At 43.4% G+C, this 144,179-nt stretch overlaps 5 protein-coding genes, 1 long non-coding RNA gene, 3 other non-coding genes and 2 pseudogenes across 14 annotated transcripts in view; 3 read left to right on the plus strand and 8 right to left on the minus strand.

Annotated features, from left to right (window-relative positions):
• LOC139584227 (neuroplastin-like) overlaps window positions 1-18,385 on the minus strand; it is a 73,756-nt gene extending 55,371 nt beyond the window's left edge. Inside the window, exon 1 of the mRNA XM_071415833.1 lies at window positions 17,960-18,385. Within this exon, the coding sequence (XP_071271934.1) occupies window positions 17,960-18,050 (91 nt within the window). The 5' untranslated portion in view covers window positions 18,051-18,385. The remainder of the gene's footprint in view (window positions 1-17,959) is intronic.
• Window positions 18,386-37,065: 18,680 nt separating this feature from the next.
• On the minus strand, window positions 37,066-43,016 carry LOC139584226 (UDP-glucuronosyltransferase 2C1-like). The gene is made up of 3 exons (XM_071415830.1): window positions 42,750-43,016; window positions 37,976-39,024; window positions 37,066-37,762 (listed from the first exon to the last, which is right to left on the minus strand). Exons 2-3 carry the CDS (start codon window positions 39,001-39,003, stop codon window positions 37,189-37,191), a joined length of 1,602 nt encoding a protein of 533 aa, XP_071271931.1. The 5' UTR covers window positions 39,004-39,024; window positions 42,750-43,016; the 3' UTR covers window positions 37,066-37,188.
• Window positions 43,017-48,366: 5,350 nt separating this feature from the next.
• Window positions 48,367-72,796, minus strand: LOC139584228 (ubiquitin-conjugating enzyme E2 Q2-like). Of its 4 annotated transcripts, none has more exons than XM_071415838.1 (14): window positions 72,500-72,796; window positions 71,698-71,802; window positions 68,835-68,957; window positions 68,417-68,473; window positions 61,077-61,160; window positions 58,725-58,781; window positions 58,503-58,587; window positions 57,996-58,056; window positions 57,799-57,889; window positions 57,635-57,693; window positions 56,831-56,879; window positions 56,531-56,626; window positions 56,362-56,428; window positions 48,367-56,248 (listed from the first exon to the last, which is right to left on the minus strand). In XM_071415838.1, the coding sequence occupies exons 1-14, from the start codon at window positions 72,656-72,658 to the stop codon at window positions 56,217-56,219; spliced, it is 1,125 nt and encodes a 374-aa protein (XP_071271939.1). In that variant the 5' UTR covers window positions 72,659-72,796; the 3' UTR covers window positions 48,367-56,216. The 4 variants fall into 4 exon arrangements, with proteins under 4 accessions (XP_071271939.1, XP_071271937.1, XP_071271938.1 ...); XM_071415836.1 differs by having other exon boundaries at window positions 58,710-58,781; XM_071415837.1 differs by having other exon boundaries at window positions 61,077-61,163.
• Window positions 72,797-77,455: 4,659 nt separating this feature from the next.
• On the minus strand, window positions 77,456-96,935 carry LOC139584229 (secretory carrier-associated membrane protein 5). Its single transcript, XM_071415839.1, has 7 exons — window positions 96,729-96,935; window positions 89,812-89,886; window positions 89,376-89,495; window positions 86,774-86,930; window positions 86,287-86,388; window positions 84,701-84,818; window positions 77,456-82,607 (listed from the first exon to the last, which is right to left on the minus strand). The coding sequence occupies exons 2-7, from the start codon at window positions 89,816-89,818 to the stop codon at window positions 82,410-82,412; spliced, it is 702 nt and encodes a 233-aa protein (XP_071271940.1). The 5' UTR covers window positions 89,819-89,886; window positions 96,729-96,935; the 3' UTR covers window positions 77,456-82,409.
• Window positions 96,936-109,085: 12,150 nt separating this feature from the next.
• Window positions 109,086-115,872, plus strand: LOC139584230 (protein mono-ADP-ribosyltransferase PARP16-like). Of its 3 annotated transcripts, none has more exons than XM_071415842.1 (7): window positions 109,086-109,417; window positions 111,032-111,231; window positions 111,329-111,466; window positions 111,565-111,771; window positions 112,015-112,186; window positions 113,423-113,567; window positions 114,272-115,872. In XM_071415842.1, the coding sequence occupies exons 2-7, from the start codon at window positions 111,040-111,042 to the stop codon at window positions 114,405-114,407; spliced, it is 990 nt and encodes a 329-aa protein (XP_071271943.1). In that variant the 5' UTR covers window positions 109,086-109,417; window positions 111,032-111,039; the 3' UTR covers window positions 114,408-115,872. The 3 variants fall into 3 exon arrangements, with proteins under 3 accessions (XP_071271943.1, XP_071271942.1, XP_071271941.1); XM_071415841.1 differs by lacking the exon at window positions 109,086-109,417 and adding an exon at window positions 109,546-109,974; XM_071415840.1 differs by lacking the exon at window positions 109,086-109,417 and adding an exon at window positions 110,509-110,536.
• A 7,443-nt stretch (window positions 115,873-123,315) lies between these two features.
• On the minus strand, window positions 123,316-126,828 carry LOC139584231 (uncharacterized). The gene is made up of 3 exons (XR_011676738.1): window positions 126,195-126,828; window positions 125,981-126,056; window positions 123,316-125,233 (listed from the first exon to the last, which is right to left on the minus strand). It is a non-coding gene; the product is annotated as an uncharacterized lncRNA (long non-coding RNA).
• A 4,104-nt stretch (window positions 126,829-130,932) lies between these two features.
• Window positions 130,933-131,017, plus strand: LOC139531085 (U2 spliceosomal RNA; annotated as a pseudogene).
• A 1,007-nt stretch (window positions 131,018-132,024) lies between these two features.
• On the plus strand, window positions 132,025-132,212 carry LOC139531045 (U2 spliceosomal RNA). Its single transcript, XR_011666191.1, has one exon. It is a non-coding gene; the product is annotated as a U2 spliceosomal RNA (small nuclear RNA).
• A 370-nt stretch (window positions 132,213-132,582) lies between these two features.
• On the minus strand, window positions 132,583-132,765 carry LOC139531049 (U2 spliceosomal RNA). Its single transcript, XR_011666193.1, has one exon. It is a non-coding gene; the product is annotated as a U2 spliceosomal RNA (small nuclear RNA).
• Window positions 132,766-132,820: 55 nt separating this feature from the next.
• LOC139531080 (U2 spliceosomal RNA) lies at window positions 132,821-132,915 on the minus strand (annotated as a pseudogene).
• A 1,557-nt stretch (window positions 132,916-134,472) lies between these two features.
• On the minus strand, window positions 134,473-134,655 carry LOC139531084 (U2 spliceosomal RNA). The gene has a single exon (XR_011666197.1). It is a non-coding gene; the product is annotated as a U2 spliceosomal RNA (small nuclear RNA).
• Window positions 134,656-144,179: the final 9,524 nt, after the last annotated feature.

Consider the following 144,179-nt stretch of genomic DNA (forward strand, 5'->3'; position numbering starts at 1 on the left):
GGTAGTAGGCGAAACTAGCTCGTCAAACACTACGGTAGTAGGAGAAACTAGCTCGTCAAACACTACGGTAGTAGGCGAAACTAGCTCGTCAAACACTACGGTAGTAGGAGAAACTAGCTCGTCAAACACTACGGTAGTAGGAGAAACTAGCTCGTCAAACACTACGGTAGTAGGAGAAACTAGCTCGTCAAACACTACGGTAGTAGGAGAAACTAGCTCGTCAAACACTACGGTAGTAGGAGAAACTAGCTCGTCAAACACTACGGTAGTAGGAGAAACTAGCTCGTCAAACACTACGGTAGTAGGAGAAACTAGCTCGTCAAACACTACGGTAGTAGGCGAAACTAGCTCGTCAAACACTACGGTAGTAGGCGAAACTAGCTCGTCAAACACTACGGTAGTAGGCGAAACTAGCTCGTCAAACACTACGGTAGTAGGCGAAACTAGCTCGTCAAACACTACGGTAGTAGGAGAAACTAGCTCGTCAAACACTACGGTAGTAGGAGAAACTAGCTCGTCAAACACTACGGTAGTAGGCGAAACTAGCTCGTCAAACACTACGGTAGTAGGAGAAACTAGCTCGTCAAACACTACGGTAGTAGGCGAAACTAGCTCGTCAAACACTACGGTAGTAGGAGAAACTAGCTCGTCAAACACTACGGTAGTAGGAGAAACTAGCTCGTCAAACACTACGGTAGTAGGAGAAACTAGCTCGTCAAACACTACGGTAGTAGGAGAAACTAGCTCGTCAAACACTACGGTAGTAGGCGAAACTAGCTCGTCAAACACTACGGTAGTAGGAGAAACTAGCTCGTCAAACACTACGGTAGTAGGAGAAACTAGCTCGTCAAACACTACGGTAGTAGGAGAAACTAGCTCGTCAAACACTACGGTAGTAGGCGAAACTAGCTCGTCAAACACTACGGTAGTAGGAGAAACTAGCTCGTCAAACACTACGGTAGTAGGAGAAACTAGCTCGTCAAACACTACGGTAGTAGGAGAAACTAGCTCGTCAAACACTACGGTAGTAGGAGAAACTAGCTCGTCAAACACTACGGTAGTAGGCGAAAGTAGCTCGTCAAACACTACGGTAGTAGGAGAAACTAGCTCGTCAAACACTACGGTAGTAGGAGAAACTAGCTCGTCAAACACTACGGTAGTAGGAGAAAGTAGCTCGTCAAACACTACGGTAGTAGGCGAAACTAGCTCGTCAAACACTACGGTAGTAGGCGAAACTAGCTCGTCAAACACTACGGTAGTAGGAGAAACTAGCTCGTCAAACACTACGGTAGTAGGCGAAACTAGCTCGTCAAACACTACGGTAGTAGGCGAAACTAGCTCGTCAAACACTACGGTAGTAGGAGAAACTAGCTCGTCAAACACTACGGTAGTAGGCGAAACTAGCTCGTCAAACACTACGGTAGTAGGCGAAACTAGCTCGTCAAACACTACGGTAGTAGGCGAAACTAGCTCGTCAAACACTACGGTAGTAGGCGAAACTAGCTCGTCAAACACTACGGTAGTAGGAGAAACTAGCTCGTCAAACACTACGGTAGTAGGAGAAACTAGCTCGTCAAACACTACGGTAGTAGGCGAAACTAGCTCGTCAAACACTACGGTAGTAGGAGAAACTAGCTCGTCAAACACTACGGTAGTAGGCGAAACTAGCTCGTCAAACACTACGGTAGTAGGAGAAACTAGCTCGTCAAACACTACGGTAGTAGGAGAAACTAGCTCGTCAAACACTACGGTAGTAGGAGAAACTAGCTCGTCAAACACTACGGTAGTAGGAGAAACTAGCTCGTCAAACACTACGGTAGTAGGAGAAACTAGCTCGTCAAACACTACGGTAGTAGGAGAAACTAGCTCGTCAAACACTACGGTAGTAGGAGAAACTAGCTCGTCAAACACTACGGTAGTAGGCGAAACTAGCTCGTCAAACACTACGGTAGTAGGCGAAACTAGCTCGTCAAACACTACGGTAGTAGGCGAAACTAGCTCGTCAAACACTACGGTAGTAGGCGAAACTAGCTCGTCAAACACTACGGTAGTAGGAGAAACTAGCTCGTCAAACACTACGGTAGTAGGAGAAACTAGCTCGTCAAACACTACGGTAGTAGGCGAAACTAGCTCGTCAAACACTACGGTAGTAGGAGAAACTAGCTCGTCAAACACTACGGTAGTAGGCGAAACTAGCTCGTCAAACACTACGGTAGTAGGCGAAACTAGCTCGTCAAACACTACGGTAGTAGGAGAAACTAGCTCGTCAAACACTACGGTAGTAGGAGAAACTAGCTCGTCAAACACTACGGTAGTAGGAGAAACTAGCTCGTCAAACACTACGGTAGTAGGCGAAACTAGCTCGTCAAACACTACGGTAGTAGGAGAAACTAGCTCGTCAAACACTACGGTAGTAGGAGAAACTAGCTCGTCAAACACTACGGTAGTAGGAGAAACTAGCTCGTCAAACACTACGGTAGTAGGCGAAACTAGCTCGTCAAATACTACGGTAGTAGGAGAAACTAGCTCGTCAAACACTACGGTAGTAGGCGAAACTAGCTCGTCAAACACTACGGTAGTAGGCGAAACTAGCTCGTCAAACAGGAGAAAGACAGAAAACACAGTACTAATATCAGTCTAATAATGATACAGTTGAAGTCGGAAGTTTACATACACTTAGGTTGGAGCATTAAAAGTCGTTTTTCAACCACTCCACAAATTTCTTGTTAACAAACTATAATAACAAAATAGATGGCATCATGAGGTAGGAAAATTATGTGGATATATTGAAGCAACATCTCAAGACATCAGTCAGGAAGTTAAAGCTTGGTCGCAAATGGGTCTTCCAAATGGACAATGACCCCAAGCATACTTCCAAAGTTGTGGCAAAATGGCTTAAGGACGTCAAGGTATTGGAGTGGCCATCACAAAGCCCTGACCTCAATCCTATAGAAATGTGTGGGCAGAACTGAAAAAGTGTGTGTGAGCAGAGAGGCCTACAAACCTGACTCAGTTATACCAGCTCTGTCAGGAGGAATGGGACAAAATTCACCCAACTTATTGTGGGAAGCTTGTGGAAGGCTACCCGAAATGTTTGACCCAAGTTAAACAATTTAAAGGCAATGCTACCAAATACTAATTCAGTATATGTAAACTTCTGACCCACTGGGAATGTGATGAAAGAAATAAAGCTGAAATAAATCATTGTCTCTACTATTATTCTGACATTTCACATTCTTAAAATAAAGTGGTGATCCTAACTGACCTAAAACAGGGAATTTTTACTCGGATTAAATGTCAGGAATTGTGAAAAACTGAGTTTAAATGTATTTGGCTAAGGTTTTTTTTTTATTTCCGACTTCAACTGTATATGAAGATGTTGTGAGTTCTGTAAAAAAAAGACCTGGGAGAACAGTGGAGAGACAGAGAGAGAGAGAGACAGAGACAGAGACAGAGACAGAGACAGAGAGAGAGAGAGAGAGAGAGAGAGAGAGAGAGAGGAGAGAGAGAGAGAGAGAGGAGAGAGAGAGAGAGAGAAGGAGAGAGAGAGAGAGAGAGAAGGAGAGCGAGACAGAGAGAGAGCGTGTGTGTAAGAGAGAGAGAGAGAGAGAGAGAGAGACAGAGAGAGAGAGAAGGAGCGAGAGAGAGAGAGAGAGAGAAGGAGAGAGAGAGAGAGAGAGACAGAGAGACAGAGAGAGAGAGAAGGAGCGAGAGAGAGAGACAGAGCAGAGAGATGTATAGCTTGCTGAAGCTCAGTGTTCTGTGCCTCTGGGGAGAGTGTGGGCACATGGTGCTAGATTCCCTCTGTTTCCATAGAAGCAACACCACTGCAACCAAGCAGGTTGCCTCTGGCATAAACAGGAAAACCAATGGCCTGCAGGTAGAAAGCTTCACTACTTGTTATAAGCATGTATGACTTATAATATGTCATGTATTTTATGTAAAGGAAATGTACTCTTGCTGGCTGTTATTTAGTCAGGATCATTAGGAGATAATTATAAAACATTATAAAAGGGGCTCATACATGCTTATGATAAGCCTTATAATGCATTATAATCACAAGAAAATACAGAGTCAAGTGTTACCAAACCAAGCAAGCTTAATTTACAGTGTCACAGCACCTGCTAGTGCGGAAGGGAGGGTAGTGGGTCAATAAAACATTGATCACAAAAAGGAACACATATTTACAAGATGAATATCGATAAAACGCTGTTAATAAAGTCATTACAGGTTACTACACAACATAGTTAGAAGAACAACGCAAACAGGTAACAATATAGTTTAGAGAAAAACATTAAAATGCTTCGCTTCTCCTAAACATGTACAGTGTATTTATTTATTTTTTTAAATTCCTAATTTAATTGATTTAATTAGGCAAGTCAGTTAAGAACAAATTCTTATTTACAATGACGACCTACCCCCGGTCAAACCCTAATCCGGACAACGCTGTGCCAATTGTGCACCGCCCTATGGGACACCCAATAACGGCCGGTTGTGATACAGCCTGGATTCAAACCAGGGTCTGTAGTGGTACCTCTAGCACTGAGATGCAGTGCATTAGACCGCTGTGCCACTCGGGAGCCTACATTTATATCGATTTCGTTTTCAATAGAGCTGTAGCAGAATGTATTACTGTTCCCATAATGCTCCGTAACCATATCCAGTTTAATGTTCCGTAACCATATCCGGTTTAATGTTCCGTAACCATATCCGGTTTAATGTTCTGTAACCATATCCGGTTTAATGCTCTGTAACCATATCCGGTTTAATGCTCTGTAACCATATCCGGTGTAATGCTCTGTAACCATATCCGGTTTAATGCTCTGTAACCATATCCGGTTTAATGTTATGTAACCATATCCGGTGTAATGCTCTGTAACCATATCCGGTTTAATGCTCTGTAACCATATCCGGTTTAATGTTATGTAACCATATCCGGTGTAATGCTCTGTAACCATATCCGGTTTAATGTTATGTAACCATATCCGGTTTAATGCTCTGTAACCATATCCGGTTTAATGCTCTGTAACCATATCCGGTTTAATGCTCCGTAACCATATCCGGTGTAATGCTCTGTAACCATATCCGGTTTAATGTTCCGTAACCATATCCGGTTTAATGCTCTGTAACCATATCCGGTTTAATGCTCTGTAACCATATCCGGTTTAATGTTCCGTAACCATATCCGGTTTAACGCTCTGTAACCATATCCGGTTTAATGCTCCGTAACCATATCCGGTTTAATGCTCTGTAACCATATCCGGTTTAACGCTCTGTAACCATATCCGGTTTAACGCTCTGTAACCATATCCGGTTTAATGTTCTGTAACCATATCCGGTTTAATGCTCTGTAACCATATCCGGTTTAATGTTCTGTAACCATATCCGGTTTAACGCTCTGTAACCATATCCGGTTTAATGCTCCGTAACCATATCCGGTTTAATGTTCTGTAACCATATCCGGTTTAATGCTCCGTAACCATATCCGGTTTAATGCTCCGTAACCATATCCGGTTTAATGTTATGTAACCATATCCGGTTTAATGTTATGTAACCATATCCGGTTTAATGTTATGTAACCATATCCGGTTTAATGCTCCGTAACCATATCCGGTTTAATGCTCTGTAACCATATCCGGTTTAACGCTCTGTAACCATATCCGGTGTAATGCTCCGTAACCATATCCGGTTTAATGTTCTGTAACCATATCCGGTTTAATGTTCTGTAACCATATCCGGTTTAATGCTCTGTAACCATATCCGGTTTAATGTTCTGTAACCATATCCGGTTTAACGCTCTGTAACCATATCCGGTTTAACGCTCTGTAACCATATCCGGTTTAATGCTCTGTAACCATATCCGGTTTAATGCTCCGTAACCATATCCGGTTTAATGTTCTGTAACCATATCCGGTTTAATGTTCTGTAACCATATCCGGTTTAACGCTCTGTAACCATATCCGGTTTAACGCTCTGTAACCATATCCGGTGTAATGCTCTGTAACCATATCCGGTTTAATGTTCTGTAACCATATCCGGTTTAACGCTCTGTAACCATATCCGGTGTAATGCTCCGTAACCATATCCGGTTTAATGTTCTGTAACCATATCCGGTTTAACGCTCTGTAACCATATCCGGTTTAATGTTCTGTAACCATATCCGGTTTAATGCTCTGTAACCATATCCGGTTTAATGCTCTGTAACCATATCCGGTTTAATGCTCTGTAACCATATCCGGTTTAATGCTCCGTAACCATATCCGGTTTAACGCTCTGTAACCATATCCGGTTTAATGCTCTGTAACCATATCCGGTTTAATGCTCTGTAACCATATCCGGTTTAATGCTCTGTAACCATATCCGGTTTAATGTTCTGTAACCATATCCGGTTTAATGCTCTGTAACCATATCTGGTTTAATGTTCTGTAACCATATCCGGTTTAATGTTCTGTAACCATATCCGGTTTAATGTTCTGTAACCATATCCGGTTTAATGCTCTGTAACCATATCCGGTTTAACGCTCTGTAACCATATCCGGTTTAATGCTCTGTAACCATATCCGGTTTAACGCTCTGTAACCATATCCGGTTTAATGCTCTGTAACCATATCCGGTTTAATGCTCCGTAACCATATCCGGTTTAATGCTCTGTAACCATATCCGGTTTAATGTTCTGTAACCATATCCGGTTTAATGCTCCGTAACCATATCCGGTTTAATACTGTGTAACCATATCCGGTTTAACGCTCCGTAACCATATAACACTGTAGTGTCCCGTCCCCTTATTAATACAAGTGACTGGGCTGATCTTTTCAATGCTCTCATTTACCTTATGTCTAATCCCCAATACCTACTCTATGATGTCTAATCCCCCATACCTACTCTATGATGTCTAATCCCCCATACCTACTCTATGATGTCTAATCCCCCATACCTACTCTATGATGTCTAATCCCCCATACCTACTCTATGATGTCTAATCCCCCATACCTACTCTATGATGTCTAATCCCCCATACCTACTCTATGATGTCTAATCCCCCATACCTACTCTATGATGTCTAATCCCCCATACCTACTATATGATGTCTAATCCCCCATACCTACTCTATGATGTCTAATCCTCCATACCTACTCTATGATGTCTAATCCCCCATACCTACTCTATGATGTCTAATCCCCCATACCTACTCTATGATGTCTAATCCCCCATACCTACTCTATGATGTCTAATCCCCCATACCTACTCTATGATGTCTAATCCCCCATACCTACTCTATGATGTCTAATCCCCCATACCTACTCTATGATGTCTAATCCCCCATACCTACTCTATGATGTCTAATCCCCCATACCTACTCTATGATGTCTAATCCCCCATACCTACTCTACGATGTCTAATCCCCAATACCTACTCTATGATGTCTAATCCCCCATACCTACTCTATGATGTCTAATCCCCCATACCTACTCTATGATGTCTAATCCCCCATTCCTACTCTATGATGTCTAATCCCCCATACCTACTCTATGATGTCTAATCCCCAATACCTACTGTATGATGTCTAATCCCCCATACCTACTCTATGATGTCTAATCCCCCATACCTACTCTATGATGTCTAATCCCCCATACCTACTCTATGATGTCTAATCCCCCATACCTACTCTATGATGTCTAATCCCCCATACCTACTCTATGATGTCTAATCCCCCATACCTACTCTATGATGTCTAATCCCCCATACCTACTCTATGATGTCTAATCCCCCATTCCTACTCTATGATGTCTAATCCCCCATTCCTACTCTATGATGTCTAATCCCCCATACCTACTCTATGATGTCTAATCCCCAATACCTACTGTATGATGTCTAATCCCCCATACCTACTCTACGATGTCTAATCCCCAATACCTACTCTATGATGTCTAATCCCCCATTCCTACTCTATGATGTCTAATCCCCCATACCTACTCTACGATGTCTAATCAGTTTCCTCTACAATCTCATTCTGAACGTCGCATAATCCGGGAATCTGCACGGACCCGGGTCCCACCAATGAGTTCGTACCACACCAATCTTAGTGGATTATTTACCATGAGGGGTCATAAAACCCCCCTTCAGACCCCTAGATCTCTCCTCCTCTGTTGGGGGTGAGAGATAATCTGTAGGGTTGTGGTCTCCTGTAACCTGACCTGATCAGGACAGTCATGACACTACTCTATGATGTCTAATCCCCCATACCTACTAGATGTACTGTAGGTGACTTTGCTTTGTTATTTTCAAATCATATGTTATTCTCTCACCAGTGGGAAATTAATTGAAACAGTCCTGTCCTGTTGTATTAATCTATTAAAAGACAACCTGTCTCACTGACTGGAAACATGATACATTAGTGGCATTGAGGCCAAGTGAAACACATACACACACAGGCAAGCACACACGCACAGTGGGGAGTCTTTATCTCAGCAGTAGGTTAAATCTGGCGAGGCTTCAAATATGAATAGCCATTAGTTGATATAAATGGTGTCTCCCCTGTGGTCTGTAGTTGCTCTGTTCTGCTCTGCTCTGTTCTGCTCTGTTCTGCTGTACTATGCTCTGTTCTGCTCTACTATGCTCTGTTCTGCTCTACTATGCTCTGTTCTGCTCTACTATGCTCTGTTCTGCTCTACTATGCTCTGTTCTGTTCTGCTCTGTTCTACTATGCTCTGTTCTGCTCTACTCTGTTCTACTATGCTCTGTTCTGCTCTACTATGCTCTACTATGTTCTGTTCTGCTCTGTTCTGCTGTACTATGCTCTGTTCTGCTCTACTGTGCTCTGTTCTGCTCTACTATGCTCTGTTCTGCTCTACTATGCTCTGTTCTGCTCTACTATGCTCTGTTCTGCTCTACTATGCTCTGTTCTGTTCTGTTCTGCTCTGTTCTGCTCTACTCTGTTCTACTATGCTCTACTATGCTCTACTATGTTCTGTTCTGCTCTGTTCTGCTCTACTATGCTCTGTCCTGCTCTACTGTGCTCTGTTCTGCTCTACTATGCTCTGTTCTGCTCTGTCCTGCTCTACTGTGCTCTGTTCTGCTCTGTTCTGCTCTACTGTGCTCTGTCCTGCTCTACTATGCTCTGTTCTGCTCTACTATGTTCTGTTCTGCTCTGTTCTGCTCTACTATGCTCTGTCCTGCTCTACTGTGCTCTGTTCTGCTCTACTATGCTCTGTTCTGCTCTGTCCTGCTCTACTGTGCTCTGTTCTGCTCTGTTCTGCTCTACTGTGCTCTGTCCTGCTCTACTGTGCACTGTCCTGCTCTACTATGCTCTGTCCTGCTCTACTGTGCTCTGTTCTGCTCTACTATGCTCTGTTCTGCTCTGTCCTGCTCTACTGTGCTCTGTTCTGCTCTACTGTGCTCTGTCCTGCTCTACTGTGCTCTGTTCTGCTCTACTATGCTCTGTTCTGCTCTGCCCTGCTCTACTATGCTCTGCTCTGTCCTGCTCTACTGTGCTCTGTTCTGCTCTACTGTGCTCCGTCCTGCTCTACTATGCTCTGTCCTGCTCTACTATACTCTGTTCTGCTCTACTATGCTCTGTTCTGCTCTACTATGCTCTGTTCTGCTCTACTATGCTCTGTTCTGCTCTACTATGCTCTGTTCTGCTCTACTGTGCTCTGTTCTGCTCTACTGTGCTCTGTTCTGCTCTATTGTGCTCTGTTCTGCTCTACTGTGCTCTGTTCTGCTCTACTTTGCTCTGTTCTGCTCTACTGTGCTCTGTTCTGCTCTGTTCTGCTCTACTATGCTCTGTTCTGCTCTGTTCTGCTCTACTGTGCTCTGTTCTGCTCTCAGACCTTTCCTTCCCATGTGTTTTGAGACAGTTGAAGAAGAAAAGCCATCTATAATATAGCCTTTATAGGCCTACCCTATTTACTTAGACACGTTGGAGTCACATATACGTAACTTCACAGCCATTCCTTACACCTATCTAAACCACTGAGGAGAGGTGACATACAGTGAATGTTCCTGAGTGGCCGAGTTGCAGTTTTGACTTAAATCTGCTTGAAAATCTAAGGCAAGACCTGAAAATGATGGCTGTCTAGCAATGATCAACAACCAATTTTGACAGAGCTTGAAGAATTTTAAACAGAATAATGGACATACAGTGGGGGGAAAACGTATTTAGTCAGCCACCAATTGTGCAAGTTCTCCCACTTAAAAAGATGAGAGAGGCCTGTAATTTTCATCATAGGTACACTTCAACTATGACAGACAAAATGAGAAGAAAAAAATCCAGAAAATCACATTGTAGGATTTTTAATGGGGCAAAAAAGTCATATTTTCTTTACATAGTTGAATGTGCTGACAACAAAATCACACAAAAATTATCAATGGAAATCAAATGTATCAACCCATGGATGTCTGGATTTGGAGTCACACTCAAAATTAAAGTGGAAAACCACACTACAGGCTGATCCAACTTTGAGGTAATGTCCTTAAAACAAGTCAAAATGAGGCTCAGTAGTGTGTGTGGCCTCCACGTGCCTGTATGACCTCCCTACAATGCCTGGGCATGCTCCTGATGAGGTGGCGGATGGTCTCCTGAGGGATCTCCTCCCAGACCTGGACTAAATAAAATGCAAATGAATTACTTAAAAATCATACAATGTGATTTTCTGGATTTTTGTTTTAGATTCCGTCTCTCACGGTTGAAGTGTACCTATGATAAAAATGACAGACCTCTACATGCTTTGTAAGTAGGAAAACCTGCAAAATCGGCAGTGTATCTAATACTTGTTCTCCCCACTGTATATATCTATATACACTGCTCAAAAAAATAAAGGGAACACTTAAACAACACAATGTAACTCCAAGTCAATCCCACTTCTGTGAAATCAAACTGTCCACTTAGGAAGCAACACTGATTGACAATAAATTGCACATGCTGTTGTGCAAATGGAATAGACAACAGGTGGAAATTATAGGCAATTAGCAAGACACCCCCAATAAAGGAGTGGTTCTGCAGGTGGTGACCACAGACCACTTCTCAGTTCCTATGCTTCCTGGCTGATGTTTTGGTCACTTTTGAATGCTGGCGGTGCTTTCACTCTAGTGGTAGCATGAGACGGAGTCTACAACCCACACAAGTGGCTCAGGTAGTGCAGCTCATCCAGGACGGCACATCAATGCGAGCTGTGGCAAGAAGGTTTGCTGTGTCTGTCAGCGTAGTGTCCACAGCATGGAGGCGCTACCAGGAGACAGGCCAGTACATCAGGAGATGTGGAGTAGGCCGTAGGAGGGCAACAAACCAGCAGCAGGACCGCTACCTCCGCCTTTGTGCAAGGAGGAGCAGGAGGAGCACTGCCAGAGCCCTGCAAAATGACCTCCAGCAGGCCACAAATGTGCATGTGTCTGCTCAAACGGTCAGAAACAGACTCCATGAGGGTGGTATGAGGGCCTGGCGTCCACAGGTGGGGTTTGTGCTTACAGCCCAACACCGTGCAGGACGTTTGGCATTTGCCAGAGAACACCAAGATTGGCAAATTCGCCACTGGCGCCCTGTGCTCTTCACAGATGAAAGCAGTTCACACTGAGCACATGTGACAGACGTGACAGAGTCTGGAGACGCCGTGGAGAACGTTCTGCTGCCTGCAACATCCTCCAGCATGACCGGTTTGGCGGTGGGTCAGTCATGGTGTGGGGTGGCATTTCTTTGGGGGGCCGCACAGCCCTCCATGTGCTCGCCAGAGGTAGCCTGACTGCCATTAGGTACCGAGATGAGATCCTCAGACCCCTTGTGAGACCATATGCTGGTGCGGTTGGCCCTGGGTTCCTCCTAATGCAAGACAATGCTAGACCTCATGTGGCTGGAGTGTGTCAGCAGTTCCTGCAAGAGGAAGGCATTGATGCTATGGACTGGCCCGCCCGTTCCCCAGACCTGAATCCAATTGAGCACATCTGGGACATCATGTCTCGATCCATCCACCAACGCCACGTTGCACCACAGACTGTCCAGGAGTTGGCGGATGCTTTAGTCCAGGTCTGGGAGGAGATCCCTCAGGAGACCATCCGCCACCTCATCAGGAGCATGCCCAGGCGTTGTAGGGAGGTCATACAGGCACGTGGAGGCCACACACACTACTGAGCCTCATTTTGACTTGTTTTAAGGACATTACATCAAAGTTGGATCAGCCTGTAGTGTGGTTTTCCACTTTAATTTTGAGTGTGACTCCAAATCCAGACCTCCATGGGTTGATACATTTGATTTCCATTGATAATTTGTGTGATTTTGTTGTCAGCACATTCAACTATGTAAAGAAAAAAGTATTTAATAAGAATATTTCATTCATTCAGATCTAGGATGTGTTATTTTAGTGTTCCCTTTATTTTTTTGAGCAGTGTATATATATATATATATATATATATATATATATATATATAAATAAAACACTAGTACTACAGTGGCTTGCGAAAGTGTTCACCCCCTACTGTACCAGTCGAAAGTTCAGACACACCTAGTCATTCAAAGATTTTCTTTATTTTTACTATTTTCTACATTATAGAATAGTACTGAAGACATCAAAACTATGACATAACACATATGGAATCATGTAGTAACCAAAAAAGTGTGAAACAAATTCTTCAAAGTAGCCACCCTTTGCTTTGATGACAGCTTTGGACACTCTTGGCGTTTTCTCAACCAGCTTCACCTTTAATGTTTTTCCTACAGTCTTGAAGCAGTTCCTACATATGCTGAGCACCTGTTGGCTGCTTTTCCTTCATTCCGTAGTCCAACTCATCCCAAACCATCTCAATTGGGTTGAGGTCAGGTGATTGTGGAGGCCCGGTCATCAGATGCAGCACTCCATCACTCTCCTTCTTGGTCAAATAGCCCTTACACAGCCTGGAGGTGTGTTGGGTCATTGTCCTATTGAAAAACAAATGATAGTCCCACTAAGTGCAAACCAGATGGGATGGCGTAACGCTGCAGAATGCTGTGGTAGCCATGCTAGTTAAGTGTGTCTTGAATTCTAAATAAATCACAGTGTCACCAGCAAAGCACCCCCACACCATCACACCTCCTCCTCCATGCTTCACGGTGGGAACCACATAGGCGGAGATGAGCCGTTCATCTACTCTGCGTCTCAAAAAGACACAGTGGTTGGAAACAAAAATCTCAAGTTTGGACTGATCAGGCCAAAGGACACATTTCCACCGGTCTAATGTCCATTGCTTGTGTTTCTTGGTCCAAGCAAGTCTCTTCTTATTATTGGTGTCCTTTAGTAGTGGTTTCTTTGCAGCAATTCGACCATGAAGGCCTGATTCAAACAGTCTCCTCTGAACAGTTGATGTTGAGATGTGTCTTTTACTTGAACTCTGCAAAGTATATATTTGGGCTGCAATCTGATGTGCAGTTAAATCTAATGAACTTATCCTCTGCAGCAGAGGTAACTCTGGGTATTCCTTTCCTGTGGCGGTCCTCATGAGAGCCAGTTTCATCATAGCGCTTGATGGTTTTTGTGACTGTACTTGAAGAAACTTTCAAAATTCTTGAAAATGTCCGGATTAACTGACCATGTCTTAAAATAATGATGGGCTGTCGTTTCTCTTTGCTTATTTGAGCTGTTCTTTCCATAATATGGACTTGGTCTTTTACCAAATAGGGCCATCTTCTGTATACCACCCTACCTTGTCACAACACAACTGATTGGCTCAAACACATTAAGGAAAGAAATTCCACAGATTAACTTTTAACAAGGCACACCTGTTAATTGAAATGCATTCCAGGTTACTACCTCATGAAGTTGGTTGAGAAAATGCCAAGAGTGCCCAAAGCTGGCATCAAGGCAAAGGGTGGACACTTTGAAGAATCTCAAATATAAAATATATTTTGATTTGTTTAACACTTTTTTGGTTACTACATGATTCCATATGTGTTATTTCATAGTTTTGATGTCTTCACTATTATTCTACAATGTAGAAAATAGTAGAAATAAAGAAAAACCCTTGAATGAGTAGGTGTTCTAAAACTTTTGACTGGTACTATATACTTTTTTTAATGTTCTTCCATTTTGACACTGCAGAGTATTTTGTGTAGATTGTTGACCAAAAAAATGACAATTAAATCAATTTTAATCCCAGTTTGTAACACAACATAATGTGGGGAAAAATCAAGGAGTGTGAATACTTTCTGAAGATAATGTATGTCTCCACTGTGTATTTAAAGTAACTGTCAAGTGAAAATCTCACTTACAAAAGTTAATATTCTGTTAACTCATACCCAAATACTGTTGTTGACTCACCCTATTGTCTTATTTGTGGCCAAAGCATAAATTGGAGAAGGAAAAAAAAACACTTTAAAAACCCCCACCTCAAACTTGTATCTCAAACAGACCATTTAAAAAACGCTTGCTATTTCCTCATAGAGTATGATGTCATACTCCTGAGGTGGACGAGCTGGCCAATCAGCGGTCTACTAGCATTAATATTTGTAACGACCCGGTATACACCCACACCCTTCTGTTATTGGGATTCACCCACACCATCATTTTGTTGGGGTAAGCCCACACCTTTCCAAAACTGAAAAGCTGCTTTTTAACACCTGTTAAACTCTACCGCCCTCTTGTGGCATTTTCTAAACTACACATAATATTGTATACTACCCTCATAAAGTACATTTTGGTTTCAAAGCTATAAGTCCTACAAACACATACTTAGTACTGTTAGAAAGGTATGAACTGTGGAATTTAGATAAAGGTCTCAGAAACGATGTGACTACTATAGAAACGTTTTTTTTTTTTTTTTCTCGGGGGTGAGGGGGGGGGATAAGAGATTTGAAAGTCTTGGTTGGAGATAAAATATGTCACCAATTACTGTTCCAAAATGATATTTTTGTGCAAAATTTTGTTGTTGATATTTTACCTTTACCTAATGGTGGTGCTCTAAACATGCGTAAATTCCCTTAGGAACACAATTTAAAAGCACAGGGCTTGTGAAAAGTTTTTTTTTTGTCTTACAGGAATGATAAACACTGAGTGGACAAAACATTAAGAACACCTTCCTAATATTGAGTTGCATTCTTATGACATTGCCAGCAGTAAGATTTGAGTTTGATTTCCAAAAAGACTAGGCCTGTCGTTTTCAAATTATATGTCACTTTCTATTATTAATTTTTTTATGTGTTGGTGGAAGGGATGGGGGGGTACCCCCCCCCCCCCCCAAACTCAAAACAACCGCTCAGAGATGAACAGGATTTATAAACATACTTAATTACCATACAATTTAGGGGGAAGGAAAACTATTTCACTGATATTGTAAGTAATTATAGGTCATATTTCATAGAAATCTGGAAACACTGGACAATTACTTTAAATCAATAGCATTCCACAGTGGCTCGTCCTGCATCTCTCTCTGTGAAGAGTTAACCGATCCATTCTCCTCGTCCAGGAGAGGACATTAAAGGCATAGTGCTGTGTGTGTGTTGCAGGAGGAGAGGACATTAAAGGTATAGTGCTGTGTGTGTGTTGCAGGAGGAGAGGACATTAAAGGCATAGTGGTGTGTGTGTTGCAGGAGGAGAGGACATTAAAGGCATAGTGCTGTGTGTGTTGCAGGAGGAGAGGACATTAAAGGCATAGTGCTGTGTGTGTTCCAGGAGGAGAGGACATTAAAGGCATAGTGGTGTGTGTGTTCCAGGAGGAGAGGACATTAAAGGCATAGTGGTGTGTGTGTTGCAGGAGGAGAGGACATTAAAGGCATAGTGGTGTGTGTGTGTTGCAGGAGGAGAGGACATTAAAGGCATAGTGGTGTGTGTGTTCCAGGAGGAGAGGACATTAAAGGCATAGTGGTGTGTGTGTGTTGCAGGAGGAGAGGACATTAAAGGCATAGTGGTGTGTGTGTTCCAGGAGGAGAGGACATTAAAGGCATAGTGGTGTGTGTGTTCCAGGAGGAGAGGACATTAAAGGCATAGTGCTGTGTGTGTTCCAGGAGGAGAGGACATTAAAGGCATAGTGCTGTGTGTGTTCCAGGAGGAGAGGACATTAAAGGCATAGTGGTGTGTGTGTTGCAGGAGGAGAGGACATTAAAGGCATAGTGGTGTGTGTGTTCCAGGAGGAGAGGACATTAAAGGCATAGTGGTGTGTGTGTTCCAGGAGGAGAGGACATTAAAGGCATAGTGCTGTGTGTGTTCCAGGAGGAGAGGACATTAAAGGCATAGTGCTGTGTGTGTTCCAGGAGGAGAGGACATTAAAGGCATAGTGCTGTGTGTGTTCCAGGAGGAGAGGACATTAAAGGCATAGTGCTGTGTGTGTGTTCCAGGAGGAGAGGACTTTAAAGGCATAGTGCTGTGTGTGTTCCAGGAGGAGAGGACATTAAAGGCATAGTGGTGTGTGTGTTCCAGGAGGAGAGGACATTAAAGGCATAGTGGTGTGTGTGTTCCAGGAGGAGAGGACATATCAAAGCTATGGTTCCCAGTGCTGAGTGATCTACAGTCTAAAAATAGCAACATGCAGCAGAATGTACTGGTGGAGCTATTTACAGTCAGTCAGTGCCTGCCTGCTTTTCTGCCTGCCCGCCTTTCTGCCTGCTTCTCTGCACTGTTGGAGCGAGGAACACAAGCATTTCGCAACACCCGTAATAACATCTGCATGTGACCAATAACATGTGCTTTGATTTGGCTGCCTGCCTGCCTCTCTGACTGCCTGCCTCTCTGACTGCTTGCCTCTCTGACTGCTTGCCCCTGCCTCTGACTGCCTGCATCTGCTTCTCTGCCTGCCTGCTTCTCTGACTGCCTGCCTCTCTGACTGCCTGCCTCTCTGACTGCCTGCCTCTCTGACTGCCTGCATCTGCTTCTCTGACTGCCTGCTTCTCTGCCTGCCTGCATCTCTGACTGCCTGCTTCTCTGACTGCCTGCCTCTCTGCTTCTCTGCATGCCTGCTTCTCTGCCTGCCTGCATCTCTGACTGCCTGCTTCTCTGCATGCCTGCTTCTCTGCCTGCCTGCATCTCTGACTGCCTGCTTCTCTGACTGCCTGCCTCGCTGCTTCTCTGACTAGCTGCATATACCAACCATCAAGCATCTTACAATTACATCTGGACACACAACATGATTGAATGGCGTTCTGTTCTCAACGTCTGTCTGATGAAAAGCTTTGGGCCCCGTGAGGTGTTTCTGGTTCATTTCAACCTGTAGGCGTTGAAATTATGCTTTGATGTCGCCACGACCAGACCAGTAACAGGTGAATGCCTGACTCATATCGGGTTATTTCAGAGAGGACGAGGAGGGAGAACTAAACGTTTTTTTTTACATTTGAGCGGGGCCATGGTCGGGTAGGACATAGACTATGTGATGATATCACAACTTACTGTACACATATAACAAGTCCTTGTTAATCAAGGAACGGCTCCTCATGGTCTAGTCCCCTTTACATTCTAATGAAGATGTAATGTCATTAGGAAATAAAAAATGTATTTTGTGGACATAGATAAACATATAGGCCTAGGCTAGATTAAAGGAATGTATAAATTAATCGCAGGCCTGTATTAATAACGGGAAACAATCCATCCAATTGACAGTGATGGCCATACATGGTTTATTGGCACTTTGTAACAAATGACTCGCATGGGTGCTAATATGCTATTATTCGATAATAATTTAATTCAATTCATAGCCTTAATTCTGTAATTCTATTCACCGCATTGCTTCGGGTATGAACATAATTAATACAATAAAATATAAATAAGAGGGTCGAAATATGTCCTTGTAATTTGCTGCCATTTTCTACTACATCCACTGAAAAACATGTGGATAGTCTATAAATCACTATTCACTGCAAGGATTTGACGCAAAAAAATCTAATCCAGGACCACGATATTATGACAGAATTTGAAGCAAGATCATTGAGTGTCCAGTTAAAAACCCGCAAGGAGCCATGATGTCCCGGTATTTCTACCGGGCGGCAGGGCAGCCGTGCACTTCACATTCTTACCGTTCTGCGAGGAGACCGAATGCAGCATCAGTACTCCAATGAACGCCACCGAAACCGACATAATTTCGACACTTCGTTTTCCAGGTAACATCGACTCGGGTGGTAGATGCCGGTAATGGGGAAAGTGGTGGTGTGGAGTGAGGGGACCGGGTTACCGGGTAGATACCAATCTGATAGAAGGAAGCTTCCTCTAATACTCCAATCGGGTTACGCAAAAAAACCGCGGCGCGCTCGCTCAACCGATGAGTGCATGACGCCACGCCACCTGTGCAGTGGCGGTGCGCGGTGATGAAATCGCTCTAAGGAACCACCTTTCTCGTCGGTTAGTGCTATCTGGGATCCCTGGTACGTCCCTACCCTAAATCCTAACCGTAAAATCCTTTTGAGCGGTTAACCACAATCCCTACCAAACACTAACCATTTTACTTTTCAACTTCAATGGGGTAGGGACCCTTCTCATCTGCTGTGGCAAATCCCGCGAGATTACATTTTGTAGGCTGCACGGATAGAACAATATACGTTAGTTGCTGTGTACACTACAGTGTAGATTAATGATGAATGAAGCCACCCTTATCATTATGGTCGTTCAATAAACAAATGGTATATTTAAAATAGAATAGATTAGAAGAATATAGCCTAGAATACAATAAAGTAGAATAGAATACAATAGGTCACGTGACATGACGTATTGGTAGGTTGGTAGGGTATGAGGCTTGCAACGACCAGGATTGTGGGTTACATTCCATGTATAAAATGTGCGCAGCATGACTGCAAATCGCTTTGGATAGAAGCGTCTGCTAAATGGCATATATGGTCAGTAGCCAGCTACCTGGTTCAATGCTACCTGGTTCATTGCTACCTGGTTTAATGCCACCTGGTTCAATGCTACCTGGTTCAATGCTACCTGGTTCATTGCTACCTGGTTTAATGCCACCTGGTTCAATGCTACCTGGTTCAATGCTACCTGGTTAAATGCTACCTGGTTCAATGCTAACTGGTTCATTGCTACCTTGTTCAATGGGTCAAGCTGACCCCGCTCCACAGACAGACACCTGGCTAAGCCCTGACCTCAGTTTGCAGCCAGCAGCCAGGCTTTATTGGGACTTTTAATCCTATTTCACTGTCAACTCCCTCATACTACAGCAGTGGGACAGGTGGCAGTCAGTCAGGCAATGATTGCCAAGTTATCTCGTGTCTGAATGAGCCACAAAATGATCTCTCTCCTAGGCTAGAGGATAAAGCCTAGTATATACTGTAGGACCTGTTTCACCGTGAACTCAAACAGCAGGAGAACATGGCAGCCTGGCAATGGAAGAACACCGACAATGACCCACAAAATGATCTCTCCTCACTAGTAGGCCTACTGTAAACCCTTCATGATAAACACTAGTAGGTCTACTGTAAACCCTTCATGATAAACACTAGGCCTACTGTTAACCCTTCAGGATAAACACTAGTAGACCTACCGTAAACACTTCATGATAAACACTAGGCCTACTGTAAACCCTTCATGATAAACACTAGTAGGCCTACTGTAAACCCTTCATGATAAACACTAGTAGGCCTACTGTAAACCCTTCATGATAAACACTAGTAGGTCTACTGTAAACCCTTCATGATAAACACTAGTAGGTCTACTGTAAACCCTTCATGATAAACACTAGGCCTACTGTAAATCCTTCAGGATAAACACTAGTAGGCCTACTGTAAACCCTTCATGATAAACACTAGTAGGCCTACTGTAAACCGTTCATGATAAACACTAGGTCTACAGTAAACCCTTCATGATAAACACTAGTAGGCCTACTGTAAACCCTTCATGATAAACACTAGGCCTACTGTAAACCCTTCATGATAAACTCTAGTAGGTCTACTGTAAACCCTTCATGATAAACACTAGGCCAACTGTAAACCGTTCATGATAAACACTAGGCCTACTGTAAACCCTTCATGATAAACACTAGTAGGCCTACTGTAAACCCTTCATGATAAACACTAGTAGACCTACTGTAAACCCTTCATGATAAACACTAGGCCTACTGTAAACCCTTCATGATAAACTGGTTCTTCTGCTGCCCCCTACAGTACAGATACAGTAGATGACCCGGACACTGAGACAGTGTCACGCTTCGAACACTCCGGCAGCGTTATTGCATTTTTGGTACACCAGAATTACATTCATTTCCAATGAAAACGCTGGGTTTTGCCTTTGCAGCATTGCATTGCAGAGGCAGTTGCAGTGTGTTCTGTGTGGTGCACATGTTAGGATTTATCAAAAGGTACGCGTCAAACTGTATGTGTAGACGGCTTGACAGAAATGGTAGCAGAAGGTGAATGTTGAACTTTTGTTGCACACATATTCAGATGATGCTGCGTACTATTTTGCGCAACGACTCTCGGAGTGTTCGAAGCGTCAATATTATGTGAAGAGGTCTAGCTGGAAGGTGACATGTTTCCTTCCTATACAGGTTCAGAGATTAGATTTTATGTGTTTTTGAATGGAACTAAAATATACTCGTTTTAATGTTATTGTAATTACTAATGTATACACATTGTAAAATCTGTATTACACAATACACGTCTATATGACAGTTATGTGAGCTACACATACGTTTTTTTCCCACAATCCTATTTTGCTTTTCTGTAACATTTAAATACTATTTTCAGTTAGCATTCCTTGAATAATGTGTTGGATCAACAAGATACATATTTATATCAAATCAAATCTAAATGTATTTGTCACGTGCGCCGAATACAACAGGTGTAGACCTTACAGTGAAATGCTTACTTACAGGCTCTAACCAATAGTACAAAAAAGGTATTAGGTGAACAATAGGTAAGTAAAGAAATAAAACAACAGTAAAAAGACAGTGAAAAATAACAGTAGTGAGGCTATATACAGTAGTGAGGCTATAAAAGTAGCGATGTACATGTAGAAATGGTTAAAGTGACTATGCATATATGACGAACATAGAGTAGCAGTAGCGTAAAAGAGGGGTTGGCGGGTGGTGGGTGGCGGGACACAATGCAGATAGCCCGGTTAGCCAATGTGCATGCGCACTGGTTGGTCAGCCCAATTGAGGTAGTATGTACATGAATGTATAGTGAAAGTGACTATGCATATTTGATAAACAGAGTAGCAGCAGCGTAAAAGAGGGGTTGGGGGGCACACAATGCAAATAGTCAGGGTAGCCATTTGATTACCTGCTCAGGAGTCTTATGGCTTGGGAGTAAAAACTGCCTTTTTGCCCTAGACTTGGCACTCCGGTACCGCTTGCCATGCGGTAGTAGAGAGAACAGTCTATGACTGGGGTGGCTGAGGTCTTTGACAATTTTTAGGGCCTTCCTCTGACACCGCCTGGTGTAGAGGTCCTGGATGGCAGGCAGCTTAGCCCCAGTGATGTAATGGTTACCATTCCCTTTTCTCCCCTCTGTAGTGCCTTGCGGTCGGAGGCCGAGCAATTGCCGTACCAGGCAGTGATGCAACCAGTCAGGACGCTCTCGATGTTGCAGCTGTTGAACTAAATTTTACCCCCTTTTCTCCCCAATTTTCGTGGTATCCAATCTCTAGTAATTACTATCTTGTCTCATCGCTACAACTCCCGTACGGGCTCGGGAGAGATGAAGGTCGAAAGCCATGCGTCCTCCGAAGCACAACCCAACCAAGCCGCACTGCTTCTTAACACCGCGCGCCTCCAACCCGGAAGCCAGCCGCACCAATGTGTCGGAGGAAACACCGTGCACCTGGCCCCCTCGGTTAGCGCGCACAGGAGTCGCTGGAGCGCGATGAGACAATATCCCTACCGGCCAAACCCTCCCTAAACCGGACGATGCTAGGCCAATTGTGCGTCGCCCCACGGACCTCCCGGTCGCGGCCGGCAGAGCCTGGGCGCGAACCCAGAGACTCTGGTGGCGCAGCTAGCGCTGCGATGCAGTGCCCTAGACCACTGCGCCACCCGGGAGGCCCCCAGCTGTTGAGCCTTTTGAGGATCTCAGGACCCATGCCAAATCTTTTTAGTTTTCTGAGGGGGAATAAGCTTTGTCGTGCCCTCTTCACGACTGTCTTGGTGTGTTTGGACCATTCTAGTTTGATGTTCATGTGGACACCAAGGAACTTGAAGCTCTCAACCTGCTCCACTACAGCCCCGTCGATGAGAATGGGGGCGTGCTCGGTCCTCCTTTTCCTCTAGTCCACAATCATCTCCTTAGTCCTGGTTACGTTGAGGGATAGGTTGTTATTCTGGCACCACCCGGCCAGGTCTCTGACCTGCTCCCTATAGGCTGTCTCGTCGTTGTTGTTGTGTCGTCTGCAAACTTAATGATGGTGTTGGAGTTGTGCCTGGCCATGCAGTTGTGGGTGAACAGAGAGTATAGGAGGGGACTGAGCACGCACCCCTGGGGAGCTCCAATGTTGAGGATCAGCGTGGCAGATGTGTTGCTACATACCCTCACCACCTTGGGGCGGCCCGTCAGGAAGTCCAGGATACAGTTGCAGAGGGAGGTGTTTTAGTCCCAGGAACCTTAGCTTCGTGAAGAGCTTTGAGGGTACTATGGTGTTGAACACTGAGCTGGAGTCAATGAATAGCATTCTCACATAAGTGTTCCTTTTGTCCAAGTGGGAAAGGGCAGTGTGGAGTGCAATAGAGATTGCATCATCTGTGGATCTGTTTGGGCGGTATGCAAATTGGAGTGGGTCTAGGGTTTTTGGGATAATGGTGTTGATGTGAGCCATTACCAGCCTTTCAAAGCACTTCATGCTACAGACGTGAGTGCTACGGGTCTGTAGTCATTTAGGCAGGTTGCCTTTGTGTTCTTGGGCACAGGGACTATGGTGGTCTGCGTGAAACATGTTGGTATTACAGACTCAATCAGGGACATGTTGAAAATGTCAGTGAAGACACCTGCCAGTTGGTCAGCACATGCCCGGAGCACACGTCCTGGTAATCCGTCTGGCCCCGCAGGCTTGTGTATGTTGAACTGTTTAAAGGTCTTACTCACATCGGCTACGGAGAGCGTGATCACACAGTCATCAGGAACAGCTGATGCTCTCATGCATGCCTCAGTGTTGCTTGCCTCGAAGCGAGCATAGAAGTGATTTAGCTCGTCTGGTAGGCTCGTGTTACTGGGCAGCTCGCGGCTGTGCTTCCCTTTGTAGTCTGTAATAGTTTGCAAGCCCTGCCACATAAGACGAGCGTCGGAGCCGGGGTAGTATGATTCAATCTTAGCCCTGTTTTGACGCTTTGCCTGTTTGATGGTTCGTCGCAGGGCATAGCATTTCTTGTAAGCTTCCGGGTTAGAGTCCCGCACCTTGAAAGCGGCAGCTCTACCCTTTAGCTCATTGCGAATGTTGCCTGTAATCAATGGCTTCTGGTTGGGTTATGTACGTACAGTCACTGTGGGGACGATGTCCTCGATGCACTTATTGATAAAGCTAGTGACTGATGTGGTGTGCTCCTCAATGTCATCGGAAGAATCCAGGAACATGTTCCAGTCTGTGATAGAAAAACAGTCCTGTAGTTTAGCATCTGCTTCATCTGAGCACTTTTTTATAGACCGAGTGACTGGTGCTTCCTGCTTTAATTTTTGCTTGTAAGCAGGAATCAGGAGGATAGAATTATGGTCGGATTTACCAAATGGAGGGCGAGGGAGAGCTTTGTACGCGTCTCTGTGGGTGGAGTACAGGGGATCTAGAATTTTTTCCCCTCTGGTTGCACATTTAACATGTTGATAGAAATTTGGTAGAACTGATTTAAGTTTCCCTGCATTAAAGTCTCCGGCCATCAGGAGCTCCGCCTCCAGGTGAGTGGTTTCCTGTTTGGTTATTTCCTTATACAGCTGACTGAGTGCGGTCTTAGTGCCAGCATCTGTCTGTGGTGGTGAATAAACAGCCACGAAAAGTATAGCTGAAAACTCTCTAGGCAAATAGTGTGGCCTGCAATTTATCACAATATACTCTACTTCAGGCGAGCAAAATCTAGAGACTTCCTTAGATTTTGTGCACCAGCTGTTGTTTACAAATATGCACAGACCGCCCCCCCCTCATCTTACCGGAGTGTGCTGTTCTATCCTGCCGGTGCAGCGTATATCCCGCTAGCTGAATATCCATGTCGTCATTCAGCCACGATTCCGTGAAACATAGGATATTACAGTTTTTGATGTCCCGTTGGTAGGATATTCGTGATCGTACCTCGTCTAGTTTATTGTCCAATGATTGCACGTTGGCGAGTAGTATTGACGGTAACGGCAGCTTTCCCACTCGCCTTCTCCGGGTCCTCACGAGGCATCCGGCTCTTTGTCCTCTTTACCTGCTTCGCTTCCTCTTGAAAATAACGGGGATGTTGGCCCTGTCGGGTGTTTGGAGAATGTCCTATGCGTCCTGCTTGTTGTAGAAAAAATCTTAGTCTAATCCAAAGTGAATGATTACTGTCCTGATATTCAGAAGCTCTTTTTTCCCGTAAAATACGATTGCAGAAACATTATGTTCAAGATAAGTTACAAATAACGCAAAAAAAAAACACATGATAGCACAATTGGTTGGGCACCTGTAAAACTGCTGCCATTTCTTCCGGCGCCATTTTAAATGATATGTTTTGGGACTAATGTTTCCCTCCAGTTTCCCTGTAGCATCTAGTATGGAAAGGAAGCAACAATGGCTCTCCCGACTGAAGAGTGAATTTGGCAAAAGCCCCCTGGTCTCCAACGTGGCTTTCGACTTCATCCTGATAGGCTGAGATCGAGTGTCCCTGCAACCTCAAATGGATTGGACTGTTTTCCTCCGCCTTCTTCGTGATTCCTGCCATCATGATCTTTATGCTGATGCTAATTATCCAGGACTGCAGGTACGACCTGTGCGGCTGCACCAGGACGGTGTCCATCTCCAGGCTGGTTCCCCTCCATAGTCTGACTGATCCGGCTCTTCCTGGATGGACAGTACTTGATGGATTGGAGCAGCCGGTTTGTGATTGTTGACAAGGCAGCTCCTCTGAAGTGGTGTAAGCCGCTGCCATGACGACAGCATGCTGCAGGAGCTCATAGTGCACTCTCAATAATTATTTGTGGAGTCTCAAGTGAGAAAATACACTGAGGTCAGTTTCCTAGACGCAGATTAAGCCTTGTTCTGGACAAAAATACACTGAGGTCAGTTTCCTAGACCCAGATTAAGCCTTGTCCTCGACTAAAATATACTGAGGTCATTTTCCTAGACCCAGATTAAGCCTTTTCCTGGACTAAAACACACTGAGGTCAGTTTCCTAGACCCAGATTAAGCCTTGTCCTGGACAAAAATACACTTTCAATGGAGAATTGCCATTGAGATATAAATATATTTTTTAAATCCAGAACAAGGCTTAATCTGAGTCCGGGAAACTGGCTCCTGGTTATTATCATTGATGTCTGTGGCATTAAGCAAAGAAAAGTACCAGGAAAATAGAAAACTATGTAGTGTCATAGACAAAACAAAGTGTTCATGATCAAAAGTGTATACTGTATATGCTTATCCTCCATGACCCTTGACCTTAGTACAAATGGGGTGGCAGGAAGCATAGGTACCACGACTGGAGTTTTTTTCCCCGCTTCAAATCCCAAGTCCGACAGGATACGTCTCCTGCCGTTGTGCCCTCGAGCAACGCACTTGTGAACTGCACCCCTAATATTGCTCCAGGTTCACTGCACCATGGCTGAGCCTCTGGGTGTGCGGCTCTGGGTGTGCGGCGGCGTGGTTTTCCTGGGAGAGTTGGGTTGTAAGTAAGATAAACACATGTCGTCCGTGATCACGTACACTATGAGTCCCCACACAGATGAAGATCAGCAGAGGAATACTAATAACCTAGAAGAAGAAGACTTAAGATAGAATCTTGTGGAGAAGTCTTCTTCTTCTAGGTTATTAGTATTCCTCTGCTGATCTTCATCTGTGTGGGGACTCATAGTGTACGTGATCTGTAACGTCCTGACCAGAGTTCTTATGTGTTTTGCTTGTTTAGTGTTGGTCAGGGCGTGAGCTGGGTGGGAATTCTATGTTGTGTGTCTAGTTCGTCTGTTTCTGTGTCCAGCCTAATATGGTTCTCAATCAGAGACAGCTGTGAATCGTTGTCCCTGATTGAGAATCATATATAGGTGGCTTGTTTTGTGTTGGGGATTGTGGGTGGTTGTTTCCTGTCTCTGTGTTTGTCTGCACCAGATAGGTCTGTCTCGGTTTTTTCACATTTGTTATTTTGTATGTTGTTTGTAGTGTTTCAATTGTTCTTTAATTAAACATGTTGAACACTAGCCGCGCTGCACTTTGGTCCTCTCCTTCACCCCTGGAAGAAAGCCGTTACAGAACCACCCACCTAACCCGGACCAAGCAGCGGGGAAACGGGCAACAGCAGCAGTGGTACAAGGAGGAATGGACATGGGAGGAGATTCTAGACGGCGAAGGACCCTGGGCAGAGCCAGAGGAGTGTCGCCGCCCCAAAGCGGAGCTGGAGGCATCAAAAGCGGAGAAGCGGCATTATGAGGCGCTTGTAAGGCAGAGCGGCTGGAAACCCGAGAGGCTCACCCAAAAATTTCTTGGGGGGGGGGCTAAAGGGTAGTGGGGCGAGGGCAGGTAGGAAACCTGCGCCCACTTCCCATGCTTACCGTGGAGAGCGAGAGTACGGGCAGACACCGTGTTATGCGGAAGAGCGCACGGTGTCTCCTGTACGTGTGCATAGCCCGGTGCGGGTTATTCCACCTCCCCGCACTGGGCGGGCTAGATTGAGCATTGAGCCAAGTGCCATGAAGCCGGCTCTACATATCTGGCCTCCAGTACGTCTCCTCGGGCCGGTGTACATGGCACCAGCCTTACGTATGGTGTCCCCGGTTCGCCTACACAGCCCAGTGCGGGTTATTCCACCTCCCCGCACTGGACGGGCTACGGGGAGCATTCAACCAGGTAAGGTTGGGCAGGCTCAGTGCTCAAGGGAGCCAGTACGCCTGCACGGTCCGGTATATCCGGCGCCACCTTCCCGCCCCAGCACAGTACCACCAGTGCCTACACCACGCACCAGGCTTCCTGTGCGTCTCCAGAGCCCTGTTCCTCCTCCACGCACTCTCCCTGTGGTGCGTGTCTCCAGCCCAGTGCCTCCAGTTCCGGCACCACGCATCAAGCCTCCTGTGCGTCTCCAGAGCCCTGTACGCACTGTTCCTTCTCCCCACACTCGCCCTGAGGTGCGTGCCCTCAGTCCGGTACCACCAGTTCCGGCACCACGCACCAGGCCTATAGTGCGCTTTGAGAAACCAGTGTGCCCTGTTCCTGCTCCCCGCACTAGCCTTAAGGTGCGTGTTTCCAGTCCGGTACCACCAGTTCCGGCACCACGCACCAGGCCTACTGTGCGCCTCAGCAGGTCAGAGTCGGCCGTCTGCCCAACGCCGCCTGCACTGCTCGTCTGCCCAGCGCCGTCTGAGCTGCCTGCACTGCTCGTCTGCCCAGCGCCGTCCGAGCCATCTGTCTGCCCAGCGCCGTCTGAGCCATCTGTCTGCCCAGCGCCGTCTGAGCCATCTGTCTGCCCAGCGCCGTCTGAGCCATCTGTCTGCCCAGCGCCGTCTGAGCCATCCGTCTGCCCAGCGCCATCTGAGCCATCCGTCTGCCCAGCGCCATCTGAGCCATCCGTCTGCCCAGCACCATCTGAGCCATCCGTCTGCCACGAGCCTTCAGAGCCGCCCGTCTGTCCCGAGCCATTAGAGCCGTCCGTCAGTCAGGAGCCGCTAGAGCCGTCCGTCAGTCAGGAGCTGCCAGAGCCGCCAGCCAGTCAGGAGCTGCCAGAGCCGCCAGCCAGTCAGGAGCTGCCAGAGCCGCCAGCCAGTCAGGAGCTGCCAGAGCCGCCAGCCAGTCAGGAGCTGCCAGAGCCGCCAGCCAGTCAGGAGCTGCCAGAGCCGCCAGCCAGTCAGGAGCTGCCAGAGCCGACAGTCAGTCAGGAGCTGCCAGAGCTGCCAGCCAGTCATGAGCTACCCTCCGGTCATGAGCTACCCTTCGGTCATGAGCTGCCCTTCAGTCATGAGCTGCCCTTCAGTCATGAGCTGCCCTCCAGTCATGAGCTGCCCTCCAGTCATGAGCTGCCCTCCAGTCATGAGCTGTCCTCCAGTCATGAGCTGCCCTCCAGTCATGAGCTGCCCTCCAGTCATGAGCTGCCCTCCAGTCATGAGCTGCCCTCCAGTCATGAGCTGCCCTCCAGTCATGAGCTGCCCTCCAGTCCGGAGCTGCCCTCCAGTCATGAGCTGCCCTCCAGTCATGAGCTGCCCTTCAGTCATGAGCTGCCCTTCAGTCATGAGCTGCCCTCCAGTCATGAGCTGCCCTCCAGTCATGAGCTGTCCTCCAGTCATGAGCTGCCCTCCAGTCCGGAGCTGCCCTCCAGTCATGAGCTGCCCTCCAGTCATGAGCTGCCCTCCAGTCATGAGCTGCCCTCCAGTCCGGAGCTGCCCTCCAGTCATGAGCTGCCCTCCAGTCATGAGCTGCCCTCCAGTCCGGAGCTGCCCTCCAGTCATGAGCTGCCCTCCAGTCATGAGCTGCCCTCCAGTCATGAGCTGCCCTCCAGTCCGGAGCTGCCCTCCAGTCATGAGCTGCCCTCCAGTCATGAGCTGCCCTCCAGTCATGAGCTGCCCTCCAGTCCGGAGCTGCCCTCCAGTCCGGAGCTGCCCATTCTGTCCTGAGCTATCTCTCTGTCCTGAGCTATCTCTCTGTCCTGAGCTATCTCTCTGTCCTGAGCTATCTCTCTGTCCTGAGCTACCTCCTAGATCATGTGGGGGCCTTAGGGAGGATTCTTAGGCCAAGGTCGTGGGCGAGGGTCGCCACTCAAAGGACGCTAAGGAGGGGGACAAAGACAGTGGTGGAGTGGTGTCCTCGTCCACCGCCGGAGCCGCCACCGCGGACAGATGCCCACCCAGACCCTCCCCTTGAGTTTTAGGGGTGCGTTCGGAGTCCGCACCTCAGGGGGGGGGTACTGTAACGTCCTGACCAGAGTTCTTATGTGTTTTGCTTGTTTAGTGTTGGTCAGGGCGTGAGCTGGGTGGGAATTCTATGTTGTGTGTCTAGTTCGTCTGTTTCTGTGTCCAGCCTAATATGGTTCTCAATCAGAGACAGCTGTGAATCGTTGTCCCTGATTGAGAATCATATATAGGTGGCTTGTTTTGTGTTGGGGATTGTGGGTGGTTGTTTCCTGTCTCTGTGTTTGTCTGCACCAGATAGGTCTGTCTCGGTTTTTTCACATTTGTTATTTTGTATGTTGTTTGTAGTGTTTCACTTGTTCTTTAATTAAACATGTTGAACACTAGCCGCGCTGCACTTTGGTCCTCTCCTTCACCCCTGGAAGAAAGCCGTTACATGATCAGAGAGAGCTGCCAGCAGGAAGAGGAACTGCAGGAAGTCAACAACACTTATGAGATGTATGAGATGACATGACTTCAACAACGTCATCCCTTTACACTTGTGTGTATAAGGTGGTTGTTGTGAAATTGTTAGATTGCTTGTTAGATATTACTGCATGGTTCGGAACTAGAAGCCACAAGCATTTCGCTACACTCGCATTAACATCTGCTAACCATGTGTATGTGACCAATAACATTTGATTTGATTTGATCATTATGCCAACACCTGTCTTGTGAAGCTATGTGGAGAGATTATGCATAATGTTACCTCTCTAAGGAGAAAGTACATTGTATAATGTGTCCTCTCCAAGGAGAAAGTACATTGAATAATGTGTCCTCTCCAAGGAGAAAGTACATTATATAATGTGTCCTCTCCAAGGAGAAAGTACATTATATAATGTGTCCTCTCCAAGGAGAAAGTACATTATATAATGTGTCCTCTCCAAGGAGAAAGTACATTATATAATGTGTCCTCTCCAAGGAGCAGGTACATTGTATAATGTGTCCTCTCCAAGGAGAAAGTACATTATATAATGTGTCCTCTCCAAGGAGCAGGTACATTGTGTAATGTGTCCTCTCCAAGGAGAAAGTACATTATATAATGTGTCCTCTCCAAGGAGCAGGTACATTGTATAATGTGTCCTCTCCAAGGAGAAAGTACATTATATAATGTGTCCTCTCCAAGGAGCAGGTACATTGTGTAATGTGTCCTCTCCAAGGAGAAAGTACATTATATAATGTGTCCTCTCCAAGGAGCAGGTACATTGTATAATGTGTCCTCTCCAAGGAGAAAGTACATTATATAATGTGTCCTCTCCAAGGAGCAGGTACATTGTATAATGTGTCCTCTCCAAGGAGAAAGTACATTATATAATGTGTCCTCTCCAAGGAGCAGGTACATTGTGTAATGTGTCCTCTCCAAGGAGAAAGTACATTATATAATGTGTCCTCTCCAAGGAGCAGGTACATTGTATAATGTGTCCTCTCCAAGGAGAAAGTACATTATATAATGTGTCCTCTCCAAGGAGAAAGTACATTGTATAATGTGTCCTCTCCAAGGAGAAAGTACATTGTATAATGTGTCCTCTCCAAATCCCTCAAGACTGCAAATCTCTTCCCATTGACACTTCAAAAGGAACGCTGCCGGTGCCTCCCTCTCCAACCAAGGTGTATGAACAGAGGTGCGCATTACAAATGTACTCTTGTCACTGTCAAAATGTGACATCAAGTTTGTATGTAAGGTATAGCAACCAATAAAACAAACATTACACGTTTTGTCTGATCTGAGCATAGCTATCATTTATAAATAGGAACGTTTACAAACATTGGTACAAATGATGTGTTGATTCCAATAAGTGATGTCTTGCCATGTACCTCTTTTTGCCAAACAGCAGATGGCCTCACACACCGTCTGCCCTGGTACACCCTACTGGGACCCAGCAGGGGCTGCGGACACAGACGGGATAGCAGACAGAAATAGCAGACAGAAATAGCAAATATCAGTTGTCGACATAAGCATTTGTGAACTTCTTATGTCGTGGTTATGAATGTGTTACTTACTTAAAAAGGTGCAATCTAAGATTCAGCAAACCAAAAAACTGAGGGTTGCCAGGTGTGCGTAATTATGGGTTGCCTGGTGTGCGTAATTATAGGTTGCCAGGTGTGCGTAATGACAGGTTGCCAGGTGTACGTAATGACAGGTTGCCAGGTGTGCGTAATGACAGGTTGCCAGGTGTGCGTAATGACAGGTTGCCAGGTGTGCGTAATGACAGGTTGCCAGGTGTGCGTAATGATAGGTTGCCAGGTGTACGTAATGACAGGTTGCCAGGTGTGTGTAATGACAGGTTGCCAGGTGTGCGTAATGAGGGTTGCCAGGTGTGTGTAATGATAGGTTGCCAGGTGTGCATAATGAGGGTTGCCAGGTGTGTGTAATGATAGGTTGCCAGGTGTACATAATGAGGGTTGCAGGGTGTGCGTAATGATAGGTTGCCAGGTGTGCATAATGAGGGTTGCCAGGTGTATGTAATGATAGGTTGCCAGGTGTGCATAATGTGGGTTGCCAGGTGTGCATAATGAGGGTTGCCAGGTGTGCGTAATGATAGGTTGCCAGGTGTGCATAATGATGGGTTGCCAGGTGTGCGTAATGATGGGTTGCCATATGTACGTAATGATGGGTTGCCAGGTGTACGTAAGGAGGGTTGCCAGGTGTCCGTAATGAGGGTTACCAGGTGTGCGTAATGATAGGTTGCCAGGTGTGCGTAATGGTGGGTTGCCATATGTACGTAATGATGGGTTGCCAGGTGTGCATAATGAGGGTTGCCAGGTGTGCGTAATGAGGGTTGCCAGGTGTGCGTAATGATAGGTTGCCAGGTGTGCGTAATTAAGGGTTGCCAGGTGTACGTAATGATGGGTTGCTAGGTGTGCGTAATGATGGGTTGCCAGGGGAGCGTAATGAGGGTTGCCAGGTGTGTGTAATGATGGGTTGCCAGGTGTGCATAATGATGGGTTGCCAGGTGTGTGTAATGATAGGTTGCCAGATGTGCGTAATGATAGGTTGCCAGGTGTGCGTAATGATAGGTTATCATGTGTATGTAATGATGAGTTGCCAGCTGTGCGTAATTATGGGTTGCCATGTGTACGTAATGATGGGTTGCCAGGTGTGCGTTATGGTAGGTTGCCAGGTGTGCGTAATAAGGGTTGCCAGGTGTGTGTAATGATAGGTTGCCAGGTGTGCGTAATAAGGGTTGCCAGGTGTGCGTAATGATAGGTTGCCAGGTGTGCGTAATGATAGGTTGCCAGGACCGGTTGTTAGTAAACCGGCGCAGGAGTAAACGTGACAGCCAGGCTCCAAGGATCTTCCATTCTTTGTGGCACTGAATAGTTCCATCATCATCCTGAGTCCTTCTGATCCATCAGAGGCTGTGGAGAGCTCTCATACATTGCTTTCCCGTTGCGTTCCCCCTAGTGTAGCAAACATGGGAATTAACAAACTATTTCCATCTGGGTTATTCTAATATTATCTTAAGTGTTACAGGATTGTCTATCAGGGTTGGGGGTCAATTCAGTTAATTCAGGAAGAAAACTATACTGAACAAAAATATAAACACAACATGTAAAGTGTTGGTCCCATGTTTCATGAGCTGAAATAGAAGATTCCAGAAATGTTCCATACACACAAAAAGCTTATTTCTCAAAAATGTTGTCCACAAATGTGTTTACATTGTTGTTAGTGAGTATTTCTCCTTTGCCAAGATAATCCATTTACCTGACAGGTGTGGCATATCAAGAAGCTGATTAAACAGCATGAATCATTACACAGGTGCACCTTGCGTTGGGGACAATAAAAGGCCACTCTAAAATGTGCAGTTTGTCACACAACACAATGCAACCGATGTCTCAAGTTTTGAGGGAGTGCAATTGGCATGCCGACTGCAGGAATGTCCACCAGAGCTGTTGCCAGAAAATGTTACATTATTTTCTCTACCATAAGCCACCTCCAACTTCGTTTTAGAGAATTTGGCAGTACGTCCAACTGGCCTCACAACCGCAGGCCACGTGTAATCACGCCAGCCCAGGACCTCCACATGCGGCTTCTTCACCTGCGGGATCATCTGAGACCAGCCTCCCGGACAGCTGAGGAAACTGTGGGTTTGCACAACCGAAGAATTTCTGCACAAACTGTCAGATACCGTCTCAGGGAAGCTCATCTGCGTGCTCGTCATCCTCACCAGGGTCCTGACCTGACTGCAGTTCAGTGTCGTAACCGACTTCAGTGGGAAAATGCTCAACTTCGATGGCCACTGGCACGCTGGAGAAGTGTGCTCTTCACAGATGAATCCCGGGTTCAACTGTATGGAGTCGTGTGGGCGAGCAGTTTGCTGATGTCAACAGAGTGCCCCATGGTGAGGTGAGGTTATGGTATGTGCAGGCATTAGCTACGGACAACGAACACAATTCCATTTTATCGATGGCAATTTTGAATGCACAGAGATACTTTGAAGAGATTGAGGCTCATTGTCGTGCCATTCATCCTCCGCCATCACATCATGTTTCAGCATGATAATCCATGGCCCCATGTCGCAAGGATCTGTACACAATTCCTGGAAGCTGAAAAGGGCCCAGTTCTTCCATGGCCTGCATACTCACCAGACTGATACTGACTGGCTTTCTGATCCACGCCCCTAACTCTTTTTTTCAGGTACAGTATCTGTTACCAAAAAGATGCATATCTGTATTCCCAGTCATGTGAAATCCATAGATTTATTTCAATTGACTGATTTCCTTATATGAACTGCAACTCAGTAAAATCTTTGAAATGCATGTTGCGTTTATATTTTTGTTTAGTGTGAAATTCCTATTGAAAATAAATGAAGTGGAACTGTTAATTCAGTTTACTTTCAGAATTGAATCAATATAAGTTTGACACCAATCCTGGTTACTGGACTGACCCCAATCCGGGTTACTGGACCACCCCAACCTTAGCTACTGGACTGACCCGTACCCTGGTTACTGAACTGACCCGACCCTGGTTACTGGACCGACCCCGACCCTGGTTATTTCTTACATTGCTACCCAAGGAAATCTTAAGTCTTATTACATACAGCCGGGAAGAACTATTGGATATACCATCATATACCATCATTAAGACCAGGAATACGACTTTCCCGCAGCGGATCCTTTGTTCGGAATACCACCCAGGGCAATGGATCTAATTCCAGAAGCTGATCCAAAACAACAGCGCCGCAGAAGGGGCAGACAAAGCGGCCTCCTCGTCAGACTCCGTAGACGTTCACATCGCCCACCGCTCCCGAGTATACTACTTGCCAATGTCCAGTCTCTTGACAAGAAGGTAGACGAAATTCGAGCAAGGGTTGCCTTCCAGAGAGACATCAGAGATTGTAACATTCTCTGTTTCACAGAAACATGGCACTCTCGGGACATGTAGTCGGTATCGGTTCAGCCACCGGGCATCTCCATGCATCGCGCCGATGAACACCTCTCGGGGCAGAGGAAGGGCGGGGGTGTATGCTTCATGATTAACGACTTATGGTGTAATCATAACATACAGGAACTCAAGTCCTTCTGCTCACCCAAACTAGAATTCCTTACAATCAAATGCCGGCCATTTTACCTACCAAGAGAATTCTCATCAGTTATAGTCACAGCTGTTTACATTCCCCCTCAAGCAGACAAGACGGCCCTAAAGGAACTTCACTGGACTCTATGTAAACAGGAAATCATATAATCATACATATCATCCTGAAGCTGCATTTATTGTAGCTGGGGATTTTAACAAAGCAAATTTGAGAACAAGGGTACCTAAATTCTATCATCATATTGATTGCACTAATACACTGGATCACTGCTACTCTAACTTCCGTGATGCATATAAAGCCCTCCCCCGCCCTCCCTTTGACAAATCCGACCACGACACCATCTTGCTCCTACCGTTTTATAGGCATAAACTCAAACAGGATGTACCAGTGACGAGAACCAGTCAACGCTGGTCTGACCAATCGGAATCCAAGCTTCAAGATTGTTTAGATCATATTGGAATATGTTCTGGTCAGCCTCAGAGAACAACATCGACCTATACGCTGACTCGTGAGTGAGTTTATAAAGAAGTGCATTGGAGATGTTGTACCCACTGTGACTATTAAAACCTACCCTAACCAGAAACCGTGGATGGATGGCGGCATTCGCGCAAAACTGAAAGCGTGATCCACCTCATTTAACCATGGAAAGAGGTCTGGGAATATGTCTGAATATAAACAGTGTAGTTATTCCCTCCGCAAGGCAATCAAACAAGCAAAATGCCAGTACAGGGACAAGGTGGAGTCGCAATTCAATAGCTCAGGCACGAGACGTATGTGGCAGAGTCTACAGGAAATCACAGACTACAAAAAGAAAAACAGCCACATCACGGAAACCGACGTCACACTTCCAGACAAACTAAATACCTTCTTTGCCCGCTTTTAGGATAATACAGTGCCAACATCGCAGTCCGCTAACAAGGACTGCGCACCCCTTCTCCTTCTCAGTGGCCGGCGTGAGTAAAACAGTTAAACAAGTTAACCCTCGCATGGCTACCCTATTCCATCTGGACAAAATTAATACCTATGTAAGAATGCTGTTCATTGACTACAGCTCAGCATTCAACACCATAGTACCCTCCAAGCTCATCATCAAGCTGGAGGCCCTGGGTCTCAACCCCACCCTGTGCAATTGGGTCCTGGACTTTCTGACTGGCCGCCCCCAGGTGGTGAAGGTAGGAAACAACATCTCCACTTCGCTGACCCTCAACACTGGGGCCCCACAAGGGTGAGTGCTCAGCCCCCTCTTGTACTCCCTGTTCACCCACGACTGCGTGGCCATGTACGCCTCCAACTTAATCATCAAGTTTGCAGATGACACAACAGTAGTGGGCTTGATTACCAACAACGACAAGACAGCCTACAGGGAGGAAGCAAGGGCACACGGAGTGTGGTGTCAGGAAAACAACCTTTCAATTAATGTCAACAAAACAAAGGAGATGATCATGGACTTCAGGAAACAGCAGAGGGAGCACCCCCCTGTCCACATCAAAGGGACAGCAGGTGGAACATTTTAAGTTCCTCGGCATACACATCACAGACAAAGTGAAATGGTCCACCCACATAGACAGTGTGGTGAAGAAGGCACAACAGTGCCTCTTCAACCTCTGAAGGCTGAAGAAATTTGGCTTGTCACCCAAAACCCTGACAAACTTTTACAGATGCATTATCGAGAGCATCCTGTCGGGCTGTATCACAGCCTGATACGGTAACTGCACCGCCCTAAACCGCAAGGCTCTCCAGAGGGTGATGCGGTCTGCACAACGTATCAACGGGGGCAAACTACCTGCCCTCCATGACACCTACAGCACCCGATGTCACAGGAAGGCCTAAAAGATCATCAAGGACAACAACGACCCGAGCCACTGACGGTTCACAACAATCCAGAAGGCGAGGTCAGTACAGGTGCATCAAAGCTGAGACCGAGACTGAAGAACAGCTTCTATCTCAAGGCCATCAAACTGCTAAACAGCAATCATTAACTCAGAGAGGCTGCTGCCTACATTGAGACCCAATCACTGGCCACTAACATATGGATCACTAGTCACTTTATACAATGCCACTTTAAATGAGGCCACTTTAATGTTGTCTACATATCTTACATTACTCATATCACACGTATATACTGTATTTTATACCATCTACTGCACCTTGCCTATGTCGCTCGGCCCTCGCTCATCCATATATTTATATGTACATATTCTCATTCAACCCTTTTAGATTTGTGTGTATAAGGTAGTTGTGAAATGGTTAGGAAATTGTTAGATTACTTGTTAGATATTACTGCACGGTCGAAACTAGAAACACAAGCATTTTGCTACACTCGCATTAACATCTGCTAACCATGTGTATGTGACCAAATAAAATTTGATTTGATTTATAGTATTACTGATTCTACAATGTTCTGTAAAAAATAAATGGATTGTCCATTACCTCTGCAGCAGCCATATGATTACAATGATCCTCACAGAAGATGACTTCCTATTTACCGGTGACAGAATTTCGGGCCAATTGTAAATGGACATGATAAAGTCATCGTGATCTCTTCCCCCGTCTCCTGAGTATACTGCATAGATTATTTAAATCCATACCCATTTAAAAAAAAAAAAAATTGAATGACAAAGATATTACATATCCTAAAACAATGTTTTATTGATAAAATACACATTTTATTAATAAAATGTAAATGTTATTGATAAATTGCTGATTGAGCAATGATAAGATAATATTTTAATATTCACATCTCAAAACACATTATCATTCACTTTTCACTTTGTTCCTGCAAAACACCTTACGCCAAACACATCTTACGACGGCCAGGCAAACCAGCGTTACAAGTAACACACACGCCAGCAAAGTCGCTATCACATCAACCGAGTGGTATACTATCCAGGACATCTTATAGGACTCTGTCCTCAGGTGACGAGCTCCTTTATGTCTCATAACAAACTCGATCCAGAACACTGCCTTGTCCAGTGGCTTAATGGGTTGGTCTCTGTGCAGTCTGGACAACCTCTGCATATTCTCCCTGTAGGATGGTTCATGGAGCACAGCCTTCAAAGCCTCCAGGAACACATTTCTGTCCATTGTGATGATATCCACCGTGTTAGCTGCCCCCCTCTCCTTCAATTTGGAGAGGTTGTCGGACTGGTCGAAGGCGAGAGGGAGGCCGACTACGGGGACGCCGTGGTAGATGGCCTCCTGGACACCGTTGGTTCCACCATGGGCTACGAAGGCCCGGATCTTGGGGTGTCCTAGGAGGTCATTCTGGGGAAGCCAGTCCACCAGTAGGGTGTTGTTACCCAGGGTAGAGGGTCTCTGTCCAGTATACCTGAGAACCACAAGAGAACCACAGTGGATATACATGGAAATCTGACACTTGTTTTTAAGTCTTGGCCCAGATAAATTCCTTGGACTAAAAGCATGCTCAATGGAGAATAACATTTGAAATAGTTTTTAGTCCAGGACCATGCCTTATAAAACCTGCTCCATTTTTATTCATAATTTGTTCAATTAATTAATTAAAGGATCTATCCATCCATACCTCCAGATGACCTTCTGAGGCAGCTGGGCGAACGCAGCAGCGATTTCATCTGCGATATCTTCCGGAAGCTCTGCCACCAAAGTCCCCAGAGTCATCATGACAACCCCATGCTCTCTGGAACTCTGAACAAACTCCTCCAGGTCCTGTGGAAGAGGCTTGGAGGGCTTACACTGGAACCCACCAATGTAGACTATATTCGGCATGGTGGGTTTCGGAAATTCAAAGACAAAATCGCTTCTCATGAGCCAGATATCTGCTTCCTGGAAGAACGCGTTGTAATCGACGTCAGCGCCAAAGTAACGCTGGACTATCGGTTTGTAGTTGGGTTCTGTGATAGATGCCAAGGTGTAACTCCCGAGTATGTAAGCTAACATGTTGGTGACTCTCTGGAGGAAGGTCATCTTATCTGTCAACTCTGTGGGTGTGTATGGGACGTAAGAGAGAGGCGACGGGGCGATGACCAAATGAGCTTCACCTTGAATGGTCCATCTGACATTGTAAACCAAAGGAAGGTGGAGGACGCGGGCCAAGATCGTCCCTGAACCAATCCCAGGATCTGTCAGAACCAAATCAAACTTAGCATCCTGAAGAGACTGGATCAACTCTTCGTCTTCAAGGACACGAGTGATCATTTCAGCCATGTTCTTGTGGAACTCGAAAAAAGTCTCCTTCATTGATGACTGAAGCTTGAGTTCGGTCCAAAAACTTTTCCCCTGCTCCCTTTGAATCTTCAGATGTTTACTTAATATAAATTCACCAAAGACGTTTTCATCGAAGCCACCAGTGTTGGGGATGGTAATGGTGGTGTAGTGGGGGGAATTCTCCTTGATGTACCAGCTGTTTGACGCTCGCAGCACTGTGATGTCATGGCCTTTGGAATGCAACTCTTCGATGATGACTTTCATGTTGACCCAGTGGCTTCCATCCATTGGGTAGATTAATATTTTACCCCCATAGACAATATTGGACAGGGTGAAGAGCAATACGACCAATGAGATAAGGGTTGGTTGATACATCCTTCCGTCCATGGTGAATCCTTCAGTGAAAACCTTAATTAGATACAAGGAAGTAGATGTCAAACAATCAATCACAATAATTAACTAGCCGTCAGCTATATATTTTTTTAGCACATTCTGTAACATCTGACAATTGTATAGGAATCAGAGAATTGAATTGTCTCTCTGGCCCTTTTTATAAAGTTTCGAAATGGGTTAGTATTCAACTAATCTACTAGGTAACCTAGCTACTGTATCATCCAAACCCATTTCTACAGGGTCATATTCAGATGGACTCATAGTTGCACAAGGTCATATCTGACACATCTGAATCAGACCTGGGTTCAAAAACGATTTGATATCATTTTCAAATACTTGAGCTGTGATTGAGTTTTGCTGTGACAATGGGACCAGTAGAAAAGTACAAAAAAGTACAAATCCGGCATTCCAGGCACTCCGAAAGCAAACGCTTAAAGTATTTTAAAGATTTCAAATGGTGGTTGAACCCAGGTCTGATCTGGGAGAGGGTTTATGGTTATGCAACCTCATTGTTCAATGAGAATATTCTGACTACTGCAGATCACATTAGGAAGCATAGAATGGGTTGTGGATGGGAGGAGCAGCTAGCTGTGTTGCTACCATGCTGTGTTGTCATGTGTTTCTACCATGCTGCGTTATCATGTGTTGCTACCATGCTGCGTTGTCATGTGTTGCTACCATGCTGCGTTGTCATGTGTTGCTACCATGCTGCGTTGTCATGTGTTGCTACCATGCTGCGTTGTCATGTGTTGCTACCATGCTGTGTTGTCATGTGTTGCTACCATGCTGCGTTGTCATGTGTTGCTACCATGCTGCGTTGTCATGTGTTGCTACCATGCTGCGTTGTCATGTGTTGCCACCATGCTGTGTTGTCATGTGTTGCTACCATGCTGTGTTGTCATGTTGTGTTGCTGCCATGCTGCGTTGTCATGCGTTGCTACCATGCTGCGTTGTCATGTGTTGGTACCATGCTGCGTTGTCATGTGTTGCTACCATGCTGTGTTGTCATGTGTTGCTACCATGCTGTGTTGTCATGTGTTGCTACCATTCTGTGCTGTCATGTGTTGCTACCATGCTGCGTTGTCATGTGTTGCTACCATGCTGTGTTGTCATGTGTTGCTACCATGTTGTGTTGTCATGTGTTGCTGCCATGCTGTGTTGTCATGTGTTGCTGCCATGCTGTGTTGTCATGTGTTGCTACCATTCTGTGTTGTCATGTGTTGCTGCCATGCTGTGTTGTCATGTGTTGCCATGCTGTGTTGTCATGTGTTGCCACCATTTTGTGTTGTCATGTGTTGCTACCATGCTGTGTTGTCATGTGTTGCTACCATGTTGTTGTCATGTTGTGTTGCTACCATGTTGTTGTCATGTTGTGTTGCTACCATGTTGTTGTCATGTTGTGTTGCTACCATGTTGTTGTCATGTTGTGTTGCTGCCATGCTGTGTTGTCATGTTGTGTTGCCACCATCTTGTGTTGTCATGTGTTGCTACCATGCTGTGTTGTCATGTGTTGCTACCATGTTGTTGTCATGTTGTGTTGCTACCATGTTGTTGTCATGTTGTGTTGCTACCATGTTGTTGTCATGTTGTGTTGCTACCATGTTGTTGTCATGTTGTGTTGCTACCATGTTGTTGTCATGTTGTGTTGCTGCCATGCTGTGTTGTTGTCTTAGGTCTCTCTTTATGTAGTGTTGTGGTGTCTCTCTTGTTGTGTTTTGTCCTGTATTTTTAATCCCAGCCTCCGTCCCCACAGGAGGCCTTTTGCCTTCCGGTAGGTCGTCATTGTAAATAAGAATGTGTTCTTAACTGACTTGCCTAGTTAAAAAAAAATAAAAAAAATAAAAGCCTGCTAGTCCCAGATCTGTTTGTACCGTCTTGACAAGTCTGTTTGTTTGGTGTGACAATCACCATACACTCTTAGAAAAAAAAGGTGCTATCTAGAACCTAAAAGGGTTCTTCGGCTGTTCCCATTGGAGAACCCTTTGAAGAACCACTTTAGGTTCCAGGTAGAACCTGTTTGGGTTCCATGTAGAACCCTGCCCACAGAGGGGTCCTACAGTACCTGAAACCAAAAAAGGGTTCTCCTACGGGGGCAGCCGAAGAACCCTATTGGAACCCTTTTTCTAAGTGTAGGAGTTGGCAAGGCAACACAAACAGACCTGGAACCCGGCTAAGGAGTAGCATCCATGGATCAACTCCTATTGCTACTACATCCTTAGAAATCCAGACCCGGTTTTGTGCAAAACATTCCACTTCTTGTGCTCCTTGTCATTGTTTGGACAAGGAGTGGTATCTCAGCACAAACAGACTAGATTTCTCCAGGTTACACAGATAACATACAATTAGTTGCATGGACTCACTCTGTGTGCAATAATAGTGTTTAACATGATTTTTGAATGACCACCTCATCTCTGTACCCCACACACACAATTATCTCTAAGGTCCTGTAGTCGGGCAGTGAATTTCAAACACAGATTCAACAACAAAGACCAGGGAGGTTTTCCAACGCCTCATAAAGAAGGGCATCTATTCGTAGATGGGTTATAAAAAAATATAACTTTTTTTTATTTTTAAAGCTGACAATGAATATCCCTTTGAGCATTGTGAATTTATGAATTACATTTTGGATGGTGTATCAATACATCTAGTCACTACAAAGATACAGGCGCTCTTCCTAACTCAGTTGCCGGAGAGGAAGGAAACCGCTCAGGGATTTCAACATGAGGCCAATGGTGACCTTAAAACAGTTACAGTTTAATAACTGTGATAGAAGAAAACTGAGGATGGATCAACAACATTGTAGTTACTCCACAATACTAACCTAAATGACAGAATGAAAAGAAGGAAGCCTGTACAGAATAAATACATTCTAAAACATGCATCCTATTTGCAACAAGGCACTAAAGTAAAACCGCAAAAAATGTGGCAAAGAAATTAACTTTATGTCCTGAATACAAAGCGTTATGTTTGGGGCAAATCCAACACAACCTATCACTGAGTACCACTCTTCATATTTTCAAGCATGGTGGTGGCTGCATCATGTTATGGGTATGCTTGTCATCGGCAAGGACTAGGGAGTTAAGGATAAAAAGAAACGGAATAGAACTAAGCACAGGCAGAATCCTAAAGGAAAACCTGGTTCAGTCTGCTTTTCAACAGACATTGGGAGACAAATTCTCCTTTCAGCAGGACAATAACCCAAAACACTAGACCAAATCTACACTGCATTGCTTACCAAGAAACCAATGAATGTTCCTGGGTGGCCGAAATACAGTTTTGACTTAAATCTGATTGAAAATCTATGGTAAGACCTGAAAATGGTAATCTAGCATTGATCAACAAGAAATTTGACAGAGCTTGAAGAATTTAGAAAATTGATAATGGGCAAATTTTGCACCATCCAGGCGTGGAAAGCTCTTAGAGATGTACTCAGAAAGACTCGCTGCCAAAGGTGCTTCTACAAAGTATTGACTCAGGGGTGTGGAATACTTATGTAAATTAGAAATGTCTGTATTTCACTTTCAATAAATGTGCAAACATTTCAAAAAACATGTTCAGGCTGTAACACAACAACATGTGGAATAAGTCAAGCGGTAGGAATACTTTCTGGAGGCACTGTAACTTACTAACTAACTGAACGAAATAAACTAAATATTTAAATAACCATTATTAACGTAACATTAAAGCCTTTATAAACCCTTAATGTACAGTGTTATCTCACTAACTGATAAATTACCTACCAAAATCAGCCAAGTCCACAAGCAGCTTTAAAATCCAAATCAGTGTTAGTTTGTCCAACTGCCCAGACAGCTACTTTAAATTCATTCACATATCAGTGAAAGGCAGTCCAGTAGGGCTGTGTCCTCTGATTGTTGGTATCAGACATGTGACATAAAGGTCAGTTAGGTTCCTCCTCTCTACTACAACAGTGCCTTGTTAACGCAAAACTACTTGGGGAGTCTGGAGGTTACACAATCTCTGTGTGACCAGTGGCAAATCGCACCCTATTCCCTACAAAGCGGACTGTTTTAAACCAGAGTCTTATGCAAAGAAAAACATTAGGTGTGTGTAACACTGCATTCCAGAACTTGTTTGAACTTTAGAAATGGTTTGTGTCCCAAATGGTACCCTTTTCCCTATATAGTGCACTACTTCTGACCAAGGCTCTGGTTAAAAGCAGTACACTATATAGGGGAAAGGGTGCCATTTGGAACACAAACCATGTTTAAAGTTCAAACAAGTTCTGCATCTGTTTTTTTTGTTTTTTTGCATGAGACTCAAACGCTTGCTCAAGTGAAAATGTTCAGTCCCACAATTCGCAACAAGCATGCATAAATGCATATCAGTTCCATACATAAAGAAATGTCCCACTTCGCCATTGGTAGCAATTGTAAGGTGACAGATAGCCTAGCGGTTAGAGAGGCAAGCCAGCAACTGGAAGCTTGCCAGTTCGTATCCAGGATCCGATGGGGAAAAAATCTGGTGCGTCTTGTGTTAAAAGCGTAAGTAACATTTGGGTTGACCTTGTGTGCAATTGACCAATAAAATGATCTTAATCTGTTAAGATAACATAGCCAAGGTGCATTGCACATTATAACACGTGACCATGACTGTGCTATACCTTGTATTACCATGTGACGGTCTCAATGACGCCTTAGAGAGGGTACAGAATGCAGTGCACAGACTTTGCATTACTGTGTAAGACAAGAATTATGAAGGCAATACAAAATAAAAATCTGAATAGTTGACCATTATTTAATAGTGAAAAGAGGGGCGTTGTTAAAAGTGAATGACGCCTTTAAAACAATAGTATAGTACGTAAACTCTCAAATTCTCTCTCTCTCTCTCTCTCTCTCTCTGATTAGCTATGAATCATTTTACTGTGTTGTCTCATTCTCAATATTCACCCACAGAGGATAAATTGAGAGAAGAGATCTCTGAAGTCTACATGAAAATGGTTAAAAAGCAACAAAATTGAAGTTTTGGCAGGACTTGAAATGGCGCCGAAGGGAATGGCTGTCATTTTACGGGCTCCTAACCAACTGTGATATTTTGTTTGTTTTTCCGCATTGTTTGTAATTTATTTTGTATACAATGTTGCTGCTACCGTCTCGTATGACCCGAAAAGAGATTCAGGACATCAGAACAGAGATTACTCACCTCAAACTGGACAAAGACTTTTTATTTTCTTTAATGAGTCCGACACAATGGATATACTGCTTCTCCCGAGACCAGGCCCAAATCCACGTCATTCGCCTGAAGAAAAGACGGAACTTTCAGGGGGCGTAGATCGGGGTGCCTTGTGGAAATTTGTCGGCAAGTGGGTAACCCGCCTCTACCACCCCTTCTATTGGCCAACGTGCAATCACTGGAAAATAAACTGCATGATCTTCGTTCGAGATTATCCTACCAACGGGACATTGAAAAGTGGGTGAATGACGACATGGATAACATTCAGCTGGCTGGGATTTCTGTGCATCGGCAGGACAGAACAGCTACGTCTGGTAAGATGGGCTGGGGGTATGTGTCTATTTGTCAATAAAAGCTGGTGCGCGATGTCTAATATTAAAGAAGTCTCGAGGTATTGCTCGCCTGAGGTAGAGTACCTCATGATAAGCTGTAGACCACACTATCTACCAAGAGAGTTTATCTATTTTATTCGTAGCCATCTATTTACCACCACAAACCGATGCTGGCACTAAGACCACACTCAACGAGCTGTATAAGGCCATAAGCAAACAAGAAAATTCTCATCCAGAAGCGTAGGTCCTAGTGGCCGGGGACTTTAATGCAGGCAAACTTAAATCCATTTTTACCTCATTTCTACCAATATGTCACATGTGCAACCAAAGGGGGAAAAAAAACTCTACACCACCTTTACTCCACACACAGAGACGCGTACAAAGCTCTTGCTCACCCTCCATTTGGCAAATCTGACCATAATTCTATCCTCCTGATTCCTGCTTACAAGCAAAAATGAAAGCAGGAAGTACCAGTGATTCGCTCAATACGGAAGTGGTCAGATGACGCGGATACTACGCTACATGACTGTTTTGCTAGCACATAATGGAATCTGTTTCGGGATTCATCCAATGGCAATGAGGAGTACACCACCTCAGTCACCGGCTTCATCAATAAGTGCATCGACGATGTCATCGCCACAGTGACCGTGCGTACATATCCAACCAGAAGCCATGGTAATTTCATGGTAAGGTCTACACCGGATTTTGATTTGATCCCAATTGAGAAGTTGTGGCAGGACTTGAAATGAGCAGTTGATGCTTGAAAACCCACAAATGTCGCTGAGTTACAACAGTTCTGCAGGGAAGAGTGGACCAAAATTCCTCCACAGCGACGTGAGCCTGATCAACATACCTCGCCCCCCGACCGTGGCCCCTAATTCACATGACTATGGGAGGGACTTAATGGAGAAGCTCGGGGTCACGGTCAGCCTGACTTCCGGGTACCGGCCTACACCCAACGGTGTGAAGAGGATGAACCAAGACTGGGGAGGTTCCTGAGGAGTCACTGTCAGGACCTGCAGAGTGAGTGGGCACGATTTCTACCATGGGCAGAGTATGCCCAGAACTTGCTGCGTCACTCTTCTACTGGATTGACCCCCTTCCAGTGTGCTCTGGGTTTTCAGCCAGCCCTGGCCCCGTGGACCCCGGGCGAGATCGACGCTCCTGCAGTTGAAAAGTAGTTCCGGCGCGCAGAAGAAGTGTGGAGCGACGCGCATGTGAGACTCCAGCGCATCGCCCATCGTCAAAAGGAACAGGCAGAACGCCACCGCAGTGAGACCCCTGTGTTCACCCAGAGGAGCGGTGTTGGGTTCCGGTGGAGGACATTCTGGATTCCAACATCATCTGTGATTTCCACTTTCGCCGCCCGGACCGACCCGCTCCTTGTCCTCAGGGTCACCTCCCTGGTCGGCGTCGTCCTGTAGCAGGAGCCGCGCGTCCGTGAGGGGGGACGGGCGTGCCTACTGTCACGTCTACTCCTGCGCCTCTCCTCTGGCGCACGACGTCGCCGGAATACTACCCACCGGTCCTGGGATTCATCATTACACACACCTGGCATCCTTCATTACTCTCACCTGCAGATCATCACGATTCACACCTGGACTCCATTACCTTCCTCATTACCTCCCCTTTATATGTCCCTTATGTTCATTCCTCAGTGGGTATTGTTTCCTGTTTTCATGCTATCTCGCCACTGTTACGCTGTCTTGTTACCTGTTCGTTGTTTTATTAAACGTTTCACCAGCACCTGTTTCTGGACTCACAGCATCATCGTTACAAACTCACCTCGTAGTCCGTAACTAAACCACCCGAGAAGCAGGGCATTAGACCTCTCACTAAAGGCATCAGTTATACTTAAATCCAAACTGTTTTGGGGTCAAATAAATTCCAGTAAATTCAGAAAATCTATTCCAAATTTTCCTCATTGAAAAGCATTGTGGAGAATTGGAATTTCAGTGTACTTCCTTAATTGACTGAACTTTAAATGGAATTGACTCCAACCCTGCTGGGAAGATAATATTCAACCAGACACTGCATTTCCCATTGGACAATATTCAAGTTGGATCAATTCTAGCCTGGTTCCAGAACTGTTTCTGCTGTCTTGCCAATTCCTATGGTAATGACCAAAGAGACCAACAGATCTGGGACCAGGCTAGATCAACTACAACATGTTAAATGAAACATCAACAAACATGTCAAATAGAAGAAATTACGGATACAAAAGCAGAGGCAGATAGTCCGGTAATCATAGCGACAGCATAGACAGGCGATCCTCACACAAGTGTTGTCAACTGTTAAAGTACTGTAAGGTTCAATGGACCATCGAAATCAACCAAATCAGAATCGACTGAAACAGTTATTCTGGAGAATGAGGCTAGATTTAAGAGTTAAAAGTGAAAATTAATTAAAAAGTTAAGTACCAACAATAAAGGTAACAGATTCTGTTTCACAGGTCCCAGAAACCTGATGCGTTCAGAGACACTTAGAGATGGGTTCTTGTTGCCGCAAGGGGCCGGTTCATATTCACTGACCTGACAGTTCTGGGTTGCATCGGAATGTGAGAATCGGTCATTCTTAATCCAGCATGGATTTATCCCTGCAGAGCAATAGGTTTTGAGTGACATTATCACTTACAAATTAAACAAAGCACATTTTTTTTTAAATGGAAAACTCAATTATACTAGCTACATACTAAATAAAATAGACATTGTCACTGCCTGGCCATCAATAATGAGGCTAGAATGAGAAGGAATATGGCAGAAACTCAACAATGAGGTGTCACACAAACAACTGATTGATCATATGGTGTTAAATCTAGTAGCATAAATTACAAGGCAGCATTTATTATGATACAAAAAAAATACTTTTGCAACCAAAGAAAATGATCTGCTCCTAATTTCGTATAGAGTTTAGTAAAGTGTATAATGCATCATACAGGTCCGTCCCTTTTAGCGTCATATTTGGATTAAACTTGCTGCCTTGTAAAAATGGCCTTTTCTCCACCGAGATTCTCCCACCAAAGCCTGGTCGCAGATCAATGTGTGCTCTTGCCTATTCTAAGATCAGTTTGGCACGACAATGAGTTGGTATGATAGAACAGACGGGCAATGCCATATGTCGGAGTACCATAGACACTCAGAACCAATGAATTGACAACTAGCAAGCTATCCCTTGTTCCTTTTCGTTTTTAACAATTTACTTTCCTTAATAGATACTCATTGTCGTTGTTATTACCCTGCACTCGTTGTCGTTGCTCTTACCCAGCACTCGTTGTCGTTGCTCTTACCCAGCACTCGTTGTCGTTGCTCTTACCCAGCACTCGTTGTCGTTGCTCTTACCCAGCACTCGTTGTCGTTGCTCTTACCCAGCACTCGTTGTCGTTGCTCTTACCCAGCACTCGTTGTCGTTGCTCTTACCCAGCACTCGTTGTCGTTGCTCTTACCCAGCACTCGTTGTCGTTGCTCTTACCCAGCACTCGTTGTTGTGTCTGGATGTTAAATCCATCTCAGTGTTTCTGGTCCTGTGGACCCAAGCGGGTAAACAATTTCGTTTTCACCCTATCAGAGAAGATTGGGAAACATTTGCAAAACATCTATCCCAAATGGCATCTGTGTGTTAATCTATAGCCCTAATTTACAAAGTACACACTGTATTATCGTGAGCAGTTGCTTGAGCACAAGCTGTAAAACATTAAACAGTGCCCCCTGTTGGCTGTGAAGGAATACTATAAGCAACCCCCCAAAAATTGGTCATGATGACTTCAAGCCCCAATCGCCAACCCTGACTGAAGCTTTCGGTTGCCAAGTAACAAATCAAGTAATAAATCACCGACAAATAATCTTTAAATTCTTTATTCATAAACTTGATGCAAGTTTACAAATTACTGTACATGGTCAAAATGTCCCTTGAAAACAAAAAAACAAAGCATGCCAACGGTGCAAAACTTGACAATCTGTCCCAACCATTTGTTGACGACCAGAAAATGATTTTACAATTAGTCTAGATAGAGAAGACAGATTAACCTTTTTATCAAAAACATTGTTCAGTTACAGAGAAACGTGCAAAACCTATTTAAAATCACAGAATGAATGACTGAACTGACTCTTCCCAAAGTGAATGAGCTCCTATACCCCGCCCTCCGCCTCTGTCCAGAGATTTGGGCCCTGTCCAGAATCAACCCCTAGCCCCTCTATCTACCCCCCTTCCCCCAGACACTTGTGGAGATCTGAGAAGATTGGACACGTGTAATTAAATGTGGCAATATATTCACCTAGCCCCTATCAGAGCATATTGCTTAAACCTATCAAATTTGTATCAGAGTCCGTATCAAGCATCTCAAGAGTATGGGGATCTGATCTAGGATCTGATCCCTCCTTGTCCATGTCATCATTTCATAATTATCTCAAGAGTATGGGGATCTGATCTAGGATCTGATCTAGGATCTGATCCCTCCTTGTCCATGTCATCATTTCATAATTATCTGTGAAGAGAAACCCTCCTAGATCAAGACTCCCACTGAGACACTTGATACATACATCCTCAGATCCCACCGGTGTCTGGGGGTAGGTGGGGGGGAGGACTAGGGCTTGTTTTTTTGGACAGGTCCTGGGTATCAAGTGGGAAGCAGTTACATAAACGTGAGAGAAAAGTTCTACTGAGCTGAACTAAGTTACTCTAAAAATAAAAAAAAGTTAAAAAAAAGATGGGGGAAAATCACACCACAAGACATAAATTCTGTGCCGAAGTAACGGACCAAAGCTTTGGCTTCATTCCAAGCGGTACCGGATTCCCAATGTAGGGGCACTACTTTAGACCACAGCGCCTATGGGTCCTGGTCAAAATTAGTGCACTATTTAGGGAATTAAAGGGTACCATTTGGAACGTAATCTCGGTCATACGGAGCCAAGTAGACGTACTACTAAACTACCACCCCCTTCTGCCCTGTCGACCCCTAGAAATGTGAACTACCCGTGGCTCCGTCGCCATTCTCCACCTTTCTCCGTAAGTGGGAGCCTGTATGATTCAGGTATCAATTGAACAATAAAAAAAATAAAAAGGACATAATAGTTACATTTATAAAGACAGATTTTCCTCTGATTCGGAAAAGGTGAGGTCCTAAAAAAAAAAAAGAAGCAGAAAAATAAATAAAAAATAAAACTTGATTTGTTAGTTTAGGTGTATTGACTTCTGAGGCACATCCTTGCCATTTTGTGCAAAAAATATACTTACCATTACAGACAAGATATATTTAAAGACCTCCTGTCGCACTCAGAAATAAAAACCCATAGTAGCCTAGCCTAGATATATGTATTAGGGGCTAAAGACAACAAAGACCAGTACATACCCATGTTTCTGGTACAAGCAAAAAAGCATGGAGGTGGACATGCAGATAAGACCCTAGCAGTGTTTCAGATGGCACCCTATTCCCTATATAGTGCACTACTTTAGACCGGAGCCATATGGGGAGCGATAGGGTGCAATTTAGGACGCACTTTAAGATGTTATTATTTTGCCAGGTCAGGAGAGCTCCCCTCCATACATACTGAACAAAAACGCAACATGTAAAGTGTTGGTCCCATGTTTCATGAGCTGAAATTAAAGATCCACAAAATTTTCCATACGCACAAAAAGCTTATTTCTGTCATATTTTGTTCACAAATGTGTTTACATCCTTCTTAGTGAGCATTTCTCCTTTGCCAAAATAATTAATCCACCTGACAGGTGTGGCATATAAAGAAGTTGATTACATGGCATGATCATTACATAGGTGCACCTTGTACGAGGGACAATAAAAGGCCACTAAAATGTGCAGTTTTTGCCACAGATGTCTCAAGTTGAGGGAGTGTGCAATTGGCATGCTGACAGCAAAGATTGTCCACCTGAGCTTTTGGCAGAGAATTGAATGTTAATTTTTTTACCATAAGCCGCCTCCAACTTCGTTTTAGAGAATTTGGCAGTACGTCCAACCGGCCTCACAACCACAGACTACGTGTGACCACACCAGCTCCTCTCTACATCTGACTTCTTCACCTGCTAGATCGTCTGAGACCAGCCACCCGGACAGCTGATGAAACTGAGGAGTATTTCTGTCTGTAATAAAACCCCTTTGGGGGAAAAACTAATTCTGATTGGCTGGGGGTGGGCCTGGTTCCCAAGTTGGGTGGGCCTATGCCCTCCCAGGCCCTTTCCATGGCTGCACCCATGCCAAGTCATTTGAAATCCATAGATTAGGGACCAATTCATGTATTTCAATTGACTGATTTCCTTATATGAACTGTAACTCAGTAAAATCATATTTATATTTTTTGTTCAGTATAGTTAACTGCGTTTCAATTTAGGTAGCTATAGAATTGAGAATATATCACCCAATAAAACTAACCCTAATAAAACTCACTACTGGTATACTAGCTCAATGAAAACTCTTTGTCCTTTAATAACTCAAAATATGATCTATTGAAAACATACAACTATGTAAGACTCACAATGCTTCAATCTCCAGTTAAAGCCGACTACGGTAACTAGCTGGTAATGCAACTATGGTCACTAGCTGGTAATGCAACTACGGTAACTAGCTGGTAATGCAACTATGGTCACTAGCTGGTAATTCAACTACGGTAACTAGCTGGTAATGCAACTATGGTAACTAGCTGGTAATGCAACTACGGTAACTAGCTGGTAATGCAACTACGGTAACTAGCTGGTAATGCAACTATGGTCACTAGCTGGTAATGCAACTACGGTCACTAGCTGGTAATGCAACTACGGTCACTAGCTGGTAATGCAACTACGGTAACTAGCTGGTAATGCAACTATGGTAACTAGCTGGTAATGCAACTACGGTAACTAGCTGGTAATGCAACTACGGTAACTAGCTGGTAATGCAACTATGGTCACTAGCTGGTAATGCAACTACGGTAACTAGCTGGTAATGCAACTACGGTAACTAGCTGGTAATGCAACTACGGTAACTAGCTGGTAATGCAACTATGGTAACTAGCTGGTAATGCAACTATGGTAACTAGCTGGTAATGCAACTATGGTCATTAGCTGGTAATGCAACTATGGTCACTAACTGGTAATGCAACTATGGTCACTAACTGGTAATGCAACTATGGTCACTAACTGGTAATGCAACTATGGTCACTAGCTGGTAATGCAACTATGGTAACTAGCTGGTAATGCAACTACGGTAACTAGCTGGTAATGCAACTATGGTCACTAACTGGTAATGCAACTACGGTCACTAACTGGTAATGCAACTACGGTCACTAGCTGGTATTGCAACTACGGTAACTAGCTGGTAATGCAACTACGGTAACTAGCTGGTAATGCAACTACGGTAACTAGCTGGTAATGCAACTAAGGTAACTAGCTGGTAATGCAACTAAGGTAACTAGCTGGTAATGCAACTACGGTCACTAGCTGGTAATGCAACTACGGTCACTAGCTGGTAATGCAACTACGGTCACTAACTGGTAATGCAACTACGGTAACTAGCTGGTAATGCAACTACGGTAACTAGCTGGTAATGCAACTACGGTAACTAGCTGGTAATGCAACTATGGTAACTAGCTGGTAATGCAACTATGGTAACTAACTGGTAATGCAACTATGGTAACAAGCTGGTAATGCAACTATGGTCACTAGCTGGTAATGCAACTACGGTCACTAGCTGGTAATGCAACTACGGTAACTAGCTGGTAATGCAACTATGGTAACTAGCTGGTAATGCAACTATGGTAACTAACTGGTGATGCAACTATGGTAACTAGCTGGTAATGCAACTATGGTAACTAACTGGTAATGCAACTATGGTAACTAACTGGTAATGTAACCGACTATGGTAACTAACTGGTAATGCAACTATGGTAACTAACTGGTAATGTAACCGACTATGGTAACTAACTGGTAATGCAACTATGGTAACTAACAGGTAATGCAACTATGGTAACTAACTGGTGATGAAGCTGCCTATGGAAACTAACTGGTAATGCAACTATGGTAACTAGCTGGTAATGTAACCGACTATGGTAACTAACTGGTAATGCAACTATGGTAACTAACTGGTAATGTAACCGACTATGGTAACTAACTGGTAATGCAACTATGGTAACTAACTGGTAATGTAACCGACTATGGTAACTAACTGGTAATGTAACTATGGTAACTAACTGGTAATGCAACTATGGTAACTAGCTGGTAATGCAACTATGGTAACTAACTGGTAATGCAACTATGGTAACTAACTGGTGATGCAACTATGGTAACGAACTGGTAATGTAACCGACTATGGTAACTAACTGGTAATGCAACTATGGTAACTAACTGGTAATGTAACCGACTATGGTAACTAACTGGTAATGCAACTATGGTAACTAACAGGTGATGAAGCTGCCTATGGTAACTAACAGGTGATGAAGCTGCCTATGGTAACTAACTGGTAATGCAACTATGGTAACTAACTGGTAATGCAACTATGGTAACTAGCTGGTAATGCAACTATGGTAACTAGCTGGTAATGCAACTATGGTAACTAACTGGTGATGCAACTATGGTAACTAACTGGTAATGCAACTATGGTAACTAACAGGTAATGCAACTATGTTAACTAACTGGTGATGAAGCTGCCTATGGAAACTAACTGGTGATGCAACTATGGTAACTAACTGGTAATGTAACCGACTATGGTAACTAACTGGTAATGCAACTATGGTAACTAACAGGTGATGAAGCTGCCTATGGTAACTAACAGGTGATGAAGCTGCCTATGGTAACTAACTGGTAATGCAACTATGGTAACTAACTGGTAATGTAACCGACTATGGTAACTAACTGGTAATGGAGTTATGGTAACTAGCTGGTAATGTAGCTGGCTATGGTAACTGTGTTGTGCTGTGGTAGCCTTGCACGCTACGCTCCAGCCTGGTTGGTCCCAGGTCTATTTGTGCCGTCTTGCCCAGTCCTATAGTCATTAGAAGACAATAGGCTTGGGCGATATATACCGGGGTATTTCGAAATACCGATGGTATGATTTAGAATTGCGTTTTTTGGGGGGGCTTATGGGAGTGTGTGCTACGCCACTGCCTATAACTTTAAATGAAGTATAACTATAAGAAATCTAAGATGTGTTAAATAAATGATATCCAGCTCAGGGCTCCAGCTAGGCACGTGGTTTGTTAACTTGCTAGCTAAGTGTCTAGATGTCAAGACCAAGCTTCTTGGTTACAGCAGAGACGTTCAATCCCTTCCTGGATCAGCCTAAATTGTTTTGTGCATAAAAATAGCGCTAACTTCTGTGCACATTCGGTAATACCGCATACTCCGGTACGGTACAGAAATGGTATGAACATCTGGGTACAGACCAATCCCAGGAGATCTGGGACCAGGCCATCCTCTACGTGATCCCCTTAAATAGAACACAACAGTGGTCATGACATGACAGGCGCTTGGTGGAGCTAGCTCACTTAACCATTCTAAAAAAATAATGTTCAGGTGTGATGTAACTGAGGATCAACAGTCGCATCCTACAGGACAGCAGGGAGATAGTACGCAGTGGTAGATTTCATCCCAAAATGGCAACTCATTTCCTACATCGTGCAGTATTTTTTAACCAACACGTTTATCAGAAGAAAAAGAAGAATGATCCAGAGTTACTTTGCTTTCGTAAGAATGTTGTCCATATCCTGCTTTTTCATTCCCATAGGGCAAAGGTCAAAAGAAGTGCACTATCTAGGTACTAGGGTGTCATTTGGGAGACCCCTTCCTGCATCCTAGGCACCCACCATTTTGTCACCAATCTGGCACATGATGTTACTGCTGGGACATTTAAAGAAAGCAACAAAAAAAGCCAGCAAGCAGAATAACAATACATTTAAGCATATACTATTTATTTTAAACAACGTCTGCATTTTGTACCAGTAAATATTACACAAAGTCAGGGGAGAAAAAGGAGCAGCGTCACTAAAGATGACATCATTGAAACGTCTTAAGTGATCCTCCATCTTCCTTCATTTTCGCTTTAAAATCCAACTGTCACCACAGAGAGGTTTCAGTTCAAATCCAACTGTCACCACAGAGAGGTTTCAGTTCAAATCCCACTGTCACCACAGAGAGGTTTCAGTTCAAATCCCACTGTCACCACAGAGAGGTTTCAGTTCAAATCCAACTGTCACCACAGAGAGGTTTCAGTTCAAATCCCACTGTCACCACAGAGAGGTTTCAGTTCAAATCCAACTGTCACCACAGAGAGGTTTCAGTTCAAATCCAACTGTCACCACAGAGGTTTCAGTTCAAATCCAACTGTCACCACAGAGAGGTTTCAGTTCAAATCCCCTCTGCCAACGCTGTGGCTGGCTGTAAAGCTTACAGCTTCACACTAAAAACAGGTGGTGGTGGTTGTGGATACGAACAAACCAGCTCTAGTCAGACCTGTCTGCTGTACAGTAGGTAGGTTCTCTCACCGAGGAGGAACTGAGCAAGATGATCCGTTAGTCGAGCCCAAGTCGTCAAACCAGCGCATGTATGGAAGGAGAAAAAGCTGTTCTCCACATTGAGAGAGATAAGGGAAAACAAAATGTGAAGAGATGATGTGCATGTATAAAAGATGCAGGAGGACCGCCGAGCCCCTCAGTTATAACAGACATTCTCCTCAGGTGAAGGGGGCAGTGGAGTGATGCAGGAGGACCACCGAGCCCCTCAGTTATAACAGACATTCTCCTCAGGTGAAGGGGGCAGTGGAGTGATGCAGGAGGACCGCCGAGCCCCTCAGTTATAACAGACATTCTCCTCAGGTGAAGGGGGCAGTGGAGTGATGCAGGAGGACCGCCGAGCCCCTCAGTTATAACAGACATTCTCCTCAGGTGAAGGGGGCAGTGGAGTGATGCAGGAGGACCGCCAAGCCCCTCAGTTATAACAGACATTCTCCTCAGGTGAAAGGGGCAGTGGAGTGATGCAGGAGGACCGCCGAGCCCCTCAGTTATAACAGACATTCTGCCCAGGTGAAAGGGGCAGTGGAGTGATGCAGGAGGACCGCCGAGCCCCTCAGTTATAACAGACATTCTCCTCAGGTGAAAGGGGCAGTGGAGTGATGCAGGAGGACTGCCGAGCCCCTCAGTTATAACAGACATTCTCCTCAGGTGAAGGGGGCAGTGGAGTGATGCAGGAGGACCGCCGAGCCCCTCAGTTATAACAGACATTCTCCTCAGGTGAAAGGTGCAGTGGAGTGATGCAGGAGGACCGCCAAGCCCCTCAGTTATAACAGACATTCTCCTCAGGTGAAGGGGGCAGTGGAGTGATACAGGAGGACCGCCGAGCCCCTCAGTTATAAACAGACATTCTCCTCAGGTGAAGTACTAAGGGGGCAGTGGAGTGATACAGGAGGACCGCCGAGCCCCTCAGTTACAACAGACATTCTCCTCAGGTGAAGTACTAAGGGGGCAGTGGAGTGATACAGGAGGGAGTAGAGACAGTCGAGCCCGTTGTCGGGCCAGGCAGAGAGGAGATACTGGTCTACTGAGCTGACGACAGGCCAAACGGAAGAATTTGCCAGTTGGTTTCCACAAGAAAGATGATATAACTCCCAATAAGTAAGAAGGGAGAAAATAGTTCCAAAAGAAATTAAAAATATATTGTTTGTTTTTTTACCCAAAAAAGACATTATGTTCCCAGGGAGAATGAGTGAACTCTTTACCCATCTTCTTTAGGAGGTGTGTACCAGCCTGGAAAAAAAATAACACACAAGGTTGCCACAACAACCACGGATTTGTATAATCATCGTCGTCTATTTTCATTCATGTTTATATGGATCGATAGTTCAATGAGGATCATTTACCATTCTTTTCGTGAATCTGCACCAGAGATTTGTATGACTGTTGTGCCCTGGCAAAACTGTACTGATTCTAGAAGAATATGAGGTGAAAATACAGATTAGAATCATCTTCAACAACCTCAAATGGTGTGACAAAATATCTAAATGTTTACCAACGGTTACAGTCGTTTACCTTATTGGCTCCGAACTGCACCCTGCCTTTTCCTTTGACGAGGGTCGCATTGATCTGCATGATGACGGACTCAATGGAATAGGCACTGCTCCAGCCCTGGAACAACAAAGAAATACTAATTGGTCTGTCTGAAACCTCATCAGATCAGTGGCAATGAAGGAGAGGAGGTGAGGAGGAGAACAGACTAAAAAGAAATATATATATTTTTTTTAAAGACAATTGAGAAAAAGAGAAACAGACAGCTTCTTCAGAAACTTTGGTTAGGGATAAACAATGTATGAATAGTATTAAAATCCAGACCTGTTTTGTGAGAAGCTCCATACATAAGGCCCCTCCGCCAAGAACGTACCTGAAATACAGGACAGAGAAGTACCAAGACTGGTTAATGAACCAGAAAATAATTTGGCCCATCTAATTTTAGTCATTTAGCAGAAGCTAAAGTATGATGAACAGGACAGACAGAATACACTAGATCACGTTCAGGGACATGATGAAAAGGACAGACTACTCTAGATCACGTTCAGGGACATGATGAAAAGGACAGACTACTCTAGATCACGTTCAGGGACATGATGAAAAGGACAGACTACTCTAGATCACGTTCAGGGACATGATGAAAAGGACAGACTACTCTAGATCACGTTCAGGGACATGATGAAAAGGACAGACAGAATACACTAGATCACGTTCAGGGACATGATGAAAAGGACAGACAGACGTTCAGGGACATGATCACGTTCAGGGACATGATGAAAAGGACAGACAGACTACTCTGGATCACGTTCAGGGACATGATGAAAAGGACAGACAGACTACACTAGATCACGTTCAGGGACATGATGAAAAGGACAGACAGACTACACTAGATCACGTTCAGGGACATGATGAAAAGGACAGACAGACTACACTAGATCACGTTCAGGGACATGATGAAAAGGACAGACAGACTACACTAGATCACGTTCAGGGACATGATGAAAAGGACAGACAGACTACACTAGATCACGTTCAGGGACATGATGAAAAGGACAGACAGAATACTCCAGGGTAAAAACAGAAGCGTAGGACAATAAGTCCATCCAGACTTCACTGAGTAGCACTCACCCTCCGGACAGCACAGGAGAGACGACCCGTACGAACGGAGGATCAAAAGGAAAGTTATCCTGCAAGAGTCAAACAAGAAAACACATCGATCGCAAAACCTCTTTCCCGCCTCATAAAAACCAATTCATTTATTTTAAAAAATCAAATCAACGAATGAAACTCACTTTATATGAGAAACTGAGCAGAATGTAGTCCACCCCTTCCTTTTCCTTCAGAACCTGCAAGTCACTATGCAACGGACTATCTGGGTCGACCCTGTAAAATAATGACAGGATGATTACACTATATTATCCAGACTTAGACAGGAAACAGGGGAAGCTACCACAGCTCTAAGAAATAATACCTGGATTTGAATACTTACGTTCTTATTTTGACGTGCCATTCATAAAGGCTGTCATTGACTAGCTCCACTGAATAAATACCTGGAAATGAATAACAAGATATGCAGGTGAACATCACTGTTAAATCAACATGTTATCATCATCAGATCTACAATCACTGAAGGGTTAGGGCCAATGGGGTGCTAAGCCAGGCCAGCACTCACCTGTCTTGTAACTCTGACCTGTCGATATCTCACCTGTCTTGTGACTCTGACCTGTCGATATCTCACCTGTCTTGTAACTCTGACCTGTCGATCGCTCACCTGTCTTGTAACTCTGACCTGTCGATCGCTCACCTGTTTTGTGACTGACCTGTCGATATCTCACCTGTCTTGTAACTCTGACCTGTCGATCGCTCACCTGTCTTGTGACTGACCTGTCGATATCTCACCTGTCTTGTAACTCTGACCTGTCGATCGCTCACCTGTCTTGTGACTGACCTGTCGATATCTCACCTGTCTTGTAACTCTGACCTGTCGATCGCTCACCTGTCTTGTAACTCTGTGATCTGTAGATCTCCCTGAGTTCCTTCATGAGACGATCAGACGCCTGAACTGAACCAGAAACGGCACCCTGAAACAGGCATCACAACACGGATCAGAACCAGGGTACCTTAGAGCAAGACAAGAGACTATAAAAACGGTGGAAATGTTCTCGTTTCTCCCCCCCCCCGAAAAATAAGAAAGACGCCTTACCGAATGAGCACTTACGTTCAAGTGGTCCTGCCTCTGGTTCTTACGGATCTTCTCTAGGATGGCCAGGTTCTCCTTCAAATCAAAGCACATTCAACTTTATTAATACAGCACATTTTGTACAAAATGCAGTAGGAAGTGCTTCATTAAGATAATAAAAAGTTAGAAAGATAAAAACAAAATGTTAACAAATAGCAAAACAATAGTAAAAATAAGTAATATACAGCAAAGTGTACACAGTACAACGTAACGCTTACTTGCACAATTACAAGAAGCAATTTTGAAAAAAACATGCAAGGTAGAGACAGTCTGGGTAACCAGTCTAACATTGCCAAAGAGAATTGTCTTTCAGAAATCTCAGCATTCAATATGATTTCCAGAGGAGCTGCTCATTGGTTGTTGGAAATAACATTCATATTTTCCCATGACAACATGCGGAGGAGCCTCGAAAGTAGAATAGGATTTATAACAAAGTCAAAAACAAAAAACATTTAGCTGTTAGGAAGGCAAGTTGTTGTATTTTGAGCCTTAAGATGTTTTGTAGTTGGAATTGCCATATTTTAGAGGTGAAAATGTAGTTTGACAGAAGGGTTTTGAATGGAAAAACAAAAAAATGGTTGCTTAGTAACCAGACAACAACATGATCTGTGGAGAAAGAAAAGTTCCAATATTTATATAACCTTTGTGATTGGAGGATATATCTGTGGTAAAGCGACTCAAGATCAAATCCTAAACCTAACCTTATTTTCATATATTTTTTACTATATAGCCAAATTTTGACTGTGGTTGTGGTAACTAGTGGAAACGAAAATCATTTCTGCACAAACTGTCAGATACCGTCTCAGGGAAGCTCATCTGCGTGCTCGTCATCCTCACCAAGGTCTTGACCTGACTGCAGTTTGTCGCTGTTACACACTTCAGTGGGCAAATGCTCACCTTCGATGGCCACTGGAGAAGTGTGCTCTCCGCGGATTAATCCTGGTTTCAAATGTACCCGGCAGATGGCCGTGTACAGACAGCATGTATGGCGTCGTGTGGGCAAGCGGTTTGCTGATGTCAACAGATTGCCCGATGGTAGCAGTGGGGTTATGGTATGGGTAGGCATAAGCTACGGACAATGAACACAATTGCATTTTATCAATGGCAATGTGAATGCCCGAGATACCGTGAAGAGATCCTGAGGCCCATTGTCGTTCCACTCATCCGCCTTCATCATGTTTCAGCATGATAATCCATGGCCCCATGTCGCAAGGATCTGTAAACAATTCCTGGAAGCTGAAAATGTCCCAGTTCTTCCATGGCTTGCATTCTCACCAGACATGTCACCCATTGAGCAAGTTTGAGATTCTTTGCATCAATGTGTACGACAGCGTGTTCCAGTTCCCGCCAATATCCAGTAACTTCGCAGAGCCATTGAAGATGAGTGGGGACAACATTCCACAGGCCACAATCCACAGCCTGATCAACTCTACGTGAAGAAGATGTGTCGCACTGCATGAGGCAAATGGTGGTCACACCAGATACTGACTGGTTTTCTGACCCACATCCCTGTTTTTTTTTTTTTAAAGGTATCTGTGACCAACAGATGCATATCTGTATTCCCAGTCATGTGAAATCCATAGATTAGGGCCTAATGAATATATTTCAATTGACTGATTTCCTTCTATGAACTGTAACTCAGTAAAATCTTTGAAATTGTTGCGTTTATCTTTTCGCTCAGTGTAGATAGACATACAGAGAGAGAGCGAGCAAGACAGACAGAGAGCGAAAGACCGACAGAGAGCGAGAGACCGGCAGAGAGCGAGAGACCGGCAGAGAGCGAGAGACCGACAGAGAGCGAGAGACCGACAGAGAGCGACAGAGAGCGAGTGAGCGGAGGGCGAGAGAGAGACCGACAGAGAGCGAGGGAGAGAGACCGACAGAGGGAGAGAGAGAGACCGACAGAGAGCGAGGGAGGGAGAGAGACCGACAGAGAGCGAGGGAGGGAGAGACCGACAGAGAGCGAGACCGACAGAGAGCGAGCGAGCGGAGGGCGAGAGAGAGACCAACAGAGAGCGAGGGAGGGAGAGAGAGAGAGGGAGAGAGAGAGACCGACAGAGAGCGAGGGAGGGAGAGAGACCGACAGAGAGCGAGGGAGGGAGAAACCGACAGAGAGCGAGACCGACAGAGAGCGAGCGAGCGGAGGGCGAGAGAGAGACCAACAGAGAGCGAGGGAGGGAGAGAGACCAACAGAGAGCGAGGGAGGGAGGGAGAGAGACCGACAGAGAGCGAGGGAGGGAGAGAGAGAGAGACCAACAGAGAGCGAGGGAGGGAGGGAGAGAGACCGACAGAGAGCGAGGGAGAGAAAGAGGTGTGTATCACAGTAATCACCTTCTCAATCCCGTCATCCTCTGACTTCTTCCCATGTACAGGCTCCTCCTCCTTCATCTCATAGTGGTCCAGGTCTTCAATATCCTGCTGAACACAAACACTGTTATCACATATAGAGTTATGCATACACACAAGCAGGGCTCCAGGCTAACTTTCCTCATCACCATCCAAGAATCCTACCTTAGTGCAATTTCAACCATCCCAACCTGAAGATAAACCATCCCAAATGAGTAAAAATATGTGTTGTGTTTTGATATGTCAACATGGGTCTACTCGAGAACATTCAAAAAGACAAAGATGTACCTCTAAAAAGGCAACATTGGAATAATATGAAATTCATTTTTGCATAAATGTACACTGAACAAAAACAAACTCCAGCCTATAGACAGAAACTAAAACAGGAAGCTCCCGCTCTCAGGTCTGTTCAACGCTGGTCCGACCAATCTGATTCCACGCTTCAAGATTGCTTCGATCAAGTGGACTGGGATATGTTCCGCATTGCGTCAAACAACAACCTTGACGAATACGCTGATTCGGTGAGCGAGTTCATTAGCAAGTGCATTGGCGATGTCGTACCCACAGCAACGATTAAAACATTCCCAAACCAGAAACCGTGGATTGATGGCAGCATTCGCGTGAAACTGAAAGCGCAAACCACTGCTTTTAACCAGGGCAAGGTGACCGGAAACATGACCGAATACAAACAGTGTAGCTATTCCCTCCGCAAGGCAATCAAACAAGCTAAGCGTCAGTATAGAGACAAAGTAGAGTCGCAATTCAACGGCTCAGACACGAAAGGTATGTGGCAGGGTCTACAGTCAATCACGGATTAAAAAAAGAAAACCAGCCCCGTCGCGGACGAGGATGTCTTGCTCCCAGACAGACTAAACAACTTCTTTGCTCGCTTTGAGGACAATACAGTGCCACTGACACGGCCCGCTACCAAAACCTGCAGACTCTCCTTCACTGCAGCCGACGTGAGTAAAACATTCAAACGTGTTAACCCTCGCAAGGCTGCAGGCCCAGACGGCATCCACAGTCGCGTTCTCAGAGCATGCGCAGACCAGCTGGCTGGTGTGTTTACGGACATATTCAATCAATCCTTATCCCAGTCTGCTGTTCCCACATGCTTCAAAAGGGCCACCATTGTTCCTGTTCCCAAGAAAGCTAAGATAACTGAGCTAAACGTCTACCGCCCTGTAGCACTCACTTCCGTCATCATGAAGTGCTTTGAGAGACTAGTCAAGGACCATATCACCTCCACCCTACCTGACACCCTAGACCCACTCCAATTTGCTTACCGCCCCAATAGGCCCACAGACGACGCAATCACAACCACACTGCACACTGCCCTAACCCATCTGGACAAGAGGAATACCTATGTGAGAATGCTGTTCATCGACTACAGCTCAGCATTTAACACCATAGTACCCTCCTAACTTGTCATCAAGCTCGAGACCCTGGGTCTCGACCCCGCCCTGTGCAGCCGCCCCCAGGTGGTGAGGGTAGGTAACAACATCTCCACCTCACTGACCCTCAACACTGTGGCCCCACAAGGGTGCATTCTGAGCCCTCTCCTGTACTCCCTGTTCACCCACGACTGCGTGGCCATGCACGCCTCCAACTCAATCATCAAGTTTGCAGACGACACTACAGTGGTAGGCTTGATTACCAACAATGACGAGACGGCCTACAGGGAGGAGGTGAGGGCCCTCGGAGTGTGATGTCAGGAAAATAACATCACACTCAATGTCAACAAAACAAAGGAGATGCTCGTGGACTTCAGGAAACAGCAGAGGGAGCACCCCCCTATCCACATCAACGGGACAGTAGTGGAGAGGGTAGAAAGTTTTAAGTTCCTCGGCGTACACATCACGGACAAACTGAATTGGTCCACCCACACAGACAGCGTGGTCAAGAAGGCGCAGCAGCGCCTCTTCAACCTCAGGAGGCTTGAGAAATTCAGCTTGTCACCAAAAGCACTCACAAACTTTTACAGATGCACAATCAAGAGCAACCTGTCGGGCTGTATCACCGCCTGGTACGGCAACTGCTCCGCCCACAACCGTAAGGCTCTCCAGAGGGTAGTGAGGTCTGCACAACGCCTGCCCTCCAGGACACCTACACCACCCAATGTCACAAGAAGGCCATAAAGATCATCAAGGACAACAACCACCCAAGCCACTGCCTGTTCACCCCGCTATCATCCAGAAGGCGAGGTCAGTACAGGTGCATCAAAGCAGGGACCGAGAAACTGAAAAACAGCTTCTATCTCAAGGCCATCAGACTGTTAAACAGCCACCACTAACATTGAGTGGCTGCTGCCATACATGTAAAAAATGTATCACTAGCCACTTTAAACAATGCCACTTAATATAATGTTTACATACCCTACATTACGCATCTCATATGTATATACTATACTCTATACCACCTACTGCATCTTGCCATCTTTATGTAATACATGGATCACTAGCCACTTTAAACAATGCCACTTATATAATATTTACATACCCTACATTATTCATCTCACATGTACAGTGGGGAGAACAAGTATTTGATACACTGCCAATTTTGCAGGTTTTCCTACTTACAAAGCATGTAGAGGTCTGTAATTTTTATCATAGGTACACTTCAACTATGAGAGACGGAATCTAAAACAAAAATCCAGAAAATCACATTGTATGATTTTTAAATAATTAATTTGCATTTTATTGCATGACATAAGTATTTGATACATCAGAAAAGCAGAACTTAATATTTGGTACAGAAACCTTTGTTTGCAATTACAGAGATCATACGTTTCCTGTAGTTCTTGACTAGGTTTGCACACACTGCAGCAGGGATTTTGGCCCACTCCTCCCTACAGATCTTCTCCAGATCCTTCAGGTTTCGGGGCTGTCGCTGGGCAATACGGACTTTCAGCTCCCTCCAAAGATTTTCTATTGGGTTCAGGTCTGGAGACTGGCTAGGCCACTCCAGGACCTTGAGATGCTTCTTACGGAGCCACTCCTTAGTTGCCATGGCTGTGTGCTTCGTGTCGTTGTCATGCTGGAAGACCCAGCCACGACCCATCTTCAATGCTCTTACTGAGGGAAGGAGGTTGTTGGCCAAGATCTCGCGATACATGGCCCCATCCATCCTCCCCTCAATACGGTGCAGTCGTCCTGTCCCCTTTGCAGAAAAGCATCCCCAAAGAATGATGTTTCCACCTCCATGCTTCACGGTTGGGATGGTGTTCTTGGGGTTGTACTCATACTTCTTCTTCCTCCAAACATGGCGAGTGGAGTTAGACCAAAAAGCTCTATTTTTGTCTCATCAGACCACATGACCTTCTCCCATTCCTCCTCTGGATCATCCAGATGGTCATTGGCAAACTTCAGACAGGCCTGGACATGCACTGGCTTAAGCAGGGGGACCTTGCGTGCGCTGCAGGATTTTAATCCATGACGGCGTAGTGTGTTACTAATAGTTTTCTTTGAGACTGTGGTCCCAGCTCTCTTCAGGTCATTGACCAGGTCCTGCCGTGTAGTTCTGGGCTGATCCCTCACCTTCCTCATGATCATTGATGCCCCACGAGGTGAAATCTTGCATGGAGCCCCAGACCGAGGGTGATTGACCGTCATCTTGAACTTCTTCCATTTTCTAATAATTGTGCCAACAGTTGTTTCCTTCTCACCAAGCTGCTTGCCTATTGTCCTGTAGCCCATCCCAGCCTTGTGCAGGTCTACAATTTTATCCCTGATGTCCTTACACAGCTCTCTGGTCTTGGCCATTGTGGAGAGGTTGGAATCTGTTTGATTGAGTGTGTGGACAGGTGTCTTTTATACAGGTAACGAGTTCAAACAGGTGCAGTTAATACAGGTAATGAGTGGAGAACAGGAGGGCTTCTTAAAGAAAAACTAACAGGTCTGTGAGAGCCGGAATTCTTACTGGTTGGTAGGTGATCAAATACTTATGTCATGCAATAAAATGCAAATTAATTATTTAAAAATCATACAATGTGATTTTCTGGATTTTTGTTTTAGATTCCGTCTCTCACAGTTGAAGTGTACCTATGATAAAAATTACAGACCTCTACATGCTTTGTAAGTAGGAAAACCTGCAAAATCGGCAGTGTATCAAATACTTGTTCTCCCCACTGTATATACTGTACTCGATACCATCTACTGCATCTAGCCTATGCCGTTCTGTACCATCACTCATTCATATATCTTTATGTACATATTCTTCATCCCTTTACACTTGTGTGTATAAGGTAGTAGTTGTGAAATTGTTAGGTTAGATTACTCGTTGGTTATTACTGCATTGCTCGTTGGTTATTACTGAAGCACAAGCATTTCCCTACACTCGCATTAACATCTGCTAACAATGTGTATGTGACAAATAAAATTTGATTTGAACTCAACATGTAAAATGTTGGTCCCATTTTTCATGAGCTGAAATAAAAGATCCCCCAACAAAATCCATACGCACAAAAAACCTATTTCTGTCAGATGTTGTGCAAAAATGTGTTTACATCCCTGTTAGTGAGAATTTCTTCTTTGCCAAGATAATCCATCTACCTGACAGGTATGGCATATCAAGAAGCTGATTAAACAGCATGATCATTACACAGGTGCACCTTGTGCTAGGGCCACTAAAATGTGCAGTTTTGTCACACAACGCCACAGATGTCTCCAGTTTTGAGGGAACGTGCAATTGACATGCTGACTGCACCAATGTCCACCAGACCTGTTGCAAGAAAATGTAATGTTAATTTCTCTACCATAAGCAGTTTGAGAATTTGGCAGTACATCCAACCGGACTCACAACCGGAAGACCACGTGTAACCACGACACAGCCCAGGACCTCTACATCCTGCTTCTTCACCTGCAGGATCGTCTGAGACCAGCCACCCGGACAGCTGATGAAACTATGGGTTTGGACAACCAAAGAAGTTCTGCACAAACTGTCAGAAACCGTCTCGGGGAAGCTCATCTGCATACTCGTTGTCCTCACCAGGGTCCTGACCCTACGGTAGTTTGGCGTCGTAACCGACTTCAGTGGGCAAATGCTCACCTTCAATAGCCACTGGCACGCTGGAGAAATGTGCTCTTCACGGATGAATCCTGGTTTCTACTGTACCGGGCAGATGGCAGACAGCATGTATGGAGTCGTGTGGGTGAGCGTTTTGCTGATGTCAAAGTTGTGAACAGAGTGCCCCATGGTGGTGGTGGGGTTATGGTTTGGGCAGGCATAAACTACGGACAACAAACACAATTGCATTTTATCGATGGCAATTTGAATGCACAGAGATACCGTGACGAGATCTTGAGGCCCATTGTCGTGCCGTTCATCTGCTGCCATCACATCATGTTTCAGCATGATAATGCACTGTCCCATGTCGCAAGGATCTGGACACAATTCCTGGAAGCTGAAAATGTCCAACTTGTTCCATGGCCTGCATACTCAGATTCCACAGGCCACAATCAACAGCCTGATCAACTCTATGTGAAGGAAATGTGCCGTGCTGCATGAGGCAAATGGTGGTCACACCAGATACTGACTGGTTTTCTGATCCAAGCCCCTACTTTTTATTAAAGGTATCATATCTGTATTCCCAGCCATGTGAAATCCATAGATTAGGGCCTAATGAATTTATTTAAATGGACCGATTTCCTTATATGAACTGTAACTTAGTAAAATCTTTGAAAGTGTTACATGTTGCGTTTATATTTTTGTTCAGTATAAATAATTAGACTACATGTCAAAGTGTAGATGATAGCCTATGCGTATTGGCTACAGCCTGTCATGTCCAGACAGATGAGGCGCCAGATATGTAGCCAATCTATAACGATTATTTTACTTACATAAATAGACGCCAGTCATGTTTGACAAATATATTGTAAGATAATTAACATTAACGTCTATAGGCTTGATACTTTGGACATAGGCCACTCAAGGCACGGGTTGTTCATATCGAATGGTCACAAGAGCGTGAGAGTGCCTATTGCGCAACGCACACGTCACACACCTTGCAATCTGAGCAGAGGCAGTCAGTATTTTGTAACTAATTAACCATACAGGTAATTGTTTAAAACCTGGAGGTTTTATGTCATTTTATGGGGCATGTCTTAACCTTGTTTTAAGGAAACCTAACCAAAATAGGACCATAGAAACGTTGAGGGAATTATTTTATAAACATTGAAAACAGCTTTTCTCTCATGTTCTATTGGTTTTCAAAATAAACTTTCTTTCATTGTCCAGCAGCCAAAGACACAATCTTACTCATATTAGCGACCCATGCTAGTTGATGCTAATTCTAGTCATATTAGCAACCCATGCTAGTTGATGCTAATCCTAGTCATATTAGCGACCCATGCAAGTTGATGCTAATCCTAGTCATATTAGCAACCCATCCAAGTTGATGCTAATCCTAGTCATATTAGCAACCCATGCTAGTTGATGCTAATCCGAGTCATATTAGCGACCCATGCTAATTGATGCTAATCCGAGTCATATTAGCGACCCATGCTAGTTGACGATAATCCTAGTGATATTAGTAACCCATGCTAGTTGACGATAATCCTAGTCATATTAGTAACCCATGCTAGTTGACGATAATCCTAGTCATATTAGTAACCCATGCTAGTTGACGATAATCCTAGTCATATTAGTAACCCATGCTAGTTGACGATAATCCTAGTCATATTAGTAACCCATGCTAGTTGACGATAATCCTAGTCATATTAGCAACCAATGCTAGTTGACGATAATCCTAGTCATATTAGCAACCCATGCTAGTTGTTGCATCTTTAGATCTCCCCTTTCATTTCAGTCACATGAAACCGCTCGGATGTGCAGTGGCGTTTATAGAACGGCGCGTTGCCGAAAATTGCATTTTGGAACATCTGCACGTAGCCTACTGCCGTGTGAATATATTGTTTATCAACATTTTAAACTAAACGTTCAGATCAATTGCATCCGCCTCATTGCTGTTTAACATAATTAATAATTAATAATTAAATTATTAATAATTATTAATAATTTAATAATAATTATGTTCAGTGGTTGTATGAATTTAGGATCTATCTGAACCGTCCCAGACATGTTTTTCCATCATCCCAGGGATGACAGGACACCCTTAAATTCAAGGCCTGCACACAAGAGAGGTTTTATACAGTATACATACACACAAGATAAGTTATATACAGCACACGCACAATACGTTTAAGATGAATGTGGATATTATCTCTATATGTAATGTTCGTTGTACACAAGTAGGTAAACATGCACATGCACACACACAAAAACAAACAAACAAATCGGTACACACACACACACCGGTACACACACACCTCGCCCATTTCTTCCTCCTCCTCCTCCTCGGATGTCACTTCATCGGCTGGTCCATGCTACAAAGAGAGAGGAAAAGGAAAGACAAAAAATGGATTGTGAGTTTAAAGACGAGGCATGCCTTCTGACTCTCAATTTTGGTATGGAATGTTACTCATGCCCAGAATATGATTATTGCCTTGCGATAGGGCTGTCCCCATCCTTGAGTCACAATATTTAGATTAGTCTGATACATCATTTGAGGCTAACAGTATTTCCATTTCCACTGATTCAAACCAACTGAATATTTGCTGACTTCAAACTGTGGGGGGTTAGCCTACAAACGTGATTCAAATCAGAGTACACCAGTTGTAGATTCTATTTATATGGGGTTGTCAGGTCTACCAAAGAAATAGAATTTAATTCTAGAATGAGCCCTACCTTGCGCTCTGGGTTGATGGGCCCAGCAGGGAGGGGCTGATCTAGCATCTCAACATCTGGGTGCTGGGGCAGGTTGTACAGCCGACATAGGTCACAGATGAGACGCTTCAGCTGCTGCAGGAGCTGGGAGAAACAAACACAAACAGGTCAACTGTCATTCAACAGTATCTCTTTGGAGCAGGGGTCGTTAACAGATGGAAAAACACAAGGAATTCAGTCAAAAATGAGTTTCATGTAGGTAATCTGTTGACCAAGTATTCCCAGGAATAACAAAGAAAAGAGAAAAGTATTGGGACAGTACATGTTATTGTAGTTTTGGCTATGTACTCCAGCATTTTGGATTTTAAATGATACAATGACTATGAGGTTAAAGTGCAGACTGTCAGCTTTAATTTGAGGGTATTTTCATCCATATCGGCTGAACCGTGTATTGTGTAATTTTGGAGTCACTTTTATTGTAAATAAGAATATAATGTTTCTAAAAACGTCTACATTAATGTGGACGCTACAATGATTACGGATAATCCTGATTGAATCGTGAATAATTGTGAGTGAGAAAGTTACAGAGGCATAAATATCTAATAGAGGCCCAAAAACACTAACCTCGAATACTATCGTAATGGCGAGAGGTTAGCATGTCTTGAGGGTATGATATTTGTGCCTCTAACTTTCTCACTCATCATTATTCACGATTCATTCAGGAATAGCCGTAATCATGGTAGCATCCACATTAATGTAGAAGTGTTTAGAAACATATTCTATTCTTATTTAGAATAAAAGGAGACTCCAAAATGAGACAATACATTATTTACCATTCATTTCTATTGGGCACAAAATGATCTGAAACACAACCAAAACAAACAACAAATGCATCCAACCAGTTTGTAGAGTAACAAGCTTGATATAATCATTGTGTGCAAGGAATATGGGACCAAATACTAAACTATTGACTACTTTAATACACATAAGAAAATTTGTCCCAATACCTTTGGTACCCTAAAATGGGGGGACAATATATAAAAAGAGCTTTAATTTCTAAACGGCTCAACCAATATGGATGAAAATACCCTCAAATTAAAGCTGAAAGTCTGCACTTTAACCTCATAGTCATTGTATCATTTAATATCCAAAGTGCTGGACTACAGAGCCAACAACAAAACATTGTCACTGTCCCAATACTTTTGGTGCTCACTGTATGTGATTGTGTCTTAATGTTATCAAGGTATGGAATCTTTTTATTTGAAAATACAAATCTCTTTTTGGGCTTAGTTGTGGTCAATTTGCAGTATACAAATGATTATATTTATGTTCCGGCCCCCGACCTAGTTGCCTACCCCTGCTTTACAGTAACTTATCAACCACTTATGAGGGAGGTACTAAGATTTTCATAAGAGCCAGAGCGACTTACAGTCAGTGTTCTATGTGGCTCAAGCCTTCCGCATGCTTTGGTTCAGCTGAGAACCGAGCGAGTGTGCTCGCATACTCCCTTAAATACCTTTGCTTGAAAAACAAGGGGAAAAAGCAGCAATAGTACTGTTTGTCCATCTTGAGATGCCGTAGCCAGTATCCATCTTCTCAAAATAGTCCGAATTAATCTAAGATAATTGAAGAAATCGGTCATTAATTTTGATGTTTTTGCAGAGGAGATCTTAGTCGTGGAATTTTACATCTAACTCAGATGTTTGGTTCAGTATTTCTGTATAGGGGCTCCCGAGGGACGTCTCAGTGGTAGTGGCGTCACTACAGACCCTGGTTCGATTCCAGGCTGTATCACAACCGGACGTGATTGGGAGTCCCATAGTGGGGTGCACAATTGGCCCAGCGTCGTCCGTGTTAGGGTTTGGCCGAGACAGGCCATCATTGTAAATAAGAATTTGTTCTTAACTGACTTGCCTAGTTAAATAAAAATGAAGGTTGGATTTCAAATGAAAAAATATGCATGAAAACAATTTGCTCTTTGAGTGACACACACTTCATTGAAGAATCCCTACTGTTGACGAATCACTGAATCCCTACTGCCGACGAATCACTGAATCCCTACTGTTGACGAATCACTGAATCCCTACTGCCGACGAATCACTGAATCCCTACTGCCGATGAATCACTGAATCCCTACTGCCGACGAATCACTGAATCCCTACTGCCGACGAATCACTGAATCCCTACTGTTGACGAATCACTGAATCCCTACTGTTGACGATTTCACTGACGAAGGGGTGTAGACTTCAGCTTGCCTCGAAAAATGTTTCAGACAGAAAGAAAAAAAACGTTGCCAAATACCAAGACTAAAAAAAACATCACAAAATGTCATAATACATATACGAACTGTTCCAAACTGTTTCTCGGATGGGAGGCAGGCGGACGCCTTCAGTCAGTAGAGCATGGCTCCAGAGTGGCGCAGCAATCTAGGGCACTGCATCTCAGTGCTAGAGGCGTCACTACAGACCCTGGTACGATTCCAGGCTGTATCACAACCGGACGTGATTGGGAGTGCCATAAGGCGGCGCACAATTGGCCCAGCGTCGTCCGTGTTAGGGTTTGGCCGAGGTATTAAATAAGAATTTGTTCTTAACTGAATTGCCTAGTTAAATAAAGGTTCAATTTTTTTTAAATGCAGCTTACAACTGCAAGGGTAGTGGGTTCAATTCCCATTCGTAAAAATGTATGCACGTATTGACTAATTCACTTCGGGTAAAAGGCATATATAGTGTGACGGACCCTTTTTACAATCAACCAATTTTGTAGGTGATAATAGGGCCTACGCCTTCTGTGAGAGCCGGTAGCTACATCCTACAGCACATAGCGTTGAAGATGAAGGAAGAAAAGTCCACAGTCTACACACACACACAGGTAAGTGACTTACCAAAGATGTTCCTTTTCTGACATCTTCCAGGCGCTCCAACACCTCTGTCAGACTTGGGTCATCAGAGTCAACAAACCAGATTGGGGGTGTAGAGGGGTATGACTCCTGGGAGGGATGATCAATTGATCACATCATTATTTGGTAAAGCTCTAATGGAACAGGACTGAACTGTAGCTAGTAGGTGGAGCTACTTCAGAATAAAGGAATGATATTTGACATATCGAAACATCGATAAATATGCAACACGCACTACCTACCTAGTAGCGCTGACTTGTAACGTTATGTCCTGGTTTTTAGTTAGCTAGCTAATGTGAACAACCCTTTTACGCAGGACTATTCTTTATCTCCATTAGTCAGCAATTGTGTTCGCAGGTCACGTTACCTTTTGACAAGTTATTGTATAAGTAAAATAAGGTACAAATATCAGATACATTTTATAGATTGGCCTTGTGGCAAAAGGCATTCTGAGTTTTTTTTAGACGCATTAGCCTACTAGCTAACGTTAGCTTAACAACCAATGGTAACGTTTACAAATATGATCTTAATTCTTGTTTTCTAACGAGTTAGCTAGCATAGCTAATTATACCTGGACATATGGCCCCTTTATTACAGTATAAACTAACTGAAAAGTCTCAACACATTTATATATTATGTGGCTAGCTAATGATCTCCAAAAACAAAGCTAGCTTAGCTGATTTGTGTTTTCGCAGTGTTCGGCTTGAGAAATCCAAATTCGTCATGTTTATCGCCCTGTGCCTGTGCTAGCTAACTAGCTACGTTAGCTAGCTAGTTTCTTTCTTACCGTGATGTTGCAATGTATTATCAACAGTTTTTCACCGGTTACATTAAACTGACAACTAAGCTCATCAGGCTTCCAATCGATAATTCTGAAACGTTCGTGGTTTGGGTCAAAAATTGACTCCAAAAACTTCAATTCGGCCTTCAGACCCGAAACCGACATCTTCCACTCATCTCAAACCAGGCAGTCCGCTGGGGAGGGGGGAAGTTGGGGCATATTGAGACCGCGTATTCGGGGCTGGATCTCGCACGTTAGCGTGAGAGCAACAACAAAATAGTGTGTGGTCCCAATGTTTCTGAATACGTAACGGGTGAAGTAGATAGATGTATGGTTAATATTGATTGAGATCATATTCTGTATAAAAAAAATATATGTAAAATGTATTTTTTTTTGCACAATGCTGAGCCAGTGCAGGGCACTTATTGAGATGGGATCTCAGCACCATCCTGAAAGGCCATGAGGCTCACAGTCCTGTCAGATAAACCAAATTCCTCTGGTAGGTATTGTTATCATACTGGCCGCTATTGTGATTATTCAGCAAGGTAGAACCTAGATGGAATCTGAAATATAGGCTACCTATGTACTGAACAACAATATAAATTCAACATGTAATGCGTTGGTTTCACAACCCAGAGATGTGTTCACAAATGTGTTTACATCCCTGTTAATAGGCATTTCTCCTTTGCAAAAATAATCAAATCACCTGACAGGTGTGGCATATCAAGAAGCTGATTAAACAGCATGATCAGTACACAGATGCACCTTGCGCTGGGGACAATAAAAGGCCACTTTAAAATGTGCAGTTTTGTCACACAACACTATGCTACAGATGTCTCAAGTTTTGAGGGAGCGTGCAATTGGCATGCTGACTGCAGGAATGTCCACCAGACCTGTTGCCAGATAATTGAATGTTCATTCCTCTACCATAAGCCGCCTCCAGCGTTATTTTAGAGCATTTGGCAATACCTGCAACCGGACTGACAACCACAGACCACGTGTAACCACGCCACCCCAGAACCGCCACAACCGGCGGGATAGTCTGAGGCCAGCCACCCGGACAGCTGATGAAACTGGGTTTGCACAACCTTTCAGAAACTGTCTCAGGGAAGTTCAACTGCGTGCTCGTCGTCCTCACCAGGGTCTTGACTCACCAGGGTCTACGACGCCAAACTGCAGTTTGGCGTCGTAACCGACTTCAGTGGGCAAATGCACACCTTTGATGGCCACTGACACGCTAGAGAAGTGTGCTCTTCACGGATGAATCCCGGTTTCTACTGTACCGGGCAGATGGCAGACAGCATGTAGGGAGTCATGTGGGTGAGCGGTTTGCTGATGTCAATGTTGTGAACAGAGTGCCCCATGGTGGCGGTGGGGCTATGGTTTGGGCAGGCATAAGCTACGGACAACGAACACAATTGCATTTTATTGATGGCAATTTGAATGCACAGAGATACCGTGACGAGATCTTGAGTCCCATTGTCGTGCCGTTCATCCTCTGCCATCACCTCATGTTTCAGCATGATAATGCACGGCCCCATATCACAAGAATCTGTAAACAATTCCTGGAAGCTGAAAATGTCAAACTTGTTCCATAGCCTGCATACACAGGCCACAATCAACAGCCTGATAAACTCTATGCGAAGGAAATGTGCCCCGCTGCATGAGGCAAATAGTGATCACACCAGATACTGACTGGTTTTCTGATCCACGCCCCTACTTTTATTTAAAGGTATCTGTGACCAACAGATTCATATCTGTTTTCCCAGTCATGTGAAATCCATAGATTAGGGCCTAATGAATTTATTTAAATTGAACGATTTCCTTATATGAACTGTAACTCAGTAAAATCTTTGAAATTGTTGCATGTTGAGTTTATATTTTTGTTCAGTGTAGAATTATTATTATAGGCCTACAGTAATTCTCATGATGGAGGATTGTTGTCATTATTTTAATGAACAATACAAATGTTAATTTATATATTTCTCTCTATTTAACCTTTGTCTTCCAAACACCTGAAACATAGCAATAGAACAAATCATAATTAATTCTATACTATGAACAAGCATGCAAGTGAACACTTTGCGTCCATTCTAAAGGGGTCAGTGTAGACCTACTGTACACGGAGTGTACAAAACATTAAGAACACCTTCCCCTAAGAACAACCCTCTGAATGGCACAAGCATTTACAAGCATTTCGCTACACCTGCAATAGCATCTGCTAAACATGTGTATGCGACCAATAACATTTGATTTGATTTTGGCACACATGCCTTTATATTCAATTAAACAATTTCCTTCCAAGTGTAACCGATGTGAAATGGCTAGCTAGTTAGCGGTGGTGCGCGCTAATAGCGTTTCAATCGGTTACGTCACTCGCTTTGAGACCTTGAAGTAGTGGTTCCCCTTGCTCTGCAAGGGCCGTGGATTTTGTGGAGCGATGGGTAACGATGCTTCGTGGGTGACTGTTGTTGATGTGTGCAGAGGGTCCCTGGTTCGCGCCCGGGTCGGGGCGAGGGGACGGACTAAAGTTAAACTGTTACACAACCAGTCTCTCAACATGTTCTTTCACTAGTGTGGTGGGTTTGACAATCATAGCAACCGACCTTAATGAACAAATTAATAGGTAGAAATCAGGTGTCTTCACACCCCCTCAACTACAGTGAGAATTTGGGCTGAGTGATTAACCGACCTGCCATTCATTTTTTTGTTTTCAAACAACTAATTGACCAAGGTCCGTTCAATTATTTGAATTGCATTTCGTTAGATCAAGCCCAAACTGTGAGATGTAGTAGGGATTTGCAGTTTCTAACAGGTCAATATTCGACAAAGTTTAGCACAGAAAACGTGGTAATTAACTACAATGACCATAATCCATTGCGTGCCTACTTGTCCAGTCTGAGACGGAGAGAAGAGACTGAAGAACATACAATCAAGAGGGTCTCTACCTGAAAATACATGACCTAAGATTGATAGTGGTATTCAGCATTCATAAAAGTGTGCCTTATTTACCTTGAAGAACTACTAAAATATAGATTTTGTCATGAGATGATGACTTGGAATTGAATAATATTTATCGAATAAGCCTAAAACAAATGTAATATACACAACTTAAATATTTTATTAAAATTAAGTGAATAAGTGATAAGCAGTAATGGACAGTCACTACCATCATGGGACTTTAATTAATTGTTTTATTCTGTGTTGTTACAGCATTCAACCCACATAATGCACAGTGCTTTTCATGTCTAAAAAAATGATCGAAATCAAAAACCAGGATAATCTTTTAAAAAACAAAAAACCTTAGAGCTGAAATATCATTAGGTGTCAATCATTTTATCTGATATTCCACTCTATAATGAACAGTCCTATATCAAAAGAAAGCTGTCAATGCAGTTTTTCAATCTTGTCAACAGATGTTAGTAAACCCCTTTATTCTTCCTATATATGGAACAAAAATATAAACTCAACATGCAACAATTTAAAAAAATGTACTGAGTTACGGTTCATATACGGTTCAGTCAATTGAAATAAATGAATTAGGCCTTAATCTATGGATTTTACATGACTGGGCAGGAGAGCCGCCATGGGTGGGCCTGAGAGGGCATATGCCCATGCACTGGGGAGCCAGGTCCAGCCTAATCAGAATTAGTTTTTCCCCACTAAAGGGCTTTATTACAGACAGAAATACTCCTCAGTTTCATCAGCTGTCCGAATGGTTGGTCTCAGACGATCCCGCAGGTGAAGAAGCCGGATACGGAGGTCCTGGGCTGGCGTGGTTACACGTAGTCTGCAGTTGTGAGGCCGGTTGGACGTACTGCCAAATTCTCAAAATTGATGTTGGAGGCGGCTTATGGTAAAGAAATTCTCTGGCAACAGCTCTAGTGGACATTCCTGCAGTCAGCATGCCAATTGCACGTTCCCTGAAAACTTGAGACATCTGTGATATTGTGTTGTGTGACAAAACTGCATATTTTAGAGTGGCCTTTTATTATCTCCGCATCAGGTGCCCCTGTGGTAATGATCATGCTGTTTAATCATCAGCTTCTTGATAATCCATCCACCTGACAGGTGTGGCATATCCTGGCAAAGGAGAAATGTTCACTTAACAGGGATGTAAACAAATGTGCGCACAACATTTTAGAGAAATAAGCTTTTTTTTTGTGTGTTTATAGAAAGAAATTCTGGGATTTTTTTTATTTCAGCTCATGAAACACTTGACATGCTGCATTTATATATTTCTGTTCAGGATAATAAGCCAAGGTGTAATCATTGGAGCCTGTTTGCCTCTCTCTGTTCATCCAATCATTGACATAACTGCCCACGCCCTCAGGAGACAAAAGGTTGAAGAAGTTCAATGCAGGACAGCCAATGCGATTGCGATCTCTCTCTCTCTCTCTCTCGCCCTCGAGCAAGGCACTAAACGCTGATAGCTCCTGCAAGTCACTATGGGTAACAGTGTTTGCTAAATGACTCAAATGTAATAAACAGTTGGACGTTCTCCAAATAACAGCTACTGAACAACTTCGCTACTTCGAGATTCCTCCGCTACACTATTACCTTTCCTGAATTTGTTTTCCGTCAGCGCTATAGGTTCAACTCAAAAGCTCATTTACTCAAGAAAGGAAAATGGACTAATGTTTATCAGACATCCTTGAGACCAACTAGGAGTCAGAGTCATATGTAGTTTTAATATAGGTCTGTAACTTTTTCCCGGACTTCTCCCACTCACTCCTTGATACTCTTGAATTTCCGTCTGTGACGGAAAACTACGTCACGTTGTCTCATGAAGTCGACATCAATGGTTGGTAGCTCTAATAGTTATAATATAAAGCCTTGACTGAAATGCAATTACTGTTAGCACACAAGAGAAAGTAGTTAGGACCGATACACTCAATACGTTAATCCACCAGTCAGAAAATGGGGAATATATTTTAAAAAAACACTCACTCAGACACAAGATGCAACAAAAACTATTTATCCATCAGTGAAAGATAAAAAAAATAATATAAAAACACAACAAAAAAATTCCCTAAAAGTCATTATACTTATCATGGAGACAACAGTTTCCTGAACGATCATATAACATTACTATCCATCTGCTCATAGCATGTACATATAGACTGTATACAGTGCCTTTGGAAAGTATTCAGACCCCTTGACTTTTTCCACATTTTGTGACGTTACAGCCTTATTCTAAAATGGATTTAATAAATACAAATCCTCAATCTACACACAATTTCCCTGAATGACAAATTGAAAACAGGTTTTTAAAAATGTTTGCAAATATATATATATATATATAAAAAAGCTGAAATACATTCACATAAGAATTTAGACCCTTTGCTATGAGACTCGAAATTGAGCTCAGGTGCATCCTGTTTCCATTGAACATCCTTGAGATGTTTCTACAACTTGATTGGAGTCCACCTGTGGTAAATTCAATTGATTGGACATGATTTGGAAAAGCACACACCTGTCTATATAAGGTCCCACAGTTGACAGTGCATCAGAGCAACAAAAAAAAAACAAGCCATGAGGTTGAAGGAATTGTCCATAAAGCTCCGAGACAGGATTGTGATGAGGCACAGATCTGGGGAAGGATACCAAAACATTTCTGCAGCATTGAAGGTCCCCAAAAACACAATGGCCTCCATCATTCATAAATGGAAGAAGTTTGGAACCACCAAGACTCTTGCTAGAGCTGGCTGCCTGGCCAAACTCAGCAATCGGGCGAGAAGGACCTTGGTCAGGGAAGTGACCAAGAACCCGATGGTCACTCTGACAGAGCTCCAGAGTTCTTCTGTGGAGATGGGAGAACCTTCCAGAAAGACAAGCATCTCTGCAGCACTCCACCTATCAGGCTTTTAATGGTAGAGTGGCCAGACGAAAGCCACTCCTCAGTAAAAGGCACATGCCAGCCCTCTTGGAGTTTGCCAAAAGGACCCTTAGACCATGAGAAACAAGATTCTCTGGTCTTATGAAACCAAGATTGAACTCTTTGGCCTGAATGCCAAGCATCACATCTGTAGGAAACCTGGCACCATCCCTACGATGAAGCATGGTGGTGGCAGCAGCATGCTGTGGGGATGTTTTTCAGCAGCAGGGACTGGGAGACAACGACCCTAAGCACACAGACAAGACAACGCAGGAGTGGCTTCGAGACAAGTCTCTGAATGACGAGTGGCCCAGCCAGAGCCCTGACTTGAACCCGATCTGACATCTCCGGAGAGACCTGAAAATAGCTGTGCAGCGACGCTCCCCATCCAACCTGACAGAGCCGGAGAGGATCTGCAGAGAACAATGGGAGAAACACCCCAAATACAGATGTGCCAAGCTTGTAGCTTCATACCCAAGAAGTCTCGACGCTGTAATCGCTGCCAAAGATGCTTCAACAAAGTACAGAGTAAAGGGTGTGAATAATTATGGAAATGTAATATTTCAGTTTATTTTAATAAATATGCAAACATTCCTAATAACCTGTTTTTTTTTTGCTTTGTCATTACAGTGAGTACATGAGATTTTTTCTTTGTAATCCATACAAATGCACTGGATACCGGTTTTATTTATCCATGGCAACGTTATTAATATTTACCTCATTTCAAGTCATTGATATATCTATACTTATGTTATTATAGTACAGAATACATATTAAAAACACATACAGAAGGGAACCAGGGTAGATCATGGTCAATGAGAAATGGCTTTCAAAAGCTGTGGAAACAACATATCCAAAAACAATATGGAAGATTGAATATAGCCGACTGTCAAAAGGACTACAGTTCTGGTCACATGGTGTGTCCCCGAAATGGAACCCTATTGTCTATATAGTGCCTTACTTCAGACCAGGTCTGCATTTGAAATGGCACCCTATATAGTGCATGAGAAGTAGTTCACTATCGGGAATGGGCTTTGGTTAAAAGTAGTGCACTACATAGGGAATAGGTGCCATTTGAGAGATTTAAAAAAAAATCTACAGAGCATTGTAAATGGTAAGCTTGGACACATTTTGTATTTAACATCAATTACCACACATACTGTTATGTGACTTTATGTATACAACATTGCACACGGTCTTATCTTGACTCACGAATTCACCGAAACCACACCTATTGACTGACTACACACAGAAATGTTGTTTTGTTCTGTTGCACGTACTAGAATACACAGTAAAGAACCAAGGCTTCTGTCAACCTAACAGAGCATTGTTACTACAGATGGACATGGTTAAGGATTGTAGCCTGGTTAAACCAGACACTCACCACTAACACTGGTGAAACGTAAATGACATCCGTTCAGATGCCAGGCTAAAAGGATTATAGTCTACAGGATAGGTTACACTATGTGATTTTTTTTTTCTTTCTGGTGCAATATTAATTCATTACAAACACAATATATCATCTGGGTGGTGCCTATATATCAATTTACAAACATACATGGGCTCCACTGATGTTCATCATTTTATGATCACAAGTTGATCTGTAAATTTCACGTTTACGTTGCTCCAGTGCATGTGAAAGTGAATGCAGCAAGTACTGAGGTTGAAATTCCAGTTTTAGTGAGTAGTTCTCTGTGCCTCGAATAAAACACATTAGAAGCCTCTACAAACATATAATACCAACAACCAGAGAGACAAAGAACTGAGCTGCATTCACACACATCATAAAAAATATACAGGGAAAGGCAGGTCTGTACAAACCCCCCCACCCCCCCAAAATTGAGATTTTTTTTTAAAGAAAATCATATTGAATATCATCACACAAATCAGACAAGACAATTCACAGGATTTTGAAATAACTGTCGTTCATGTACACATTCACATTTGTTTCAAGTCTAATACTGTATACACATTTTTGTAATATCTATTCATTAAATAATTTTTCATTTAAGAGTTAGGCTAAAGACAAAGGCTAGATAGTTATTTTCTTAGTTTCAGTTCATAAAATGAGATATGTGTCAACAATATTATAATTTTTTATATACCATTTCACATCTATACTCATGGGTTCTGATTAGACGGAGTACACCTACGACCCGGAAGTTACGTTTTCGTAGCAGGTTAGGAGACTTAGGTTATGGTTAAGGAGGAAAAGGGTTAGGATTAGCTAAAATGCTCTCCTAACCTGCAACGAAAAGTCCCTTCCGGTCGTAGCTGTACTCCCTCTAGTCAGAACCACACTCATGTACTAACGTTGACAACCACATTTTGCTTTCTCTCGTCAAGGTTACAATCCACCATTACCCAGAGCAAAAACGGATTGTTATGACGTCACCGATGACACCATTACAACCAGCTTTGCCCCCTGGGTAATAGGGTCATTTCTTTGTTGTTGTTGCATTCTCTTCACAGGGTTCACTTTAGGATTAGTGAGAGGATTGACCAATGGGAATAAACGTTCATAACATCTACTAACAGCAAATACAATATCTTCAAAATGGGGAAGACTACATTTACAACTTAATTCTTAACTGGGTTAGTTGCCATACTTACTTGGAATGTTCCATCCTATGCAAACCTGAACACTGTACGTGTGTGTTTTAAATGACTTGTTATTATCAAACACCTATTCTTTGTTTTACTGATAGTCAATAGCATAATGACTGTTCAAAAAAAACACTCCCCGTAACCTGAAATGTAAAATGGTAAGGAACTAGTAGACACTTCTAACATGGCTTTGCTATGACTTGTGACTGGAGATGAAGAAGCCAACAGCAGTCTGGTATTTCCACTCTAGCCAATGCTAGCCAAAGACTGACATGTAGCTATTACCTATCCAGCAACTAGGTAAGATCTAAACACACAGACTAGAAATTCTTCTATTGTATTTCTATCCATTTCTATGTCTAAAACAAGGTAGATGGATATCACACCTTTCCTGAGAATCTAAATAAAATTCAACATGGACAAAATTGCGCTAATCGTTTAAAAAAAAAATACGATTAAAATAAGATTTTCCTGCATTTTTTTGTCATGTCCACGTGGCCAGACTGTATCCTTTATAATAATACAGCCCTGCAAAAACAAGTATAAACTGTTTCTCAAAAACAAGACATCACAATCCTACTAGTTTCTGCTAAGCTCCTTCCATAAAATAAAACATCTTTCCAAAAGCAATGAGAGATCACTCACTAAAACCATAATATTTTCTGAAACATGGCATTGGCTCTAGTAAGACTGTGTTATAATCTTTTATTCAAAGCGAATCAGAATTACGGGGCAGTGCAAGTGTCTGTCTGGCACATGGAAGCAGCGAAATTCAGCTAGCGTGGACAATGTGTGATAATAACTATGTGCATGGTTGAAGTGTTGGTCCATCCTAGGGGATAGATGTGGGAGTTCAGTAAAACATAATATTCCTACACTTAGGGGAACCTTTTGAAGCAAAATCAAAACATTACATCATATTCTGAATTGCACCCTAAATTGTGAATTTTGTTCTCATTTGATGATCATCCCTTTTCATCTCTCGGTCTGTGCCTCACCTACCCTGTGTGGCTCCGTTTTATCTCTCATGCCAATTGACAATTCCATAAGGAGTTGACGAGAAATAGACTGGCACCCTGGCTATATCTCACCTCCCTCTCACCCTCTCCTCCACCCTGGCTATATCTCCTCCCCCTCTCACCCTCTCCTCCACCCTGGCTATATCTCACCTCCCTCTCACCCTCTCCTCCACCCTGGCTATATCTCCTCCCACTCTCCTCCACCCTGGCTATATCTCCTCCCCCTCTCCTCCATCCAGGCTATATCTCCTCCCCCTCTTACCCTCTCCTCCACCCTGGCTATATCTCCTCACCCTCTCACCCTCTCCTCCACCCTGGCTATATCTCCTCACCCTCTCCTCCACCCTGGCTATATCTCAACCCCCTCTCACACTCCCCCATCTCCCACCCCGACACTCTCCTCCACCCTGCCCTACATGCCCGGTTCGTCGTAGTTGTAGGTGGGTGCCTGTGAGTACTGGGGTTGTTGCTGCTGCATGGCTCCCTGCGCCACCCCCACAGCAGCCTGCTGCGCTGCCTGCTGGACGTGAGGGTTCTTCCAGGCCCCGGTGGTCCACTCCTCCTGGGCTTTACTCATACTGCCCCCAGTGCCACGGTACATGTTGTGCACCTGGAGAGAGTCAGAGAGATGGTATTAGATTGAGTTATATTACTGTAGCTAGTGTGTGAGAGAGACATACAGAATACTGGCCCGGTGCCACTGTACATGTTGTCAGGGAGACATGATGTGTGAGTTATATTACTGCAAGTCATACAGAGGTCTTGAGAATGAATACGGTCTTTTCTCTCCTAGAGAAAAACATATTTTTTGTTGATGTTGTGTGTCTTCTCACTTTTGTTTATTTCACTTGCTTTGGCAATGTAAACACATGTCCCATGCCAATAAAGCCCTTTCAATTGAACTGAATTGAGAGAGCGAGCAAGAAAGTCAAACAGAGAACAGAGAGAAAGAGGACTGTCCCTCGGTGCAACGGCACATGTTTTGCACGTGGAGAGAGAGAAAGTGTGAGAGACATACAGACACACAGTCAGGTCCAAAATTATTGGCACCCTCGATAAAGATGAGAAAAAAACTATAAACTAAATAATGACAATACTGAGCTACGTTGTATGCAAAAAAATTTTTTAAAAAAATGGAAACTCATTTTATACAATTGCTCAGAGAAATAGATTTTGTTTAACTAGTTAAACAACAAAACAGAAAAAATTAATTAAATAAAAAAATAGGGCAAAAACATTGCCACCCCTGTACCCTCCCCTTGGTAAGATAACAACACTGCACTTTTTCTAAAATGTTTTATGAGTTGGAGAACACATTGGGAGGGATTTAGACCATTCTTCCATACATAATCTTTCCAGATCCTTGATATCCTTTGTCTGCGCTTATGGACTGCCCTCTTTAATTCAAACCACCTGTTTTCAATGGGGTTCAATCATGGCTGGGAGGCTGAGATGGTTATTGCAAAATGTTGATTTTGTGGTCAATTAACCATTTCTTTGTGGATCTTGATGTGTGCTTGGGGTTATTGTCTTACTGGAAGATCCACTTGTGGCCAAGTTTCAACCTCCTAGCAAAAGGCAACCAGGGTTTTTAAATGTCCTAATACTGTGTAAAGTTCATGATGCCGTCGACCTTAACCTGAGCCCCAGGACGGAAGCAGAGATTTATTACCTTATTTTACAGTACATAGAGGGTATTTTCTTCCCCACCACTGGTGTGTGTGTGTGGCCAAAGACCTCTATTTTCATATAATTTGACCATATAAATGCCAATACTTTTGGACCAGACTGTATATGATACTGGCCCCAGTGTCACGGTACATGTTGTGGACCCTGGAGAGAGTCAGGGAGAGATTGAGATGATGTTAGAGATTCATATTACTGCTTGTCAAACAAAAAAAGGTAAAAAAGTCAGATCAGGCAACAACAAAAAATATATCTTCAATGGCCTCATCGTCTCTGGTTGTGGACCTGCATGAGTCAGAGATATTTATGGATTCATTTTTTATTATTTTTTATCTGGGGCATATTAACTAACATTTCAGTGTTCAAACATCAATGAGGGGTTAAATGTGCCCGAGTTCGCAAAAGGGATTATTTTTAACCGCCAGTCCCTGAGACTTTGTGAGTCATATTACAGCCAAGTCAAACTAAGGTCGCCAAGAAATAAATACTGTCTTTACTCTAAATAAGATCTGATCTCCTGATACTATAGCAGCTCATCAGATTGTTGTCCTCTGCAGGTCATAAGACTTGCAGATTTTTTTCTAGAGCGCATGGTCAGAGGAACATAATTGCAAATAAATAGTAGACTGCAAATTGACCACAAGAAGGCCAAACAGATATAATATATGACTAAAACATAATCAATACTTACATGTGTATACAATCAAATACAGTATATCTCTATTATGCGTGGGAATTCTTTGTTACAGATTTACTACATTTTAAAATCACCTGGAGCTGATTTGCTGGTGTTTTTAGTCTTTTATGTCCAATGACAAAAAAATTAAAAATTGTATCTAATTTTTTGGCTCAGAAAAAACTTGGGGGACCAATAAAAAATTTGTCCCGCAAGGCCGCCAGTTGGGAAACCCTGACATACAGTAACACGATCCACACATTTCACATAGTTACTAGAGTTGCATTATACTGTAGTCAGAGTGAGAAAAGTGCTCGGTTGTGCTGAAGTGTATATTGTACCTTGGTGAGCCCGGTGAAGGAGAGGACAGCCATGGCAGTGAACATGATGGTGGGGATCAGCATGACAACAGCAGAGCCTATATTGGTGCTAAAGAAGGTGATGGTAGCCAGCCAGCCACTGGAGGAAAGAAGGAGAAGAAGAAACACGTGGAGGACTGTTCTACGGCAGGGTTCCCTAATGCTAACAATACTATTAAACTGTAGGCCAAGGGCCGACAACCAGGTCAATCAATCAAATAGTTTAGCCCTTTTTACATCAACTGTTGTCACAAAATGGTAAACAGTAACCTGGCCTAGACCCCATTAAAGAGCACCGACATTGGTAAGGAAAAGCTCCCTAGAAGGAAGAAACCTTAAGAGGGACCAGACTCAGAGGACATTCCTTTTACAGCCAATAGGCACGACTTTCGCCAACAATTTAAAACGCTGGTGTTTTAATAGGCTATTTCAAGTTTTTATTTTTTTTAACTGACGTTTTGGCCACCAGTGTAGGGCTAGACGGTATACTGTATTTTCCTATATACACCGGTATTGATGCATGGACCGGTTTGGGTTTTACTTTAACTTCTATAACGGTATTTGAATCTTTGGTTTGTTAAAATGTGATACGCCGTGTGTAACGTTCATTTTTATAGTTTACTCCGCTACTTGAGTCATCCCTCCCCTCTCTCTCTCTCTCCACGCCACTTCCACACAGACCTAGTCCCACCCCCCGTCACTCAGAGAACATTTGTTGTTGCTTGACCACGAGACACTGTCGTTCAGTCTGCATGGTCAATGCAACAATGTTGTTACCAATTTGATCTTAATATAAATCCACAAGCGTTCTATAATTATAATATTAGTTTGTGTTTCTTACATCTGCAAACAGCTAGTTGGTATTTTCTTAGCAAGTTAAGCTAAATCCTGTTAGCCACTAATGCTAATCCTAATACAAGTACTGAGTCAGAGCAAACGTAGCTAGCTAATACAACCTGATACCAGTACTGATGAAGGCTTAAATCAGCATGTTGTTTGTTTTCTAATTCAAAGAGGAATAGGAAAAGCATGAATATGTTGGCTATATGAATAAAGATTTAATGTAGCCAAAGATTATAGGCTCCCCTAGAAAACACGGAACATCACTTTGGTTCCTACCCTGTCATAATAACTAATCCATGGCATTTTCATTTGTTGTCATGTCAAACAACACTGTATTCAAAGTGCCCACTATTATTTATATTCTAACTATAGAATTATAATAAACATTCTATTTCCATGATTCCAAAAGTTCACCCAAGTGTTTTAATCTAAATCGCAATTTCAACATTTGGTTGTAAGAAATTATTTTAGGTTGAAGTTGAATTGAACAGTATAAAACAATCAGAATGGAGAAAGACCCATTGAAATAATTTAGAATATGTGTGTTGCCACTGTAGGGCCACGACTACTCATAAAGCAAATTTAGAACTTTTATTAATCAAATACATAAAATACCGTCAAATACCGTCAAAATGTTAAAAAAAATACCATATATGATATTTTGCCCATATTGCCCAGCCCTACGTCGGTGGCCTTCATCAGACTGAACCAGGCTCCATCCTTACCAGACGCCCCAGCCTGGGATGCCTATACACTGAATGATGCTGATCACCACCTGGGCCATGAACACGAAGAAGAACGCCATGAAGTTGAACGAGCTGTCAGTCCTAAAAGGGGGGGAGAAGAGAAGTAAATCTAGTCAGAAATCCAGGATTTAAGCTACTGTGGAAATGGTTTACTGTACCTTGACTGACGTCCTCTCTGCCCATGATAACGTAACACAGGGTCAAAAGTGGAATCCAGATGTATGAGCTATGCTTGTTGCCCCATCACCTTCTCATTAAACATGTACTGTACGTTAACTTGACTCACTTCTCTCTGCCTCATCCATGACAGTATAACGTAACATAAGGGTGCGTGCGTTGAGTAAGACAGAACGGTGTTCAACATTTATTTCAACGGAATCGGTACTGTTACTGAACGACCAAACTTTGGCAAAATGTTGAACCGAACTGAACGCACCCCAAGTGTCAGAAAGAAGGATGTACTTACTTGAAGGCCTTGTAGATGGGTCTGAACCAGCACACGTAGGAACAGGGGGTGAACAGGATGAGCCACAGAATGGCCATGCCAAAGTTAGTGGCTCCGCCCCCGCCGCACATCCACGCCAGGCAGCCAATCAGATTGACCGCCAAGGTGGCACTGTTAACTGTAACAATAACCGGTGGGGGAAAAAAGGTTAAATAACTATATTAAATGGTCGACCTTGCATTATTTGAACTGCTGCAGCATTGGTCATGTTCATTAGAGCATGCAATGGAACTGGAAAACAAACAGCACGGTCTGTTATTGGATGATTAATCTAGCAAAGTAAAGTTTAATTGGTTACTTCAGATTTGTATGGGAGTCTGCAGAGACATTAATGGTAACTTTATGTATGGGAGTCTACAGAGACAGTAACGGTAGCTTTATGTATGGGAGTCTACAGAGCCAGTAGCTTTATGTATGGGAGTCTACAGAGCCAGTAGCTTTATGTATGGGAGTCTACAGAGCCAGTAACGGTAGCTTTATGTATGGGAGTCTACAGAGCCAGTAACGGTAGCTTTATGTATGGGAGTCTACAGAGACATTAATGGTAACTTTATGTATGGGAGTCTACAGACAGTAACGGTAGCTTTATGTATGGGAGTCTACAGAGCCAGTAACGGTAACTTTATGTATGGGAGTCTACAGAGCCAGTAACTTTATGTATGGGAGTCTACAGAGACAGTAGCTTTATGTATGGGAGTCTACAGAGACAGTAACGGTAACTTTATGTATGGGAGTCTACAGAGCCAGTAGCTTTATGTATGGGAGTCTACAGAGCCAGTAACGGTAGCTTTATGTATGGGAGTCTACAGAGACAGTAACGGTAACTTTATGTATGGGAGTCTACAGAGCCAGTAACTTTATGTATGAGAGTCTACAGAGCCAGTAACGGTAGCTTTATGTATGGGAGTCTACAGAGACAGTAACGGTAACTTTATGTATGGGAGTCTACAGAGCCAGTAACTTTATGTATGGGAGTCTACAGAGCCAGTAACGGTAACTTTATGTATGGGAGTCTACAGAGCCAGTAGCTTTATGTATGGGAGTCTACAGAGCCAGTAACGGTAGCTTTATGTATGGGAGTCTACAGAGCCAGTAGCTTTATGTATGGGAGTCTACAGAGACAGTAACGGTAACTTTATGTATGGGAGTCTACAGAGACAGTAACAGTAGCTTTATGGTTTAGAATCTGAGATATAAAGGAAAGATCTCTATGACCAAGTTATGGTCTGCTTCTTAAAATGTTTTTTTTAACCTTTATTTAACCTTTATTAACGAGGCAAGTCAATAAATAACAATACAGGGGGTATCATTTGGGACTTTCTACAACTAAAGCAATCAGCTATCCATTCAACACATAGTACACTGACTAGTAGGCTGAGAGGCACAAACTAATCATTACCTATTTCTATATTTAGACTTACTTTTATATTCCCCCCCGGCCTGAGTGATAATGAAATGAAAATTACAAATGAAAAAGGTATACAATCATCCATATATAAAAGCTTACGATTGAACTATTAGCTTCATGTTCAGTTATTGTTGTCAGGTTAATGGTATAGAGATGGGAGGCTTTAAACTAGTGGAATATGATTGCGATGAAAAAATACAAAACATTATTATTGGATGGATGCCTAAATGTCACAAACCAGCTATACCAGCCTTCCTGCTACTGTATACCCGTGTTTCCCCATATTATTTTGGGTACAAAACACAAACACACACAGGTGATGTTAAAAAGGAAGGCCAAACAGTAGCAGATGAGACACTTAACAGTTTACCGGTATGTTGTCCACTTTAGTGATCTACACATTAAATACAGTATGTAAATGGATTTGTTAAGAGTGAGCCAGTGGTGCCCGGTACATGGTATGTACCGGCACCTCTAATTTTCTACCGGCATCTTTTTGAAGAATATTAGCTGTGATACATGATGGTATTTTAAATATAAAGACTACCTTTTGAACATTTGAAGCTGGTTTCCCACACCCAAATTCAGCCAAGTTCAGGACCGGACCTAAAAGCATTCTCAACGGAAAATGGCATATAAGAACTAGTTTTGCTATATCTATGTCTGGGAAACCAGCCCAGATGCCTCAGTCTCTAATCACAGGGTGTCTTCCAAATGTCACCCTGTTCCCTATATATGTACACTACTTAGTTTGGACCAGAAGCACTTAGTTTGGACCAGAAGCACTTAGTTTGGACCAGAAGCACTTAGTTTGGACCAGAAGCACTTAGTCTGGACCAGAAGCACTTAGTCTGGACCAGAAGCACTTAGTCTGGACCAGAAGCACTTAGTTTGGACCAGAAGCACTTAGTTTGGACCAGAAGCACTTAGTTTGGACCAGAAGCACTTAGTTTGGACCAGAAGCACTTAGTTTGGACCAGAAGCACTTAGTTTGGACCAGAAGCACTTAGTTTGGACCAGAAGCACTTAGTTTGGACCAGAAACCCTTAGTTTGGACCAGAAACCCTTAGTTTGGACCAGAAACCCTATGTGCCCTGGTTAAAAGTAGTGCACGACAAAGCAATAAGGGTGCCATTTGAGATCAGCCACACTCACAGATCCATAGGTAGTACAGCTTCTTGCACATGGAACGGTGTACATCTGGGATTTCGTTAAAATCCTGATAGAAACATGGCTTCAGAGGGATGAAGCGAGGCAGGGGAGGGAAATTGTTTTCTGCGGGGGAAAAAAAAGGACAAAGCTATCATGTTGATGTTACTGGTAATTCCCTTTTAATAGTCAGATCTTGAATGAAAACAATATATATTTTGGGTTAAAGTACAAGGCAACATTTGTACTTGATTAATAAAATATTACTGTTAAGCAATGTGCACTCATACTACAATTATATGATAATAACATGCTTATAACTAATAACTATACCTTTAAAAATATAGATAATTCAATATACACAGAAGTCACACTAACAAAATATCTCTACTATGATGATATCCTTGTATGAATGAGATAATTAAATTCAGTTATAATCTACCTGCCATTACGATTGGATCTGTCCCTCCAGTCGAAAATAAATATGATCCAAACCCAATTGCCTTGGAAATTAAAACTGAAAAGAATATGAAGTTGTATTAATCAATGTATAATATCATATGTTTTTGGCTATCTATCATAAAAGCTATAAATTACCTTCATATTCAATCCAGCAACAAATTGGCTATACAATGTTGTTGCCTAAGTCATATGAAATGTCGATATGGCTATGAAAAACATTGAGCGGCCAATGCATGAGGAGGTACCTGTGAAATGACACCAAATATATATAGCTAGCCCACCAGCCCTGCTACAGTTGTGAGCTATAATTTTAATGACGTTTTTTAATTCTTTATTTTTTTTTTTAACTCCACAAACATATGTCGGGAAAAGAAAAAGTTGAAACTAATCTACGCCTGTTCTGATAAAAACCGTAGGGCATTTAGCCTCGGGGGATGCCTTGCTTGACCACACCCTCCTTCCTTCCTTGCTCCTGGCCTGCCCTGCCTCTTCCACCAATCCATTTGTTTTTTATGGACAGAAAAGAGCAGAAGCTATGAGCTGTCCGATCAGGTCCATTGTTTACTGAGGTGGCGTACTGCTACAATATGAGATTACAATGTAATGTGCAGCCATGCATGAAAAGCAACAACTCTGGGTGAAATCGGATCTGCTGTATTCCCGTGAAATTTAAGGTGCCCGGTCGTGGGTGGGAATTTCCCAATTTGATTGTGGACTCCTGTAGACTTCCGCGCATCCGTGATATGGTAATTTCTGTGATAGTCAATTCCCAATTATGCATTAATACGTTTCTGGAAATATCCGGACCGTGCACGTAAAGTAAATTCTCAAATGCCACAGGCGCGTACCTGTCAAACTCATGTGTTGGAAGAGAAGCCCAGTGAAAAGAAGCCAACTTTCCATGTATCCATTGTTTATCTAACCTGTGATGAGTTTTCTAGTATTTTTTATGTATAATAAGTGTTTTGACCGAGTGAAAAACAAGTGAGATTCTCATTCATAAGAGTGTAACCAAACTAAGCTGGCTAACCCTGTATGTAAATTAATGAGAACAAGATGGCGTCTCAGATTATTTTAAATTTCTGTTATAATGTATGTACATACAAACACTAATGATATTTTCTAATTCTAATATTTTCTTTTTTATTTTATGAAATTTGTATCTAACCGTTGCTTACTAAGTGCTAACATTAGCTAGCTCAGCGCTAGGCTTTTAGCTTATATTGTAGTTGGCTAGCTGTTTGTGGGTTTTTGTTACATTTAATACAATGGCCTATAATTTTCTTGTACTTTTGTACAAACTGTTGTTGCCCATACAATGCATGGGTGTATATATAGTGGTTTTGCACAGCACCATGTTTATTGATAAATTAGCTGACACTAGCTAGCTAGCCCGGTTCAAACCCTGATGCATCATACATACACACCTATTACGACATATTTTTGCAAAGGCAATTAGCTAGTAAAGTAGATTCTTCTAGAGATTGTGTAAATGTTACAACTCAATTCAACAAAGATAACACTTTTGCATTCTCTCTGAAGAGTGGGAATATGAATATGCATGACTTGAGATTTAGGCATTTGTTTACTGTGTTCTATTGGGTCTAGATGCACGGTGGAGAGTGCTTGCAGAGGATAAGACACATTTGGAGAGAAGTTAATGTGGACCGGATGAGCGATGAGGAGGATGGCCTGCAAAACGGCAAACCAGTGTGGTTCGTCAAGCCCCCCCTACTTCCGGAGTGAGGTGCTCATTGAACTTAGTCAAGAACAACAGAGCCCCTTGGAGAGGGAACAGAGCCCCTTGGAGAGGGAACAGAGCCCCTTGGAGAGGGAACAGAGCCCCTTGGAGAGGGAACAGAGCCCCTTGGAGAGGGAACAGAGCCCCTTGGAGAGGGAACAGAGCCCCTTGGAGAGGGAACAGAGCCCCTTGGAGAGGGAACAGAGCCCCTTGGAGAGGGAACAGAGCTACTTGGCGAACCACACCACACGGATCATGTCTGGGGAGTTTTCAACAAGGCAACCTATATCTCACGGACCCCTCAAATATCAACACTATTTATAATATATATAATATAATATACACTGCTCAAAAAAATAAAGGGAACACTAAAATAAGACATCCTAGATCTGAATGAATGAAATATTCTTATTAAATACTTTTTTCTTTACATAGTTGAATGTGCTGACAACAAAATCACACAAAAATGATCAATGGAAATCAAATTTATCAACCCATGGAGGTCTGGATTTGGAGTCACACTCAAAATTAAAGTGGAAAACCACACTACAGGCTGATCCAACTTTGATGTAATGTCCTTAAAACAAGTCAAAATGAGGCTCAGTAGTGTGTGTGGCCTCCACGTGCCTGTATGACCTCCCTACAATGCCTGGGCATGCTCCTGATGAGGTGGCGGATGGTCTCCTGAGGCATCTCCTCCCAGACCTGGACTAAAGCATCCGCCAACTCCTGGACAGTCTGTGGTGCAACGTGGCGTTGGTGGATGGAGCGAGACATGATGTCCCAGATGTCCAGATGTGCTCAATTGGATTCAGGTCTGGGGAACCGGCGGGCCAGTCCATAGCATCAATGCCTTCCTCTTGCAGGAACTGCTGACACACTCCAGCCACATGAGGTCTAGCATTGTCTTGCATTAGGAGGAACCCAGGGCCAACCGCACCAGCATATGGTCTCACAAGGGGCCTGAGGATCTCATCTCGGTACCTAATGGCAGTCAGGCTACCTCTGGCGAGCACATGGAGGGCTGTGCGGCCCCCCAAAGAAATGCCACCCCACACCATGACTGACTCACCACCAAACCGGTCATGCTGGAGGATGTTGCAGGCAGCAGAACGTTCTCCACGGCGTCTCCAGACTCTGTCACGTGCTCAGTGTGAACCTGCTTTCATCTGTGAAGAGCACAGGGCGCCAGTGGCGAATTTGCCAATCTTGGTGTTCTCTAGCAAATGCCAAACGTCCTGCACGGTGTTGGGCTGTAAGCACAACCCCCACCTGTGGACATCGGGCCCTCATACCACCCTCATGGAGTCTGTTTCTGACCATTTGAGCAGACACATGCACATTTGTGGCCTGCTGGAGGTCATTTTGCAGGGCTCTGGCAGTGCTCCTCCTTGCACAAAGGCGGAGGTAGCGGTTCTGCTGCTGGGTTGTTGCCCTCCTACGGCCTCCTCCACGTCTCCTGATGTACTGACCTGTCTCCTGGTAGCGCCTCCATGCTCTGGACACTACGCTGACAGACACAGCAAACCTTCTTGCCACAGCTCGCATTGATGTGCCATCCTGGATGAGCTGCACTACCTGAGCCACTTGTGTGGGTTGTAGACTCCGTCTCATGCTACCACTAGAGTGAAAGCACCGCCAGCATTCAAAAGTGACCAAAACATCAGCCAGGAAGCATAGGAACTGAGAAGTGGTCTGTGGTAACCACCTGCAGAACCACTCCTTTATTGGGGGTGTCTTGCTAATTGCCTATAATTTCCACCTTTTGTCTATTCCATTTGCACAACAGCATGTGAAATTTATTGTCAATCAGTGTTGCTTCCTAAGTGGACAGTTTGATTTCACAGAAGTGTGATTGACTTGGAGTTACATTGTGTTGTTTAAGTGTTCCCTTTATTTTTTTGAGCAGTGTATATATATAACTACCCCAATGGAGGCTCACCCTGGACCAAGATGGATGACTCCTGTCAGTAGTGTGTTTAAAAAAATACATAAAAAAAAAAAAAAACTTTTGTTGATCCTTCAATTTTGAATAGGCTCGTTCATATTCCTCTATATGAGGTATACCCCCTTTAACCCATGTAAGCAGGTAAGTACCTCATTCAAAATTCAAAGATGAATTTAAAAAAGTGTTTTTAAAAGAATCGAGCAGAGTACTGGTAGGAGTAATCCAGTTTAGCCTAGTCTCCATGGAGCTATTACCCACTTTCTCCTGCTTAACTGAAACAAATGGTCATCCTTCAAGAAGTGTATTTGTGTGTTTTATTCAAGAAACTAAGAGTTGTTTTAGTATAGCGATGTCATGAGGTGCTGGAAATTACCTTGATAGTGGTGCTTGAATTTTATTTCTGAAAAGGTGTCGGAACTCTGATGTGTGATAATAAAAAATTATGAAAAGTAATTTCATTCATTAATTCAGTCCTAATTCACTCATTCTTTTAATAATGAATCGTTATTTAAAAAATATACCAGTGACAGCTACACAGGCAAGCTACCAATGACTAGCATTAGCTTTCATGGGGGGGTAAGCATGTGCAACCTCATGTGCAACCTTAAGCAAGCGCATGGCCATTTTCTGACATTTACGGGAGAGACGTGGGCGTACGTGGACAGAGATGTATTGCAACTGATGTCAAAGGCACTGGAATTTCAAGATGTGTCCTGGTAAGTGGATGTGTCTGGACCGATTCACTGAACCGTTGACGGACATACTGTATAGTGTTATCGGAGATTTACGGGACCAAACAACGTTGGACACGTGCCTGCTAATTTGCGGGAAAACAATGTTTTTACGGACTTCTGCACTTTAGTGTTCAACCAGTAAATGTGCATTTTCATGCAGTGACATGTTACTTCAATGATGCACGATGACAAGCCTTTTAAAAATACGACCCATACTTTAAATGGAGAGATACAGTGTATTCGGAAAGTACTCAAATCCCTTGACTTTTTCACATTTTGTTACGTTACAGCCTTATTCTAAAAATGGATGAAATAGTTTTTTCCCCCCTCATCAATCTACACACAATACCACATAATGATATCACAATACACCATAATGAAAAAGCAAAAACAGAAGAGAAAAAAAACGAAATATCACATTTACATTAGTATTCAGACCCTTTACTTTGTAGAAGCATCGTTGGCAGAGATTACAGCCTCGAGACTTCTTGGGTATGACGCTACAAGCTTGGCCCACCTGTATTTGGGGAGTTTCTCCCATTGTTCTCTGCAGACCCTCTCAAGCTCTGTCAGGTTGGATGAGGAGCGTCGCTGCACAGCTATTTTTAGGTCTCTCCAGAGATGTTCGATCGGGTTCAAGTCCGGGCTCTGGCTGGGCCACTCAAGGACATTCAGAGACTTGTCCCAAAGCTACTCCTGCGTTGTCTTGGCTGTGTGCTTATGTTGTCCTGTTGGAAGGTGAACCTTCGCCCCAGTCTGAGGTCCTGAGTTCTCTGGAGCAGGTCTTCATCAAGGATCTCTGTACTTTGCTCCGTTCATCTTTCCCTCGATCATGAACTAGTCTCCCAGTCCTTGACTCTCCACCATGCTTCACCGTAGGGATGGTACCAGGTTTCCTACAGACGTGACGCTTGGCATTCAGGCCAAAGAGTTCAATCTTGGTTTCATCAGACCAGAGAATCTTGTTTCTCATGGTCTGAGAGTCTTTAGGTGTCTTTTGGCAAACTCCAAGCGGGCTGTCATGTGCTTTTTACGGAGGAGTGGCTTCCGCCTGGCTACTCTACCATAAAGGCCTGATTGGTGGAGTGTTACAGAGATTTTTGTCTTTCTGGAAGGTTCTCTCGTCTCCACAGAGGAACTCTGGAGCTCTGTCAGAGTAACCATCGGGTTCTTGGTCACCTCCCTGACCAAGGCCCTTCTCCCCCGATTGCTCAGTTTGGCCGGGCGGCCAGCTCTAGGAAGAGTCTTGGTGGCTCAAAACTTTTTCAATGTAAGAATGATGGAGGCCACTGTGTTCTTGGGGACCTTCAATGCTGCAGAAATGTTTTGATGCCCTTCCCCAGATCTGTGCCTCGACACAATCCTGAATCAGAGCTCTACGGACAATTCCTTCGACCTCATGGCTTGGTTTTTGCTCTGACTTGTGAGACCTTCTATAGAAAGGTGTGTACCTTTCCAAATCATGTCCAATCAATTGAATTTACCACAGGTGGACTCCAAGTTGTAGAAACATCAAGGATGATTCATGGAAACAGGATGCACCTGAGCTCAAGTCTCATAGCAAAAGGTCTGAATAATTATGTAAATAAGATATAAACAAAAACCTGTTTTCGCTTTGTCATTATTGGGTAGTGTGTAGATTGATGAGGAATACAATTTATTTAATCCATTTTAGAATAAGTCAGAAACATAACAAAATCTGGAAAGAGTAAAGGGGACTGAATAATTTCCGAATGCACTGTACATTGTAGTCTACATAAGATCATTTTAAAAAAAATTAATAAAACTTGACAGTGTGATGAAGAATATTTGCAGCTATCTCAATCATATTTTGACGACTGAAATAACATTTTGTCAAATCAAAATCAAATCAATTTATATAGCCCTTCTTACATCAGCTGATATCTCAAAGTGCTGTACAGAAACCCAGCCTAAAACCCCAAACAATGCAGGTGTAGAAGCACGGTGGCTAGGAAAAACTTGTCCCATTCAAAATGTGTCATGTCCATCACAGAGGTTGAGTCTGTATGGATGAAGGGCATTTTCCCAGCATATATTTTTGCACCAAATAATACCACCGTACTGATAATAAACGATGTTTTGAAACAACGAATCTATGCAATATGATATGTATTTTTTTCTTCCAATTCAGATTTGTTATTCATTTTAAAGGATGGGCAGGATACAGTATGCCGCCGTTTGTATGCTACAATTGCATCGTGATGAACACTACTGTCAATGGAGAAGCAGCGCCCTTCAGAGAAGTAGAGCCTAGCCTACGACATGATAAGGTATTTTTCAGCTGGACTCAATAAAACAAGTCAAACGTTTGTACCTTTCTTGCCGCATTTACATTCTATTTATGCACAGATCATTCTGTAAATCTGTAATTTGCTCAATCGTGTAACTGAAACAGAATGAATGAATGTGTTATTTACACGATATGGATTCGTTAGAATGGTTTTATTTCTTACCTCCTTTTGTTTCCCCCACAAACAAGCAATGCTGTTACTATGCAACGTCTGTCAATTGCATTCTATGACGATGTTCTTCACGAAACACAATAATAGGCGCTTGTGAAATTAATCGAGAGACCGAAAAATTCTATATTCGACTAAATCAGAAATGTCTTCACCCACCGACAGCTTGGGAGTAGAACGCAATCACGTGACGTCACGTTTCTCCTCTCTCTCTTTTTACGCACGTACGGGTTGTACTAGGAATGGTTTGAGGAAACGGATTTGTTGCTGGCCAGAACCGACCAACCGCTTACTAGCAAGTACAGAGTTTCTTTCTAAACCACACTGTAGCTTACTGTAAAAATGTTTTATATGACTCCAATAAAGGTGTAAGTACCCAGTAAAATACTACTTGAGTGAAAGTCTAAAAGTATATGGTTTTAAATGTAGTTAAGTAGCAAGTGTGGAAAAAGTCAATTCGCAGGAACGCCCCCCCTCGACCATCCCAGTGGTTTTTGTTTTTAAGGATAAAATAAATTGAATAGAGCTAAACACCAGCAAAATCCTAGAGGAAAACCTGGTTCAGTCTGCTTTCCAACAGACACTTTGAGACAAATTCACCTTTCAACAAGACAATAACCTAAAACACAAGGCCAAATAAACACTGCAGTTGCTCATTAAGCCCTGAGTGGGCTAGTTACAGTTTTGACTTAAATCATCTTGAAAATCTATGGCAAGACTTGAAAATGGCTGTCTAGCAATGATCAACAACCAACTTGACAGAGCTTGAAGTATTTAAAAAAGAATAATGTGCAAATATTGTACAATCCAGGTGTGCAAAGCTCTTATAGACATACAGAAAGACTCACATCTGTAATCGCTGCCAGGTGATTCTAACATGTATTGACTCTGTGTTGAATACTTATCTAATCAAGATAAATTTGTGTTTTATTTTTCATAAATTCTAACATTTGTAAATACATTTTCTTCCACTTTGACATGAGAGTATTTTATGTAGATCCTTGATTAAAAAAAATACAATTAAATCCATTTTAATCCCACTTTGTAACACAGCAAAATGTGGAAAAAGTCAAGGGGTGTGAATACTTTCTGAAGGCACTGTAGGTTATACCATCACCAAAAAGTCGCTGGTTCGAATCCCCAAGCTGGCAAGGTGGAAACATCTGCAGTTCTACCCTTGAGCAAGGCAATTAACCCCCAATACCAACTGCCCTTTCCCTTACATTGTAGGATAATTAATGTGCAACGTTTTAGCTTAGAATTGATGTGTAATCTGTAGATGTGTTGGATAGCAGATGTAACAGGTATACCAGCCTCTCTTTATGAACTTGGCGGAGGTGTTGCTAACATTTACGATAGCAAATTTAAATTTACCCCCCCAAAAAACGACGTTTTCGTCTTTTGAGCTTCTTTTATTTGTTTTTTATTTTACCTTTATTTAACTAGGCAAGTCAGTTAAAACTTCTTGTCACTATAGGGGGTGCTGTTTCGACTTAGCGAAAATTGGTCTCCAAATTAAACTGCCTAGTGCTCAATTCTTGCTCGTACAATATGCATATTATTACTACTATTGGATAGAAAACACTATCTAGTTTCTAAAAACGTTTGAATTATGTCTGTGGGTGGAACAGAACTCCTTCTACAGCAAAAATCCTGACATGACTTGTGAATGTCTGAGAATTATGCTCTGATCTGGGCTCAGTTTAAAAGTCTGTGTATATCCTATGGCTGGAAATGAACTGCACCCGCCTTCCCCTGGATGTCAGTAACCAATGAGAAGTGGAATGGGCTGTCTACGTAGCTGTCCGAGGTTATAAAGCCGGAAGGAACGAGAGTACCTTTCTTTTCTTCGTTCGTCATGGGCAAGAACTCAGGATGACATTTTGGAACGCTCAGTTATCGACCAGAGATGTATCCGTCTGTAATTTAATTAAATATAGGTGTTAGAAACATCATAACGAAGTTATTTGAAACCGATTTATATCAGTTTATGCGAGTATATTGCTATTTTTCTGAATTTCCTTAGTATTTCGTTTGAGGATTTGGACATGTGTGTGCGACATAGCTAATTCCAAAGGTGAAGAGGACGTTTTACAACAAAGCAACTATTCTTTTGAAGAAAGGACACATTACCCAAGATACTGATGGAAGCTCGTCCAAAAGTAGGAACTATTTATGATGTTATTCCGTAATTATGTGGAAAAATGTAATAGTGTTTGCTCGCCATTTTTGCAGGCACTGGTCTGGCTGCAACGCACACTATATGTCTAGTAACGTTAATTTTAAAAATCTAACATAGCGATTGCATTAAGAACTAATTTATCTTTCGATTGTTGTCCAACTTATATTTTTTAGTCAAGTTTATGAATAGTATTTTTATTAGAATAGGCGCTAATCCAAGATGGCGCCGGCCAGGATGCATGCAATGTTTTTACTGATTACATAGTATAACCACGATTTATGCTGCTAAATATGCACATTTTCGAACAAAAGCTATATGCATTGTGTAATATGATGTTACAGGACTGTCATCTGATGAAGTAAATCCAGGTTAGTAAAATTATATATCTTTTGTTGGGTTGTTACGATCGCTAACATTTACAGCTGTTAGTAAAACGTTGTTTTACTGTTGACAGGAGAACAAGAGGAGACAATAGGACGAGGTGGATAATTTTATAATAAGGCCGTTTAATCACATGTAAAGATATCTTAGTAAAATCTTGCAGCAAGGCTCTTTCTGTCTGATTCCTATTGAATCGTCCGGGAAAGAGGTAGTTTCAAGAATTGTACAGTATTATATAGACAACAAGCAAAGTAGGTAGATCTGCGAGTCTGGCCTTCCGATTGGTCGATCTGGGTCTTGGGTAGTCCTGAACAGGCCTGGTGTCCACGTTCCATTGGTTCCTGAGATAGTTCTTTGTCTTGAGCTCCAACCCTGAGTTGTGTGTGTCTGAGTGATTGTCATGGGGGAGGGGAGTTGTGGGTGTCGTGCATGTGTCCAATGAGTCCAGCATATGTCCAAGAGAAAGAGGGGGTGTGTATATTGTGTCAACCATAGCTAATGTTGAGAAGTTGTTAAAACAAGTTACCAATATCTAATACAATTTCTTACACAGCTGGTAAATGCGGTTGTGATTCTGGCTATTGTGGTACGCTCATATAATGCTATATTGTGTTTTCGCTGTAAAACACTTAGAAAATCTGAAATATTGTCTGGATTCACAAGATCTGTGTCTTTCGATTGCTGTAGGCTGTGTATTTTTCAGAAGTATTTTATGATGAGTAATTATAATTTGCCGTCGGTCTCTGTAATTATTGCGGCTGCTTCCAACGCTATTTCAGATTGCAGCTGCAATGGTAAACTGTGATTTATACCTGAAAAATGCACATTTTCTAAAAAAAACTATCCTATACCATAAATATGTTATCAGACTGTCATCTTATGAAGTTGTTTCTTGGTTAGTGGCTATATATATCTTTATTTAGTCGAATTAGTGATAGCTACTGATGCAGGAAAAAAATGGTGGAAAAAAAAAGTTGTGTCTTTTGCTATCGTGGTTAGCTAATAGATTTACATTTTGTGTCTTCCCTGTAAAACATTTTAAAAATCAGAAATGATGGCTGGATTCACAGGATCTGTATCTTTCATCTGGTGTCTTGGACTTGTGATTTAATGATATTTAGATGCTACTATTTACTTGTGACGCTATGCTAGGCTATGCTAGTCAGCTTTTTTACTGTGGGGGCTGCTCCCGGATCCGGGTTTGGTAGCAAGTAGAGGTTTAAGAACAAATTCTTATTTTCAATGACGGCCTAGGAACAGTGGGTTAACTGCCTTGTTCAGGGGCAGAACGACAGATGTGTACCTTGTCAGCTCGGGGATTTGATCTTGCAATGTTTTGGTTACTAGTCCAACGCGCTAACCACTAGGCTACGCTGCGAAATCTCTGCAACCTACTAAATCACTTTTTACAGCTACTATTTACAGGCCTCCTGGGCCATATACAGCGTTCCTCACTGAGTTCCCAGAATTCCTATCGGACCTTGTAGTCATAGCAGATAATATTCCAATTTCTGGTGACTTTAATATTCACATGGAAAAGTCCACAGACCCACTCCAAAAGGCTTTTGGAGCCATCATCGACTCAGTGGGTTTTGTCCAACATGTCTCTGGACCTACTCACTGCCACAGTCATACTCTGGACCTAGTTTTGTCCGATGGAATAAATGTTGTGAATCTTAATGTTTTTCCTCATAATCCTGGACTATCGGACCACCATTTTATTACGTTTGCAATAGCAACAAATAATCTGCTCAGACCCCAACCAAGGAACATCAAAAGTCGTGCTATAAATTCTCAGACAACCCAAAGATTCCTTGATGCCCTTCCAGACTCCCTCTGCCTACCCAAGGATGTCAGAGGACAAAAATCTATTCACCACCTAACTGAGGAACTCAATTTAACCTTGCGCAATACCCTAGATGCAGTTGCACCCCTAAAAACTAAAAACATTTGTCATAAGAAACTAGCTCCCTGGTATACAGAAAATACCAGAGCTCTGAAGCAAGCTTCCAGAAAATTGGAACGGAAATGGCGCCACACCAAACTGGAAGTCTTCCGACTAGCTTGGAAAGACAGTACCGTGCAGTATCGAAGAGCTCTCACTGCTGCTCGATCATCCTATTTTTCCAACTTAATTGAGGAAAATAAGAACAATCCGAAATGTATTTTTGATACTGTCGCAAAGCTAACTAAAAAGCAGCATTCTCCAAGAGAGGATGGCTTTCACTTCAGCAGTAATAAATTCATGAACTTCTTTAAGGAAAAGATCATGATCATTAGAAAGCAAATGACGGACTCCTCTTTAAATCTGCGTATTCCTCCAAAGCTCAGTTGTCCTGAGTCTGCACAACTCTGCCAGGACCTAGGATCAAGGGAGACACTCAAGTGTTTTAGTACTATATCTCTTGACACAATGATGAAAATAATCATGGCCTCTAAACCTTCAAGCTGCATACTGGACCCTATTCCAACTAAACTACTGAAAGAGCTGCTTCCTGTGCTTGGCCCTCCTATGTTGAACATAATAAACGGCTCTCTATCCACCAGATGTGTACCAAACTCACTAAAAGTGGCAGTAATAAAGCCTCTATTGAAAAAGCCAAACCTTGACCCAGAAAATATTTAAAAAACTATCGGTCTATATCTAATCTCCCATTCCTCTCAACATTTTTAGAAAAAGCTGTTGCGCGGCAACTCACTGCCTTCCTGAAGACAAACAATTTATACGAAATGCTTCAGTCTGGTTTTAGACCCCATCATAGCACTGAGACTGCACTTGTGAAGGTGGTAAATTACCTTTTAATGGTGTCAGACCGAGGCTCTGCATCTGTCCTCGTGCTCCTAGACCTTCGTGCTGCTTTTGGTACCATCGATCACCACATTCTTTTGGAGAGATTGGAAACCCAAATTGGTCTACACGGACAAGTGCTGGCCTGGTTTAGATCTTATCTGTCGGAAAGATATCAGTTTGTCTCTGTGAATGGTTTGTCCTCTGACAAATCAACTGTAAATTTCGGTGTTCCTCAAGGTTCTGTTTTAGGACCACTATTGTTTTCACTATATATTTTACCTCTTGGGGATGTCATTCGATAACATAATGTTAACTTTCACTGCTATGCGGATGACACACAGCTGTACATTTCAATGAAACATGGAGAAGCCCCAAAATTGCCCTCGCTAGAAGCCTGTGTTTCAGACATAAGGAAGTGGATGGCTGCAAACTTTCTACTTTTAAATTCGGACAAAACAGAGATGCTTGTTCTAGGTCCCAAGAAACAAAGAGATCTTCTGTTGAATCTGACAATTAATCTTGATGGTTGTACAGTCGTCTCAAATAAAACTGTGAAGGACCTCGGCGTTACTCTGGACCCTGATCTCTCTTTTGACGAACATATCAAGACTGTTTCAAGGACAGCTTTTTTTCCATTTACATAACATTGCAAAAATCAGACATTTTCTGTCGAAAAATGATGCTGAAAAATTAATCCATGCTTTTGTTACTTCTAGGTTAGACTACTGCAATGCTCTACTTTCCGGCTACCCGGATAAAGCACTAATTAACTTCAGTTAGTGCTAAATACGGCTGCTAGAATCCTGACTAGAACCAACATTTTTTAGCATATTACTCCAGTGCTAGCCTCTCTACACTGGCTTCCTGTTAAGGCAAGGGCTGATTTCAAGGTTTTACTGCTAACCTACAAAGCATTACATGGGCTTGCTCCTACCTATCTTTGCTTTGCTTTATCTTGGCCAGGTCGCAATTGTAAATGATAACTTATTCTCAACTTGCCTACCTGGTTAAATAAAGGTAAAATAAAATTGAAGATTCATCTCTTCAGTAGGTCCTATGATTGAGTGTAGTCTGGCCCAGGAGTGTGAAGGTGAACGGAAAGGCACTGGAGCAACGAACCGCCCTTGCTGTCTCTGCCTGGCCGGTTCCCCTCTCTCCACTGGGATTCTCTGCCTCTAACCCTATTACAGGGGCTGAGTCACTGGCTTACTGGTGCTCATCCATGCCGTCCCTAGGAGGGGTGCGTCACTTGAGTGGGTTGAGTCACTGACGTGGTCTTCCTGTCTGGGTTGGCTGGGTCCGCCGGGGCGGAGATCTTTGTGGGCTATACTCGGCCTTGTCTCAGAATGGTAAGTTGGAGGTTGAAGATGTCCCTCTAGTGGTGTGGGGGCTGTGCTTTGGCAAAGTGGGTGGGGTTATATCCTGGCTGTTTGGCCCTGTCCGGGGGTATCATCGGATGGGGCCACAGTGTCTCCTGACCCCTCCTGTCTCAGCCTCCAGTATTTATGCTGCAGTAGTTTATGTGTCGGGGGGCTAGGGCCAGTCTGTTATATCTGGAGTATTCTCCTGTCTTATCCGGTGTCCTGTGTGAATTTAAGTATGCTCTCTCTAAATCTCTCTTTCCCTCTCTCGGAGGACCTGAGCCCTAGGACCATGCCTCAGGACTACCTGGCATGATGACTCCTTGTTGTCCCCAGTCCACCTGGCCGTGCTGCTGCTCCAGTTTCAACTGTTCTGCCTGCGGCTATGGAACCCTGACCTGTTCACTGTGATTACTATTATTTGACCATGCTGGTCATTTATGAACATTCGAACATCTTAGCCACCCCTCATAGCCTGGTTCCACTGATTTCTTCCTATGTTTTGGCCTTTCTAGGGAGTTTTTCCTAGCCACCGTGCTTCTACACCTGCATTGCTTGCTGTTTGGGGTTTTAGGCTGGGTTTCTGTACAGCACTTTGATATATCAGCTGATGTAAGAAGGGCTATATAAATAAATGTGATTTGATTTATCAAAGCTGTGAGGAAGTGATGTAGTAAATACACAGACGCCCCCCCCCTGCCATAACATTATGAACTGCAGGGTTAAGCAGTGTTCGTCAAGCTGGCGCGAAAGACTCTGGCGGCATTCCATATACTTAACAGACACCCTCAGCCCTCAAATTAACTTTGACACTTCTGATGACGTTACATGACGTTTCATGACGTCTGACGAGTATACACTTGCAGGGCGAGGGAGGAAGTAATTAATTTGAAATGGACAGCCCTTGGCCAGAAATTCGTCATTCGTTCGTCCCGCGACGATTGTGTTTTCAGCCACCGGTAGCTTGTGGGTGCTTTATATGCGCTACAGTCAATTATGATTGCATGTCTACTTATATTAACTATATAATTATTAATATACGCCTACTGTATGATAGGTAGAAAAGAAAGTAGTTGGAACTTCTGAAGAAGGAATTTTTTTTTATTTCTACAATTTCCAAAAGCTAACCAAACAAAAATATCATTACTTTTACGAGACGTGTTTGTACATTAGTAGCACAATTTCTAACTTATTTACATTATTTTTTACTTACAGTGAGGGAAAAAAGTATTTGATCCCCTGCTGATTTTGTACTTTTGCCCACTGACAAAGAAATGATCAGTCTATAATTTTAATGTTAGGTTTATTTGAACAGTGAGACAGAATAACAACAAAAAAATCAAGAAAAACGCATGCCAAAAATGTTATAAATTGATTTGCATTTTAATGAAGGAAATAAGTATTTGACCCCTCTGCAAAACATGACTTAGTACTTGGTGGCAAAATCCTTGTTGGCAATCACAGAGGTCAGACGTTTCTTGTAGTTGGCCACCAGGTTTGCACACATCTCAGGAGGGATTTTGTCCCACTCCTCTTTGCAGATCTTCTCCAAGTCATTGAGGTTGCGAGGCTGACGTTTGGCAACTCGAACCTTCAGCTCCCTCCACAGAGGGACAGTGTGTTTTGGGTCATTGTCATGCTGGAATACCCATCCACGACCCATTTTCAATGCCCTGGCTGAGGGAAGCAGGTTCTCACCCAAGATTTGACGGTACATGGCCCCGTCCATCGTCCCTTTGATGCGGTGAAGTTGTCCTGTCCCCTTAGCAGAAAAACACCCCCAAAGCATAACGTTTCCACCTCCATGTTTGACGGTGGGGATGGTGTTCTTGGGGTCATAGGCAGCAGTCCTCCTCCTCCAAACACGGCGAGTTGAGTTGATGCCAAAGAGCTCCATTTTGGTCTCATCTGACCACAACACTTTCACCCAGTTGTCCTCTGAATCATTCAGATGTTCATTGGCAAACTTCAGACGGGCATGTATATGTGCTTTCTTGAGCAGGGGGACCTTGCGGGCGCTGCAGGATTTCAGTCCCTCACGGCGTAGTGTGTTACCAATTGTTTTCTTGGTGACTATGGTCCCAGCTGCCTTGAGATCATTGACAAGATCCTCCCATGTAGTTCTGGGCTGATTCCTCACCGTTCTCATGAACGGTCTACTGTCTACTGGTGAGGGTAAGTGGACGAGGGTGTGTCTTTGAATCGCAGCCAACATCTACAGGTGAGGGTAAGTGGACGAGGGATTGCATTGGAGGTAAGGCACCATAACCAGTGTTGCCAACTAATTTTCAGGGTAAGTTGCTAGAGGCAGGTTGATTTGTTGCTTAAAGTTGCTAAATGACGTTGTGATGTCATTGCACTATAACCCAATGCTATATTATATGTGATTGAATATTAGCAACTGTTGGCCTGGGCGCCTGTGTGTCTGTGTGTGTGTGCTGGAAATAACAGTTTGCCCCAGATAAGTGTGCTGGGAAGTTGTGGTTAGCCTTGAGCGAGAACAGTGTGCTCTGTATGCAGGTGCAAATAGCTCAGACAATGTTGCCGAGCTGTCTGACCTCAGTCTCTGGGGTGAGGGAGCGTAATCTACACAGCAACAGCGCCGGGACACCAAAGAGCGCAAAGAGGCTGGGACTACCCTGAGCGCCGGCGATAGGCTGAGCAGAGTTTAAACCACGCTCAGCCTCTACTGTGATAGGCCAACAGACTGGTTGAAACTAGTCTGTCACAGTATAATAACAGCTGTTTACTTACATCCTGCCAGTTCTCTGTTCTGCCCTGCGAGGTGATACAGAGAGCCCGTATATACAAAAATTGCATTTACCATTTATCGCTTGAGTTTAATAAAAATACTTAAAGTATATTCGGTGACTCTGAATCACATTTTGTCCTGATACCAGATTGAATTGACGCAAATCCCTTATAGTTTGGCTTGTCGAACCCGTACTACTGCTGCTGCAGTCAGCCAACAATGATTTGCAATTTGCTGAAATTGCTGCTGGCCTGCTGCTGCCTGTGCACGAGCTGAGCGACTGCTGCTGACGTCACTCACAATGCACTTTTGCAGCCAGGCACGTGTGTTGTGACTGAGTGTGTGACAGAGAAAATAGTTTTCTGTATCATTTTGCGGGAAAATGCGTGCATTTTAGCATTTGAGTCACTTTTCAAAAGTTGCTAAAAGTTCCAAATACATTTTTAAAAGTAGCTAAATTTGTTGCTGTTTGGAAAAAAAGTTGCCAGGCTAGTCTGAAAAGTTTCTAAATCTAGCAACAAAATTGCTAAGTTCGCATCACTGACCATAACACGTTGGATGCCAACCGCCGACATGAAGCAATACAGGTAGCTAGCTAGCCAGGACACCAGTAGACAGTGGCACCAGTAGACAGTGGCTGCGTACTGGAGTGCCCCCGCTTCCCGTCTGTGTACCGGAGTCCTAGCTTAAAAATTGACCAATATAAATATAAAGAGGGCATGAGACGGAGTCTACAACCCACACAAGTGGCTCAGGTAGTGCAGCTCATCCAGGATGGCACATCAATGCGAGCTGTGGCAAGAAGGTTTGCTGTGTCTGTCAGCGTAGTGTCCAGAGCATGGAGGCGCTACCAGGAGACAGGCCAGTACATCAGGAGACGTGGAGGAGGCCGTAGGAGGGCAACAACCCAGCAGCAGAACCGCTACCTCCGCCTTTGTGCAAGGAGGAGCACTGCCAGAGCCCTGCAAAATGACCTCCAGCAGGCCACAAATGTGCATGTGTCTGCTCAAATGGTCAGAAACAGACTCCATGAGGGTGGTATGAGGGCCCGACGTCCACAGGTGGGGGTTGTGCTTACAGCCCAACACCGTGCAGGACGTTTGGCATTTGCTAGAGAACACCAAGATTGGCAAATTCGCCACTGGCGCCCTGTGCTCTTCACAGATGAAAGCAGGTTCACACTGAGCACATGTGACAGACGTGACAGTCTGGAGACGCCGTGGAGAACGTTCTGCTGCCTGCAACATCCTCCAGCATGACCGGTTTGGCGGTGGGTCAGTCATGGTGTGGGGTGGCATTTCTTTGGGGGGCCGCACAGCCCTCTATGGGCTCGCCAGAGGTAGCCTGACTGCCATTAGGTACCGAGATGAGCTCCTCAGACCCCTTGTGAGACCATATGCTGGTGCGGTTGGCCCTGGGTTCCTCCTAATGCAAGACAATGCTAGACCTCATGTGGCTGGAGTGTGTCAGCAGTTCCTGCAAGAGGAAGGCATTGATGCTATGGACTGGCCCGCCCGTTCCCCAGACCTGAATCCAATTGAGCATCATCTGGGACATCATGTCTCGCTCCATCCACCAACGCCACGTTGCACCACAGACTGTCCTGGAGTTGGCGGATGCTTTAGTCCAGGTCTGGGAGGAGATCCCTCAGGAGACCATCCGCCACCTCATCAGGAGCATGCCCAGGCGTTGTAGGGAGGTCATACAGGCACGTGGAGGCCACACACACTACTGAGCCTCATTTTGACTTGTTTTAAGGACATTACATCAAAGTTGGATCAGCCTGTAGTGTGGTTTTCCACTTTAATTTTGAGTGTGAATCCAAATCCAGACCTCCATGGGTTGATAAATTTGATTTCCATTGATAATTTTTGTGTGATTTTGTTGTCAGCACATTCAATTATGTAAAGAAAAAAGTATTTAATAAGAATAGTTCATTCATTCAGATCTAGGATGTCTTATTTTAGTGTTCCCTTTATTATTCCCTTTATTTTGAGCAGTGTATATCAATATCAACAATCTCTCTATCTCAAGAAACAGCCCCTGCAAAAACAGAGACACATTTCCTGTAAAATACACCGTGGAACTGTTCCAACTGTCAAAGCTAAAATACCACCTCTGCGTGATTAACCACTCAACTCAAGCTTATCTACCCATTTGCAGTTCAGTAATTCCTTGTCATTAACTCCTACAGATCTGATAGATGCCACTCTGCCTTACCACTGAGGTAGTCTACAGCTAGGGACTGTGCCTCAGACTCAACAGTAAACAGTAAAGTGGGCTATCCTCGGAGCCTAGTGCCTATGCTGCCCTGCACTTTGTTTTAGGGTACTTTTCCATTGGTATTTACACTCCCCCAACCCGAAATAAAAATACATACATTTTTTGTGTGCTTTTTTTGCCATGGGGCAGAGAAGAGGAAAATGTAGTTTAATAGCTAATTTCATGCTGTTTTACACATTTGCCATGAGACTGAAAAGACAATGTTGCTGTTTTAAAGCTCAGGGATTCTTGAAAAACAATCAACTTTTTATGCCCAAATATTTGTCTTAACAAAAGTGAAATATATATTTTGATAGACCAAAGTATCAGCCATCACACCATGTAAAGGAACAAACTCCTAATTATTATTATTTTCTTCATAAAATACAACTAGTTGGATTTATGTGAACTCCGTCAGACACCATCAAATCAAATGTTTTGTCACATGCGCCAAATACAACAGTTGTATTACAGTAAAATGCTTACTTAAAAGCCCTTAACCAACAATGCAGTTAAGAAAATACAACAAAAAAATTAAGAGATAAGAATAACAAATAATTAAAGAGTAGCAGTAAATAACAATAGCGGGGCTATATAAAGGGTCCCTGCAGAGTTTCTTGGCACTCTCTTGTCGTGCACGTTTTTCTCCCGTACACAACAGGCAGGAGGTGGGGGAGACACGGTCTAACAAGCGATGTCGCTAGCTAGGTAGTTATCACATGGTGTCGCCCCAGCCTCCTGTCTGCTGTGTTTGCGGGGGCGACCGGTAGACAGTGTCCTTATCCCCCCTGTCGTGCACTGTTTCCCCGCAAGTATGTTAACCACTGTGAGGGCAGGTGTTCGGCAGACGGGAGTGAAAAAACTCACAATACTTTTATTTTCCTTTTGACCCACATTCAAAAGAGTGCAGAAACGCCTCGAATTGTGGGCTGGAGTTACACACTATTGGAATCGGTAAGCTACTGCCACTGGTTCTGACTAGAGGTAGTACAGCCAGAGATAATAGAAAAGCAGGAGGTACGAATTCCAGCGGAAATTGAATGTAAAAACATATAACGCTCCGCCCAGCAGGCTGTCGATCAATCGCGTTCACGGTGTCATGTTGCGTCAGGCGTTTGCTAAGCTTATCGTCATGCAATCCATTCTAAAAGTCAGGCTATGAGTCGCGAAACCTCCCTATTTTATTCGGCAGTACGTTATGTGACGATTTCAAAGTCAAAAGATATTACAGAGGACAAGTTACTTATCTTAAATCTTAGATTTTTGTTGTTGTAATGTTTAGCTTCTGGTTCACGTAATTCGTGCTAATATTGGGTTTTGGTGCTAGCGCTCAATTGACTCCTTGAAGGAGAGAATTTATTTTCGGAGGTTACCCAGAATCTACCGCGTGACACATTGACAACGTACAGCGGGCGTTAATACGATTCCAATGGAGTTTCCCATCTCCTCAAAAGTATCTATGTGACGGCGGGTCACAACCTAGTTAGCTTGGCTTCTTGTGTCTCAGTCAGGTATGTTTTTCTAGTACTCCGTGTTTTATATTTCGTGAAAAGTATAGTTATTACTAGTTGACAAGTATATACATATAGTTTGGTGTTGTTTGTTAGACAGATTTTCTTTGCTCTCCGTCGGATATGCTAATTAACTTATGCTAAGCTAACGTTAGCTATCCAGCTAGCTACCTAGCTTCATCTAGTTAGCTAACGTTAGCTAGCTAACTCTTTCATCTTCACTCTTTGTTATTGAGTTTTTGACTGACCCAAGAGTTAAGGTAAAGCCTAAGCTACGTTTGTAAAGTAAAATGTTGTCTCTTCAAACGAAGCGTATTGATTGTTTAACATTGTCGTAATGAACTAACAGCTTTTGTTGACATATGTGGGCACAACTATGTAAACATCACTAGCTAACTAACTATAGCCTGTGGCTGGCGAGCAAGTTATAATGCTATTTGCACTCAACCTTTACCACCAAAGACTTTATTATATTAAGTTAACAAGACAACTAGGTCAATAATCATATTCTGAATCAATTCTGATTAGAAGGATACAGACACATTTTGAATGGTTTCACACAGTAAGTAGCACTGTTCTCATAATCAATAACCTGTTTATTCAGGTATATTATTATCTGTCTATGATGTTGTCGCCTAAGACCTGAAACACACTTGAGTTGCCTCGTTAAAGATCTGTTTGTCTGCACTCGACTCTCTGACTCCGATTAAACAAATTCAAATCAAACAGCTGTCAGGGAAATAGATCCCTTCCCGAGATCTTAGACCTCATAAAGAAAAGGGATCGCTACCTGGACAAATTCAGAAGGACAAATCTCCAAAATATATCTTGCCTGTAGAATCCAGGCAAGATACAAAATGGATAAGGCCAAATCCCAACATTACATAGACGCCGTTAATGACAACTTACATCAGCCTCGTAAACTGTGGAACATTTTAAAGGACATTGGCTCAACAACTCAATAACCTGTTTATTCAGGTATATTATTATCTGTCTATGATGTTGTGTTCCACGCCTAAGACCTGAAACACATGTCTCTTATTTCCTGTGTCTACAGTGTTGGGAATGCAGCCACCACTCCCACCGGATGCAGTCAGAGAGCTGGTGTGTTCCTGTCTTCACAGGGACCCAGTAGCCGCTGATCTGAGATGCAGCCTGTTTGTGGCAGCTGCTCAGAACTACAAAAGGGACTCAGTGCTCAGACCCTATCCCCCCAGATACATCAGAGACAGAGACACCAAGGACTTTGATGAGCTGGTGAGGAATTGGACTGGACAGAAAACACTGATATTTTTCAGAGTTTTCTTCTGTTTGGTGCCTAATGAACATGACACTGCTCTTGTGTTCATTTTAGCTGTCAGATGTCAGCAGTTTGCCTGGTGTGAGGGAGCTGGTGAGACTGAGGCCTGGTGAAGCTGACCATCATCTGGCCCTCACACACTGGGTTCTCTCTTCCAAGAGCTTCGCTGTGAAAACACTACAGAAAGACGAGGTAAAGGCAATAATATCTCAAAAGAATAGAAGTGTGTAGGATACACACTCCACTTGACAAACATCCTCTCCACTGCCCTCTTCTCTGCCCTCCAATAGTATGCCAAGCTGTGTAACCTGACTGAGAGTGAGGGGATCTCCACGCCTGTTCCAGACTTCCTGTTTGAGCTGGAGTACTGCGACCAGATGAACGCTAAGTTTGAGAAGACACGGGCGGGACGCGACCTCTTCTATGCATTCCACGGCAGCCGACTGGAGAACTTCCATTCTATCATCCACAACGGACTACACTGCCACCTCAACAAGGTCAGTGATGTGACAGTAAGATGGCAGCTTCACCATGACGGTGATGATCCTTATATTTCTTTGGGTTCCCAGTAGCCCAGCTTGTGTATATATTTTCAGATTGATGTTTTTTCTGGTTGGTTGATAATTGTCATGTTAAGACAAAAGCCAGTATTAGCTACACTAAAGGAATGGACTTGCATTGATGAAGTTGCATTTCTGACAGACTTGTTTTTTTTGGGGGGGGGGGGTATTTCTCGACAGACGTCGTTGTTCGGAGAGGGCACCTACCTCACCAGTGACCTCAGCATGGCGGTCCTCTACAGTCCCCATGGCAACGGTTGGCGTGACAGTCTCCTGGGACCGTTGCTAAGCTGTGTCGCCGTGTGTGAGGTCATCGACCACCCAGACGTTAAGTGCCAGGTGAAGAGGAAAGGTCAGAGCTTTGTCCAGAACGTTTACACAACACTCTTTATTTACTTAGGCACCCTGAGTCTCCTCTAGCCCCTCCTACCCTGAGTCTCCTCTAGCCCCTCCTACCTCGAGTCTCCTCTAGCCCCTCCTACCTCGAGTCTCCTCTAGCCCCTCCTACCTCGAGTCTCCTCTAGCCCCTCCTACCTCGAGTCTCCTCTAGCCCCTCCTACCTCGAGTCTCCTCTAGCCCCTCCTACCTCGAGTCTCCTTTAGCCCCTCCTACCCTGAGTCTCCTCTAGCCCCTCCTACCCTGAGTCTCCTCTAGCCCCTCCTACCCTGAGTCTCCTCTAGCCCCTCCTACCCGGAGTCTCCTCTAGCCCCTCCTACCCGGAGTCTCCTCTAGCCCCTCCTACCCGGAGTCTCCTCTAGCCCCTCCTACCCGGAGTCTCCTCTAGCCCCTCCTACCCGGAGTCTCCTCTAGCCCCTCCTACCCGGAGTCTCCTCTAGCCCCTCCTACCCGGAGTCTCCTCTAGCCCCTCCTACCCGGAGTCTCCTCTAGCCCCTCCTACCCGGAGTCTCCTCTAGCCCCTCCTACCCGGAGTCTCCTCTAGCCCCTCCTACCCGGAGTCTCCTCTAGCCCCTCCTACCCGGAGTCTCCTCTAGCCCCTCCTACCCGGAGTCTCCTCTAGCCCCTCCTACCCGGAGTCTCCTCTAGCCCCTCCTACCCGGAGTCTCCTCTAGCCCCTCCTACCCGGAGTCTCCTCTAGCCCCTCCTACCCGGAGTCTCCTCTAGCCCCTCCTACCCGGAGTCTCCTCTAGCCCCTCCTACCCGGAGTCTCCTCTAGCCCCTCCTACCCGGAGTCTCCTCTAGCCCCTCCTACCCGGAGTCTCCTCTAGCCCCTCCTACCCGGAGTCTCCTCTAGCCCCTCCTACCCGGAGTCTCCTCTAGCCCCTCCTACCCGGAGTCTCCTCTAGCCCCTCCTACCCGGAGTCTCCTCTAGCCCCTCCTACCCGGAGTCTCCTCTAGGCCCTCCTACCTCGAGTCTCCTCTAGGCCCTCCTACCTCGAGTCTCCTCTAGCCCCTCCTACCCTGAGTCTCCTCTAGCCCCTCCTACCCATGTCAGTTCTCTTGGTGTTTGCCTCTTGCACAACATCGACCTCATAACAAATGAGTGGACCCTGCAACAATATCATGTCAACGATGGCTGCCTCTCAAAGTCCTGTAAATGTCAGTAATATTTTCCCTAAAACTGTTTCAGACTCGGAGACCATTGACCGTCAGCGCTCCAGAGCCAGGAACAGTGAAGGAGGAGAGGTCCCTCAGAAGTACTTTGTGGTCACCAACAATCAGCTTCTCAGAGTCAAGTACCTGCTAGTATACTCTCAGAGAAGACACCTGTCCAGGTTAGTACCTGCTAGTATACTCTCTGAGAAGACACCTGTCCAGGTTAGTACCTGCTAGTGGACTCTCAGAGAAGACGGCTGTAGCTTCCCTAACTCGGATCGGACCGGGTATGGATCCAACTAGGTCCTCGGGTCCATTTGGAACGGGTTTCTATATTTAAAAAATCAATCACTCAAGCAGATGTCACAAAGTGCGATACAGAAAACCAGCCTAAAACCCCAAACAGCAAGCAATGTAGATGTAGAAGCACGGTGGCTTGGAAAAACTCCCTGGAAAGGCCAGAACCTAGGAAGAAACCTAGAGAGGAACCAGGCTCTGAGGGGTGGCCAGTCCTCTTCTGGCTGTGCTGGGTGGAGATTATAACAGAACATGGCCAAGATGTTCAAATGTTCATAGATGACCAGCAGGGTCAAATAATAAATGTAATGCATATGGGATCCGGATCCATTTGGGAACAGACCTGTGAAGGCTTCTGCTGTTAACAGTATGGAGATAGTTGTATTATCTTTGCTGCCCTCTATTGGTGTTGTGGTGAGTTGCCAGTACATTAGTAGAACTGATAAACATTTCAACAGGATGACAGTTCTGTCACTGCATCAGATTTTCTCAGATAGGATCATTTGACTTCTGTTGTGATTTTAGACCTTTTTAGATTTAACTTGTGTGACGTGATTGTAATGTGATTTTTGTGATGTGTTTCCAGACATTCCCGGGGCAGGTCGTGGTTGGTCAGACATCACTTTGCCATCATGATGAGTCTATATCTGCTGCTACTCATCTTCATCGGTGCCTTCAACTCCACCACATTCCTCTCCTTCTGGAACAGGCTTTTCCGGTGACGTCACAATCGCAAGAGGGTCTCGTCCGGTGACGTCACAATCACAAGACGGTCTCGTCCGGTGACATCACAATCGCAGGACCACACTCTTCTGGTGACGTCACAATGAAATCACCGGACCTCACTAATCACAGGACATGGTCTTCCGTTGATATCACACGAGTCTCTGGTGCTTTCCCACTGCAAACCCGGTTGGTCCAACCTGAGGCTATCTATAGGCTTAAACCCCGGTGTTTCCTGGGGAAATTGCTTCTCCTTTCCATCCCGAGGGCTGACATTAAGGACTTGGGAAGAGCAGTGTGTCAAGTTCAACATCTGAATATTCAAACCGTTTCTTATGAGAAGGAATAGTTCATATATACATGGACCATTCTTGTCATTCATAGTGCCTTCCCTAACAGAGAGAGAGAGAGACAATCAGACAGATGGGAAAATAGGACATCCATATTATTCACTTAACACCATTTCCCTTTAGTCTCTTTCCTGTCTTCCACCTCTTTGTATGTACAGTCTACATGGTTATTACCACCACTGGTTATAACACCCTGAGGCTGTTTCCACATGGTTATTACCACCGCTGGTTATAACACCCTAAGGCTGCTACCATATGGTTATTACCACCACTGGTTATAACACCCTAAGGCTGCTACCATATGGTTATTACCACTGCTGCTTATGTAAGTCACACAATATCTCAGACAGCACGTGGCCGATTTTGACGAAACTTGGCTGAATGATGCATCTTGCCATAAAGATCCAGAATTTTACAAAATTCCACTGATTGGCCAGATGGTGGCGCTATAACAAGAGATTGAAAATGCTGACCGAAAGGTCATGCCCGTCACCCTGTTTGACCTAAAGCCATGAAATTCGGTCCCTCTCCTCACAAGGAGCAGATTTGCCTCAGGGACTCATAAGCAATGTTCCCTCTAATCTGCGTGCGGGCGCGCAGTAGCCCTGAGACTGCCGCATGACTCAGCCCTTACTCTACACAGACCGGTGCGGCATAACCAATAAGAGCTGGAGTAGGCCCTATATGCAAATACACCATTGCCATATATGGATCTGTGCCATTTTACTTTGAACTGGACTGTGTTTACAGCATGAGCGGTCATGAGTACCTGTGCTTGTTTTGAGATCGAAGCGAAAGCTGCATGTAGCCACGTGTGCAGATTTTGTTCATATTCTTTGCTAGGTTGAGTTATTTGCCCAGTTATAGATACTTTATAGTCAGCAATAGGGGAGTGATTTGCTTCTTACAAGAGCACAAAACATGTACATTTCTAGACATCTTTTTTTTTTTTTTATACGCAAGTAAGGTAAAGAAATTATTCCTTTTCTTAAAGGGGCAGTGTTGTATTTTGAGCCGGGCTTGAATAAGCTAAGTAGCCAATAGGCAGAGAGTAGCATAATTTGTCTGATTATCTGTAATAATGGTATGAGAATAATAATAATAATCAATTTTATTTTGTAAAGTGGTTTATTTCATCAAACACATTTTCAGTCACCTTGTCTGAAGGACAAGTTGATAAACAGGTTAATGTTTAAGCCCTGCATGTTTAAAAAAATATATATATATAGTTTCATAGAATGTAGGCTCACATTGAACACTACACATTGGCTGCTACTGTTAATGATAGAACAGCTGTTTCCATGTTAAAATGTTATGGGATACATTTTCTCCATTGTTTTTGATGGTAGGCCACTCTGGTAGGCCTACATTATAATCAAATAGCCACAGTCGCCTCCACTTAACTGTAACTTAAAGCGGGTACAGCCTCAGTGTTCACAGTAAATTCGCTCTGGAAGTTGCACAGATATTTCACAACGTTGAAGTTTGTGCTCAGCAGACCTAAAAATGTGCTCAGTGCCAGAACAAAAATGTTCCCACCTAATGAGCATTGCTCATTAGGTGGGATGGGACGTTAAACGGGTGTCCTGACTCTCTGAGGTCATTAAAGATCCCGTGGCACTTATCGTAAGAGTAGGGGTGTTAACCCCGGTGTCCTGGCTAAATTCCCAATCTGGCCCTCAAACCATTACGGTCACCTAGTAATCACCAGTTTACAATTGGCTCATTCATCCCCCTCCTCTCCCCTGTAACTATTCCCCAGGTCGTTGCTGCAAATGAGAATGTGTTCTCAGTCAACTTACCTGGTAAAATAAAGGATAAATAAAAATAAAAGGTCCACAATGATGAATTTTACTGCATTTAGAATTTTGTGAGAAACACAAACGCTACTCTTCTGTCACCGAATGCCTGATCTGCACATGTGGCATCTATGGACAAAGGTCTCTCAACACAGTATTTTCCAGACTAGTACAGTACCTAAAACAACATGGCCGCTATTGACCAATAAACATTCAGGTGGGTGTGGTCTGGCACATAAAATGCATATAAATCAGTCAAGGATATTGGTATTGTAATACAATGTGGTACACGTGTTGCAAACACTGTCAAGACTCAACATATTGCGAGAACATTCATAACGACCTCTAGGTGGCGCTATAACAGGCACATGTTTTTATATCTCTTGATTCGTTTGACTCGGTGATTCAAATCTGGCACACTGTCTAGCTAAACCCCACGTGATATCTCAGACACCACTTGATGGAACTTAATGATTGGTTAATGACACATGTTACCATAGAGATCCGGCATTTACAAAATGCCACTGATTGGCCCAAGGAGAGATCTGTATCATTCGTGTGGGATGACATGTTTACTTTTGCCTTGTTACCACTACTGTGGTTATAACATCCTAAGGCTGTTTCCACATGGTTATTATCACCGCCATGGTTATAACACACTAAGGCTGTTTCCACATGGTTATTACCACCACTATGGTTATTACCACCACCATGGTTATAACACACTAAGGCTGTTTCCACATGGTTATTACCACCACTATGGTTATTACCACTGCTATGGTTATAACACCCTGAGGCTGTTTCCACATGGTTATTACCACCGCTATGGTTATAACACCCTAAGGCTGTTTCCACATGGTTATTACCACCGCTATGGTTATAACATCCTAAGGCTGTTTCCACATGGTTATTACCACCACTATGGTTATTACCACCACTGGTTATAACACCCTGAGGCTGTTTCCACATGGTTATTACCACTGCTATGGTTATAACATCCTAAGGCTGTTTCCACATGGTTATTATCACCGCCATGGTTATAACACACTAAGGCTGTTTCCACATGGTTATTACCACCACTGGTTATAACACCCTAAGGCTGTTTCCACATGGTTATTACCACCGCTATGGTTATAACATCCTAAGGCTGTTTCCACATGGTTATTACCACCACTATGGTTATTACCACCACTGGTTATAACACCCTGAGGCTGTTTCCACATGGTTATTACCACTGCTATGGTTATAACATCCTAAGGCTGTTTCCACATGGTTATTACCACCGCTATGGTTATAACATCCTAAGGCTGTTTCCACATGGTTATTACCACCGCTATGGTTATTACCACCACTGGTTATAACACCCTAAGGCTGTCTCCACATGGTTATTACCACTGCTATGGTTATTACCACCACTATGGTTATAACACCCTAAGGCTGTTTCCACATGGTTATTACCACTGCTATGGTTATTACCACCACTGGTTATAACACCCTAAGGCTGTTTCCACATGGTTATTACCACTGCTATGGTTATTACCACCACTGGTTATAACACCCTAAGGCTGTTTCCACATGGTTATTACCACCACTATGGTTATAACACCCTAAGGCTGTTTCCACATGGTTATTACCACTGCTATGGTTATTACCACCACTGGTTATAACACCCTAAGGCTGTTTCCACATGGTTATTACCACTGCTATGGTTATAACACCCTAAGGCTGTTTCCACATGGTTATTACCACTGCTATGGTTATAACACCCTAAGGCTGTTTCCACATGGTTATTATCACCACTATGGTCATAACACCCTAAGGCTGTTTCCACATGGTTATTACCACCGCTATGGTTATTACCACCACTGGTTATAACACCCTAAGGCTGTTTCCACATGGTTATTACCACTGCTATGGTTATAACACCCTAAGGCTGTTTCCACATGGTTATTATCACCACTATGGTCATAACACCCTAAGGCTGTTTCCACATGGTTATTACCACCGCTATGGTTATTACCACCGCTATGGTTATAACACCCTAAGGCTGTTTCCACATGGTTATTACCACCGCTATGGTTATTATCACCACCATGGTTATAACACCCTAAGGCTGTTTCCACATGGTTATTACCACCGCTATGGTTATTACCACCGCTATGGTTATTACCACCACTATGGTTATAACACCCTAAGGCTGTTTCCACATGGTTATTACCACCACTATGGTTATTACCACTGCTATGGTTATAACACCCTAAGGCTGTTTCCACATGGTTATTACCACCGCTATGGTTATAACACCATAAGGCTGTTTCCACATGGTGGCTGTTTCCTGTGTGGATAAGCACTGTCCTTACAACCAAATGGATATTTAATGTCACTAACAAACAGGTTTGGGGTCAATTCCATCTCAATTTCTGTCAAATCAGGAAGTACACTGAAACTCCAAATATCAATGAGTGAGAAAGTTACACGTGCATAAAGATCAAGCCCCAAAAACATGCTCTCACCGTTAACAATATTCATGATTCATTCACGATTATCCGTAATCATGGCGGCATCCAACTTTTAATGTTGAAGTGTTCAGAAACTTGTTTAGAAAATAAATGACTATTGGGCACAACATAACCCGAAACACAACCAAAATAAACTGCAAATGCATCCAACAGGTTTGTAGAGTCACACGCTTGATGTAGTCATTACATGCAGGACTGTGGGACCAAAAACTAAACATTTGACTAAATTTAATACACTTTAAGTGAATTTGTTCAAATACTTATGAAACCTTCAAATAGGGGGACTAGATAAATAGTGCTTTCATTTTTAAACGATAAAATAGATATGAAAATACCATCCAATAAAAGGTGACATTTTGTACTGTCGCCTCCTATAAAACATTTTGATTTCAAATATAAAGTTTCCGGTTTGTAGTGTTATTGGTCTGTTTTACTAATCTTTTTCTCCCAGATTGTAACTTTATTATGGGCTGTCTGTCGGTGGGAATGCTTTATGACACCTGATACCCCGAAGGCCCATTCTTATGTGTTTACTATTAGTCAATAACAACAGGAAGCCGATGGGCTTTAGAACAGTGACGTCTGCCATACACAAACTACTCAATGTAAATGAAGTCACTGCTTGGTCAGTCCCTGTCCAGATCAAAGATGGGCTCTGTCCCTGACAATGTTCTTGAAAATACAAGGAATTGGATTGAAGAAAAAAAATTGTTTAGTAAGGATGGAATTATGTAAATAAACATGTTTTTTGAGTCATAGTATATGTAAATCTGTAGTGCAATCCTGTATCAATATTTTACTTACAAACTGAAAACATTTAGCAAATGGTCAGTTTGCAAAATGCAATTTGTAGTTTAGCATTTTATGATGTTAAACAATTTCAATTCTTAACGGATATTTTAATCAAGAAATATCCCTCTCGAACCAGATTCATTAAAACATTTGCATTAGAACATTAGTTGTTTCCAGAAGAAAGTTAATAGCTGCCAAAAAGTGATTTGCATTGTTGTTATCTGCCAATTAGATACCATTATTTTAATCTCCTCTCAACCTTTTATAAGTATAATTTCTCTTGTTTTCCATCTGGAAAATAACAGCTATTAAGTTGTCATTTTGCCCTGAACATCCAAACATAACGGTGGACAATAGATATTATGCTTTCAGACAGGCTGTGTCCTGCAAAACTCTGCTTTATCTGGGAGATATTGAATCTGTTTTACTAGTAACTTTTAGAATTCTAATTGAATGGAGAAGCAGCCTAAAGCCTCTTGATTTTTATCACCTTAGTTTTATCTCGTGTGAAGTTTCAGAAGCATGTGATTGTAACTGAGATATCCAAGATGTCTGTGTATTGACCGAATGAAGACAGAAATTATTTTTACAAATATAAACCAGGCATCAGAAGGACGTTCAGAGAACAACCAGCCGATTGTTGGACCAGGCTGTATTCTCACTTTCTACTGGTTCTGTTATGATGGGTTCATAAAGACTGTTATTCAGGAACTGCCAGGTGTAGCAGACTGTCTCAGAGGAGAGTACCACTTTGCAGGTGTAGCAGACTGTCTCAGAGGAGAGTACCACTTTGCAGGTGTAACAGACTGTCTCAGAGGAGAGTACCACTTTGCAGGTGTAGCAGACTGTCTCAGAGGGACACTGCTTAATCTAGAGGGGATGTGAGGATTGTTCTGTCTTCACCTGTTCACCCCTTACCCTCAGCCTTATTGGTCAATCATCAATTACAATGCAGCAAGTGCTCAGATGGATTGGATACTTGGGATGTATGCTATTAGTCTTACAAAAAAAAAAAAACTTTTAGAAAGTGATTTGCATGGACAAACTTGTTTGCGCATAATAGCAATTGAGAGATATAATTACAGTGTCCTTCACTTTATATACATGTACCTGCCATTAGCATGAGGTTAATAGATTAGCAATGTAGCATACAGCAGCCATTTTGTTCCACTATATGGAATATGTAAAGACACTTTATAATCTACAAAATACTATTTGTTTATTCACAAAAAAATAAAGATTCATATCACAGTGTACACAGGCGATGTGTATAACACACAAAAAAAAATGTAATTATTGTCAAGTTTTTCAGATGGTGTATTTGAAAGTAGCTGCCGTTCAGTATCTGGGGGTACGGAAAAGGGGGTTTTCAGAGGCAAAACATCAGTTCTCTGCATTAGGACAGCCAGGCACCAAGCACCCACAATACCCCTCTGTATTACGCTGTTGAGGAAAGAGAGAGAAGAAGAAAGGAAACATTTATTAGTCTGTCCAATGTCTGAAACTATCGACAAAAAAAATCTCTATATTTTTATTCAATCATTTTAAAGTTGTCTGTTATGACAAAAAATGTTTTGGTACCCTTCCCCATTTACCACAGCTGGACTCCAATCAAGTTGTAGAAACATCTGAAGGATGATCAATGGAAACAGGATGCACTTGAGCTCAATTTCGAGTCTCACAGCAAAGGGTCTGAATGCTTATGTTGAATTTTTTTTATACATTTGCAAACATTTCTACAAAAACAGTTTTTGCTTTGACATTATGGAGTATTGTGTATAGATTGATGAGGATTTTTATTTTATACATTTTAGAATAAGGCTGTAACGTAATAAAATGTGGGAAAAGTCTGAATACTTTCTGTATGTATAGGGGTGATGTGACTAGGCATCAGGATATATGATAAACAGAGTAGCAGCAGCTTGTAAGTGAGCAGGTGTGTAGAGTCAGTATAAATGCAGGTGTGTAGAGTCAGTATAATTATAGGTGTGTAGAGTCAGTATAAATGCAGGTGTGTAGTCAGTATAAATGCAGGTGTGTAGAATCAGTATAAATGCAGGTGTGTAGAGTCAGTATAAATACAGGTCTTTAGAATCAGTATAAATGCAGGTGTGTAGAGTCAGTATAAATACAGGTGTGTAGAGTCAGTATAAATGCAGGTGTGTAGAGTCAGTATAAATGCAGGTGTGTAGTCAGTATAAATGCAGGTGTGTAGAGTCAGTATAAATGCAGGTGTGTAGAGTCAGTATAAATGCAGGTGTGTAGAGTCAGTATAAATGCAGGTGTGTAGTCAGTATAAATGCAGGTGTGTAGAGTCAGTATAAATGCAGGTGTGTAGAGTCAGTATAAATACAGGTGTGTAGAGTCAGTATAAATACAGGTGTGTAGAGTCAGTATAAATACAGGTGTGTAGAGTCAGTATAAATACAGGTGTGTAGAGTCAGTATAATTATAGGTGTGTAGAGCAGTGGTCACCAACCTTTGAGTCAAAATGCAAGCCGAGATCTACCACTCTGATTTTTTATTAATTAGGGCTAGGCGTCCCGCTAGCGGGAAAACTTCCGGTGAAACTGGAGGGCACGCAATTCAAATAAATAATCATAAAAATTATGGATATTAAACATTTGGGTACATACAAGTGTCTTATATCGGTTGAAAGCTTAAATTCTTCTTAATCTAACTGCACGGTCTGATTTACAGTAGCTATTACATTGAAAGCATGCCATGCGATTGTTTGAGGACGGCGCCCCACATCACAATATTTTTCCACCAGCACAGGTTTCATAAATTCACAAATAGTGATTAAATATTCACTTTTTGGAAAGTCTTCCTCTGATTTGTCATCCAAAGGGTCCCAGCTATAACATTTAGTGTCGTTTTGTTAAATAAAATCCTTCTTTATATCCCAAAAAGTCTGTTTAGTTGGCGCCATCGATTTGAGTAATCCACTCTTTCAACATGCAGAGAAAGGAATTTGAAAATCTGCCCCTAAACTTTGTTTCAACAAGTCAAAATACGTTTCTATTTACATCTCAGATACCATAAAATGTAATCAAACTATAATATTTCTTGCGGAAAGTAGTATGTTCAATAGGAAACCAATTTTAGCAGGTGCGTCTTGTCTTGAGAAAAAAAGGGCCTAGCCCTAAGTAGTGACTTAAAAAATGTAAGCCTATTTGGAATTTTTTTTCCAATTATATTTCAAAATTTGAGGTAGGCTATATGATCACACCGGTAATAGATCCATTGTTGTATTACTTGTGAGGCACAGCTGAGTGAGCATGCATTTAAATAATTCGCTTTTTATTTTACTGGGCTGATGGTGCCTGCATATGATGGTCAGTCTCAGCAGAGAGCAGCAGACTGATGGTCAGTCTCAGCAGAGGGAGAGAGCAGCAGACTGAGGGTCCGTCTCAGCGGAGCAGCAGACTGATGGTCAGTCTCAGCAGAGAGCAGCACACTGAGGGTCCGTCTCAGCGGAGGGAGAGAGCAGCAGACTGAGGGTCCGTCTCAGCAGAGGGAGAGAGCAGCAGACTGAGGGGTCCGTCTCAGCGGAGGGAGAGAGCAGCAGACTGAGTGTCCGTCTCAGCGGAGGGAGAGAGCAGCAGACTGAGGGTTCGTCTCAGCAGAGGGAGAGAGAGCAGCAGACTGAGGGTCCGTCTCAGCGGAGGGAGAGAGCAGCAGACTGAGGGTCAGTCTCAGCGGAGGGAGAGAGCAGCAGACTGAGGGTCCGTCTCGGCAGAGGCAGAGAGCAGCAGACTGAGGGTCCGTCTCGGCAGAGGGCAGCAGACTGAGGGTCCGTCTCGGCAGAGGCAGAGAGCAGCAGACTGAGGGTCCGTCTCAGTGGAGGGAGAGAGCAGCAGACTGAGGGTCCGTCTCTCTACATCCTCCACTCTCCCTTTCCTCCACTGACACTGACCAAAAGGGGACACCGTCTTTCAGCTGATGGCGAAACTCGAGTCGCAACGCATTACTTCTGCCTTATGCACAAATTCATGTTGTTACTCCTATGAACAGAGAAAGTGAAATATTTCTTAATATTAAAAAGACAAAAGCCGCTAACAATAACAACAACGCAAGCCTAGATACACGTCTCCTCCTCCTTCATTACTGCTGCACTGCTTGATGTAGCGCTGAGTGGAAATAGGAAGAACGCGCATTTTATGTGTTATAAAAGTGTTGAATACAAAGTGTTGACAGTGCTGAGTAAGACCTTAAACATGAACTCACGCATAAAAACAGCAGCTCTTTCTCTATTCATGGTTTTAAACGTTTTGAAATCTCACAGTATCAATTTTGCCGTATCTTTTTTTATTGCCTGCTACGTTACTGCAGACTCGGTAAACTGAGCATTGTGATTGGCCAGTGGTGCATAGTGCACTTGATTTCCTCTCCAGGCCCACCGGGAGGTCAGAGTTTGTACCTTCAGACACGTGAAAAGGCAACAGTTTGCCTACCCGGCGCGCAGGGCAGCTGAATTGGCTGCACCTACCACCAACAGCCCGAGACGTAATTTAAAAAAAAATAGGAACAAGACTTTATCGTTGTTTTTTTTACAGAAATGTTTGACGATCGACTAGAAATGCCTAGGAGGCCTAGAATGATTGTTGCTTCAACTCAGTGGAAGTGATTATACTGGGTTCTCAGCGTAGCAGTGCTGCTCTAGGATCAGTTTAGCCTTTTCTGATCATAATGAATAAGAAGAGGGCACCTGATCCTAGATCAGCATATCTACTCAGACGCTTTGTGAACACAGGCCCAGGATGAAATGGTCAGCGCCGTGTTTTCTAATTGACACGGAGTACCCTACGGCTATTAGTTGAAATGCTACATAACAGATTATTTTCAGCACCATCATTTCTCCATTAAAATACACTAACAGTTAAGATTATGGTTACATCATATTCATTTCAGCAGTATATGGGCCTATGTTCACACATTGACTTGTGTGGCTTCAATACTTCCTAGCCTTAAATTACTTTATAGTAACATTTTGTATTATTTTCCTAGAAAATTAAAATATTGCAGGGGGAAGGATGTTCAGGGCAATATTACCCTCCTTACTACTAGAAGTAATCAATCTTTAGACATGCTTTGAGGGGGCTGGGTGGAGCAGAGCGGAGGGGGAATGGGGACAGACAGCCTACTAAATGCCACCCTATCCCCTATATAAGGGTTCTACATAGGGAACAGGGTGTCGTTTGATACACAGCACTCGGTTGATGTCACGTCACATGAAGTCCTCGTAGTCTTGTACGTAACCTCCATCGAACTCGCCGTAGTCCGCTAGGTCATCCTTCATCTTGGACTTCATCCCTCCGGCAGGAACCACGCCTTTCTTTTTCTTCTTTCCTTTATTCAGCTGCTGTTGGAAACAAAGAGGGATGATTAGTATTGACCTTTATTCAGCTGCTGTTGGAAACAAAGAGGGATGATTAGTATTGTCCTTTATTCAGCTGCTGTTGGAAACAAAGAGGGATGATTAGTATTGTCCTTTATTCAGCTGCTGTTGGAAACAAAGAGGGATGATTAGTATTGACCTTTATTCAGCTGCTGTTGGAAACAAAGAGGGATGATTAGTATTGTCCTTTATTCAGCTGCTGTTGGAAACAAAGAGGGATGATTAGTATTGTCCTTTATTCAGCTGCCGTTGGAAACAAAGAGGGATGATTAGTATTGTCCTTTATTCAGCTGCTGTTGGAAACAAAGAGGGATGATTAGTATTGTCCTTTATTCAGCTGCTGTTGGAAACAAAGAGGGATGATTAGTATTGTCCTTTATTCAGCTGCTGTTGGAAACAAAGAGGGATGATTAGTATTGTCCTTTATTCAGCTGCTGTTGGAAACAAAGAGGGATGATTAGTATTGTCCTTTATTCAGCTGCTGTTGGAAACAAAGAGGGATGATTAGTATTGTCTTATGACAGTAATGAATTTGATCATAATTTCCATTAGGGCACCCAACTCCAGGTAGTACTGTTCCAGTCTGTTTTCTTCCGTTTGATGCCTAAAGAACATGACCCGGACAAGACTGAATACCGGTCTAAGTAGACCATGTGTACTGGTGATAAATGTCAATACTTGTCGGTCATTTAAATTAAATAAACCACTAACCTTTTCCTGTTTCTGTTTTTCACTTAGTAAAAGACTGTGAGGGAGTTGCTGACTCTTTTCAAGTCCTCCACCTCCACTGTAACATAAGAGGTGCACAGTTAAAACATTATTTCATACAATACAGGGACATAATACAGGCCCCACTGACCGTTGAGATGCATGGCCAATAACATTGGTTACTTTTTAAACGGTATATTATTAAATCAATACTTACGTGAGAGACAGAGGTCTCGAAACAAGGACTCTAGGAAGCCGGAATAGTGTATGGAACTCTCAAAAGGGGATATCTTGTCTTTTAACAACTTTTCAAACTCTGTGAACTCATCTTTAGAAGACGGGCTTATAGCATCAATTCCTTTGACGTTGTTGACACCTGATTTGAGAAGGTAAAATGATTTGAGCACCATGATATTGTAGCGACCCGCACAGACAGCTGTGTGTTATGTGTTAGGCTAGTAGGTGGTTGTGTTGGACTGACCAGTACCCAGTGTTCTCGGGATCCGACATGCCAATCAACCTGCTATCTGCCAATCACGGGAATGCCTGGAATGTTCTGATGCCGGGTTGGCGGAGTGGCGTGGAGGGGGGTTGGGCAGGGGGTGGAGCATTGGAAGTTAAGACCAGGTTCAGCCTTTGTTCTCTCTCTTATGTCTGGCCTTCACAAGAGAAGGTCACGGTTGGCTTGTGGGTTATCTTTCATTTATTTGGCGTGGGCTACGGCCAAACAGTAGCCTGTGTAAAGTTGGGTTAATAAACCGTCAATTCGTAAACTCAAACTTCTGTCTGGACAATTGTTCCTTTATGATCTAGTCAGGTCATTACATTGGTGTCAGAAGTAAAAACGTTGATAAAAGTTAGCCAGCTAGCTAGCTAGCATGTGAACTTCCACTTCTGTGGCTAGCTACCGTAGGTGAGAACGGGGTTGAAAATGCTTCGAGGGAATCCGAAAGTGAAGGTGGAGGTAGGGGACGATTATGGCCAAGGAGGTGCGTGTGAATGGACGTCGGAGGATCTGGCTGAGGAGATCGCTAGGGCGTCGGAGCCCAGAGGCCGCTTGAGGGAGGACGTTAGAGTGATGGCGGCTGAAGCGGGCACGAGCGCTTCGTCGACTGTGCTTCGCGCGGATTCTGGTGGGCGGACCGAAGGGGTGACGTCGACGCGGCGGGACGAGGAATCTGGGGCTCAGGATGTAAACAAACATGGCGGCGCCCAGTTCCCGGCTGCGTCCGTAGCTGTTAAGACCCCGAAGTATTCCGGTAAGGCAGATTGGGAAGCTTTTCATGCTCAGTTTGAAATGTTAGCTCGTTTTAGGGGGTGGTCGAATGAAGATAGGGCACTGCAGTTGGCTTTATGCCTCACGGATGATGCTCTGGCCTGTTTGATATTGATTAGCCCCGAGTACAGACGTGATTATGGTGCTTTAGTGGGAGCACTGAGGAGGCGCAGGAGGATGGACAGTGTGTACAGCCCGGGCTACTGCGCTCCGAACTGAGTAATAGACGCAGGCAGCCTGGAGAGCCTCTACGGGTGCTAGCTAATGACATTGAGAGCCTCTCTCGGCGGGCATATGTTCACATGCCCCCCTCCGTGCAGAGCGAGCTAGCACGGGACCAGTTCATACAGGCGCTCTCTCCTACGGAGTTGCGCATACAGACCCAGCTGGCTCATCCTGAGTCATTGTAGGTAGCCTTGGAGATGGCTTTGGAGAGGGAGCTGGTGTGGGCTGGGGCTTTGGTGGGGGTGCAGGGAGACAGACCCTCTGTGCGAGCTGGGGGGGCAGAGCAGCCCGGAGCTGGAAAAGCCTGCATGGGTGGCTGAAATGACAGAACTCATTCGTGCTGTGTCACTACAGGCGGCACGAAACACACGCCCTGGTCCCAGGGTCTGCTGGGGTTGTGGCCAGCCAGGCCATCTGCGCCGGGATTGCCCCATGTCCCCCAGAGCTCAGGGAATGGCTCGGGGTCCGCATAGACCGGGTAGTGTGGACCCCTGGTTTTCTATCCCAACCACCATCTTCTTCAGGAGGAGCCCACCGGCACAGACGGGGAAGGCTCCACTTCCCCCAGAAGCAGACGAGGGCAAGCGGATGGCGCCTGTTGTTGTGGTGGGCCGGACCTGTGTTGGGGACTTTTGTCATGTCACTGTGGAGGGGGTACCCTGCTCTGCCCAGGTGGACACTGGGTCCACAGTAACCCTGGTGAGACCAGATATTGTGCCAGGTTAGACTCAGAGCAGCTGGTGAATGCAGGTGTGAGGCAGAAGAGGAACTATGATGTGCACACCCGGGAAAGGCACTTTGTGGCTGGGGAGCTGGTCTGGGTCTACAGCCCCCTAAGGAAAAAAGGCAGATGCGCCAAGTTGGACAGTCACTGGGTGGGACCCTGCAGCGTCCTGGAGAGGGTAGGGGAGGTTGTTTACCAGGTGCAGCTTCCTCCCAGGGGGAGAAAGGTGGCACTGCACCGGGACAGGTTAGCCCCATACAGATGGGCCTCTTCTCCCCAAACCCCAGGGACCCCCACAATTCCCCTTTCTGGCACTGACATTCTCCAGACAGCCCACTCCCCCTGTCTCTCTCCCTGTGTCACCGCGTGGTTCCCCAGAGCCACGGACTGTATTACCCGTTCCCGCTTCCTTGTCCCCCATATCCTTCATCCCCTGGTTCCCAGGTGCACTCTGCGACCATCACGGCCACGCAGGCAAAGGAGACCTCCAGGTCGCTTCAGAGACTTTGTTTGTTCCCTCGGGGACGAGGGACTTTGTGGTGGGGGGGCTGTGTAGCGACCCGCACAGACAGCTGTGTGTTATGTGTTAGGCTATTAGTTGGTTGTGTTGTACTTACCAGTACCCAGTGTTCGAGGGGTCTGACATGCCAATCAACCTGCTATCTGCCAATCACGGGAATGCCTGGAATGTTCTGATGCCGGGCATCGTGGCGGTTGGCGGAGTGGCGTGGAGGGGGGTTGGGCAGGGGGTGGAGCATTGGAAGTTAAGACCAGGTTTAACCTTTGTTCTCTCTCTTATGTCTGGCCTTCACAAGAGAAGGTCACGGTTGGCTTGTGGGTTATCTTTCATTTATTTGGCGTGGGCTACGGCCAAACAGTAGCCTGTGTAAAGTTGGGATAATAAACCGTCAATTCGTCAACTCAAACCTCTGTCTGGACAATTGTTCCTTTATGATCTAGTCAGGTCATTACAATATGAAGCTTTCCACAGGTAACTGGTGTTGACAATGTCTAAAACTCTTGATACTTAAACCAGACATTTTGCAATATAAATCTCAGATTCTCTGTAAAGCTTCCTATTAATCTGTAATACGTGTAGACTGTCAGCCTTAAATATTTATCATTCAAAATACACTACACGACCAAAAGTATGTGGACACCTGCTCGTTGAACATCTCATTCCAAAATCATGGGCATTAATATGGAGTTGGTCCCCCCTTTGCTGCTATAACAGCCTCCACTCTTCTGGGAAGGCATTAATATGGAGTTGGTCCCCCCCTTTGCTGCTATAACAGCCTCCACTCTTCTGGGAAGGCATTAATATGGAGTTGGTCCCCCCTTTGCTGCTATAACAGCCTCCACTCTTCTGGGAAGGCATTAATATGGAGTTGGTCCCCCCTTTGCTGCTATAACAGCCTCCACTCTTCTGGGAAGGCTTTCCACAAGATGTTGGAACATTGCTGTGGGGGACTTGCTTCCATTCAGCCACAAGAGCATTAGTGAGGTCGGGCACTGATGTTGGGCGATTAGTAGTGTGTCTAATGCAGTGGGCATCATTGACCCCGGTCATGGACCCCCTTCTTCTACGCTGCTGCTACTCTCTGTTTCTGATTTATGCATAGTCACTTTAACTCTACCTACATGTACATATTACCTCAACTAACCGGTGCCCCCGCACATTGACTCTGTGCCGGTACTCCCTGTATATAGCCTCACTATTGTTATTTTACTGCTGCTGTTTAATTAGGCTAGGTTGTAGCAACCTCATGATGGGTATAGTGAACATTTTACTATGATGTAGTAGCCTAAACCTAACTTTCAGAATGAATCAAACCAGTGTAGTTTTAATTCATCAATATACAGTATTTTGTGTGTAAATAGCATTTTATGTGCATGATATGAATGAAGTTTGTTGTAGTGACTGAGTAAGCCTAATTGTAATAGTATGCCTCAACAGTGTCATGTTTGCAAAAGTTTATTGTGCTGAGCACACATTTAGGCAGCCAGGACCACAGGCCGGGACCACTCCGTAGGCCGCACTGTCGGTCTAGCTCTCACTGCAGTCCAGTGCCATGGACATCTTTGAAGTCGGGCCTCTAGTAATTTAGGAGGGCAACTTTATAAAGGCCTCCTCACAATGGCCTTATCATAAAAGGCTCTACAGACAGATTTAAAATATATATAGGCTATTTTTATTTCATACATTATTTGCGTTGATGTACAATGTAATGAAGTCAAATGGTTCAACATTCAAGTGTATTTTATTGACCACATAGAACAGCTTGGACAAGGCGACGGTCGGTGGAAGTCTGGCGCCACCAAGTGGACAATTATTTTAGTTCCCTTGTGGCATCAACGCTTCCTGAGCGATTTTGTTAAAGATCAAATGTTATGTCAATATTATTATGTGCAAATTGTTTCTCCCACCCGTATTTAATAGACTATTATTCCAATTTAGCTGTAAATCTGGTTTTAACTCAATAAGGATTTGTCTAGTTTCCGATTGGAGGGTTGATGACCGCGTGACTTTGTATCCTACCAATGTGTTACTTTGTATCAGTGAAAAGTGTCTTTTCCGGACGTTGATCAAATCCCGATCTATGCCACCATTTTTTAACAGCATCATAATGTTTGATATTTGATGTAAAGTTTACAGAGCTCATTTTGCTGTAAGCGTTTCCGGATTTGACGTGTCTGAGAACGGCACCTTCCTCCCGAAAGCATTGCGGTATCGCTTCTCGGCCTTTTGGCTAAGATCAAGTGTAGTATACACAAATGTCACATTTTAATCAAATTCTGGCTGTCAGTACCGTTAAGGTTCATGGTGGAATGGGATAATAGTAAGCCAAAAGCTGAAATTGTCCCATTACATTTTAAGAAAATAGTGGAATGGGCAAAGAAAACCCCTGTCTGCAAAGTAATAGAAAACGTAATCAACCACAGATTGCTATACGCGAAATTAATAGAAAATTGTAGTCCTAGAGACAGATTACCAATATCGCCTTCCACCTGGCTACGGACACAATTAAAAGGTTTAGACAACAGACTGAAAGATTTTAATTGGCTTGTTTTACACAGACGTCTTCCAGTCCGATCAACATTATATGATCATAATTTGACCCTGAATAAATTTTGTCCCAGGGACAATTGTTTTGCAATTGAAACAATTCCCCATGTTCTATGGGAATGTTCCTTTGCCAAATTAGTTTGGAGAAAAATTAAACAATTTTTTGAGATTTTAAAAAACATTGATTATGAAGGGGTAGCCAAACTTGAACAAAAAAATGTGGAAAGCGTGCAATTATTAGCATTAGTGACTCTGGTGTCCCTTATCAAGACCAAACTTTGGGAGGCCAGATGTGGTGCGGTCAATGACACCCTCAAGTGGTCACCGACGGGATTAGTTGAATTTATAAAACAGGACATTTGGAAAATAATAGAATTCGAAATAGATAAGGGGGGCATTGTATCTGTGAAACAGAAATGGAAAGGGATTTACCCTTCACTGTAAATGTTTTTAGAGCCAATTGAAATGTAGGCTAAGCCTTGTACATATTTGTATACACTGAGGTTTATTCAGAATTCACTTTGGTATATGTATATGTTTGTATTTATAGAATTCTTTGTATTGTTTTTTGGAGATCGTTAGAGGCAAGTTAAACTTGAATGTAATAATACTGGTCAGGTTCTGCAGAACAGCACTTTATTGAGTAGTTTTGCTATTGTTATATTGTTACACTACTTTTGGATACTGTTTTTATGAATCGATGTAATGTAATGCACTGATTTTGTAATTGCATTTTAATGAGAAATGAAAATAAAAAATCTTTTTCCAAAAAAAAATAAAAATAAAAAAATCTGTTCTTATCAGTTTAATATCTGATACGTCCCCTATCTGGGGACCATATATTAAATTGATTTTTGGAATAGGGAGATGGAATAGGGGCTTGCTCCGTCCACTCCACGCATCGACCTGGTATTGCAGTACCTCCAGGAACGGTGCACCCCCTGCCGTTGTAACGAAAAAGCAGACGAAGTCAACTGAATAGATTGAGGATTTCATTTGAACAGAGATCAGGACCTGCTTTCTTTCACAGGTCCCTGGCGGCTTTCCCAGAGCAAATAAGAACATTATTATTTTGGATGTTTAATAGTTGCATTTCCTTTAAAAACAGCTCATGTATATTTTTTGTACATCGTTTTATACACATAAAAAACGTTATAAAAGTATCAAAAAGTATTTGAATTTGTTTCGATATAATTGGGTTGACCACCACTATCTAGGCATCATTGACATAGACCTGCCCAAACGCAATATCCATCATGATTATAATAAAACAACCATCCGGTTGGCTTCGTCTGCTTTTTCTTTACAACGGCAGGGGGTGCACCGTTCCTGGAGGTACTGCAATACCAGGTCGATGCGTGGAGTGGACGGAGCAAGCCCCTATTCCATCTCCCTATTCCAAAAATCAATTTAATATATGGTCCCCAGATAGGGGACGTATCAGATATTAAACTGATAAGAACAGATTTTTTTTTTTTTTTTTTTTGGAAAAATATTTTTTATTTTCATTTCTCATTAAAATACAATTACAAAATCAGTGCATTACATTACATCGATTCATAAAAACAGTATCCAAAAGTAGTGTAACAATATAACAATAAGAACAGATACTACACTTGATCTTAGCCAAAAGGCCGAGAAGCGATACCGCAATGCTTTCGGGAGGAAGGTGCCGTTCTCAGACACGTCAAATCCGGAAACGCTTACAGCAAAATGAGCTCTGTAAACTTTACATCAAATATCAAACATTATGATGCTGTTAAAAAATGGTGGCATAGATCGGGATTTGATCAACGTCCGGAAAAGACACTTTTCACTGATACAAAGTAACACATTGGTAGGATACAAAGTCACGCGGTCATCAACCCTCCAATCGGAAACTAGACAAATCCTTATTGAGTTAAAACCAGATTTACAGCTAAATTGGAATAATAGTCTATCAAATACGGGTGGGAGAAACAATTTGCACATAATAATATTGACATAACATTTGATCTTTAACAAAATCGCTCAGGAAGCGTTGATGCCACAAGGGAACTAAAATAATTGTCCACTTGGTGGCGCCAGACTTCCACCGACCGTCGCCTTGTACAAGCTGTTCTATGTTGTCAATAAAATACACTTGAATGTTGAACCACTTGACTTCAATACATACATCATCAACGCAAAAATAGCCTATGTATTTTTAAATCTGTCTATAGAGACTTGTATGATAAGGCCATTGTGAGGAGGCCTTTATAAAGTTGCCCTCCTAAATTACTAGAGGCCCAACTTCAACGATGTCCATGGCACTGGACTGCAGTGAGAGCTAGACCGACAGCGTGGCCTACGGAGTGGTCCCGGGCCTGTGGTCCTAGCTGCCTAAATGTGTGCTCAGCACAATAAACTTTTGCAAACATGGCACTTTTGAGGAATACTATTACAATTAGGTTTACTCAGTCACTACAACAAACACATCATGCACATAAAACACCATTAGGCCTTTTGGGTTGGAGAGCATCTATCTACTCACGAAATAATGTATATTGATGAATAAAACGTGCACTGGTTTGATTCACACTGAAAGTTGCCATATTGAAGTTCAATCCATGAAATATTGGAATGTGGAGAATAAGTGTCCAACAGTGGTTGAACTATAGTCCAATAAATCTACTTTAATTCTCACTAATCGTGGACTTGTATGGCAGCGGTCCAGTCTTCGTGAACCCGTGCGTCAGGCTCCAGGTTTAACCTGCTACATAGTTCCATAATGATTACAATAGGCTACACGTCCAAAATGATCGCTAAAATAAATGTATGTGGGTATTACTGACGGATGGCTCCAGATCGTTGCTGATACAAATTGTAAAATAAAAGCCTGGTCATATAATCAAAACCTTCTAAAGCGCATGTTTTCAGCTCGGCAGGTTTAGTAGGTTTAGGTTTAGGTTTAGTAGGTTTAGGTTTAGTAGGTTTAGTAGGTTTAGGTTTAGTAGGTTTAGGTTTAGTAGGTTTAGGTTTAGTAGGTTTAGGTTTAGGTTTAGTAGGTTTAGGTTTAGTAGGTTTAGGTTTAGTAGGTTTAGGTTTAGTAGGTTTAGGTTTAGTAGGTTTAGGTTTAGGTTTAGCCCTACAGAAGCCTATAGCTTGGGGCATGTTTTCAGCTCAGCAGGTTTAGTAGGTTTAGGTTTAGGTTTAGGTTTAGCCCTACAGAAGCCTATAAGCTTGGGGCTTCAACTTTCATACACGCGAATTATGATGGCACACAATCAGAATTCTGAATAATGGCACAGCTATGTATAACCTACGTCACTGTGGAAAAATCTATTTAATATATGGTCCCCAGATAGTGGACATATCAGATATTAAACTGATAAGAACAGATTTTTATTTTATTTAGGAAAAATGGTTATTGCCACAGGGTTTCTTAAAATAGCTCATGGTTTTACATAATAATTTGTACACTTTAAAATGACATAATATGCATAAAAAACTGCCTTGAAACATATGTTAAAAGTACATGTTATTAAAACAACCTAAGAAATAAGTACTTTTAAAAATATCCAATCTGTAAAAGCCATTTCAAATGTGCACATATAATTGAAACAAGAGTATACCATTTTAAGACATGTAAAACAGTTTAAAAGTCCCTTCATTAAAAAAGCGGTCTTCTCTCCTTTGTGCAGGAACGGGGTGAAGGGTGGCTGCCGGGACCTTAGATGTTGTGGGTGATACTTTGTCTGGGGTCGAGACTATTTTGTCCATACCACCTCAGGTTTTCCGTGGCTCTCAAGGCCACTGCCTGGTGGGGGGTCTCCACCCGTTTCCCTACCAACAAGTTGTCAGAGGACCACAGTGTGTCTCACCTGAGGGTGAGCCAGAGCTCGGTGGAATCGGCCTTCGGTCCACCCCATACAGCACGAGCTCAGGTGTTGTGTCCTCCCCTGCTGGCGGACACAGGGAGATCAGGGGGCTTCTTTCCACAGGTCCCTGGCTTATTTCACTGCAGTTACTCTTCTCTTCCTTATAGTTGCTTATGTTTGGTATCTGTTTGATATTTATATTGGTGGTACACACACACAGAGAGAGAGAGAGAGAGAGGGTCTGGGAACCCACAACACATTAAACACTCATACAAAACCAAAGTTACACATCAATTAAAAACACGACACCAAATCCTCCTCCACAGTAACTAAACACAACAGCCTCTGAATACCCCATATACTCATAAACAGATCAATAGTGTTAACCAGTTTATAATAGGCAAACTCAACCCTCAGTCTGGCTGCCAACATTCCCACCACATCCACAGACCCCTGTCCCCGAATACTGTTCTTTCGGGTCTTCCATATTGCTCATTTAGCTGCCCCCTAACACAAAATTAAGCAAAATAACTACACCCCTTTGAGTAAACCTGTACTTTAGCCCAAATATAAACAGTTGGGAAGAGAAAACCTCTCCCAAAGCTGAGAACCAATTAGTGATCAGGTCAATCATCCCGACCAGCCTGGGACACTGTAAGAACAGACGTGCCAGAGTTTCAGTCAGCACAGAATGGACACCCTTCCCCAACAGTAGGATCCAGGTGTACCAGATGCATATTGGTGGCTATGGCTCCATGTATAATCCTCCATTGGAGGTCAGCTGTCCTCTTATCAATAGGCAGTTTGTGAAAAAGAGGCTCTTCAAAAAGCCACATCCCTGGTGGCGTGCCGGCCTTACGGGACTTGACAAGGACTCTCCAAGCCGGGATAACAGACTCATAAAATGGAGTCAGGCCAGGCAACTCACCCCCCTCCAGCTTTAAGAGGAAAAGGTGCTTGTCTAAGCCCAAACAGCCCGCTCTCCTCATCAACGTGTCGGCTGTGTCGACACAGCTAGAACTGTCACTGTACAACAGTCTCTGGGCTGCTTGAAGCCGGAAAGCCACGATCCTGGAAGAAATGTCCACCAGGCCTTGCCCACCCTCGTGCAGTGGCAGGTGCAGGGCTGCAGCTTTAATCCAGTGTTGTCCAGACCAGAAGAAATTGACAAGGGTCCTCTGAAGCTCTTGTATCAGACGGCTGTAAAATCATTAGTCTGTGCCACAAGGTAGAGGCAGCAAGATTATTAGCTACCAGTACCCTTCCCCTATAAGACAGCTGGGGCGGCACCCATTTCCACCTTGACAGTCTGTGTCGTGGAAAATCATTTTCAAATACAACGCTTACCAGAACTTTTAAAATCAAACATGCTCTTTATTACAACTGTACAGCCCACTGGCATGTCCCCGCGGAACACACCCCGCGGAACACACCCCCCAGAAGTCCATTTCCTATATTTATACACACATAGTATTATGTCCCTCCCCTATGCAAATGAAGTTTCCTTTCTGAAGTCATTCCCCACCATCATCCTTTAGTTCAAGCTTCCTACTTGTTCACGCCCTATAACGCCATCTGCTTTCAATTAGTTTATAATGGTGGCTGTTCTCTTAGGCGCCTACATGTCTAGTCTCATGCACTTAAGGGAATCAGCAGACTATATATCTAGGTGTCCAATTTCCCTAGGCGCCTACGTGTCTCTGGTATGTGTCCTGAGTGGAATTTGTCAGACTATATGTGTCTGTTCTAGCATTAGTGTGTCCAGTTGCCCTTTGTTCTGCTCTCCCCTATCCTTAGTGTGTGCAATTGTCTTAGAAGTCTATTTTTAATGTTCAGCTAGCTTATGTTACTACTACAATCCCCCCTCTGGGGCTATTAAGCCACATAAATGATACAAATAAGACTATGGGATAGTAAATGAAAAAACCTATGATAAACAAGAAAATACAAAAAATAAAAACAAAGTGAAGCATATAAACCAACTAGACCAAACATCTCCAATATTCATAAGAGTAAAAGATTCAATCAGAAACATTAAAGAAAACCTAACTAGACCAAACAGTTCAACAACATCCTTACAAATAAGACAATCTCCTCTTTAACACATGGCACAGAAAAAAGGTTCTGGGTGATGGTTATGACCATCCTCATGAATTTTTGTACACCACTTGCAATAGTGACGCAAATGACACTTTTTGTGGACATGTATAAGTAAACATATATCTGAACTGGGTAATTGAACATATACAGTGGGGAGAACAAGTATTTGATACACTGCCGATTTTGCAGGTTTTCCTACTTACAAAGCATGTAGAGGTCTGTCATTTTTATCATAGGTACACTTCAACTGTGAGAGACGGAATCTAAAACAAAAATCCAGAAAATCACATTGTATGATTTTTAAGTAATTCATTTGCATTTTATTGCATGACATAAGTATTTGATCACCTACCAACCAGTAAGAATTCCGGCTCTCACAGACCTGTTAGTTTTTCTTTAAGAAGCCCTCCTGTTCTCCACTCATTACCTGTATTAACTGCACCTGTTTGAACTCGTTACCTGTATAAAAGACACCTGTCCACACACTCAATCAAACAGACTCCAACCTCTCCACAATGGCCAAGACCAGAGAGCTGTGTAAGGACATCAGGGATAAATTGTAGACCTGTACAAGGCTGGGATGGGCTACAGGACAATAGGCAAGCAGCTTGGTGAGAAGGCAACAACTGTTGGCACAATTATTAGAAAATGGAAGAAGTTCAAGATGACGGTCAATCACCCTCGGTCTGGGGCTCCATGCAAGATCTCACCTCGTGGGGCATCAATGATCATGAGGAATGTGAGGGATCAGCCCAGAACTACACGGCAGGACCTGGTCAATGACCTGAAGAGAGCTGGGACCACAGTCTCAAAGAAAACCATTAGTAACACACTACGCCGTCATGGATTAAAATCCTGCAGCGCACGCAAGGTCCCCCTGCTCAAGCCAGCGCATGTCCAGGCCCGTCTGAAGTTTGCCAATGACCATCTGGATGATCCAGAGGAGGAATGGGAGAAGGTCATGTGGTCTGATGAGACAAAAATAGAGCTTTTTGGTCTAAACTCCACTCGCCGTGTTTGGAGGAAGAAGAAGGATGAGTACAACCCCATGAACACCATCCCAACCGTGAAGCATGGAGGTGGAAACATCATTCTTTGGGGATGCTTTTCTGCAAAGGGGACAGGACGACTGCACCGTATTGAGGGGAGGATGGATGGGGCCATGTATCGCGAGATCTTGACCAACAACCTCCTTCCCTCAGTAAGAGCATTGAAGATGGGTCGTGGCTGGGTCTTCCAGCATGACAACGACCCGAAACACACAGCCAGGGCAACTAAGGAGTGGCTCCGTAAGAAGCATCTCAAGGTCCTGGAGTGGCCTTGCCAGTCTCCAGACCTGAACCCAATAGAAAATCTTTGGAGGGAGCCGAAAGTCCGTATTGCCCAGCGACAGCCCCGAAACCTGAAGGATCTGGAGAAGGTCTGTATGGAGGAGTGGGCCAAAATCCCTGCTGCAGTGTGTGCAAACCTGGTCAAGAACTACAGGAAACGTATGATCTCTGTAATTGCAAACTAAGGTTTCTGTACCAAATATTAAGTTCTGCTTTTCTGATGTATCAAATACTTATGTCATGCAATAAAATGCAAATAAATTACTTAAAAATCATACAATGTGATTTTCTGGATTTTTGTTTTAGATTCCTTCTCTCACAGTTGAAGTGTACCTATGATAAAAATTACAGACCTCTACATGCTTTGTAAGTAGGAAAACCTGCAAAATCGTCAGTGTATCAAATACTTGTTCTCCCCACTGTACATGGAAATCATCCTTACGAAAATCGTGACACGCATGACCAACCCCCCAATCACTTCATAGAGACAGTTAGGATTACCAAAGGGGCAGTCAAGAGGTCCTCCAACCGCATTGCAAGGCTTTCCATACTTATTGGTATAATTGCCTGGGCTTCCCGGTACAAAATTAATCACCACAGGAGAGTCATCTCTCATTACAGACATCTGTTTAACTGTTGTCTGAACCACAATTAACTTTACCAGGGGTATAACACAACAAACTACAATACCCAGAGTCAATAACCCTCCTTCCAACACGATGGCCATCCTAGCAAACATGGCTCCCCACTTTCCTAACGCTAGGACTAACCAATCCCATACAAGGGAGTCTAAACCAGTATTAGCCTTTACTTCTGCTCATAATCCTTTGAGTTTGTCCATAGCAATATTGGGAATAAAGGTGCAACAGTCATCCCCAAACATGACACAAACTCCACCCTTCTCCGCTAAGAGCCAATGGAGAGCCTGTCTATTTCGCCAAGTCATTTTACTGGTAGCCTGTACCTGTTCCCCCAACGCCGTTGGAGCCGAATCAGTATAGTTAATGAACATCTGTTGGTTATAATATATATAATTAATCCACTCTAAATTTTTATTTGGTGTCATCCACAAAAACATAGATTCAAATCCTGATTTAACTTCATCTCTTGCCTTGAACTCTCGAGGTACACCTCTAGGCTGGCCAATTGCATCAAGGTATACCTCAGGGTCTTCCTCATACTTCCTTTTAACTCTAGAATTAACAGAGTCATCGTGGGGTGATTTAATAATGGTAACCTGTTGAATTGTTCTAACTAAGACACAAAGACCAATCCATTCATTAGGCAATACATTCAACAATTTGTTTTTTCCACACATCCAGAAATTATCCGCAATACCTCTGTCTTGATTCTTTAGCATAGTGAGAGACGGTGCAACCTGAGTTATGTGACCACACAACCCTTTTCTATTCATAATCAACCCTTTATCATTACTTTTACGAACTCCCACATTCTCTAACACCCAAATAGTATCACTTCTACTGTGGTGTTTCCTACATCAATTCCTTCGGTGTGGTGTCTGTAAAAACATTCATATTTTCCTTCAATCACGGTACCTCTGTCTAATTGAGGTACAGTTAATTCAGTCCTAATGTTATAGGCATCACAATCATTGTCTCCCAACATGGTCTTATTCAACATAGTTTTACCCCTAGTGCTTACCCAGAGCAATCCTATATTCTATGTCACACAAGGGAATAGAATACTTTCTATTGGTACAATGGTCCTTTTTCCAACTTACACAGTTTTTAAATGACAGTTCAGAAACTATTAAAAGATCAGACAAATGTGATTTTCTACACAAAATACAATTGTCCATTCTGTGTTTGTTTGTCATATACTTAGCCCATTTGGACCACTCGTTCTTCACTACTTCTTCTCGTGTGCTGTCCTTGAGTGGTTCTAATATATCTAATTCTGTCGCTTTTTCAATGTTCTTATCTTGAGGTAGATCATTAGAGTTTATCAGAAAGTTCCAAATGTCAGTAAAAAACTCTCCTGACTGATGTCTCAGGTTGCTTTGTTGGCACGGTGGTCTGCTTGGTAGGGGCAGTCGATGTCATCTAGTGGTAGCTACTGTGGTCGTCACAGCAGCCGCCACCCTTGTTGTTGTCACAGGTTCTTCCTGTTCAGGTGCAGGGGTAGGTCTTCACCTTCCACTGGTTCAATCTTGCTCATGATGAGCACCTACTCGTCTTTTTCTTTGATTCATGTCAGGTCACATCCTTTCGGGTCCCAAACGACTTCTCCCTTTGTTTGGTGATGTGTCCATCCACAGAGTGCAATCTCCGATAAGGGTTTGATCCTTATGATTGAGATAGACTTCAGTTCTCCTGCTTCTGTTATACATTGAGGTGGAACATAGATTCTAACCTTGTCAGTCTTTTTGGATTGTTCGGCTGATTCCATTCTTCTCTTCCTGCTCCCACCATACATCTTGATTGTGCATTAGTCTGTTGTTTCTATACTAGCATTCACTGTTGCTTCTGTTATGTCAATGTCATTATTCTTTTGTTGTTCTAACATCAATTGTCTGTAAAGGAGGCCATTCAAAAGTTTAAAAGTCAATTGTGGGGTAATCCCCATTTTCTTCAGCTTGCGGGACTTTTCCTCCTCTTTCTTCACCTGAAGCTCCCTCCTCAGGCCGGACTTAGCTTCCATCTGGAAGGGTTTCAATTTTAGGAAAGAAACGTTCTTATTCTGTTCCTTGTGAGGCCTCTCCTCCTCTTCTGGGTGCATTAGTCGGTGCACGTGTCATATTTTGGCTTTCACTTGATTTACTGTTTTCTTGGCTCCTCCCTGGCATCTCAATCGTTTCCGCTGCTCCTGCTCCCTCCAGGCTCCCTCCTGGTGAATCAGCATCCTCTGTGTCCTCATCTCTATGTGGTTGTATCCTTCTCTCTGTTGGGACTCAGCTGCAGTGGTTCAGATGGTACCACGTCTGGCTTCTTTTCACTTGGACGGCCGTTCTTGTTGCTTTGGCCACCTCATAGGGTCCATCTCTCCTCGGTTGATCCCACTTCCTCCGGATCCCTCCAACATGGACTAGATCTCCTGGTATCACTGGGAGAGGTCCTTCTGGTCCCCTTGGATCATCAGACGCAGAACCTCTCATCCTGGTTCAGGTTTCTGCCTACTTTCTGTGAAGCATTCATACTTAGAGACTTATGGCCTCTGTTCTAAGATTGCACCATACATCCTCTTACTTCCATCACTCATCACACAACAAACAGACATTCCAGCTGAAGCTGGCGAACCCCTCTCCTTCTGGTTTCCTAAACATAAGACTTGGAAAACAACAGACAAAACATAACAACATTGACAATGTTATGTGTTATGCATAAATATATTCATGCAAACTGAAATCTGAGACCATGACAATTCCCACTCTCTCTTTACCTGACTCTATGCCTCCGGGATACTTTTCTGCTGGACTCCACAAAAATAAAAGCCCTAAAAAGCTTCCTCATGCTTCCACCCAGTCTTCCCCTTTCGGCCACAGGTTCTGAGAGGTGTTCCCAAATCATGTCATTTTTACTTAGTTTCCCATCTACTCCATTTCAACTGATAATCATGTGCATAACCTACAATTAACATTCTCTCTTCTTGAATTAATTCAACACTGTATATGCTTTCATATCAATCCCTTTAACATGTTTGTTTAGAGTATAATATCCTATCATCCATTCTCTTTCACATGATGTATTAAAAATAAAACAAGTAGCCTCCAAACTCAACCCAGTATGTCTATAGTGGAATCTAATCTCTCTCTCTTTCTCTCTCTGATTCCACATCCTCTGTCATGGTGTTTTCAAGCTCACCCATTATTCAGCTGGACCTTACTTCTCGTGAGACTTATGCACCCACCAAAGAGAGACATAAAGAACTTTACCACTGCAGTGTTGTAAGAAGTATACCACCAGCCTGGTGTATCTTGATGTACACTCAGTCTCCAGAATGCAGCCCAAGCCCTTCCATTTCTGGCTGTTTTTTCCTGAGGACATACACACTAACACATGGGTTATTCCCTGACAACATTAGCAAGATCACTAAATCTTAATTTTTAATAACAGCCCTATGTAACCATTCTGCCTCAAATACCTGGCCTCCTGCCACAGAAATATTCAATGATAGTCAAATGATGTTCCCTACATCAACTGCTGTACAATAACATGTAATCAGTCAAATGTCTTCCAGTTGGATTAATATCCAATCCTATCAAAACTAAGTAATAAGTTTCTTAAACTTTTGCTCTAGTGTTCAAAATGCCACCACTTATTCTTTTTACCATATCTTTAGATATGTGAATTGTTCTATTTACTTTAGAATTGTCCCTATATTTTACACAGCCAGCTGTCTTTCCTTTTCTGTGAATTATCTCTATTATTATACATAGTTTCTAGAAATAACACCCCTTCACTATCATTACCTTCATTTATGAGTCCCCTAACCCATAACAGCCATTGTTTGATACATACTTAAAACATCCTTAAGTCAATTTATATATCATTTATATCAGTATCAGTCCCTCCTCAGGAACATATACACAACCTTATGTTCCTCAAAACAAAAATAAATTGACCAAACGAGAAAAAGAGAAAAAAAATATATATTTTTTTAATAATAATTACACATTTGCAATAAATTTCCACTATTTGTAATGTAATTAAACCTGGAGAAAACGTCCATCTGTTTCATTCTATGCCCATGTTATTATTGGTCTCTTTCTTCTTCATTCTTGGGTATCATCGCACAACAGACTACCTTTTTATTCAATTACTTATATTATTATATTTTATCATTACAATTCCAATGGCATTATAAAACAAAAAAAAAAAAAAAAAAAAAAAAAACCTGTAATCTAATATTCTGTAAGTTTTGTCAACCACCTTGTCTCAGGATTAGTTTCCAGAGCTTCCCTAGGCCTATTAAATTTAAACAGTTCTATATCTAAATAACTAAACAGTTATTTCTTAAATACATTTTCCAACCCAATATTCAGGATAACAGTCCTTAGTGTTTACTTTAACTCAAATTTGACCTTATCTATTCAATACACAACATCCCTTTAATAATTAACATTTATACTAAACACTTTAAATACCAGTATTATCTATTTTCCAATAGCCCCTTTGTCTCAGTTTTTCTCTCATTTGTGGCCTGATAATAAAAAGATCAGTACCCCAATTCCTTTAAGTCATTACTCTCCCTGACCCATATCATTTCAGCATGTCTTTTTTTAGATACAGTTCACAGGTCATCAGACACAGTTGTCCCTCACTGTTCAGTCGGTTAGGGTGGGTTTGATCTCCACACCCACTTGTGGTGATATTCTCTCCCATGCCTTAAAGCATTCTGACGTCACCTTCTTATGATAACTCCCTTATTCCACCAGTGTTCTCTCAGATGAATTACAGATGATGTATTTATCAACAAAACCCTTACAGAAACCCACACTCCAATAAACTCTTTGAAATAACTTTCAACACTTTTTATATGCATAATGAACAAAACACATTTGTGTATTTACCCAAAGACCATAACCCCAAGGAACTGATAGTTTTACCTATGAACCCATGTTATATCAAAAATAAAAATTAAAATAAACCTATTTGAATAACTTATTCAATTTAAGGGTAC

Source organism: Salvelinus alpinus, chromosome 9, assembly GCF_045679555.1.
Source record: "Salvelinus alpinus chromosome 9, SLU_Salpinus.1, whole genome shotgun sequence".
Taxonomy (NCBI): Eukaryota; Metazoa; Chordata; class Actinopteri; order Salmoniformes; family Salmonidae; genus Salvelinus; species Salvelinus alpinus.

What these genes read in the sequence shown, in the direction of transcription:
- LOC139584226 (XM_071415830.1), bottom strand. Translation starts at nt 39,003, where the DNA reads ATGGACGGAAGGATGTATCAACCAACCCTTATCTCATTGGTCGTATTG. An exon ending in CCTCAGAAGGTCATCTGGAG is followed by an intron (nt 37,763 to 37,975) that starts GTATGGATGGAT and finishes TGTGGTTCTCAG; the next exon opens with GTATACTGGACAGAGACCCT.
- LOC139584228 (XM_071415835.1), bottom strand. Translation starts at nt 72,658, where the DNA reads ATGTCGGTTTCGGGTCTGAAGGCCGAATTGAAGTTTTTGGAGTCAATT. An exon ending in AGGAGGAAGAAATGGGCGAG is followed by an intron (nt 61,164 to 68,416) that starts GTGTGTGTGTAC and finishes GTTTGTGTTCAG; the next exon opens with CAGGATATTGAAGACCTGGA. An exon ending in GCAGATTCACGAAAAGAATG is followed by an intron (nt 56,249 to 56,361) that starts GTAAATGATCCT and finishes TTTTTTTTCCAG; the next exon opens with GCTGGTACACACCTCCTAAA.
- LOC139584229 (XM_071415839.1), bottom strand. An exon ending in CCCATCTACAAGGCCTTCAA is followed by an intron (nt 86,389 to 86,773) that starts GTAAGTACATCC and finishes CCCCCCTTTTAG; the next exon opens with GACTGACAGCTCGTTCAACT. An exon ending in CCTTCACCGGGCTCACCAAG is followed by an intron (nt 82,608 to 84,700) that starts GTACAATATACA and finishes GACTCTCTCCAG; the next exon opens with GTGCACAACATGTACCGTGG.
- LOC139584230 (XM_071415840.1), top strand. An exon ending in AAACACTACAGAAAGACGAG is followed by an intron (nt 111,467 to 111,564) that starts GTAAAGGCAATA and finishes GCCCTCCAATAG; the next exon opens with TATGCCAAGCTGTGTAACCT. An exon ending in CAGAGAAGACACCTGTCCAG is followed by an intron (nt 113,568 to 114,271) that starts GTTAGTACCTGC and finishes ATGTGTTTCCAG; the next exon opens with ACATTCCCGGGGCAGGTCGT.